General features: G+C 38.5%; 1 protein-coding gene and 1 long non-coding RNA gene across 7 annotated transcripts; one reads left to right on the top strand and one right to left on the bottom strand.

Moving 5' to 3' along the window:
* Positions 1-7,906: 7,906 nt before the first annotated feature.
* LOC139827578 (uncharacterized) lies at positions 7,907-16,414 on the bottom strand. Its single transcript, XR_011738372.1, has 3 exons — positions 16,329-16,414; positions 12,989-13,078; positions 7,907-9,522 (listed from the first exon to the last, which is right to left on the bottom strand). It is a non-coding gene; the product is annotated as an uncharacterized lncRNA (long non-coding RNA).
* RBM26 (RNA binding motif protein 26) lies at positions 16,341-81,407 on the top strand. 6 transcript variants are annotated; one of them, XM_071806521.1, is made up of 23 exons: positions 16,341-16,804; positions 29,323-29,441; positions 29,980-30,116; positions 30,998-31,086; positions 31,659-31,897; positions 33,580-33,840; positions 36,350-36,589; positions 39,227-39,367; positions 39,749-39,889; positions 40,681-40,792; positions 41,575-41,734; positions 43,053-43,217; positions 46,672-46,803; positions 47,805-47,876; positions 50,969-51,097; positions 53,137-53,211; positions 53,854-54,024; positions 60,306-60,410; positions 62,378-62,587; positions 64,914-65,000; positions 68,383-68,496; positions 73,052-76,057; positions 77,661-81,407. In XM_071806521.1, exons 1-22 carry the CDS (start codon positions 16,734-16,736, stop codon positions 73,139-73,141), a joined length of 3,060 nt encoding a protein of 1,019 aa, XP_071662622.1. In that variant the 5' UTR covers positions 16,341-16,733; the 3' UTR covers positions 73,142-76,057; positions 77,661-81,407. The 6 variants fall into 6 exon arrangements, with proteins under 6 accessions (XP_071662622.1, XP_071662611.1, XP_071662613.1 ...); XM_071806510.1 differs by having other exon boundaries at positions 39,227-39,394; XM_065858382.2 differs by having other exon boundaries at positions 16,342-16,804; positions 31,659-31,870.
* Positions 81,408-112,762: the final 31,355 nt, after the last annotated feature.

The following is a 112,762-nucleotide window of genomic DNA, read 5'->3' as shown; positions in this document are numbered from 1 at the left end:
GCTCCACCTTACCTGAAGATCCCATGCCAGCTCCCACCCAGGGAGATGTTCCATCTGGTGGGCATTTGCTGATGGAGCTGATGGGTGAGGCAGCAAGGCCTCCTGTGAGGGGTGGGATGGGTTTAAGGGTGATGCAGGGCTGCTCTGGCCAAGTGGTGTTGAGTGGAATCTGCCAGCCAGAGCAGGAGGGCTCGGTGCCTCTGTCCTTGCCTCCGCCCAGGTGGTGCTGGCCAGGTGTCAGAGCTCATCCAGGGAATCCAAGCAGCAAAAATACATCAGCATCTACAAGGACAGAGTCAGAAAGTGCTGATGAAACCAAGAAGCCAGGAAGAGTCATGACTTTATCCCCCATTCTTTGGGAAGTCCCAGCAAAAAGAGGTCAGTGACTACGGTTTTGCTTTGGCCCCTTCTCAACAGATGTGATACCCTCAGGGCACAGCAAGTTGACAGAGATGTGCAGTGTCCCTTTGCCAGGCAGTGGGGCTCAGCAGGGAGCTCCTAGGGAGCTCAGACGTCCCTTCCAAAACCCAAGCAGCAGACACGTTGTCCTAAGGACAGGAGTGTGCTTCCTGTCTGGGGCCATCTCTGGGAAATGTTTCCCATACTCAGAGCAGTGTTCAGAGCTTTGAAAGGTGGTCAGCAGAGTCTGCCACACACCTGGACTCCTTGTTCTTCTTGCCTGCTTGGATTTCCCCAGTTCCTCAGATCCCTCAGAGCTCTCTCTCCAGCTTTCTCCTCTTCCTCTGGGGTTGCCCATCACACTCCTCTTCGCAGGGTGATTTCTGCTTTTGGTTTTCTTGTGAAGAGTCCGGCAACCTTCCCATTCAATAGTATTGTTAGACAAGTAAAGCTATTAGAAACAAGAATCAATTCTGAATCAAATTTGCTCATGCTACCTTCTGTCCCCAGAGGAGCTCTTCAGGTGTTCACTTTCTGGAGCGACTGGAGGCACCTGCAATGGAAATGTGGAATTGAACAGCTGGCAGGGACCTTCCTGCCCAACTGCTACCTCAGCTCTGAAAGGCAGATCCCTTGGATGGGTTTGCTCAGCCCAGCTGTGCCAGAGCTGATGGGATCACTGCACAAAGTACAATGGCCAACCTGTATCAGCCTTACTCTGCACTTTTGCAGAGCTGCAGGCTGGTAGATGATCTTGCTTGTCCCTGTGGTAGCAGTCCTGCCTTCTGCAGGGGGAGCCGATTTGTCATGCTGTATGTGGCCCTGACCTACCTCTGAGGCTTCTGTTTGTTCCTGTGGTGCTGGCGACTCCTCAGCTGCTGCACCTGCAAGCCCAGCCTCCTCCTCCTCAAAGAGTTCCTCATGGTGTTCTATGAGGAACTGCACCAGCAGTGTCACCTGCACAGGGCAAACCATTAGGTCACACCCCATTGGCTGAAATGGGCTCAAGCAGCTTTTCCCACTCCTGACCCTCCTTTCACTGCAGAAAGCTGCAGCCATGGGTCTGCTCTTGCCAACAGCTCCCCCACCAGCATTTGCTGGAGGAGGCAGCCAGGAACCTCTGAACGGGAAAAATCAGGTGGGCTTGGGAGGCTGTAGCCAGCAGGTAAACACAGCATACCTTCCCTGTCACCTGCACCAGGACATCCAGGGGAAGGGTGTCCCCCTCGGGTGGGCTGAGGAGATGGCCGGGTTGGCAGCCGTCATCCTGCTGGCGTCTGCGTTCCCGTTGATATTATGCAGCAGAGTGAGCAGGTGTGTGAGGAGGAGGAGATTGGGCTTGGGCAACTTGCTGGCCACCCTGAGGGAAAAGGAACACAAAGTTAATAAAGTAGCTGTCTGGCCAAAAAGACGGCTTTTTCAGGCAGACTGTGGCTTTGCAGGCAAGTCCCTGTCTCTGGCAATGCCTGCAGAGCAGACGGGCTGCTGGGCACACTTACTCTTTCAGCCCTGCCAGCCTCTCCTGCCTGCTGATCTTTTGCAGGGCGTCCATCCACTGCTGGTAGAGCTGCGTCTGGAGGAGCTGGGAGGGGATCTTGCGCAGGAGGTCCTGCAGTGCCAAGGGCTGCAGGTGAGGCTGTGACCACTGCCCTGGGAGCACAGGCAGCATCCCCAGCACTCTGGCTGAGCAGCAGCTCCTGGCTTTGGGCTCCTGCTCTGGCAATCGTCCCTCAGCAGCGACAGAGCCGGGAGCTGCCGGGCTGCATGTCAGCAGGGTTCACCTTCAGGATGATGGCCAGGAGATGCACGGGCTGGCTTTGGAGCTGGACCTCCACTCCTCTGTCGAGGGCCTCCCTGATCTCCCGGGAGGCATGCTCGCTGGCTGCCAGCCGGAAGACCCTCTCTGTGGATGGGCCGTGCTCCTGCAGGAGAGCCAACAGGTCCTGGAGGGGACAGAAGAGGACATTGCTGAGCTGGAGGCAGGCCCTGGGACAGGTGAACCATTTTCAGGGGCAGGATCAAGGGTTGATGAGTCTCCAGCTCCTACTGGAACAGGACAGAACGGGTGGCTGGTGGTAGCTGATGTGGGGAGGAGCTGGCTTTTTCTGCAAGACCTATCTGGGGTCTCTGTGATGGAAACAACAATTGTCCAGAGGAGGCTACAGGATGGCGACCCCCTGGCCAGACATGCTTACCTGGATGGGCTGAAGCAGCTTGTTGTCCTGGCTGCAGAGCTCTGACAGGGGCCAGCCAAAGAGAAGTCCCCGGTCAGCTGACCCTGATGGCCCAGGCACCTCTGCAGCAGCCGAGGTCCCTCATTGTGCAAAGGGCCAGGGCAGCCTCCTCCACCTCCCGTGGGTTCCCCCTGCTGCCAAGGAGAACAGAGCAAAGAGCCGTGGAGCAGAAGCACCAGGCAAGCGCTCCTGGACTCGCTCAACACTGTCCCCCCACCCTCGAGCACATGGGAGAAATGTCATTTGGGACTGAGGGACCCCAGGGGCTCAGCTCTCTCCTCTGCAGAGCAATGGGGACAGATGAGCCCAGTGGAAAGGGCAGCAGCTGCCCCAGTGCAGCACAAGTGCCCGTCTGTGAGAGGAGAGAAGGGCCATCCTGTCCCCATCTTTCCCAAACTCACTAGCTGAGTGGCCAACTTCACTGCTGGAGGGGACAATGGGTGGTGGCTGCTGCTGTGCCTCAGCCTGCAAGAAATGCACTATGCTCACCCAACAGCCTTGCAGCAGAAGGGGTCCCAGTGAGCTGCATCAGTCCCTGGCCACATGTGAGAGGTGGGGACGGCCGAGATTGTACCCTGGGTGATCCTGACCCTTGCCTGGCTCTTGACCAGCCTCTCCAGGCTGCTGGTGTGCAGAGTCATGGCCTGGGCAAGGGCAAAAGAGCAGAAGGTGAGAAGTGATGTACCTCATGCTGGGCTGGAGCAGCCTCTGGGGACAGAGGCAGGAGGGACACTCACAGCATTGTGGGCCCTCAGTTCCTTCAGCAGGTGCTTGAGGAGGGCAGCTGCGTGATCCGGGCTCCCTCCTCTCCTTCTGGTGGTCTGTGCATGGGGAAGGGACAAAGAAAGAGCTGCATGAGACCTAAGCCACCTTTTCTCTCTCCTGGAAGCTGGGGAGCACTGTCAAGCTGCCCCAAAGCAGCCAGGTGCCACTTGGCAGTGAAGCGGAGAGCAGTGGCAGACGTGAGGATGGGGCTGGGCTGGTGTTGCCTGGACACAGCTGGGTGAAGCCGCTCCACCAACTCTGCCCGCTGAGGAGCTGCCCAAAGCCAGGGGGGAAGCTCTCAGCAGCCGGGTAGAGGCGTTTCTGTATCGTACAACTCTGCCTGGAGCATCCCCCATGAGGTGTGCATGGGCTCCCCAGGCTGCGCTGCCAGGCAGGGCTTACCCAAGGAGAGCGCTGACCCAGAGCTCTTTCACTGCCCGGCAGCTGCAGAAAGAGGAGAAACAGCCTCAGTGCCGCAGCTCCCCAGTCTGCGGGCAGAGGCAGGCGCTGGCACAGCCCTGCCCCATGGGGATGGCCACAGAGGCAGGATGAAGCCCCGTGGGGCAGGACTCATCCCTGCTGTGGGACATAGCACCGAGTCTCACCAGAAAGTGATGACCCAGGAGCCACAGGGCCAGATGAGGACGAGCGAGTCGGTGTGCCTGCCTTCCTCTTCCTCAGCAGCATTGCTGGCTGCCCCCTTCCCACTGCTGAGCACCTGCAGCTGTCCCAGGGCCAGGCAGAGCTGCGGGCACAGGGCACTGCCACGTCTGCAGAGAGGAGCGGCACCTGGAGGTGGCCAAGCCCGGTGGCTCCCCTCTAGCATCCCCCTGCCACGGGCACGGCCATAGGTGCATCCAGCACCAGGGTGCCAGGGGCTGCTCCTTGGGTGTCCCTGCCCTGGTGCCAGGGCTTGGGAGGAAAGGCAGCTGGGCTCTGTGAGTCTTACTGGGGCTTGCTGATGACCAAGGTGTTGCTGAAGAGGAGGAGGTCCCTCTTCCTCATAACACGGCCCTGGGTCACCCGCACATGCTGCTGGAGCAGTGGCTTGGGTAATTCCAGGACGGGCATGCGCTGCTGCATGAGCTCAGGGTCATCCCTGCAGAGTAGATGGCGTCGGGAATGAGAAAAGCAGCTGCTGTGGGACCCAGTTTTGCTGGGGTGTCCCTGAGCCATGGGGGGAGCCTACCTGGAGCCGCAGCAGCAGTTCACCTGCCCCATCCTGGCGAGACCAGAAGAAGGTCTATGTGGGACATGCTGGTAGATCCCAAAATACTGCCCAAATGGCAGGAGAAGGGCGGACCAAAGGCCTCCTAGTGCCAAGTACTGCTGTAGGGTGACAGCCTGCCTCTCACCCGTGCAGCTCCGTGTTGACACAGAACCATTGCTGGGCCAGCGCTGGGTCAACAGAACATCCCATTCTAACCAGGCCAGGGGGGCACTGGGGTCTCTCCCCAGTATGTCCCTGTCTCTTTTGTAGTGGGAGCCCAGCCCTGGGCACAGCACTGCAGGCCTGGCCTCAGCAGCACAGAGCAGAGGGGAAGGGTCACCTCCCTCCAGCTGCTGCCAACGCTTTGCCCTGTGCAGCCTGGGACAGCACTCGCTGCTGCCTTGCTGGCTCTTGGTCACTTGGTGTCCATCAGGACTTCAGGACCTTTTGTGCCACGCTGGTTTCCAGCAGCTTTGTCAAGCTGCTTTGGCTCACAAATCTGTGTGCATGTGTCCTGGGATGCTTCATGCCCATACTGGTGCCACCCGCAGTCAGTCCCACGTTCTTTCTGCAGGTGTTCCCGTGCCACTGTTGTGAGGATGAGGGCATGTTTCCTCCAGCCAAAGCTGTGGTCCAGGTGTAAAGTCTCTCTTTTTTTGTGGGACAGAGAGATAGGGGATGCAGCCTGGTGACAGGGTCCAAAGATGGAGTTTCCAGATAACCTCTTTTTTCCATATCTCCAGCTCTTTTGTGGCAACTCTGTTCTTCACATAACAGCTGGGTAAAAGGTGGTGGTGGGTACTCTCTATTAGACCCCAGCATCTAAATCACTGTGGGGAAACTCCAAGAAGCACAGCAGACCAGAATAATGAAGCCCAGGGGGTTGCAGACACGTTCTGCTCACTTCCCACTCTTCCTGGGATGCTTTAGGCATTTTTTAGAGAGAAGAAATCCATCCTTCTGCCTGCCCAAGCCAGTCCTGTTGTCTCTTTGGCTCCAAATGTATACAGCTAACTGAGGAGAAGCTAAAAGCCAAAACCCAAGCTCTCGTGACATTTTGTGGAAGGGAAGGAAGGGACGGGGGGACAAAAGGAAGGAAGAAAGGAAAGAAAGAAGGGGAGGGGGGGGAAACAGAGTGAGTAGGACACTAAGTGAGCACTCTAAGATTAGTGGTAGGAAAGTGTTTCCAGGACTGTAAGACCTCCTGCTCATGTAATGTGTATTTGCAGAGATACGTGTCTGAAGAAGAACATACTGAATGGCTGAAAAATGAGACAGGGGAGCACACACAGATTTTATCTTAGCACCTGCCACTGGCATTTGACAAGGGCTTCTGGACACCATTTTTAGCTCCATCAGTCCCTTGGCATGTTTTGTGCTTCAAAACAAAGCCTCACAACTTCCTGCTGCAAGACAAAGGTAACATCACAATGACATCCCAGGCACAAGTCTGGACCTTCTTGTCACTCAACAGCTGAGCAGAGGATTAATGGGAAGGTAGAGGAGATCAAAGGATGACCGGGTCCTGTCTCTATCCAGGGTACCTGTTCCATAGCAGCTTGTGTGTTCTGTAATTGACAGCTGCCCCTTGAGCAAGGCAAGACCTTGAAAGGACTTGAAATGAATAAGTTCCCAGGTACTGTTTAAGAAGGGAAATATATTTTTGGTAACTTCTGGAATAATCTGACAAAGGAGAATGCATTATTTATGTACGACCACAGCTTTTGCAAATGATCAAAGGTTGTTCTTCACAGTGAAAAAGCAGCTTAACCCTCTTGTATATGACACCAGTGAGAGTCAAGCTCTGTTCTTTGCACACAAGGTACTTTATGGGGTGGTGGCCGACTCTCTGAGTGACTTTGGACTTTTGGAAGTTCTGTTGCTCTCTTGACACTGCAGACAAACCGTAGCGCCTGCTGAAAAGCAGTCACAGGTATTTCTAGCTTCTCAGGAGACCTTCCAGCTGAGCTTCACAAACCAAAAGACATACTGACATTTGTCCCGATTCCAGCTACAGTAGCAACCAATGGGTCCTGCAGCTTGAGGGGCTCCCTGTGACATTACTGGTTATGGTGGCCTGACAAAGAGAATTGTTATTTAGCAACAATTAAAGCTACCTTGTAAAAACTGTTTTTCATGCTGTCTGGCAGTTTATTTTGAAGCCTTTCCAAAGGACAGCTAGAATGTGTCCATCACAAATTGTTGCTGTAGTAGAAGGGGATAGCTTTGGATCCTGTCAGTGCTGTGCTTCCTGCTGCCACAAGTGCAGTGGCTGAGCTGGCTGCAGCTGGTGGGATCGTCTCCTTTTCAGAAGGAACAAACCACGAAACAGAAAATGGAAAAAGCAAAGTAAATGGCTGAGCAATTTGTTGTACCAGAAGAACCTAGAGCTGAGCTCCATCCCCATGAATGCCTTAGCTAAGTACCCTTGAAACCTCTAACTGAAAATATGTAAACATAGAGCTGGTGAAATGTTGCTTTTATGATATGTCAGGAAGAGATGGTATGGAAATTAACAAGTAGAAATTTATGAAGGAAGGATAATTTAGTCTGCCCATCACCTAAAAATGTAGCATTGGTGCTATGTTACTAATATTTTATATTGTTTTCTGGGGTGAAAGACTGTAATTCCTAGGTTAGAGTAGAATAGAATATTTCAGCTGGAAGGGACCTACAGCGACCACCTAGTCCAACTGCCTGACCACTTTGGGGATGACCAAAAGCTAAAGCATGTTATTAAGGGCACTGTCCTAATGCCTCTTAAACACTGACAGGCTCAGGGCATCAACCACCTCTCTAGGAAGACTGCTCCAGTGTTCAACTACCCTCTTGTTGAAGAAATATTTCCTAGTGTCAAGTCTGAACCTCCCCAGACACAGTTTTGAACCATGTCTACGTGTCCTGGTACTGGGAACCAGGAAGAAGAGATCAGAACCTCCCTCTCCACATCCCCTCCTCAAGAGGCTGGAGAGAGCAATGAGGTCATTCCTCAGCCTTTTCTCCAAACTAGAAAATCACAGAGTCCTCAGCCACTCCTCATGGGGTATTTCCTTCCCGCCCCTTCACCAGCTTTGTTGCCCTCCTCTGGAAACCTTCAAGTATCTCAACATCCTTTTTAAATTCTGAGGCCCAAAACTGCACACAGTACTCAAAGTCTTTTTTGGTAATTGTTTAATTGTAAAATTTGTGCATTTTCAATCAAATTCAATCACTATGGCAGTAGGGCTATTCTAGGGATGAATATGCCAAATTAAAAGACGCCCGTAGGCTTCCGCTGGCTTCAACAGAACTATGCTAGGGTATAATATAGACATAAGTTATACTATATATCTGTGTTTTGCATTTCTGAACATGACCGTCCTGCAGTGTCAGCACAGGAATACGTGTTCAAAATATAATAAATTCAGGAGCATATCCAGAATACAGTATAAGTCATATTCTCCATATCTTATCTTGATGCCAACCAAAATAATTCTATTTGTGGAGTTTTCCTGAGTTAATGCCTTTGGGACATGAAATTCAAACCTAGCCAATAGGTTCTATGAGATTAATTTCAAATACAAATAAACATTATTAATAATCTGACCACTCACAATCAGTTCTGCAAAGAACACTGACTTTAGGAAAATATTTGAAGGAACACGTATGGCACAATTGAAAAAAGGCATTGGCATGACAGAAAAGAAAAAAAAAAAAAGCTGGTTTCATTTACTTCTGTCATAAAATCTATTTACACTTCTGTGAGGCCAAAACTTGCTGGTTAATTTTCCATTCATTTCTTGGGGCTGTAATTTATCTCACAGGGAGTAGCAAAAGGACCAAACTTTGAAGAGCAAGTGCAGTATTTAATTGTGCTTATCCAAGATGCCAAGACCAAGACCATAATGCCACACATCCCTTGCAAATGTCCACTTTTGGAAAGAGTGACCCATAGATGACGTTGGCTCCTGCTCTCACAAATCCCACACAGAAGCCAGTTTAGGCAAAACCAAAGGCATAGGAGTGAGTCTTTCAGTATCACAAAGCTGTCACACAGATTATCCATTTCAATTTTATTCCGGGAATTCTTAGAAAACCTTCACACAAATCCTGCTACAGGAAAGCCGTGTGACTCTCTTGTATCAACGGGATAAGTAATATAAATTATTATCAGGGGACAACAAGGCACTTTTTGATTACTTTCTCTACAAAGTCAGGAACATCTAAATGGTATGAGAAATTATAACAACTGAGAAAAATAAGAAATTATGACAGAGGCGAGATTTGAGAAGTTCTAAGTTTCTAAAAACTTGGAGAGCATATATTTACATACTTTGTGTCTTTAAAAAACGTTTTTAATACAAATATATCTGAAAATTACTGAGAAAATATATGATCTGAAGTTAGAATATGAATGTAGTAACATGCTTAAAGACACTTTCTAGTACTATACAAAAGTGAATCAAACTTTTTCACTATATTTGAATTCTGATAAGCTTCACTTTCCTCAGTGGCTGCAGAAGAAAATGCAAAAATACTCTCTAAAAGGTGTTAAAAGTGCTAAAATACTATACCAGCCATTCACAAAATTATGAACAGATCTTTTTTCTTTATAAGAATTGATGAAAACATCCAGTTCTTAAATTTCCCTTAATTAAATCTTATTTTAAAGTTTTTTTTTTTTAAAGAGGAGGAAAAAAGTATTCTGTAATACGTCTTCTAAAATAGCTGTAAGGGTTTTTCTTCTGTGAAATAATCCAAGTCGCCTCTCCAGCGTGACCAAGGAGCAGCGATGTCCGTGCTCCCTCTTCTGGCTCCGCAGCAGTATTGACCTCACAGCACATCCTGGCCATGTGACGTCACAGCTGTGACGTCACGGCCAAGGCGTTTGCACAACAGGGAGAGCAACAATGTCATCGTCCTGTTCTAGCTTCTCTGAAGAGAAAAAATAAAAGTTGTTTCAAATGGAAATGAAAATGGTAGGAAAAAAAAAAATGTTTCCAAACATCCTGAAAGGTTTTTTTCCAAGATCTGGCAGTTGAAAAATATAAAAATGCCCTGCGCAATGAGCAACAGCACTTTTTCAAGATTTTTAATACTGCAGTAATGTTTAATAATCAAATCCTCTTATAGAAATCCCTTTTTCTGTGGTGGACAATCTGTAAACTTTTAAATATAAGTTTATCTAATAAATTGTTCACAAAGAAGATTTAAATAATCTTTTTAATGTTCAAATTAGAGACTTTTAAATTGTCTAATTGTAAACCAAAAAACTTCCCCTAAAAAAACAGTAACAGAAATACAAAATAGATAGCCTCATCATCTCAGGATGCACATATTTGTATGTTTCTGTAGGAAGAACTCATACAACCAAGATTTTGCAGCTTCCCCATATGTGATACTGTATACAGCAGCCTGCTGTGAAGAATAGCATAAACAATGCAACTTTCAAAGTGACAGAAGGCATCTTTTAAAATTCTTTGGCAGTGTTTCTCATACGTTGAACACAGAGCTCTTACATCTGCAGTACGAAGCCACATTGCTGAGTTAGCCATGTGGCTTGTCAGAGTAGTCTTAACAATGGCTGGCATTCAGTTTCAACTGAAGAGACTATTTATTTATTTACTATTAAAACTAAATTAGTGGTTTCAAGATAAATGGATAAAGCACATTCTGCCACTTGTGATTATTGTTTTCATTTGCTGCAAGTTTGATTATGACCTTAGATAGCGGAGCCATCTCAGAGGCAAAGGAGGTTCATACTAGACATGAGGAAGATATTTTTTGCAGTGAGGGTGGTAAAACAGTGGCCCAGGTTGCCCAGAGAGGTGGTAGATGCCCCATCCCTGGAGACATTCAAGGTCAGGCTGGACAGGGCTCTGAGCAACCTGATCTAGTTGCAGTTGCCCCTGCTCATTGCAGGGGGCATGGACTAGATGGCCTTTAAAGTTCCCTTCCAACCCAAACTCTTCGAGTCTATGATTCTACACCGTGGCTCAGGAACGCATCACGTCCAGTGTGGTGCATCTGCACAAATACTGGCATGAAAAAATATTTTTTCTCTACACTTGTTCAATTTAACAAGAAGGTGGGCTGGTTATAAGGGGTAGCATGAAGGGCAAAATCCCACTCGCTTCTTCCTATGGTTTGTGTATGACTAACATCTGAAATGGAAAGGATACTGTGTCTCCTATTTCTGCACAGGGTTTGCATAGCAAAATACACGAAACAGGGCCAACTCAAAATCTGCCACTCCAGAAGTCAACAGTCCACATGCTGTGCAATGTGGCCCAAAATCACAGGCTTATAGTCCAAAATGGGTCAGAGCATTAGCTGGTGTCTAAGACGCACAGCAGACGGGAGTTTGGAAATAACATTTGGGGTGGACCTACTTAATTACTAGGAAGCCGGTGTTTCTTCCCTAGCAGTAAATCCCCCACACAAACCACATGCTTCATGACACAGAAGCTGAGACTGCAGTGCCATCAGTGTCTCAGCTGCCTCCAGTTTTGGCCAGGCTCATGAAGCCCCTGTGTTCCTTCAAGGCACAGGGGCCTCACAGCTGCCACCATCACAGCGGGTTGCCCAAGGGAATTAGGTAATGTGGGCAGCTGCTTACCCCAGCGCAAGCACAAATCCAGGTGTGGCTCTGCCCCGTAATCACTTGTTCACACAGACCAGAATGACACAGTTAGTACGTGCTGACCGCACTAAGATTTCTGGAAGATGAAGCTCTGCTGGTTGGTTTCATAGGGGCAGAGTTATGAGCTATGTCTTTCCTTTCCTGCTTCACTGCATTTTGGGAAGGAGGTATTAATTACACCCTGGGCCCTTTCCCAGTCATCCTTCCCACAGGCACAAGCAGGGGTTAAGCTTCAGTTTGCTGCCATTGGCAAAGTGGGGCAATCCTGTCCCTGCACTAGTATAAGCTAATGAGCAAGTACACAACAAGCTGTCCCCACATCAGTACAAGCTAATGAAGCTCCACAACATGAGCACCTTGTATTACAAAACTGACCCACTTTATTTTTTAAAACACAAGGCCATTCAGAGATAAAAAATATCGGCTTAGCATACTGTGACTTCAGAAATGTCGTGTTGTTCAATATCCACTACTGGTAATGTCTCTATATTTAAACACTAATAAAAACCACAGAGTTTGTGGATTTGGCTTTTGACTATAATAACTTGTTCTGACCTTAGCTTTCAAGAAAACCTGTTAAACAACTGTTATGTCAGTTCAAAACAGCAATGCTCAATTCTGTGACTCGCAATCTCAGACTAAATGCTACAGGCACTAGCTACAAATACTTAAAACACCTGTGGCTTTGGGATGCTTTGCCAAAAGACCTTCACAGAATTGTGGGATGGTTGAGGTTGGAAGGGACTTCTGGAGGTCATCTGGTCCAAACCCCCTCCTCAAGTAGAGCCACTGAGAGCCCTTTTCTCCAGCTGTATCACCTGTCTTCTTGCAAAAACAGAAAGCAGGAGTGACACACAATCCCATACCTTAGACCTGTTTTATAGAAAGACCATGGTCACAGAAGTAATGTAATGTCCACAGCATATTCCGTGATTAAATTTTTGTGGTTTTTAAGACCTGAATCTGCGCTGAGAGCTTTTACAGGCCCCATTTTTTAAGTGGCCATGGCTCAGTTTGATTGAGTTCACTATGCAGGAGTCAACACTAGAAAAACAAAGACTAAATATTCATATAAACATTTATCTTTGTGAGACACAGTCAAGTCAATGGATATCCAAGAAAATGTAAGCTTTCAAGCAAAAATCTTCAACACTTAAAACCTGCAGCTTTACACATTGACAGAGATTGTTTGTGAGCAGAAGTCCAAGGGCTTTAGAGAGGAGTCAGTGGAAATAAAATCTCAGAAATGTCAGGAAGGATTGATATCTCTGTCTTGGCTGGTAACACGCAGCTCTCACATGAATAGGTGAAACAATAAAAACGTGAATAAACACAAACCATTATTTTTAGACACCAAAGGTCACTAAATTGAATTAGATAAGACTAATGCAAAGTAAGCACACACCAAACCTATGAACTTTGGAAGATCTTATATATGAAATCATCTATACCACTCTGAAGAAGTTAACTGTGTTTTTAGAAGCCAAAAGGCTGTTATGGATTAGTAATTCTGATGCATGAATAAATAAGGGAATTAGATATGTGTTACTTTATTATCTTAACACTTTGTTTGTATTTAAAGACTATTGATGTTAAAATGCAGTTTTTGTATTAACCCAAAGAATATGTATGTCTGGTTTTGTATTTTTGAGGTTCCTATCAAGTGTTTAGTAACCATAGATCATATACATGATACAGAATATCACTGTTATTTTGCATCAGGAACTAATTTTTTAAATTAAGGTGTTAAATAGAAACCTGAGGAGAGAATGTTCAGTTCTTCTTTTGCTGCTTTCCAGTCTTTTCAAAGCTTCATACTTTTCCTTGGTATCTTCTTCAGGGCTTTACCTGTACAGGTAGAGGTTAAATTTAGGGTATATTTTATTTTCCCTTGGACAGTTTATGAATTTTTCATCAAATAGCTACTGGAGAAATAGAAATATATTTGTCTCACGGAAATATGACACTGTAGAAGTTAATAATTACTTTGATCCTTTGCACAGATTATCTATTATGTAGCATTAAATGAAACATGATCTTCAGAATTTTTGTCAGTTAAAGTACTCATTTCAGGTGTGGCTAAAGTTTGTCTTAAGTAAAGATGATTCCTTATTTTGTGGTTTTAGAATTGTTATTAAGAACCTAAATATGTTGTGTCTTAAATAGAAACTACGTTATGTATAGAAGCCACTTTGTATTTTAGAAGAAATTGCTTCCTCAGATCCAATGAATAGTTTTACTTTGTACCCCTCTAATCCCTGCTGTGAAATTAAATGAAAATTGTTTCAAAGATGCTACAGAACATTGCAGTCACATTTGAAGATACAGGATCAAAATCTTTACAAGGCCTTAAGATTTCAAGCCTGCAAACTCTAGAACGGGGAATGTCAGCAGCTTTTATTTATTTATTTTATTTATTTACTCTGAATATCGCCACAGAAGGGTGATAATAGCATACTTCTATCAACACAGTAATGTTCAAAAGCTACCACATGCAGACAAGTCTTATCCAGTGCATGAAATGTTTTTGTGAAATCCTTTTGCTGATCACAAATTTAATCTACTTACAACACTGTGCTTCTGAATGGCTGGAAAACAGTTTAGAAAATGAAATGTCAAACACGGAGAAGTTGGTACCATGATTATATCCAGACATTTTATGCAGGGAAGACTTAGAGGCTGTGTTTTCTTGTATATTCAAGGATCAAAGGTAATTACAAAGATAAGAATGAAGTGGACTGACACAGTGCTTGCCTGAATTACTTCCTCTAGACAATAGCTTTTGCAAAGGATTAAGTGCCAGATCCAAAACCAAATTTAGGTTCTTATCACAATTCCTATGTGCCTGTCCCTTTAAAGACCCATCAGAATCCCAAGCTTAGTGACCCTTTTTACTTGTTCAGGGGGAGTTAAGTTACAAGTTGGTGATTGTGAGCCAAGGACTTTTTAGATGGCTACACAACAGTCTCCAGACAATTTCAGGCTCTGGTGTTTTTCTGTCTACTGACTGGACATGTTCTTCACTCTTGACCACGCAAGGAAACCAAAGTATATCTTGTAATTGGTAAGTTCTCACTGAAGTACCTATTAAGCTGGCAGCTTATTTGGTTGGCTTGCTAGACTCCAGGTTTCAACCAGCTTTCAAGGATGATAATCGAGCCATAGATGATCATGTGCAGGCAGCCATAGCCTCCTACAGCTCTTGTTTAGCTGTCTCAGATACTGGATATCTTGGCAGTCTCTCTACTTAGGTCAGGTGCTTCTCAGTGGCATGAAAAATTGTAAATAAGGGTCATAATTGTCCATGACCCTTGCTCTGTTACAGATGCAGCCAAGTAAAGTTGAGTTTTTCACACCAAAGTATGAGCAGTTCATGGTGGTTTCCCATAGAATTACAGAATGTCCTGAGTTGGAAGGGACCCACGAGGATCATCAAGTCCTGCCCCTGCATGTGACAACCCCACAGTTCACACCATGTCTGAGGGCGTTGTTCAGTCTCTTCTTGAACACTGTCAGGGTTGGGGCCGTGACGCCTCCCTGGGGAGCCTGTCCCAGTGCACTGGGCAGGATGAAAGTGGCATGGATCTTGAAGGAGTTTCCATGCCATGACAACAGGCAGGCATTCCCCTTATAGCCAAACATGCCTTCTTGCCTTCACCCCTGCTCTCCAGGGGTCCTTCTGCTGTTATCTTGACTCCATATTGACAGGTCGGCCAAGACCACAGTTGCCATTTAATCTAAGCTGACTACCTGAAGTCCCTCTTTACCTGAGAAAAAGTAGCAGGCATCCTGAGTGTCGTCCACTCTGTCCTAAGAAACACGGCAGGAATTATTTCCTTGAAATACCCGCCTTTGTTCATCGGCTGTGCAAAATGCCTCACTTGGGAGTTCAGGTGAGACACTGGTCTTTTGGAAGCCCACCAACCTGACTGACTTAGATGTACTGCTTACATTTTCTGTTAGCACTCGGTTATTCCACTGTCCCAGCAAAAGCAGCAGCATACACTACACCACCACTGCCTCTGGGGGTGACTGAGTAGCTGTGTGACCTCGGCTCCTCCACCAGATCCACCTTGCAGGACCTGAACCGGGGAACCACCACGTAACCATCACAGGCAGGTTGGTGTCGGCACCTGCAGTCCTATCATGGTACCTTATCCCGCCCCGCAGGATCCATGTAGGGAAGATGCATGGCTCTGTTTTCAACTCCCATGTTTTCAGAGAAATTTTTTACTCTCACCTTTAAAAAAAAAAATTTAAAAAATCTGTCAGCTGCAATAATTTAGGAGCGTTTGCGTCACCAGGCAGGCAGCCCTCACTGCACCTCCCCTTTCTGTGGCCAGGAACGCCAATGGCATCCTGGGGTGTATTAGGTTGAGAGAGGTTCTCCTTCCCCTCTACTCTGCCCTGGTGAGACCACATCTGGAATATTGTGTCCAGTTCTGGGCCCCTCAGTTCAAGAAGGACAGGGAACTGCTGGAGAGAGTCCAGCGTAGGGCAACAAAGATGATTAAGGGAGCGGAGCATCTCCCTTGTGAGGAAAGGCTGAGGGAGCTGGGTCTCTTTAGCTTGGAGGAGACTGAGGGGTGATCTCATTGATGTTTATAAATATGTAAAAGCGTCACGAGGATGGAGCCAGGCTCTTCTCGGAGACAACCAATGGTAGGACAAGGGGTAATGGGTACAAACTGGGACACAGGAGGTTCCGTTTAAATTTGAAAAGTAACTTCTTCACGGTAAGGGTGCCAGAGCACTGGAACAGGCTGCACAGGGAGGTTGTGGAGTCTCCTACTCTGGAGACATTCAAAACCCGCCTGGACGCCTTCCTGTGTAACCTCATCTAGGTGTTCCTGCTCTGGCAGGGGGATTGGACTGGATGATCTTTGGAGGTCCCTTCCAATCCCTGACATTCTGTGATTCTGCTTCCCCAAGGGCGCGTTTCTCTCCCTTACGGCACTCTCCCACCCACCCAGCAGACCGGGCAGCTGCTCTCCCGCACCGCTCTGCTCTGCTCGGCCCCGCCTCCCGGCAGCCCCCGCGCGCCGCTCGCTCTCGCGAGACTCCTTATTCTCGCGGCAGCGGGGCGCCGCCATCTTACCTGCTCGCCCGCTCGCTCTGTCTGGCTCTGCGGCTGAGGAGAGAAGCGGGTCGGGCGGCGCGTTTGGGAGCTGCGCTCTCGGCCCGCTGGCCGCGCTGCTCTCCGCCTGAGGCGGGGGGGAAGAAGGGAGAACTGCGGAGTAGCTGGACCGCGCTCCACCGGGCAAGGAGCGGCGAGAGCGGGGCCCGCAGGGAGCAGCCGCCGCTCGGCTGGGTCCGCCCCCTTCGTGGCGCTTGGGCCTCCGGCCCCTGCCAGGCGGCTTCTGCCGAACCGGGAGGCGGCCTCGGCGCGTGAGGGGAGGCGCGCCGGGAGCGGGGGTCCCGGCCGGCGGGGCGCTGCGAACCCCGCCGGCGCTGTTGGTGCGGCTGCTGCTGCCGGGGAGGCGGGGGGCCCGGGCCGCTCTGGATGGTGGTTAAAATGATCATAGAAAACTTCGAGGCGCTGAAATCCTGGCTCAGCAAAACCTTGGAGCCCATGTGAGTAGCTGCGACCCTTCCTCTCTCTCTTTCTCCCCCCCGCCCCCCCAAATAAACCTTCACTTGGAAAAGACGGGGGTGCTGAGGGGCGGGGAACGCCGTGCCGGAGAGGTCCGGGGACAGCCCGGGAGTTACCCCCCCCAGCGCCCTTCTCCCCCGGTTCTCTCTCGTGGGTTGTGTCGTTCCCCCGCTCTCTGGGGCCGTTCGCGACGGGGAGGTAGGACCGTCTTTCTCCGGAGGATGCAGCTTCCCCCCCCCTAGCGACTGCATTCGTCTTTCCTTTTGTAGCCCAGGGTGAGCGGGAGATGGTGTGTCTGCGTGTGCAGCTCGCTGTTGCCTGCTCTCAGCCCTAGTCAGGGCCAGGTTAATAACCACAGCCTGCCGCCCTGTTTGATAACCTTCTCTGAGAGAGCTCGGGTGCCACTGGGACGTTTTCCAGGATCCTGGGATCTTCCCAGTATCATTTTCCATAGACTCGTCGCATGTCGTTCTTGGTTGTTTTCGATATTTGTTTCTCTCTTGTTTTCCTCCACCCGAACAAAAATTGCATCAGTAGAACACTTGGGAGTAAGAACCCCAGTGAATAATTTGCCTCTTTGTGAATACCTGCTTGGCTTCTAAGCATAACATTCATGTGAGTAATTGGGGCTCTTCTGCAAATAGTCCATGTTTTCCTCCTCTGAATTACATTTCAGTGGAACTGAGATATGAACTTGGTTTTAAAGGTTTCATCTTCTGGAGGTATGGTGTCTGTAGACATTTTAGATCAAAACATGCACTTCATTTGTCATTCTGAAACACCATTATAACATGTCTGAATTAAATTGCTGGAGCTTGATCTGAGTCAGTAGAACTAACAAATTTATTTTGGTATTAACTTTTCCTCTGAGATGTTTGGCCACTGTTGGTTTTACTCTGATGCTATCTAATAGGGAAAAAAAGAAGTCTGCTTTATGTCTTCCATGGCCATTAGTGAAGTATATGTACGTAGATGTATAGTTTTTATGACTTACACTAGAATGAATAAGTTATAAAATGTTGGGACATTTCTAGGAGAGCTTCACTGGTGTTTTGGCAGGGGGTCTGCTGTTCTGTTTTTCCATAGGGCCTAATCCAAACCACAGGGAAATAGATGAGTATTGAACTTAATTTCAATGGACTTAGAATTAGACCTGCGCAAATTACACTAAGTGTCTTTGTACAAAAGGTTTGACCCTTAAGACTATGGTAAGAATTCTTTTTTATTTGAAAAAAATATGTATCTTGTAAAGGTGTGGTTTTGGGAAGGTGGATTAATCTTCCTCTTCGGTCAGTGTAAGATGATATTAAAATAACAAAGGACATTGGTAAGGTAATATTAGAATAACAGAGTGCATTGTTTTCTGTGGTAATAGATCCAGCTAGTTCTCAGGTACAGAATGCTCCCTATTATTCTCTGGATACATTCTTGCATTAATATTCTGCTAATGGCAATCAGCAGTTTGATGTCACTGTTGGAAAATCTTGTGATTTCCAAAATACATGTTGGTATTTTTAAATGATAAATCGTACACCCTTATCTCTTAGGTGCTCAAGAGCTGGAGATGGATATGTTAGCTTCAGAGAGTTTACAAGCAACATTTTAAAATTCTGTGAGATCTGGAAGTCGGCTAGTGGCATTTTCAGGAGGGCTTTAGTTGACTTAAAAATCTCTATGCTGAGTAGATACATTAGGTTCTTTGAATTTTGCAGATCTTATCCAAAATTGATTTATATGTTTTTTTTTTTTTTTTCTACTCATTCTTGAATATTATGCATTGGGAGCTGAAGTTTGACTTTGCCAGTACATGATAGAAGTTTCCTATTCACAATACAAGAATAATAGAAAATTTGCCAGATATTATTTAGCTGGAGGTCAGTATGGTTCTTCAGTCTTTCTCCTCAAGCTCATTAGTGATGTGTTGTAGTAAGTTGTTTTTCTAGTAACAAATTAGAGTTATTCAGTGTTTCTGTTTTAATATTACACCGTGATATCTGCTAGTGATTATCAGCAGTTAAAGGGTGAAATTGTGATTTTCAGCTTTTGTGGTCAGCACAATTTTCTGCCTGTTAGTACTGAAAGGACCAACATATTTCTGTTAAGTTAAATATAGTGTGTGAGCAGTTTAAATGTATTTCTCATGCTGTAAAACGGTGTTGTGGGGAAGGGAATTGCTGTCCTGGAGGATGTTGAGTTCACTGAACCTTTTACTTTGGGAGGAAACAAGCCAACAGGGGCTGTTAAATTCAGCTGTCATTCAGTTTTGTGCAGGCTCCTATGTAACTGCATTATTCCAATAAATGTTGGAATTAGTGGAGAAGTATTATCACTTCCTAGCAGTCAAATACTTTTGGAGCCGCTTCTGATCTCAGCTATTTGAAATTTGTGCCTACAGCCATAGATTCTGGCTGTATGAAAATTTTAGTGTGCATTTACTTCTAAAGAAGTAAGTGTTTTTAGTGAGATATTAGCACAGTGAGGCCCTAGGTGCTGTTTATCTGAAGGTGGTACCATAACTTGAAAATATTTTTTTGCTCATCTTTTCCTTTTAATGAAACAAAAAAATGTGCCAATATTTCTTTCAGAAACCTTTAGTTACAAGATAGGCATTTGAATTTCCTAACTAGAACAAAGAAAACACTACTGCATTAAACCATTACAGAGGTGTTGTCTCAGTAGTTTTAAGGTGAGAAGTGTATTGAAGAAGATACATAAATAAATTTTATACACCTGTCTTTAAGTCTGTACTTATGTGCTGGATACCCAGACCTGAATAGTTAGAACATGCTTCATTTTCAAAGTTTCCTGTTTCCAAGTAGCTAGCAGTCTTTAATCAGGATGTATAGCTTGTTCCAAAGGCCATAACACATGTGTTTCTGAAACATAATGTTTCAGAACTAGAAGATAGCAATATCCATAAAGCTTGTTTCATTTTATCATTAAGTTTCATCTTATAAAGCATTAGCAAAAATGCTAACTTTTTAGTGTAATGAGACAAGTGTGTTATGTAATTGTATGGACTGGGCATAATTTGATTGTTGGATTGCTTTCACATGGTGCCTTGGGGAAACACTGTTCGTAATAGACAAGAAGGGGATGATGGAGAATTTAAGTTTTGGAATTCTTTGTTTGTGGTAGATTGTTGGGGTTTTGTTTGGTTTTGACTGCTCTAACGCCTTTGCCAAAGCCGTGGTGATTCTCTGCACAAACACTCCTTATCTGAGTTTACTCCTGTTGCAGTGAGGCGGGAACTGCAAATGCTGCCACGCTGGAGCACATCCATGGTCCAGCTCTGCTCAGGGCTTTTAATCCTCTTAGTAACTTCATACAGTTCTCAAAAGACAGGCTGCTTTTGTGGTTTTAGAACTAAGTCTTGGGCAGCTCAGTAAATAATTCATAGGGAACCATTACAGATACATCTATGTGAATGTAGTAGTAGTGTAAACGAAGTGGCAAGAGTACTTTTTGTGCTGCAGCTGCTCAGTGCTTGACTAGAACTGTCTTGTATGTTCAATTCCAGTCAGCTCTGTAAAGAAGGCATTTGTCAACAGTCTTCTTACTTCTTGCAGACAGCATTATGCTTATTATATTCTTTTTCTTGGCCATGGCATGGATCCTGTAGAGTGTTTGAATATAATGTTAAACTTGGAATATAATGTTATGTCTGTCACTTCTAATTTCCGTACTAACAAAGTCTTCACTGAGCCATATCTCTTGTGATGAATTTCTTTTCTGTGAATCTGTTCCAGATCCTGTATAAACTGTGCAGATAATTCCTGCTGGAATAGCAGGATCTGGCTTGGCTAAGTTCCACACAGGGATGTCTTTTTCATTTTTTTCTTGAATTTCTTTTAATCTCTACCTGTGCAAAAATTAGCTCTTTTGTATCCATGCTGCACTCACCATTATGCCTTGTAAGACATTGCGATGTTCTCCCCCTTGCCCTATTTCTTTACAGTGGGAAATTTTTCTTGTTTTTAATTACTTTGTGTAAAACAAATTTAATTAAAATCTTCTGCTGGCTCACTGAATTTTACTTAAAACTTGATTAAGACTCCCATTTTTTTTTTTTTTCCACTTTGCTGCATTTAAATTTTTGTGAGGGTTTGTTTAGGTATGGAATCAGACTTCCAAAGAAGATTTAAAAATATCTGAAACAATGTTTATGCAGTATTTAGATATACCTCATTAAAATTGAAAGGTTTTCTGCATTGGTTAATTCTGTACATGATCATGGTATTGTAACTGCTCATGTCAGAAGGAATAAAATACAAATTGTTTAAAGAATATGTTGAATATATTTGTCATTGGAATATTGTATGGCAAACAGTCAGTATGCTCTGGCATTCAGTTATGCTGTCACTGTTCTATTTTTTGTTTGTCATGCCTTTTTTTTTTTGTTAAATTCATCAAGCTAATCTTCTGTGTAAAAATTACTATTATAGAATCAAAATATTGATAGTATGAAGTGTATTTGAAAGAAGAAAATAAAGATGAGAAAATTATTTCTGTTAAGGGAAACCTTTCTTGTTCTTACACTGAACAACAGTGAAATGGAACCCCTTGGCTGCATCACAAGTCACAGAGACAGGGTTTTTGCTTTCTGCATTAACAGTATGTTGGACAACCAGCAAGCTGTCAGCTATTCTCCCTCAGGAAAGTTCTCTTGAGTGGAGATGGGACATTCTAAGTTCTTGGTTACCTGTTGCAGCTGTATGGACACGTCAGGTCTGAGTATCACAGTAACGATTGTAATGGCATCAGTAACTTATGTAACAGCATTGGAGACTGTTGCATTCCTCAGTGTGTTTCTGTTAATTTTAGTACTGTTAAAAAGTTAATGGAAGTGAGCATTACAGGAGTCATCCTTCTCATCTACAGTAGTGTCTCAAGGTGAAAATCAGATCTTTCTGAATGAGTCTAACGTTCATTTTACTTATCAAACACTGTTGCGTTGCTACTAAAAAAGATCTATAAAAAGCAACAGAATGGTACAACTGCCTAAATTAGACTAGCTACTCTGCCCAATATGCAGTATACGTTTTTCTGAACCCGCTCAGCCTTGCAAATACAAAGTATGTCTCAACCTTCAAACATAACCATGTCCACCTTGGTTAATGTCAATAACTAAGTAGTATTATAGAGAAGTTTATGTATATATTAATCTTCAGGCAACAAAACTAAACTCTGAAATTAGCTTGTAAGTTCTCAGGATCAGAATATGACAACTGACATGCACCTATGTGTTATTTCCTTTACAGAAAGACCATTCACTGCCTGGAGGACTTTAGACATGCTTTTGTGGTTTCAGTATATTGTGGTAGTTTACATTTGTCAAGGAACTGGTTTTAGAACTTGCAGCACCTTTTTGTCTGTACATTCATTTAAAAAAAAAAGAAAAAAAACCCCATGCCTTATGTAGTTTCTTTTATGATTTAAGAAAGTAGTGTGTGCACACTAGCTTTGCCTAAAATGAACTCAAGATTTGAGGGTCTTGGCATTAGTTTGAAATAAAGGCAATGAAAGATATCTGAAATGAACGAGCAGTGTCATTACAAGAAAACTTTATGGTAGCTTTTTTTTTTTCCTTCTGTCCTCACTCCTCTCCCTCCCCCAAGGAGAGTTTTTCCCCTAAGTGAGTAGCCATGTTCATTTTGTGTAAACTGTCAGGTTACAGTTTGACAGCTTCATCATGGGATTTTTTATTTTTTTATTTTTTTTTATTTTTTTTTTTTTTGTCTTGTCAGATGGTGGAAAGGTTACATACCCTATAGTTAAACACTACTTACGTGTGTCTCCCTTTGGGAATTTGCCTATGTTAGCCAAACATTTTCACCAGAGGGTAGACTTGGAATACTAGATTTTTTTTTTTTTTAATAGAAAAGTTTAAATCAAATGTATTTTCTGTGTAATAGTTGAGTTGTTGTCTAATAACTGTAAAATTTAAACAGCAATTTGTTTTGCCATGCCAAGGAGATTTTTAGCAAAATTAAAGATTATCCTCTTGTTACACTGATTTCTGTAGTGTTTACTACAACACTGTAGTACCACATCTGCACCAAATACTGTAGATGCTACTACTAAAAAAATGACCAGAAATAATTACTTTTTAAAGGCTGTAGTTCTACTTATTAAGTGGCTACTTATTAAGAACTGACTTAAACGATAAATTGCAGCATGAGAAATTCCATACCACTGGAGATATGGGGTTTCCTGAGAGGAAACCACCTGGATTTAGATATTTCAGACCTTTCCTCAATCTAATTAGTTAATACTTTAAAAGACTTCAGTTTGGTATATATGCAGTATACCTTAAATACATATCTTTATTCGCACTGTGCTCTGTCATGTTGGCAAAACGTTATTTGAGGAAATCAGATCGGAGTAGAATAGGCAGCATTAATAAGCTATTTAAATATGTGAGTTTTTCAGGTGTATTCTCATCAACTTCACAACTATCATTCTCGAGTCTGTGTGCCATTTTTTAATTCCTTGCTTGTCTTTCTCCTTGGTTTAAGAATTCACCAGGAGTTTGTTCAGGAGTTTTTTTGCTGACAGTGTGAGTATTGTAACAAGAGTTCTAGTGGCCTTATATTCAGTATTTACTTGGTGGGGTGTTTAGGGCCCTGTTGGGGAGATAGGCCCAAAGTTCTCAGTTGGTTGCGTAATATTTAGTCCAGCAGAGGCTTTTAGATCTGCCTTCCCTTTTGATACCTTTTACCTTAAAAGCACTCAAATAACAGCATGCTTTGTCTTTCATTTTAGTATGTGGTGTTGTACTGATGCTCAAACACACTCATAGGCACTAACCTGGCAAAATGTCCTCAGTACACTGTATTCAAAGTTTGTGTTTATTTTTTCTCAAGGCATGAGAGATATTTATTGCATGCTTCTATTCAGTGTCTTTTAAAATGGTTCTTATGCAGTATTTATGTACAAAGGTATGTTGCTGGTTTAGCTTATCTGCCTTGTTGAATTACTTTTAGCTGCTCTGGCGAGGTCTTTCTAAGTCAGTATAAGCTCTGTTGTTAACAAGGGGTTTTGTATGTACAACTATGCCAGTAACATTTTTTTTTTTTTTGCAAGCAACTTTAACATGTATTCCACATCCACTGAATTTTTAAGCTAAGGCTGATGCCTGTAATTGCCTGGTAATCATAAAAATCAAAATGTGAGTCTTGGAAATGGGTAGATTGAGTGGTATTTAATGAATTGCAAAGTAAGCAATTAAAAAATTACTGTACAGAGAACCAGGTCCTCTTCAGCCAAATTATTTCCCCCTTCTCAAACATTCATTATTTTAAAATAAATATATATGGCTCAAATTTACTCATAAAAAGTACATTTTTTCGGTTTTCTGTATTTGAAATGATAATTTCAAATAATGACTGCAAAACCAGATGAGATCAGAAGGATTTTGGAAGAGGGATTTTGAACTCTTCTGTGAGGTTTGTTGCAGTTGCGTACTCTTGCTCCTACAATTGACCGAAATATTTGACACGGTGTTACTTTGCTTTTTGAAACTTTCCTCTGGTGGTTAACAGTTGGGGATATCCAGATCACTCTCTGAAGAACATGTAGAGCTCTAGCAAGAGAGTTCTTCCATCTATGCCTGTGTATTAAATACTGTTTATTAAAGCAGGATGAGCAGAACAATCTTCCTTGTTTATTTTATAGCCGTAGTCACTGTATATTCTTTGACTGATACAGACTCTGCAAAAAAAGCATTACTAAAGGGAAAAAACATTTAGCATTACTAGTTAGGAACATACATTCAGCAAGATGGTGTAAGAAAATAAGCTGTGGTGTTTAATTGTAGCAGTTCCTGGGATGTGCTTGCTGCAGTAGAAATAAGTGCATATTGCTTTTGCCAACTGGTTTTTGTTTGTTAAAGCAAGCATGAAAAAGAAAACAGGAGGAGAAATTTGTGTTATTACTGCTTGTAGCACACACCTACAAAAAGTTGAAGGGATGTAGATATGGGATTCAAAGGTGAGAAATGTTAATTTACATGTTTAAATGCATGTGAATGTTTTTCTAGTAGCCATATTATAGCGTAAGAATGAAGTTATGTCTAAATTTGTCACATTTTTGATGTGTAGATTCCATTTATGCTCAGATCTGTGGCATATTCACTGCACCATATTCAAGTTAAGCTAAGTATTCAAACCTGTACCTAATAACTGAAAGTGTGTGTCATTCAGCGAACACTAGACTTGAAACATAAATTTAATTTTGAATGCTACTTAGACTGTTTGAAATGTGTAGGTGGTATTCTGATTTTTCTAATTTTTCTGAATTGTCAGTTAAGGACCATGCCTTTATTAATTTTATAATCTGCAAGAATATGTCTTGATATATACTGTATGATAAATCCTTGTGCTGCACAATATGTTTTGCTGCCATCAGCTTGAGTGCCTTTTCTGTTTTCTTTGAGGTGACATCACTTAATAAAACAATGTCATCTATCAGAGCATAAAATACAAGAGAGAGAGAGATACAGAAAAACTGATAAAGCTAACTCAGAATGGGTGAAACGTCTACGTATGCAGAACACAGATACAGCAAACATATTGCATAATATTCACACAGAGTGGCTACTATTCTGTAAGAAAATACTGTCAAACAGAAGAACATAAGAACTTGTTTTATCAGAAAAGCTCCAGGCCCCTGTAATCCAAACCAGCAGATTGTGATTAAACCAAAGGATGGAGAATATATAGACAACATTTCAGAATTCAGTTTGAATGAAAAAGTAAAAAGGAATTGCTTTAAAAAAGGAGCTCTCCCCCAAACAAAACCATGAACAATAATATCTAGAATTCTAATAGCTATGAAGAACAGAAATTTTCCAGCAGACTTCCTGTATTCACAATTCTGTAAAGTTTAAAAACCTTTTTACTTCATGAGATCAGTTATTCCTCTCTTCTGCCACTTGGAGTTGCTAGCAATTTAATTTTAGCATCATCTTTAGGAAAAAAAAAAAAAGCAAAGCATTTTATAAGAATCTGAAAAGAAGTAAAAGATCAGACTATAATCCTGTTAAATCCATCTAAAATACTAGCTGGAGAAACAAGCATTGTCTTCACAGTAGTGTGGAGAAAACACATCGTTTTTTGTTTTTTTTTTCCAAGCTTTGAACAACAGGGATAGAAGGGGAGACTTCTGTTTCAAGTCAGTAGATTAAAAAGTAAGTCAGCCTTCAGCTGTGTAAAGATCATTTGCAGTTTAATTTTAAAAAGTGAAATCATGTAAAATCTTGTTGTCAATTTACAGAAACATTTTCTCCATCTCTACCACAAAATGGATTGTATTCATTATTGCTTAATTAGCATCAATTTGAAGTAATTTGCCTGTTATTATTTCTTTATAAATAGTTTTTTTTGAATAGCCAAAATAAATACAGTTTTAACTTAAAAGCATCTAAGTTCTTCCTGTTGGGGAACTTCTACACTGACATATTGAATAATGATAATAGATTTCAGTACAATGTTTTGCATTGTTCACATGAGCTTGTATTGCATACAGACTGATAAAGGACAGGACTGCCACAGGAGAAAGTGATCCTCTGTTTTGTGAATTAAAATTACATTTTTATTTAGAATATTTTCTTGAGAGCATCTTGGAGTTGGGTGGATGGATTGAAACTCTGAAATCATTCTGAGGTGGACAATATTGCAAAAATTTCCAAAATTGTCATTGGTGGGGAGGGAGGAAAGTGCCAGTTGTTTTAGTTAAACATGTTTGTTTGGTTGTTCTTTGGGTTTTGGGGGTGTTTGTTTGTTTGTTTGTTTGTTTTTTGTTACACCTTTTGGATTCTAGGTGGTTTTCCAGATGAAATTTCACATTTTTTACTGTGCTCATAAGAGAGGAACTAATTTAAACTGAGTATGAGGTTGTTGTGTAGTCACTACTGTAGGAGCTAGAGAATTAAAGTACATTGCAGTAGCTAACAGCAGTGGTTTTTTACCATATAGTGGGTTTTTACCATATAGACTGACTTTTTTTTTTTTTACACTAAATAATTTTGAGTGCATGTGTCATCATTTAAATCAGTAGTAGCTGATTTTGAACAGTGACAGCTGATGTTCATATTATCAGATGAGAACCAGATTTGTGAAAATGGAAATAAAACAATTCAGCTTGTAATGTCATACCTGATTTTTGTGGAGAATAGAAAGGAGAAGAAAAGAATTTAGGATTATCATATGAATAGTGTCCCCTCCCCCCAAGATTTCTTTTCCTGTAATGACTATAGATAGATAATATGAAAATAGCATGCTAATTTTCTGAGTCATGATTCAGCATGAAACTGGGAGAGGACTGAAAATCTTCTGTAGTGATGTTGAAATAGCATTAAGGAACCATAAAAAAGGGAGAAGAAAAAAAAAAAGAAAACAATTTTATAAATTCACGCATTGAGAAGTTACAAAATGCTGGTGTTTGGGCCTCCTAGGGGCTGTACTGGATGAGGACCCTCACTGCAGCCTCTGAGGAAAACTCTGTTCAGTGTCAGGCTTCCAGCTCATCTGCTTGCATGGTGTGCTCAGGTACAACCTCAAAGAGACTGTGCTGTGCCACTGCTCTTGCTGTGGGTTATTTATGTGCCTGCCTCAGAGATGACCTGGTGCTTGGACAGCATTTGCTTCTGAATAAAGAACTGTTAAATCTGAATGGGGGCAAACCAGATGTGATAGTGTAAGGAAAACAATTCTGCATTTTGTCAGTTTGGTATGTGCGCGTTCTTCTGGAATGTAGACTTTATTGTGAGCTCCCATCTCCTGTATCTGTGAATAATGGAGGCTAATACAGAATACTGTGCTATGTCCTCTAAGAGCTCAAGTTGCTTTTACAGCATGAATTGAAATTCTGCTGTTGGCCTCTTTCTAAAGGATGCTGAGTTATGTTTGAAGCTTTGACCTTTAACTTCAGAGCACTCTGTGCTGGGCCCAGACTACCCAGAGGATCTCCTGAGAATGAATGCTGACGGATCTGCTTCCTTTGCCTAGTGGATGTATTTGCACGGAGGGTGTTGCTTGCTGTGCCGGAGACAGCTTCTTTGGATAGAGGAATTAGGGAGCCTGATATGGGGAAGGGTTTGGTTTCTTCTGCCCAATGTCTAAAATATATTTCATTTAAATGATCGATGGTCATATTTGTAATTAAACTTCAGCATTGAAATGTCACTTAGTTAAATGTGGAAGACATTGAGGAACTGCAGTTTTATTCCATCGTTGTGACTAGTGGACCTCTGTGCTGGAACAGTATTTGTGTGATATTCATATTTGATGAAGCTCCCTGACCACAGTTTGATTTACTTCTCAGTTATTTTTTCTAGAAGAACGTACAGTTAGGATGCATCAGTGCAATTTTTTTCCACTTGTAGTTTTTTAAAACACTAGTATTAACTTGGGTCACCACTAAAGCCAGCTGTTTGTGTCACATGATCAGCATGTGTGTGTTAAATCCTGCCCAGTTTTGTGGGGTCTGAGGTCTTCCTTTGGTTAGTGCTAACTAATGGGATTAAATGGTTTAACAAAACGTTGCGGTTCTACCTGATAAGCCATTTTCTAACCATTTCATTAGTTACTGGTTTTGCATTATGAAGTGTGAAATGGTTTTCTGCAGTGTTCTCACTTGCTTTGGCAGGTTTTGCTTTTCAAGATCACTACAAAGTTCATTGTCCATTACTATTCATGAAACTTAAAAAGCTATATCAGTTAAATAATGTTCTACTTAATGTGGATATACAGCTTACTCTGTTCCAAGTTCTTTGTTGATGTGCATGAGACCATAGGTTTCTGCCCTGAAGTGTTCCATACTAAAATTGATTGAATTTAGATGTTGAAAATAGATAATGATCCCCTAAATTTCACTTTATTGTCTGTGTACCTCTTACAGAAATGTCCATGATAATATTGTGTGAACACTTTCCTTAGACTTTTGAAATTAAGATTTTTCAGTTAATCTGCTTTTTGTGGTGTTCATATGTAGGTAGTAATAAGATTCTTTAAAAACACATTTAAGCGAAAGAGTCTCTGAGAGTCTGAATTTTTTTATAGTGTAGATCACTTCTGCAGTGTCATTGTATTCATTTGTATTTAGGTAGACTGACTTTTCCCCACTAGCAGTCACTTAGTGTTATGCTTATAATTACTGATTTAAAAATTGAGAAATTGTGGAAGTATCTGTTATGTTTGTAATTGTTTTTAAGACTATTAGGCAGTGGAGCTGTTTCATTCTTGAAGTTTGCTACGAGGTGCTCTGTGGAATATTGTTTGGAAATATTCTGCTTCTCTAGAAAAGAAAGGTGATGCTTAGTGATCTTATGTATCTGGACTCCATATTTAAAAAAAAAAAACACAACAAACAACTTTGAGTGTTTTTCAATTACTTTGATAAGAAATGTTTTCGTTCTCTATATGTATTGGCCATACCAGTTTAAGACATTAACTTCTGTAATGTAATTGCTGCTTTTTTTTAATTGATGTATTTGCAGATGTGATGCAGATCCATCTGCCCTAGCTAAGTATGTTCTGGCTTTGGTAAAGAAGGATAAAAGTGAAAAGGAACTGAAGGCATTGTGTGTTGATCAGCTGGATGTATTTCTTCAGAAAGGTATGGTCTTTGTCATAACAGTTAAGCTTGAGTAAAAATTCTGTCTTGTTTAATTCATTCAAATAATCTTTTACCATAGAATTGTGTGCTTATCTCTTTATTAGCTTTGTTACTTTGAAATATGTAATTCAATTTTAATGAAGTAATTTGTTTTAAAAAACATACATAGGACAATATGCATATATGTTTTGTGTCTGTTTATATTCCTTGGAGAGAATTATGAATGTTAAGAGTTATTGCCAGAATTAGAAGTGTTGGAGCACTGTATATATTGCAGAAATATTTTTCCAGATATTTTATAGAGAGCCATCAAATAATTCAAGGATTTTAACCTTTGTGAAACATTGTCATTGTTGACATGTGTCTTGACCCTGTAAATATCCTTTTTAAATATAAAATTATCAGCTGAGTATTTAAAAATAATACTCTTCGTTGTTTTAACTTTTTGGTAAACGTTTATTTGAAAAAATATTTATTTTTAAAGCAAATGTTAACTGAAATTTTGAATAATGGATATTTGTACACTCTTTACTTTTAGAAACTCAAATATTCGTGGAAAAACTGTTTGATGCTGTGAATACAAAAAGCTATCTACCTCCACCAGAACAGCCATCATCAGGAAGCCTGAAAGTAGAATTTTTTCAGCACCAAGAAAAAGAGACAAAAAAAGAAGAGGTAGGCACTGATTTTATTTTAAATCTATGTATTTTTTCTTCTTCTGTGTAGTTTGCTGATGTGGTTCACTTTCTTTGTGCTTATTATTTATTTATAAAAGTTCCCAAGCTTATACTACAGCATTAAAATACATCAGAAGATTTGTGCCTAATATGTTGAAGTACTGCTGCACAATTTTTCACATCATAAGTGGGTGCTTCAAAGGTAAACCAAAGTGGTTCTGACTAGGGAAATGTAAATAATGTTACTGAGTAGTGTAGGCGTTGCAGTACAACCTACATTAGTTCTTTGCTCAGGATTGCTGTTGCAGTTATGCTGCCCTTTAATTCAGCATAAATCCAGGATGCTGTTCCAAATGGCAGTCCTCATTCCTCCAGCTGCTTGATCTAAATAGCATTCTTATTATAAAACAAGTGTTTATGTTGTTCTTTGAGCCAGAAGAGTAGGTTTGTCCTTTTCAACAACAGCCAGGGTTTGGCAGCATGTAGATGTTTAACTGTGATCTGAATCAGCTAACCTGCTGATGAAGAAGAGACCTTACTGTGTGAATTGTTGAACATTCATGTCTCGCCAGATCTGTCCTTCCATCTTAGTATGGATTTTTGTCCACCTGTAGCAAAAGCAGATGTATTTTCAGTGCAGCACAATAAGGATTGCTTATGCTGCTTTATTTTCTCCCACCTTGTGCTTTGAATATTCCTAGAAATAGAAATCTAATGTTATGAAGATTCTTTAATTGTATTAGATACAAAAACATTGTTTCAGTTCAGTGTTATTGCTGACTTGGCTCAGCATTTTGAAGTTTTTGTTGTTATTTGATGGTGCAGAAGTCTTTAATAGTGCACTCACGTTTTGATCTAATGTATATACTATAAATTCAGATAGTTAAAGAGGAAGAACGAGAGAAAAAGTTTTCTAGAAGATTAAATCACAGTCCTCCTCAGTCAAGTTCTCGCTACAGAGATACCAGGTAATGACTTCTGTTTCACCTTTTGTACTGTATCAGTAATTAGATGGATTTGGATTTTTATAGTGTTACTAAATTATTTCCTTTCTGTATGGTCACCTAATAAGCCTAAAAATAAGACTTCTATATATGTGTGGTTAAATCGTGAATATATAAGTGGCAGTGTAAACAGTCTCTAAGTTGTGTATAACTATGACTTTTGAGTTTTATGATGCATTTTTGTTACATTAAAATTTGTTATGTTGCAATTATTCTGTTCATTATTGAGATTGGATTGTGATAATTTTAATTTAGAAACCTTTTTACTGTTTCCAATGTGGGGAAGGTGCACTATTGTGCAGAAAAAGTGTTTTACACACATTTTAAAATCCTAGGGATGGTAAAAGTAGAATGAATAAACAAAATAAAATGATTTAAAAAAATCTTCAAAGAAGAAAGGAAGTGGTATAGTTAGATTTCATCTATAGTTTTTCTCTAGTTTTCTATTGCTATTACTTTAAATTTTTAAAGGTAGCTAAGTTTTTGCAGTGAGACTTAAAAATTCTTGTAATTGACCTACAACATTACATGTTTAGAAGCCGTGATGAAAGGAAAAAAGATGAACGTTCTCGAAAGAGAGATTATGACCGAAATCCTCCCAGAAGAGATTCCTACAGGGATCGATACAACAGAAGAAGGGGGAGGAGTCGGAGCTACAGCAGGAGTCGAAGTAGAAGTTGGAGCAAAGAAAGATTGCGGGATCGGGATCGAGACCGGAGCAGAAGCCGGAGCAGAACACGAAGCAGAGGTACCAACAGTTGGTCTCTGAAACACGGTGAATGTTGCCTACAAAATTTAGACACTAAGCTTAAACACTGTGTTCAAGTTGTACCAAAATTTCCTCTATTGTTCTTGTATCTTTGTCAAAATTTGGTTTGGTTTTCTGTGGAAATAAGGCTTTTGTGATCATGTTTCAGTGTTTGTTTTCCGCTCTTTCCCTCCGCTCTTCTTTAATACCTTTGACTGTGTTGGCCACTTCTAAGCAATGTTGTAAGAGAGGCAGAAAAATCCAAGTTAAGGGCATTTCATTAAGGTTTAGGAAACTCAGAGTTTTGTTTGGGAAGATACAGAAATTATTACCCACTCCTTGGTGTCATAGGCAAGGACTGACATTATTACAGTAAATGTTTGCATTTGCAAATGTATCTGTAGGACCTAAGGCTTCAGTACAGTAGTTTTTTAAATTAAGCTTTAAAAACAGAGCTGGATTTTCAGCTGAAGAGAGTGGTTTTTTTCCCCCAGTAGTTGTTATTGATAAATTGACAAAGAGCATTGAGAGTAATTTTATAATCTCTTTACTGTGTTTTAGACAAAGTAGAGGTAAAAAATTAGTCTGATTTAAGTCTCCTGTGTGTTGTATTCTTTCTGTAGAGTGGACCTTTCTAAATCAGCCTTTAAAGTAGGAATGTGGAGTTTCTGAGAATAGTCAAGCAGATATTTTCCGAACAACTTATGAACGAGGAAGTTAATTAGCATATGACTGTTTAACTAAAATATTACGTGATTAAATCTTAATTCAAGGATTATTTTACATAAACTGCAATGGTAATATAGACAATATAGTGAAAGCTTTGTTTCTTTTTCTAAGCACATTAAGAAAATTATGGTTTGCGCACAATTACATACTATCTTTAAGACATTTTTATTAATGTTCCTTCAATGAGGGGTTGTTTAAGTCTACTGATCTATTTCATGAGGGAATTCTTCTGTCTTAATCTGGATACTTACTGTTTATTTGATGGTAATACTAGAAAATTAATGTAACAGCTTGTATGTATTCAGAATAAAAGGTCATGTCACTGCTATATCTGGTCTCTCCAGTCACGTCAAAGCAGGTAAAATGGAGATAAGCAACTTGAAGATATAACAGTTACAGTGTCTTGAAGCATGAAAGATGTGTAACTTTTGTAATATTTTCAAGTGGCGGCTATCTTTTTCTTGCCTATTGCTTTTCTATATTGAGAATAATTTTCTATCTGAAGTTCTTAGAATAAACGTAGCACTACAGAAGATGTACTCTGCTTGAAGTTGAACAGGGTTTCTGCTGTATTGTGGGTATAGCTGTTAATAAAATGGCCCAGCAGCTGACTGTGTAATTTAAGGTGATTATTTTTCTGATTAAACCTTTGGAATGAAGAATCCTGGAATAGTTGAGGTTGGAAGACACCTCTGAAGGTGATACCTTCCAACACCCCTTCTCAAAGCCTGTAAACTGGAAGAAGTTGCTTAGGACCCTGTCCAGTTGGGTTATAAATAACTCTGAGGGTGGTGACTCTACAGGCTCTTTGGGCAACCTGTAGAATGTTTCAATTATCACTTTTATATTTTGAGTTGAACGGGTGTGGAATAAAGATACTTATATAGCTTAGTGGCTGTTTCTGAAGAAAATATACAGAAGGAGCTATGTGTAACTATGTTTTTTTGGTTGTGTTTTGTTTTTTTTTTTTTTTTTTACAGATAGGGATCTGGTAAAGCCAAAATACGATATGGATAGAGCAGATCCATTAGAGAACAATTATACTCCAGTTTCTTCTGTGACAAGTATTTCATCTGGCCACTACCCTGTCCCTACACTGAGCAGCACTATTACTGTTATTGCTCCTGCTCATCATGGAAATAACACTACTGAAAGCTGGTCAGAGTTCCATGAAGAGCAGCTGGACCACAACTCCTATGGAAGACCTCCGCTGCCAAAGAAACGCTGTAGAGATTATGATGGTAAGTCTGTATTTTTTTCAATTGCTTCCTGCAACTCTGTTTGGTCCCTTTCTGAAAAGACCTTTCTTTTCTTAATCTCCTCTAGTACTTTTTTTTTTTTTGTTACACGATTCTTGAATGCAAATGTTATCTCACTTTTTATTAATTTAGCTGGTAGACAGCTTGCTTTATTAGTGTTTTTATTGGTATTTCAGTTACTAGAATTATTTTATATAGATGAAACATAATGTATATTAAAAATTATTCTAAAAAATCCAGTTTTACCCAGTTTTTCTGTCTTACGTTCAAGCCAAATGCTGTATTTCAGAGTTTTGACCATGATTAGCACCTTACTGACCTCATCATTTTTTTATTCCATCCAATCTTAAGAGGTAATTTTTAACTAGGAACATCTAGACCTGCAACTTCCCAGGCTCATGTTAACCAATTTTTTCCACGTAGGTGTTTCTTGAAATTGATTGGGTTTTTTTGCATATCTGTGTCTTAAGCTATCATTTTGCATGTCTTGTGCCAAAATCCATGCAAGATGCTGTGTCAGTTGGCAGTGACTTACCTAAATTCAAGCCATTTGACCTGTTAGCTCAAGAGTTTAAATTTCCCCCTAAAGTTTTTCCTAAGGGTTTTTTTTTGTTGTTGTTGTATCTCACAATGATGAGTTTAAGATCTAGACCAGTTTACATTCAGAAATCTGATTAGAATAATAATGTGCTGTTTTGTTTTGTTTTAATAAAATGAGAGGCTGAGCTCTCAAGTGTTGGCAGAGTTGTGCTAGTGGAGAATAGCTTTCCCAATGTATGTCATAGTACTGTGAAGTGAGTAGAGTTGTGAAAGTGTGGTTTCATTTTGATGTTTTCTTCTAATGCAAGCTGAGATGCAGAATGTTGTGTCATGGTCTCCCAGCTCTACAGTTTTTTTAGAAAGGAACAACATGTGCAGGCTAATACGCTTTTGAAAAAGTATCTCCAGACATGGCACTGAAACTTTGTATCTTTTAACAGTCTGTCATCTGTAACAGCTTATTATTTCAAATTTCTGAGTATGAAGCAAATGGTAATGTTGGAAAACAGTGATATAGTTTTACTGTTGTGGTGTTTGGTTTTCTTTCCTTATGTTTCTGTTACTGAAATCTTTCCGTAGGATGTCTTTTCCGCTTGCTTTTCTCCTGGCTGTTTGTGTCGCTGTAATCTCACATCTCTCTTCAGTGGCTAGCTGGTTCCAACAGGGTGCTCTTCTTCACTGTACTTTCACATTTTCTATTTGACTCTCTGCAGAACTTGTGGTTTTCCTTAACATTTCAATTTAGTATGTTCTGTAACTCTTCCTGAAGGTGAGGTAATGCAGACTACTTTTCAGCATCAGGTTTTGAGGAAGGAGACACTTGGCTTTCTTCCTCTTTTACCAGAAGATATTTTGAACTTTTACCCCCATATTGTACTATATATTTTTTTGTTTGTGGGGGCTGTTCCTAAACAGTTAATTGTAGAATGGTTGGTATTGGAAGGCACCTTTAAAGGTTGTCTTGTACAACCTCCTGCAATGAGCAGGGACATCTTCAACTAGATCACGTTGCTCAGAGCCCTGTCCAACCTGACCTGGAATGTCTCCAGGGATGGAGGCATCTACCACCTCTCTGGGCAACCCCATAGTAAAAAAACTTGTTTTTATATCTAGCTTAAATTGATTCTGCTTTAGTTTAAAACTGTTACCCATGTGCTATTGCTACAGACCCTACTGAAAAGTCTGTTTCCATCTTTCTTACAACCTCCTGGTAGGTACTGAAAGGCCCAATAACGTCTCCCCAGAACCTTCTCCAGGCTGAACAACCCCAACCCTTTCCTCACAGGGCAGGTGTTCCATCCCTCTGATCATTTTCATGGCCCTCCTCTGCGCTCGCTCCAGTGTTTTACTTGCTTGTGGACTAAGTGAATGCGTATTTATTTTTATGTATCTGTACATAATTAATATTTACATATGTATGCATATAGACACATATACAATACATATATAGGTAAACAACGAAAAATTTTGCTCTTACATAATCACATACTATGACAAAATATTCTAAATCTTCCTGAAATAATTGCAGAGGAGAAAAAAGTGGAATGAATATTCTCATGTTAGAATTTTATAATATTAACTTCTAACTTTAATAGGGGTTTCTCAGTCCCAATATCTGCACTTTTTACTTCGAAGCACTGTGGTTTTTTTGATGTGATAACACCCAGATTTCATTCTTTGCTTTCACATTTTGTTACAATTCAGTGCAGAATTAATTCTTCAAGAAAATCTGAGTCCTATATTTATTCTGCTAGAATGTAGCTGCAGTCTTCCTGTGTGCTGACCGTTAAAATAAATCGTCAATTTAATGTGCTAATATAAATTTTTGTTGGTATGAGAAGCTTCTAATGTATGAACTGTTGCATTACACATAGATAATCTCTAATTTACTCTGAATCAAACTACAGCTGTTGAATACTGACAACAATTCTTTTTGGTTTTGCTGTTTCAGAAAAGGGTTTTTGTATGAGAGGAGACATGTGCCCTTTTGATCATGGAAGTGATCCAGTAGTGGTAGAAGATGTGAATCTTCCTGGCATTCTCCCTTTCCCAGCACAACCTCCTGTTGTCGAAGGACCACCTCCTCCTGGACTTCCTCCTCCGCCACCCATTCTGAGTCCTCCTCCTGTTAACCTTAGACCTCCAGTGCCACCACCAGGCCCCTTGCCACCTAGCCTTCCACCTGTAACAGGTAATTAAAACCTATTTTTTTAGTAGAAAAGCCTGGATGTTACTTGAGTTGCATGCATGGCACAAAGCTGTTTTAAGAATGCCAGCTATATTTTAGGAAGTTTTACTGTCTTCTACTATGGCATAGCTTACCCCAAAATATTTTTTAATAGTAATTGTTGCATAGTTGATTGTTGTAAAATTTGTATATTAAATGTCAATCTTGAATATGAGATAATATTTTAGTTGTGTTTAAGCAAAAGCATGGCATGGCAAAACTCAGTTCCTGGAGTTTTATAGGAGTTGTCTGAACTTCTTAGTGTCAGAGGGAAAGGCTGTGGATGTTGTCTTCCTAGACTTTAGTAAAATCTTTGGCACTGTTTCCCACAACATTATCGTGTAGAAGCTGGCTGCTCATGGCTTGGACTTGTATATTCTACACTGTGTAAAAAAACTGGCTGGATGGCTGGGCGCAAAGGGTTGCGGTGAATGGAGTAAAAGCCAGTTGGTGACCAGTCACAAACAGTATTCCTCAGGGCTCAGTATTGTGTCCAGTTCTGTTTAATCTCTTTATCAATGATCTGGATGAGGGGATTGAGTGTACCCTCAGTAAGTTTGCAGACAACACCAAATTGGGCAAGAGTGTTGACCTTCTGGAGGGTAAGAAGACTCTACAGAGGGATCTGGATGGGCTAAGGCAAATTGCATGAGACCAGGGTCCTGCACTTGGGTCACAACAACCCCTGGCAGCACTACAGCCTTGGGGAAGAGTGGCTGGAAAGCTGCCTGGTGGAAAAGGACCTGGGGGTGTTGGTCGACAGCCGCCTGAACGTGAGCCAGCAGTGTGCCCAGGTGGCCAAGAAGGCCAACAGCGTCCTGGCTTGTATCAGGAATAGTGTGCCCAGCAGGACTAGGGAAGTGATTGTCCCCCCGTACTTGGCACTGGTGGGGCTGCACCTGTGTTCAAATCTTGTGTTCAGTTTTGGGCCCCTCACTACAGGAAAGGCGTTGAGGTGCTGGAGCAAGTTCAGAGAAGGGCAATGAAGCTGGTGAACAGTTTGGAGGACAAGTCTGATGAGGAGTGGTTGAAGGAACTGCAGCTGTTTATCCTGGAGAAAAAGAGGCTGAAGGGAGACCTTACAACTCTCTACAGCTACCTGAAAGGAGGTTGTAGCATGGAGGGTGTTGGTCTTTTCTCCCAAGTAACAAGCAATAGGACAAGAGGAAATGGCCTTAAGTTACACCAGGGGAGGCTGAGATTGTTTATTGGTTTAAAAATGTCTTCACAGAAAGGCTTGTGAAGCATTGGAACAGGCTGCCCAGGGAAGTGGTTGAGTCACCATTGCTTGAGGTGTTTAAAAGACATGTAGATGTGGCACTTAGGGACATGGTTTAGTGGTGGACTTGGCAGTGTTAGGTTAACGGTTTAACTTTATGGTCTTACAGGTCTTTTCTCATCTAAATGATCCTATAATGCTATGAAACTGACTACTGTTAGAGAATAATGGAGGATCCTGGAAACCACAGATATTTGGCTTTTCATTTGTAATGCTGAAGAATTCATGACCCCGTCAAATTTATGCCTGAAAATATGTCATTTGCAATTGATTTTGAAACTAAACCCGTAACTAAGAAAATTCTCCCGTTTTTTTGCTCTTTCATTGAAAATTACTTTGGCTCATGTACTAAAACTTACATGAAGACTTGTGTGCCTGGCTGTCATTCCTAAAACAGCAGCTTAGTATTCAATTCTCTTGTGTGGTTTAAAAACTGTTATAAACATTTTTATGTTAAAAATAGTTTAAAACTTTTTTATGTCATTATTCCTTGCTCTCTTTTTTTTTTTAATTAAGTTAGATATCCCACTTGGTAACATTAAAAAACAATTTATATTTGATGTTTCTTGAAAGTTTCTTAAACTGTGTTCATTTCCCATTGATAGTCTATTTAAGTACGAGCTGAACTTACGTATTTCACTTATTAGAGAGAGTAACTGTACTGCTGGGATGATCAGTTCTGCCTCACCTGCTGTTTCCAGCTCTGTGTGGAAGGTCCAAATATGTGACTTTGTATCTTTTTCAAAAAGTGGTTTTGCCAATGGTTAAACTGAAGGTCAGTCTTGGCTGCTCCACTCTGCAAGTGTCATGTTACCTGTTGTAAAAAAAAGTCAAAACAACCAAACAAAAAACCCCTCACCTTTAAGAACGATCTCTTTGACTTTCTACCGGAGTTATAGATATCTTCGGGGGTGTTTGGAAAAATAATTTCAAAAAAGTTAGTTACTGTCATCATAACATATTTGTGTTATATGCTCTTAAAAATAGAATTTGTTTCTTTAAAGCTCTATAAAACTCCCTCAAAGATCTTCTGGTGGTCAAGATGAATACTGGCTTAGCAGTTAAATTTTGCTTATAGAAAGGAAGTGTTTGGAAAAGTGTTAAACTATTTGAATGCTTTTCTCTGTAATCTAAGTTCTCGGTCGTTTGCTGGTAGGGATGTTTTCATATGAATGAATGATACAGCATTGTGTACATGCCCTCTCACCTCTTTTTTTTAAAATGGACTTAAAAACATTTCAGGTCACATTCCTTGTAAGTTGAGTGTAATGTAAGTCTAGTGGATAATAAATGAGTGCCATGATTTCCTTTGTTTTTGACAGGACCACCACCTCCACTTCCCCCATTGCAGCCTGCTGGCATGGATGCTCCCCCAAACTCAGCAACTAGCTCAGTTCCCGCTGTTGTTACAACGGGTATTCATCACCAGCCGCCTCCTGCTCCACCCTCTCTTTTTACAGCAGGTGTAGTACTGAGGCTTTGCCCACAAGGTTTGCTAAATAGAATAACATTGATTCATATTATACTGTAGTTTTTAGAGATTATAATTTTATATTTTGGGGGAAAAAGTTTATATTATTTAGACTGTGACAATAATTTAACACTCTTTTTTTCTAACTTAGTTCAGGACAGAAGTAAACTTTGTGTGTAAAATGTAAAACTTGACAATGGAATAATATTTTCACTGTGTTTAAGCAGGAAACTTGTAATGAGCATTTTTTAGGATAGTGGTTATAGAACTCTTCCATTGTAACTATATCTTGCAATTAAATGGAACGTTATATTTGAAACCTTAGGGGTTTTAACTGCAATTTATTTTAATTAGACAATTTCTTTGTTACCAGAAACGTATGACACAGATGGCTATAATCCAGAAGCTCCAAGTATAACAAATACATCAAGACCTATGTATAGACATAGAGTACATGCCCAAAGACCAAATTTGATAGGACTCACGTCGGGTGATATGGATCTACCACCCAGAGGTACACTCTCAAAGCTATACTTATTTAGTTCATCTTGTTTTCTTACGTTAATGCAGATTGAGGCAGTTTTCAGAGAATGTAATACTGAAAACACTGTATTTTTTAAAGTCTTCTGGAACTAAGACAAGTTCAATTGAATAAGGAATTACGCTCATAGTTGTTTTGTGTGTGTTTTTACAGGTAAAATGAAATTTCTTACTAGAGTATTGCACGGTTAATACTTGACTGTGGTAACTGGTCACTTTGCACTTTTTTTTTTTAATGTAGGTTTACTGTGTTTCTGTTGGTGTATTTTCAGTGAGCAGTCCCTCTTTATGATTCCTATTCTTCAGCAAGAGCCAGTCCTCTCCTACCCGATCCCTAAATCTTGTCTCCTAGGTGTTAGTGATCTGGAGTACTGTACATTTCCTATCATGAGCATTTTTGTGTATGCCATCTAATAGTAGAATGGAGGTGTGAGCAGAAATGTTGTGTGTTTCCAAGCGTTGTATGGGACATGGTGAATCAGTGAATGGAGTCATCTTGAGGTAGATGCCTTCTGTCACACCTCTTTCCTTTTCCTTTTGTATGACGTTACTGTGACAAAAAAACCCTATTATCTATTTTGATCTGTCGCAGCATCTGTTGGTAGATAAGAAAAGTTTGTGACCAGGAATTGATCCAGTTTGAGCAAGGATCATAGTCATTTAAAATAAACAGTTGTGCTTTCCAATGCAAATTGAGAGTACCTTTTTACAATCAAATACATAGAAAATACAAAAATATTGTAAAATCTTTTTGTCTGTTTACAGAAAAACCTCCCAATAAAAGTAGTATGAGAATAGTGGTAGATGCTGAATCCAGGAAAAGAACAATTGGTGCAGGGGATGGTGGAGTTCCTACAAAGAAGACTTGGTTTGACAAGTGAGTGCTCATTAACACGAGATTGACTTAATAGTTGGAATTCTGTGGAGCTCTTTTGTGTAATCTGAAGCATATATAAATCTATATAAATTACAAGCGAGTTAAACTGTGAATAAGCTAACTGTACTAAAGTAAATCACACCATAGTGTGGTCTGTATTTGACTGTCTTCTCTCAAAGGCAGTATAGAGGTAACTGAAGTTGCTTTGAGTGATACCAAGATCTTGTCCTTGAAAGCTGTAATGTTGTAAAAAACAGAGAAGCTGCAGTGTGATTGTTGTTAGGGCTGACTGATTTCAGTTTTGAAATGTGAATTGTATTATTGCTATTTTAAATTGAGTTGTCAGGTATGTTACTGACAGAAAATATAGGGTGCAGTGCTTAGCGTCCAGGTATACCGGGGGTGACAAAACGTTGGAAGGAATTTTAAGAGATTACTGGGACTGAGGAGTAAGAGTTATTGCAGACGTTAGTGGGGAGATTCCGTGGAATAGCGGAGGAATAGTTTTTGGAGAGAAGCAATGTAGAAGTCAGGGCTTACCAACACAAGCATCTTATTGTGAATTATCTAGTGGATTTATATGCTTGGGAGTATTGGTGGGGAAAACTGCAGGTATATGGACCTTTGACCAGTACTCTTCTACGCTTCTCTAAATTTACATTTTTTTTAAGTCTACAGATCTTTCTCTCTGTGTCGCAGATGCTCCTATGCAAACATATATAATTTAACATGGTGTTTTCTAGCTTGCTATGGATTTCTGGCTTGATTTTTATTTGTTGCAGGCAAAATTTTAACAGAACAAATAGTCCAGGTTTCCAGAAGAAGGTGCAGTTTGGAAATGAAAATACAAAACTTGAATTGAGGAAAGTTCCCCCAGAACTTAATAATATCAGCAAACTTAACGAGCACTTCAGTAAGTTCGGAAACTTAGTCAACTTGCAGGTAAGAGTCAACAAAGAGGTAGCTGCTAAAAGGAGAATGCCAAATGTTTTATAGCTGTTTCCCTGAAGGTGTTCTTATTATTTTCCTAACTTGTTTCTTAAACAAGATTTCATTGTTTTTTAACAGAATTGTCGTTGAAGAAGCAGAAATGAAATGTTCTAGTCTTTTTAACTTTTGAACAAAAGTTTCCTTACAGATAAGACTTTTAAGATACGTTGTTTGAAACACTGAAAATTGATTGGAAGTGTTTTTCCTCCACCCCTTTTCTCAAGTTTGGATCTGATATCATAAACCCTCTTTTTTTTTTGAGATAAATTGGGAGTGCAGAAGACCTGTATTTCTCACCCAGAAAGCAGTCCTTGTGATATAGTTACTTTCTAGTGCCATAGCAGTGAGGGTTTATCCCTTGTAGTTATTTTGTGGTGTATCCCAGTGACCCACATTTATAAACAAAAATAAGAAAATGATTAGGGAAACATACAAAAGAGATGCAAAGAGCTGAGGCCTAACTTGTGTTGATGTTAGATATTACAGGATGTATGTGTAATGTCAGTATTTCATATCCAGTCGCTAAGCTACTCTAATCTGATCTCTCATCATGTTTCACTGTCGAGAAGTTTCAGAAGGTAGCCAGTGTTTTCATGGACCGCTTTCTTGTTTGCATGGTGAGGTTTAACAAAGAGATGTAATAGAATATTTTTGTCCGTGATGATAAAGTACGAATTAAACCTCCTGTGCCTGTCAGAACACTGAGGGAGTTTAAATAATTGCTCTTAAATATTTCTAAAGCCTTTACGTAGTTTATCTAAGAATATGGGTCTATGAGCAGGCAGTATGATTCAGTAAGGCAAGTAAAATTGTGTGTGAGTATGCATAGAGAGGCTGTGCTCTTTGTCCAAAAAGTATAATTTTGTCCTTTGGAAGTGTCTAAAATATTATGTAAATGCTCAAATGAAACCAAAATGGACTTTGTTACATAGCTCTGACACTAGCTAGGACATTTATTAACTGACCCCTGTATTTTTTGTAATGATGCTTCCTCTTGTCATGTTTGCGCTTAGAAATACTGTTTAGGTGTTTTACTTCAGTTTGTTTTGGGTTTTTTAACTATTCTTTAAGTTTATTAGCTTAATCTCAAAGTTGCATCTTGACAACATGCTTTTCAAACAGAATCATGAAGGGCAAGTACTTATCTGCTGACCCGTATTGGGTTTAAATTGTAAGCTTCTGAGCCCTGAAACTAGTGATTTTATGATAATAGAAACACAAATGAAAAACCTACATGCAGTAGATTTTGTTCTTCTGTTTTCAATCTCAGGTTGCATATCAAGGTGATCCAGAAGGTGCCCTTATTCAGTTTGCCACACACGAGGAAGCAAAGAAAGCTATATCTAGTACAGAAGCAGTACTAAATAATCGTTTTATTAAAGTTTATTGGCATCGAGAAGGCAGTACACCACAAATCCAGACTACTACACAGAAGGTAAAGGGTCTAAGTCTATTCTATGTAGAATTTTATGTAAAATAAAATATTTTGAAACATTTTTTTTAAATATGTAGAGGAAGTAAACTAAGTCCTTTTGAAATAATGAAGACTTCGTGTAATTGTTTTGCAAAAGTTACTCTTTAATTCTAGATTCTTTGACCTCAGATAGAAGGTTCAGGAGTCTATTAGCAAGATAATACTGAAGGTATTTAAAGAAAACCTGTCTGTGACTTATGAAGAATTCGACTCTGTTGTCATCTCATGTGAAGCAAGATTTGATGCTACTGTCTGCTGAATAACATATATTTTGCTTTGACTAGTATAGACCTTTTTTTTTCTTCTGGTGGGCACAGTAAAGACAGCAGAGTTATATTTATTTTCTTGGAAGATAATCTCTTCCAAAAGGTGCTGTTTTTCTAGTCTTTTCTTTTTTCCTTTCCTCTTGAGTACGCATACTGTTTTAGATAGGAGAAGTAGAATTAGTTTTACACAAAGGTACTTATATGTATATACAGATCTATATACACATTTATGTAGAGAGAGAACACATGCATGCAACAGTGTAAGAGAAGAGCTGCATTAGAGACACTAATTTAGTTGAAATGGATCAGGGACATTTTACATTTTAAGTGGAGAGGGAGGAGCTTATCTCTCTTGTATCCAGTGACAGAACATGTGGAAATGGTTCAAAGCTGCGTTAGGGGAGGTTCAAACCTGATATTGGAAACCATTTCTTTACAGAGAGGGTGGTCAGACACTGGAATAGGCTTTCTAGAGGGGTTATCGATGCCCCAGGGCTGTCAGTGTTTAACAGGCATTTGGATAAAACCTTTAATAACATGTTCTAAGTTCTGACTAGCCTTGAAATGATCAAGCGGTTGGACTAGGTCATCACTGTGGGTCTCTTCCAGCTGAAATATTCTATTCTGCGTTTTTGGATCAAATTGCACAGTGGAGCACCTATTGGTAGTTGTCATGTGGATAGTAGCATTGGCAACTTTTTAAGAATACAAATCAACAGTTACTGTTGTGGAGCTTTGATTGGTTATGTGTGGCAAGCCAAATCAGATTTGTTAGCAGGTGTAATGGTACTACCCAAACGTAAGGAGAAGCTTGGATTTTCCCAGGTTGTGTAGATTATTGGATAGAGTATTTTCAATTAGCTCCCGGTGTAGCAAGTCTCTCTAAATGCTTGTGTATCTTGCATTGTTGGATTTGCTGCCAATATGGAACAAATTCTACACATAGAAGATTTGGGGCAGGCTCTGTAGAAGTTCATTTACTTATATACATTGGTATAAAGAACAAATGAGTTGTTAGAGGATTATTTCAATTGCCGATCTAAGTTTTGAATTCCTTCTTTCTCCAGATGGCAAATGTCGTCATCATTCGGAATCAGTGACCCAGTTTTCTATAGCAATCCTTCTGTAGAGCACATTAGGCAACAATTTCCTTTCTCTCCTTTTGTAAGAGAAGTCCTACTTTTTATCTAAAAAAATGCACTTTTAAGGACACTTATCTCACTATATCCCCAGTTACCATTCTTTAGATTTGAGTTTGGATTCAAATTCATAAATATCCTGATGTTTCATGTGAACAAGTGCTTCTCAAACTGCTCTTTATTTTGTAAGCTTGATTTACTTCTGATCAGCCAGAAGAGGGCAGTGGAGTATGTAATTTGAATTAACACAGTCATCACCTGTCTTCAGAGGGATAGCTTGAATAGTTACTGACATCGGCTTATTTGCTGTTTATCTTGGTACATCTTGGAGTATTAATTGTGTATTTCCAAACAAATATCTGATCTATATGTTTGTTATTTTGGAAAACATGAATTTTAAATAATCTTAAGGTTTTTAGTGATGTTACTAGCTTCCCACCATGCCACCTCTGGCAAATTAACCTTCAGAGTGAATTTCCCTTGATACCAGGCAATAGTATTAAGAGTTCCTGCTTCACAGCTGACAGCCTTTATCATGTGTCAGGAACTTGAAGTCTGTTGTGGGCATACAGTGACAAGAAAAATTTAAACAGAAAATTAAAACAATAAGTGCAATGCTTTCATCTTCCTCTGTCCCAAAATATAAAGTCACTAAGTCACTAAACAAGTGTTGTTAATTCATAAGGCTTTCAGAAGCATTAATATGTTTACTTGTCTTTTTATTGACATTAATATTTAGTAGGGTATCTGCAAGTAGTATGAGAACTTTTTTCTTACAGTACTTCTCATACTCTATTTGGATTTTTGTCAAGATTTCTGGTGTATTAATTAACTGCAGCTGAATTAATTTCACATGTATTAATAATGGTTTCCAGCTGGATTTTCTATGTGTCAGGCACTAAGGGCAGGCTTTTGAATTGTTTTTCAGTGTAAAATTAGTTGGTGTTTAAGTTGTCACTTCAGTAGTAGCTGGTGTGCACAATTTCTTAACCATTGCTATTTCCTCAGCAGGATTGCTTGTGGAAATTCTGAAAGCAGGGGAAGTACTTGATAAAGATGGTGGGAGTCAACCATAACAAATCATCAAATAAAAGGCTTGTGCCAAGAAGCAGAAATAATGTGCTCTCCACATCTGTGGTAGATAAAATAAGTAGTACTGGGCTTAAAAGGCAGCACAGGAAATTTGTTAAATGTTAAGAAACATTTTCTAATGCCAAAGGGTGCTGAAACACTTTTCCTGGAGAGCTGATAGGATCTCTTTAATTGGAAGTCTGTAAGAACCAGGTAGATAGATATTGTTGTTAATGACTTAGTTATAGTTGGCTTTGTCCTAGAATGGGGAAATGGGTTAGGTGACCTCCTGAGGGCCATAAATATGACAGGAAGCTTGCTTGGAAACTTTTTTTTTTTTTGGTCCTAAGTGTTTATGTTTTTGTCAAAGAAAAAAAAAGCAAGGTAAATATTAGTTGCTCTGTTTTCTGTTTCCTCAGTCCCAAGATTGCATGTCTCATTGTCCTTTGTTTTTTCTGTTTTGTCAAAGTTTAACACATAGGAGATGAAAAGTAACATTGGTGTGAAATGTAAGAGTCTTTGTGATACAAGTTTGTAATTCCACCTTTACATAGCTAAATGGTTGATGATGAAAGATTTGTGAAAGGAATGAGAAGACTGCTTATTACTTTTTGTTTGATTCTAAAAGGTGGAAATCAGAATTAAGGAGGCATGACTAATAGATACAGACCAGGGTGGTTTGATCACTTCTGTGAGCTGCAAGTGCAAAATAGATGTTATCACTGTATGCACTACACAAATAATCAGTGTAACATCCTAAGTCTCATGAAGTGTTTATTTATACCATCGGGTGAAAAAGTTATTGGATGATAGAAAGGAAGAAGTGTAAATCTAAATGCCACTGCAGCAATTTTGTTTTGTATTTATTGTACTATGTATATGTAGTGGCTTTTTGTTAATATTATGATGTGGGTTGTTTTTTTGGGTGTGGTGTTACAGGTAATACAACCCTTAGTTCAGCAACCAAGTTTACCAGTAGTGAAACAATCAGTCAAGGAGCGGTTAGGTCCAGTACCTGCAAGTAATATTGAACCTACAGAAGCACAGAGTGCCAATACAGAAGTCACTCAGGTATGTATGATAGTAAAAAAATCAGTTGCATGTTTTTCTTTCTGTAATAGGTTCCATAGTGTATTGAATGTATGCATTACAGTTACTCATATTGTGCAAGTGCATATTCTGCTACTTATAGGTACATCTAATTTGATTGAGAGTGGTGTTTACATGTTAATTTTCCTCAGCGCAATGATACTTGGCTTTCTTACCCAAGGGTGGTACTTCATTTTTAGTATCATAGATTTTTACTTAATTTTTAAAAAACCTGGAGACTCTATTTTGAAACCTGAAACTATTTTCAAAGTTGGTTTCTATCCGAAGAAATAGAAACTATTCTTTTTCTTCATATTATATCTGCTAAACAGGTAGAGGCATTAGAGACCGATGATCAGCATCTCAAAATGTTTTCAATATTTGTATGTCATCCTTAACACAAGGAAGAATGTAACTACAGCACCAATATGAATAATGACAGAATGTTGGCATGTTACTCTGATTAGAAATAGCCTTTAAATTTTTATTATATTAGAGGTATTTCATTATTAGCATTGTGCCACTACTTTAATTTTACTTCCAGAAAGAAAGACCACCACACTTGGGAAAACATTTGTGGTTTAAATTCAAACAACAACTTTCTGCGGTTGATGCCTGCAAATACCAGATTATAAAAGACAAAAAGTGAAATGTGTTTATAAGGGCCTGTGTAGATAATTCTGTGCTAACTAACATGTCATGGACTTCTTGCAAAAAATATGCAGTATGGTCTTTGATTCCAGATTTGGCTTTGTTTTCTCTGATCTATTTCTAGATGGAAGTATATTAACTATAAAATCAAATATCTAAAATACATTTTATCAACTGCTTTAATATTATTTTTCTTGTTGCTTAAAATTCTACAGTTTTATTAGTTAAATATGTTTTTTTCTAAATTTCTAACATTTGGGATTACAGAGGAAACAGTAAAATATTCAAAAGGTAAAATATATTTTAACTTTAATTTTGTTTTGTTTTCTTAGAATGTGACTAAATTATCTGTGAAGGATAGACTGGGTTTTGTGTCAAAACCGGTTACTCCAACAACTGAAAAGGTAAGAGTATGTCTCATTCTCTTCTTCTCACTTTTAGTTTCAGTAGAATTTTTATTATAAAGCCCTTTGTGTCAATATTAAGTTTGTTTCATAACTATGAATAAAGTTATTGGTTAAAGGTTAATTTTATGAAGTATAATATATTGAAACTTAGCTTAGCAGATGGCTAAATGGTTATAAGAAGAATAAAACGTTCTAGGACAGAAGCTGCTTTTCTGTGGTTTTTGTTTTGATATAGTAGATTCCTAGCTACATATGTTTCAGGATCCCGAGCTGTTAAAAGAATACAGAAGTAAATTTAAAATATAAATGCATTTTGACACTACATATGGATCTATTGAAAGCTTGTCTATAAAAATGTTTTTGGGATTTTGTGTCCTTTAAAACGTGATGTTATAAACATTTACCCCGGTATTTGATCTTACAATTTGCAGTACTTGTGAAAAGATAAAAGTGGAAATTAATCTTTATAGAAAGTACAGAGAGAAGTAAGGTGGGAAAGGTGCATCTGAATTGTGGTTTTGAGTTACACCTTTTGCCCATGGTTGCGATTTTCAGAACATGGAGGTGGTGATGTATTTACTTTAGCAGCGAAGTTTGTGATTAATGTTTCCAGGTCTACTGAACACCTTAAGGGACAGGCTTTATGGATGTTCGTAACATCCATTTGAGAAGACTTTTGGTAGGAAGGCAGCAAGTTTTATCTGGTAACAAGATTCCTTTGCTTAATTATGTATCTGTTCTGTTGGGAGTTGGCTTGACTGAAATAAACGAAGTATCCACCGTGTTTCACTCCCTGCCCCTACAGTATGGCAGTTAATGCATTTAGTGGCATCTAACAAGTAAAATTCTCTCAAAAGATACTATGCTGTACTCAACATTAAGTATTGTTACCTTTGTATATTGAGTTTTAGTTGTAGAAGATGTCTCTTTGATGCATTTCAAGCTAAGCAGTCCACCTAAATGGACTGATTTTGGCTTCTTGTCTGTATTCTTTTTGTTTGATCAGTTGCATTCTTGTTGCCCTAAACTAGTTGCAGATAAATATTTAACTGTGTATTCCAGAATGACATTTTAGATACATGCTCTATATTTAGTTTAGAAATAGGAAGTCTGCTTCAGTTTGAATGGAAATTCATTTTTTCTCCTGTTCCGCAAGAGTTGAGTTATTCTGAAGTGCTTTTCTGCAAAGAGTAAATTTGTGCTGAAATGGTTTTCTGCTGTGTTGTCTTGTAGTGCAGACTGGTTTTGATGAGCTGCTGGGCTGTTCAGTGAATGGGTTGTGAAGCAACTGTTTCCTTTGGCATTTTTAGTACGGTTCTGAAACTTGATTTGCCCTATTTTACCTACTACTGTCCCTTTACAAGGAAATACGTTGCTTAATTTGCAGTGACAACAATCTATAACCATTATAAATTAAAAGATTGTCAGCTGTCAAAAAAACAGATGTCGTGTCCTAGATTTTTTTTGCTTCTGTCTGATCGCAGTTTGTCAAGAACTTTACAGTAAGAAAATAGGTAGCTATGTTTCCCAAAGAGCAGGAAGAAAAGGAGATGAAACAGTCATTGTGAGGCCTTACAAGATCTGTATAGGGACTTAAAATTTATGAACTTCTGGAAAGATTCATGGTATTCTTCTTTGAATAGTATTAAGAGATTTAGAAGACATTAACATGTTGCTTCTTGCTCTTGTGTATTAGTTGATGCAGGTATATCTGCTGTGGCATCTCTCCTTATGCTAAAGAGATGAGGAAGCATTGTTCACTCTACCATGAAGACAGTTCAGGGCAAAAAGAGTGTGTCAATATTTTTGTCTTGGTCCTCTGTTTGTGATATAGCCTGTCCTGAAGCTGCTTTGTAATGGGAACTACGATTGGATTGTGTATACATTAATGTGCTTTAATAAGTTTAAAAATACTTCATCTTCTTTTTAATGGCCTGCTTAGAGCATCTGATATCACTTTTTATAATACCCCATAACATGCTTTGATTTACTTTTTTGTTCTCTTTGTGCTGCTTACTCTAGAAAACAATATATTGTGCGAAGAAATAGTATAAATAGCACAATGAAGTGAAAAGCTTTTGTATGAAGTGTTCCTGTTTTAAATTCTTCTTATCTCGTGATCTTTTCTGTCTTATGTTTCTTGGCTGTCTCTTTCTTTTCTTCTGTTGATGGGTGTTGTGTCTTATTTTATGGAGTGCATGGTGACCAATAGACTCTGCATGCAGCTTTTAATTTTCCACATATATATATATATATTTAAACTCCTGGAAATGATACCATTTGCATAATTGCTGTGATTCGCTAACAAGGTGGACGCCTCTATCTCCAGCAGTTAGCCATGGATTTATCAGTACTAACATGGCCAAAATGTCCTTTAAGGAATGTGATAACAGAACAGTCCAAATCTTCAGGTATTCTGGGGATGTACGTAGTATACTTTAGAGAGGGTGTATAGCAGACAACTGTGTTCTCAGTAAATCATGGAGAGATTTTCATACCTCATTCCAAATGTAGGAAAGAGAGCAGAGAGGCGTAGGAATCTCTTCCTTTGCTATACGATGTTGAAGACTTCCCTGTATTTGAGTTGCTTCTTGTTGATTGTGCAAGCTCTGCTTTGCATAAACTGCCTATAAAAAAAGAATTATTCTGTCTACTTTGGACCTTAGTCTCTAAAATTATGTTCATTTTTTGCTTGGAAAATTCATGCAGCCATGAAAAATGTATTTTAAACTTCAAAACAGAAAAAAGAATCTTCAGTTATTATTGGTAAAATCTCAGTCTTCTGTTTCCTTAATTATGCTCAAATACATAACATATTATGTATTTGAAACCTGGAAGTACATATGAAATCTCAATGGAAAGGATTTGTAGTCTTATGTTTAGAATTCTTATATATCTGGTATGAAGCTGCCTCTTTAAAAACTGTTTAACTTCAGCAACTCCACATATAATGGTTACACCATTTTTTTTATATTCCATATTATCAAAACATACAAAAGAAAAGACGCTTATATATTTTTAAGCACTCACTTTTTTTTTTTTAATTGAAATTCACTGGCAAAAAAAAATAAAACAATTTCCTCCTATAGGTTTTATCCACTTCTACTGGCTTGACAAAAACTGTGTACAACCCTGCTGCTTTGAAGGCAGCACAGAAATCTTTGCCTGTTGTTTCCACTTCCGTGCTAGACTCTAATGAAGCACAGAAGAAAAAACAGGTAAATTAAATATACTTCTTTATGAAATGGACCTAGATTGGGAACTTGTGACCACTAGAGATAGTGCACTAGGTATATTCATCTCAAGAGCACAAATGAAACTAGTTACAAGATAAAATTCGTTTCAAAGACAGAAAATTCAGCATTGTTTTTTATTTTTTCAGTGTATGTTCAGGCAGTGTAAGCAGGTTTAAAACTTTCTGGAAGTTCAAAATGCGAAACACTTCTACCTGGAAGCAGGATCTCCATGTTGAGGCACGAATTGTCTGTTATGAGTGAGAAGGAAGTGTAATGTAGTCACTGTTCCTCTCTCTTAAGCCTCTCTGGAACTGACCTTTTTCATTCAACTGGCCTTTATTCTCACTGTGTTTTGTACTTGTGACCAAAATTATTTCTGTACTTGAGAGAACTCAGAACTGTATGACCCTGCATTTTATTGTTTCCGAAATATAGTTCTGCTTGCTTAGAATTTTCGAAGAGCCTGCTAAAGCTTCTTTTTCAGGTTTATTCTTATCATTTAGAAAAACTAAATATAAGACAATGTTTATCTTACCGGTTTTGAACCACAAATTAAGAGTTCAGTACTAAGTTAGATTCAAACATAAGTATTGAAACCATTAAACAAAAATTTTAGCCCATTGGTAAACTTCAGTAACTGGTGCCTAACATAATTTGAAATAGGAGTTTGTAGCTGCATGTCAGTTGTGGGATTGATCCAGACTTTAAAGAAATCACTTCTGATTTTGGGATTTCATTTCATATGTGTCCCCTAAAACATGTTTTTCAGAATTAGAGCCTTTACCTTTCAAGTTAAGATGCCTGTGAAATGGCAAAAAGCTCGTAATGAAATTATTGACTCATCATAACAGCTGTAGGGGTTTTTTGAGAGAAGACTGGCTCTTCTTTCATGTGCTCTTGTGCTCTTTCCTCTCTTCAGAGGTTTCTATTACAATATACTAGTATTTGTGGAAAAACATGATTTTTGGGACTCACTCCCTTCTTTCCTCCTGTCTCCCTAGTTTTTCTTAGCATTCTTCCACTTGTCTCTTTTTCCCTTTCCCTTCAGAAAAATGATTGCACACTGTATTGCAAAACTAACATTTCACGCAGCAGAAGTTGTCAGTATTTGGGAAGACATACAGAAACATTATTACTCTTTCTTTTTTACATCTGTTTTGCCTTTACACTCTTTCTATAAGGTAATGCAATTGCAGTCTGATCCCAGTTGATTGGTGATCTAGAGGTGCAAAATCACCTTCTTCCTCTCCTCTTTTATCCCGTTAAACATGTTGGTATCAAAGCTCTCAGTTGCTTTCTACAAGTATCTTGCTATCTAAGACTTAAGCATTCCATGTCTGAGAGCAAGAAGCAATTGCTTTCTCAAGGAGCATTAGTGGGAGCTGAGCACAGCAGCTGTGGCATCTCCTCCTCCTTCTCCTTTTGAGTGCAATGTGTCACGTATTTATCAGTTTCAATTCATTTTGATTTGCCCATTGCAATGTCAAGGTTCTGTGTTTAGCAGCTTGAGTAGTAGTACTTGTCACTTCCAGGTTATAGTAGTCAGATGCAGGAGGGATGGTTTTCTTTGGGTAATATTTTAATTTTACAAAATAGAATATTTTTTTTTTTTCTTATAACTGTACTGGTGAATGTGTTTTAATTGATGGACTTAATTTACAGTTGCTTTCAAGGTACTGTCCTTACACATATGACTCTTGTGTGTTGTACCACTTGTCGTAGTGTATTATATTGCCTTTCAGCCTTCAGTGGAGTTGTGTAAAGGGTTGCTTTGTACGTAAGTAATAATGAATTCTTTCCAGCACAGATCTAACTAAGAAAGATCATTAAATCCTTCACTGATTTGTTGATACATTGTTTTCCAAAATATAATTTGAAATGTTGCCTATTAGTACCTTGAGTTTCTGTTACAAATTTTTTCTTTGTTATTGTAAGTTACTACTGTATAGTTATGTATATTTTTCTTCTGGCATTTTTTTTTTCAAAATCTAGAAACTTTCTGTAATTTTTTATGCTTCTAGGAAGCATTACGACTTCAACAAGATGTGAGAAAAAAGAAGCAAGAAATCTTAGAGAAGCACATTGAAACACAAAAGGTAAAATGTTAGCATTGAAGTAAGTTTGTCATTTGGTTGTAAAAATCTCAAGTCAGTTCTCTAAAATATTTCAGAATTTGTAAGCATGAGCTACAAAACTGACCTATAAAATAAGCATTTGCTTAGAAGGGTATCATCACATTGTTTTAAGTTTAGACTTTTAATATAACTTGTCTTGTTAGTTCACTTAAACTACAAGCTTGTGCAATTTTAGTTAAAATTGCCTAATTTGGGTTCCACATGCAAATGTTTTTTGGGAGAAGTAGAAACCTGAGAGTTCTACTTGACAAGAGCGAGAGAGATTCCTGTAGAAAGGTGTGCTTGACTGCACTTAGGCTTAGGAGGAGAAAAAGACCAAAATGTTGTTTGAGTTGAATAAAAATTTTGAAATAATTTAAGTATGTTGAGCATACTTGTCCAAATGAAATGGAGATAGCAAATGCTCAGTAGCATATGAATTAGAGATTCGAGGATTTTAATTTAATATAAGCTGTTAAAAGCCCTAGATGTTGACTTTGAAGAGCACAGTAAAAGGAATACAATATTCTGTTTTTCCATTAGTTGTAATGAGTATTGGAATACAGATCTTTAATAGTACTTGTGAAGTAAAAAGATTTATTCTATTTTTTTTTAATTGGATAGATGCTGATTTCAAAGCTGGAGAAGAATAAAACCATGAAGTCAGAAGACAAAGCGGAAATCATGAAAACGCTGGAAATTTTGACTAATAGCATTACCAAGTTAAAGGATGAATTAAAAGGTGTATCACCAGGAGGAGGGGCTCCTTTAAAAAGCATGAAAACTAAGACTCAGGTACTCAAGTTTTGGTCAGCTTTTTAATAAAATGAATTTACCTGCTTTTGTCAGCAGAAAAAAATATGCAGCTACATCAGCAGTTTTTAGAACCATACTGGTTTAATTTTGAAGTTCTTTTTGTTTTTGAAGTGAGATTGGTTTTGTCCTCTTTTTAAAGGAGCATAATTAATTTTAAAACCATGCTGTTGTCTAAAAGGTTTATCCACCATTACACAGATATTTTATCAAATCAAAAAAGCCCCCAAATCTTGTGATTACTTCTGTTGCCTTATCTGATCTTTTGTGTTTAGTCTATCGTTTTCTTAACTTTTTAATAGAAATAATGAAAATAGTATTTCTTCTGCAAAAAGATTATCATTATGCAACACAGATATTGTCTGGTCAGGTTTAATACACAAAAGAAACTGCTTTGTGAAACTAGTCAAACACTGATACATAACTCTGTGGGGGTTTTATGTCACTGAAATATTTCAGTATTAAGCCTTTTAGATTAAAGACTGTACTGCTCAGTTTTCCTTTAATCTGTCTACCCATGTTTGGGTTCTACCTGTGATAGGAGTTCCCCTCCTTTGCTGTCGTTCTGGTTAGTATTTGGCTAAAAACAGTTTCCTAACTGCTCAAGTACACAATTATATTACATTTTTAAAATGCAATATTTTGCTTTTTCTAGAAGTACGTGTTCCTAAGCAGGTTACAAGGAAATTAAGAATTAAGTGAGACTTTGAGAAATAGCCTTTTAAGAAATTGATGTGTTCCCTTAAATACATTACAAGCTTTTCTTGCTTTGTCAAGTCAAGAAGTGCATGCTAATAAAAGAGTAGATGTTTGTCCAGGTGTTTTCCAGTAGAAGACAAAAAGTCTTGCACTTGTCATGCTGTTTTCATTCAGATATTAAATCTTCAGAATGCTTAGTCTTCTAATGTTGAGGATGTTTTTTTAAAAACCTGGTGTAACATTGCAACCCAAATTTACTTTGAATGAATCATTAGTTTTCAGTTTGAAAGAGCATTTCTACTGCTTTATTTTACATAGAAATATAGGCATTTGAAGTAAGTGCAGTGTAAGTTACAGTGATGTACAGTTTTGAAAAGAAATATCAAAAAGAAATACTGAAATGATCTGTGTGTACTCACTGTAACTTCTTACATTGTTCATCAGTCAGGAAAAAGTTGAAGCAGTTAATTTTTATCCTTAACATGGACATAAATTATAATTTCTGGAAGTCACTTTATACTCCTTAAAACAAATTTAGTTTCTGTGAAATACTCTGCTGTGTTTTAGAGGGGGAACTAATGGTAATAAGAAAAAAAAATATTCAGACATGGCTATAATAAGATCAAATTCCTTTTTTTTTTTTTTTTTTTTTTGAGATGAGAGAATTTTTTTTTTTTTAACGTTTTTGGAAGAGAGTGGATGTTGTTTGATAAGAAAATGTTTCTGAGAGGTCTGAACGAAGTTACCTACCTGTAGAGTGAATTTAAACTATGAAAGTACTAGGAATTGTCAATGTTCTCCAAGCTGCATTGGACAAAACCTCATGTTTTTGTAAAATACTCTTCTGCTGGTGGTGTACTGTGCTTAATAAATTTGAACAGGAAGAATAGTTTATAATAGTTTCAGTCAAAGAATAGTGATTGGTTGTGGGTTTCACCACATGCAAGGGAAAGAATCCAGACCCATAAAAATAAATAAGCAAGTTGCATCATGAAAACTCGCTAAATTCTTGACTAGAAAATAGTAAATGCAGCATTTTAACCAATGACAGTTTTTTTATCCTGAGAGTGGTCCAGTACGTTCTTAGAGTGGACAAGAAAATAGTCTGATAACACAAAGTTGCTCAAAAGGACTGAGGTTGGAATGGATTTCTGGGGATTGTCCTGTTCCATCACCAGGCACTGCTACAGAGACGTCTGGATGTCTTCTTCACTAATGCCCACTGGGAATTTAAACACATGGATAAGGTCCTGTCCCCCTCCCACCTTCTCATCCTGGAGTTGAACCATCCCAACTCAGCCTCGGTTCATATAGTAGGTGCTCCACTGCCTTAATGATCTTTGTGACCTTTCACTGGATTCTATCCACTGTGTTTCTCTTGTGCTGGGGAGGCTGGAACTGGACACAGCACTCTGTATGTGACCTCACCACTGCAGAGTAGAGGATCACCTCCCTCAACCTGCTGGTGGTGTGCTTCCTAGTGCAGCCCAGGAGGTTGTCAGCCTTCTTTGTCACAAGGACACCTTCCTGGCTCATGTTCAGCTTCTGCTCTGCTACCAGGACACCCCAGGTCCTCTTCATTTGGGTAGCCCCCAACCTGTACTGTTGGCTGCGATTATTCTTCCCCAGATGTAAGACTTGGCATTTCCCTTTACTGAAATGCAGGAGGTTCCTCCTGCCCTGTTTCTCCAGCATGTCAAGATCTTTCTGAATGGAAATACAACGAACTGGTGTAGCAGCCACTTCTCCGAATTTTGTATTATCCACAAACTTACAGAGGGTAACATTTTGTGTTACCATCCAGGTCACTAATGAAGATATTAAACAGTATCGACTGCTGAGGTACACCTCTAGTGACTGGTCTTCAGCTGGGCTTCTGTCACTGATCAGAACCTTTGAACCTAGCAGCTCAGCCAGTCTCACTGTCTGCCTAGTCAGCACTTCACCCCTTTGGCTGTGAGGATGTTGTGTGTGGCAGTGTTGAAAGCCTTACTGAAGTCAAAGTAAACAACTTCCACTGCTCTGTTCTTGTCCACCAAGCCAGTCACCTCCTTATAGATGGCTGTTAAGGTCAAGTATGATTTTTCCTTTCCTGAATCACCTTCTTGTTCTCAGAATGCTGGGAAATGTTTTCCAAAATTATTTGCTCCTTCATCCTCCCAGGGATTGTGGTGAGGCTGACCAGAATGTAGTTCCCCAGATTTCCGTGCCCTTCTTGAAGATCAGAGTGACGTGTGCTTTTTTTTCCTGTCCCAAGGAACCTCCCCCAAAAGCCATGACCTTTCAAAGATAATTGAGATTGCCTTTCCAATGACATCAGCAAACTTTCTCAAGTACTTATGGTTGCATCCTGTTGGGTTCCAGGTATTCTGTGTATGTCCAATTTGTTTAAATGTTTTCTAACGTGGTTTTCTTCTGACAAAGGTAAGGCTTGCTTGCTCCAGGCTTTTCCACTGGTCTCAGGATCAGGAGTTGCCAAAGGCAAGTCTTTCCAGTAAAGACTAAAGAACAGGAGGTATTGAGTGCCTCAACTGTTTCTGTGTCCCTTGTTGCCAGGTCCCCTTTTTTCACATTCAACAGTTTTCACATTTTAGTATTCTTCTTGCTGCTGATAGAACTGCAGAGGCCTTTCTTCTTGTTCCTCACCTCCCTTCCCTTGCCAGATCCAATTCTAGGTGGACTTTGGCTTTCCAAACCACTGCCTGCATGCTCAGACAGTTTCTCAGTATTCCTTCTGTGATCTGAACCTGTTTCCATGTTTTGTAGACATTGTGTTTGGATTTAAGTTCTGTTAGAAGGTTCTTGATCATCCACACAGGCCTCCTGCCACTTTTGCTTTATTTCCTGCATGCCCTGGAACTTGGAGGATGTGATTCTTGAAAACCATCTTACCTTTCCAGCAGATATCCAGGCCCAGGGTCTTCAAACAGGAGACTTCTTCCAATCGTCTGAAGAAGGCCTCACCTACTTGTTTTACCTGGTCAGGCAGTGTGCAGTACACACCCACTGCAGCATCACCCATGTTGCTCTGCCATCTTGACTCTCACTCATAAACTTTCGACTGGCTCATAATCCATCCCCAGGCAGAGCTCCATGCACTCCATTCCTACTGCACTGTCACATAAAGGACAGCTCCTGCTCCTTGCCATCCTGGCTTGTCCTTCTCTGAGAGGCCATATCTGTCCACTGCAGCATTCCAGTAGTGTGAGTTTTCCTGCGGTGTTGCTGTAGTCTCAGTGAGATTGTAGCCCTGTAACTGCACACAGACATCTAATTCCTCTCCTTTTTTTTTCACATGTTGTGTGTATTAGTGTACAGGATCTTCAGAGAGGCACTGATTTCCCAGAAAATAAAGGAGATTTTCCTCTGTGATACTGTTCTGTAGGTCCTCCCTCATTTATGTGGATTGGTATGTGTATCCTTGAGGTTGGTTCCCCTTCAACCCAGGTTTGTTGATCTTGAGATCTCTTCCACCCAGATCACCCTTTGCTTGGCAACCTGGTTCACCACTTCCTTGTATGATTGTTTTTTTTACTTAGCAGAGTGAGACAATATGCTAATTGGAATTACAGTTATAATGAAGTTAAATGAGCTGTTTTCTATTTCCTTTGTAATATGAAAAGTGAAGAAATATTTTTCGCAAACCCATTTAATAATGGACAAAATATTCCAAATGTAGAAACATTGATTTTATTGATAGCTTTCCTCTCAGGCAGATTGTGCATTATGTGTGAGCACTGTTTTGTTAGTATTCGAAAAAGAGAAAACAATCAGTCCCATCTGACCTTTGTGAAAGTGAGAAATTAACAGATCCTTCAGTTAAAGTTTACAATTTTGACGATTTTCTGAAAGGCTTTGCTCTAGGTTCTCCTACATTTTCTTAGCTTTGAAAGGCTGGGCAGCTGAGAAGACCCTGCAGACTTGAAGATGAGGCCCATGTGACTGTGCCATTATCTTTACCTATTTTTGTCTTGTTCTAGTTCATACAGATTACAAAATACGCTTCCTCCCTGAGTGTAGAAACCTTTGCTGCCTCTTGGTGTATCTTGAAGGAGGGGAGGTATTTTCTTCTTGAGACCTGACACAGCTCTGTAAAAGAGAAGTCTTCATTAAGAACGCTAGAAATAAACCTCAAAAGTTTAGAGACTTTCTTTACGACACCAGTGTCACTGGCTGCTTTGTGAGTTCTAACTGCTGGGCATTATTAAATTTCAGAAGTGGTTGTCTTGCCATATCATTGATGTGTTGCAACACAGTGGGATTTGAGAGAAACAGTGTTTCCAATTTTGAAAGCTTTGGAAAACATTTCACTGGTGATAATGGATTTTGTTCTGTGGTTGCTGGAGATAATCAGAAAATGGGGCTGAAAGGAGGTCAGATTGAAGTTGCCAGTTGAATAATCCAACTTTTTTTCTTTTAAAGCTTCCACGAAAACAAACAAATAAAAAAAACCCCTTCTTTATCGTTCAGTGGTGATACTTGGTTTCCAACTGTCACAACTGCAAAACCTTCAGCACTTGACAACCAGCCTTTGAATACATTACATACTGTGATTTTGAATCAACAGGTGTAAATATAAAACTGTTTCACAATAATCTATAATTTTATCCTTCATTTGTGATGTCACTGGAACATTAAAAAAAAAAAATCCAATTTGGAACATAACTTCAAATAAAATTTTCATGGTCGCATAAAGCGCTTTCCTGCACCTGTACCAGCACCTGCACCTCAGTGATTGCAATAAACATTTCTAAATTTGAGTTCATTCACCTTTCAGTTTCATATCTATTTTGGATTTTCTAGTAGTTTCTAACATTTTTTTAAACTTTGTGCTGGAAGGCACCTCTGGGTGCATAAGAGACCAACCTTTTGTTAGCAGAGGTCTTGTTACTGTGTTTTTTCTACCATGGTCTGAACAGAACTACCACTTGTGCTTTTTCCACTACGAAATTGTGACAGACTTAGATGCTTTTTCTCATTATTGATTATAGATTTTTGTGTTCATTCATAATTGTACTGCATTTTTTCATAGAATCCTTTTTTATCTCATCATCACTACAGTATAATTTTGCATTTTCTATTTTGTGTACCTGTAGTTCAGGAGAAATCCCATTGGCTTTGGCTGTGTGTTAGTCAAAAAGGTTTGACATCACCAAGCTCAGAAACATACTACTGCACATGAAAGTTTCATCTTGCCAAGAATCTCCTAAGCTTGTGTTTGGTTTGTTTATGAAGGTGGAAACCTAGTGTAGTAAGTGGTATGCCTGCAAAGTTGCGACTGTGATCTGAATTAATAAGACACAACTTGGTTAAATTTAAAATTCCACTACAGCTTCTGGTTTTCAAATTCCTTTTCCTTAGAGTTTCCATGGATCCATTTTTGAGGTAGTGGTGCTGCAGCAGATTTCTGCCTTCCCTGGAGGGAATCTTTAAGTCTCTGTGTATTTCTGAAATAGCTTCCTGGTAGGAGTGTAGCAATAGATTCTTGGGTTTTATCGGAAAATTGTTTCCTCAGTAGAGAATGTGAACTGTGCAACTAATAATTTACCATAACAATTTCTTAGATGCAGAAAGAGTTACTAGATACTGAACTGGATTTATACAAGAAGATGCAAGCTGGGGAGGAAGTTACAGAATTAAGACGAAAATATACAGAGCTACAGCTGGAAGTATGTTTGTCTCCTCTTTTGTAGCAATTAACTTTTAATCAAATGTTTTCATATATGTTGATTATCTTGTGTATTGTATCATAAACTATTTTCTTTCAGAGTGCAATATGAAGTGCATATACATGGAGGCATTTAGCAATATTTTAAAAAGTCAATTTCTAAATTCCACTGAGGTGGAGAAACAGTATTGTCTCTGATTTTGATTGTTAATCTGTTTAAATTCTGTAACTCTTAAGATGATGTGATATTTTATACATTTGTGGTAGTAGTAATTTCTTGAGACTGTGGCATATTTTTAAATTGTTGCCTGTAGGTGCTGTTATGTTTGATAGAAGAGTTAGAACACACTGCTTGATCTTTTATTCTTAGGTGTACTCTTAGTGAGATTAACCAAAAAGGCTGAAGTGCCAAAAGTAGTAGTATTGCAGCATTGATTTCCAGAGGAGGTTTTACCAAAAGCGAATACAATGTTTCAAGAAGTGTTCAATGTATAGAAACGCACTTTTTTTGTAATGTACTTGCTTTTAAAAAAATTCAGAAGACTGTGCAAGATTCTTCATATCTGTCTTATTTTGAGAAATTCTGAATGCTGTGCATGTTATTCTGTGTCATATTGTACTATCTTGCTTATATTTTTATGTAGTATCTACTTAATTGCATGATAATCTTATCTCTTTTTACTGTTAAGCAGGCTGCTGTGTCGCTTAAATCCTTCTTGTCTTAATGAAGTTTGGTCATGTCTTATGTATAACTACATATGAACACAGTGCACATAAGTATGGCTAAGTTGCATTAAAATCTTACTTTAAAACTGAGTTGTTACACAGCTTTGAAAATAGGTTGGTTAATAAGCCAAGCCCAAGGTAACAAGCCTTGATTTTATTGTGAGAAAACCCAAACAGTATACACTTTGATGGTTGAGTCAGCATAATCGTTAACTTTCTGGATTATTCATTTAACTTTTTCTCTTTTTTTAACAAAACAACAACAAAAAACCCTACAATATTATTTTTACCAAAAAAAAAAAAAAAAGAAAAGAAAAGTGAACCATATACTGTCATAAAATTACCTGAATAATTTCATTAATAAAGCCATAACAGATAGATCTCCTCATGGGTCATATCACTGGCATGCACTTAAGTAGTCACATCAGTGCTTGAGTTGTAAACACTGTAGGATATATCAGAAATGTTCTGGTGATTTCATTTAACATTTGATCTATTTGGATTTGAAAAGTTATTTTTTTTTTCTTGTGATAAATGTTGTAATTAAATCTTTGAAAGTGCTTTTTTGAAACTTAATTTTAACTTTTGCAAATTTTTTTTAAATGGCTGTGAGAGATACTGTCAGTGGCCTTTTGACTCTTCTTGGAGAGTTCATGCCAGTTCTTTACAAAGGCTATACAGGTATTATGGGAATGGAAATTAGTGAGTACATAGAGCCAGATTTTTAGTGAGTACTTTGTCCTTGGAGGTGCTCAGTAGAGCCTCTGTTTCATGCCTCACGATTCTGTGGCCAAAAGCTAGTGCTGCGTTAGTTCTGGTCAGCATGAAAGTCTTGGCTGGACACTGAGAGACAAATTAAGAGATGGATGAAAAGACAAATTGAGTAGTTAGTCACTACATCAAGAAAATTTGTTAATGAAATTTTAAATGTTGTGCTGCAGTTCCTTTCTCCTATGAGGAATTATCCTTGCAGATAAGAGCGCTTTTGCTTTCTGCTTTTAATAACTGGTTCTTCTTCCCTATTTCCATCCTATTTTTCATTTGTTAATAAGTAACAGTATTAGCTTTTTAATGTTATTCACATACTCATCTTTTATTATTTTAAGACCTGTAAGCTGATCTTTCTGAGGCTTGTTTGGGGATGTTTTTGAAGGGAACATCAAAATATGTGTTTGTTAATTTTGTCTAAATATCTAGATTATGAATTTTAATATGTCAATATGTTATGTATAAACATCTTAGGCTGCCAAACGAGGGATTCTTTCTTCAGTTCGTGGTAGAGGGGTTCATGCAAGAGGTCGGGGTGCATCACGTAGCAGAGGTAGAGGAATACGAGGCCGGGGTAGAGGCAGAGGAGTTCCTGTGCATGCAGTTGTGGATCATCGACCTAGGGCATTAGAAATCTCTGCATTTACAGAAAGTGATAGAGAAGATCTTCTTCCTCATTTTGCGGTATGTGGCAATTTTTTTGTTCTTTGGATGACAGTCTTCTTGTTTTGTCTTGATATAATACATCTGGAAACATTATTTAGGAATGAACCTGTTCATGGAAAAAGAGGATACATCAGAAAAAGGTGTAACAAATTACACCATTGGTTCAACTAGTTCTAAAAGTAACCACACAGCATTTACAAGACTTGTGGGGTTTTTTTATTAAAAGAAAGGAAATTTGGAATGTAAAACAATGACTTTTTTCAGCATATATGTAAAATGGTTACAAATTATTAGATATAGAAAGATAAAATAACTGAAAGGATGGTGAGAAAAAAAAAAAGATTCACTGCCCGAACTTTCAGTGCCTAAAGTCTGTTTATCTTCATTGAAGTATCTTAACAAGTGCTTAATGAAAATTTTCACTGAGGATTTTCAGTGCCTTTGCCTGATTTTCTGAATTTAAGAATCAAGATGAGAATTGTACAACCGTATGCAGATCTTGGCAGGACAGCCAAAGGTTTCTGTTTCTTCATCTGTGTAAGCTTAACAAGTCAGAGCTTTTTATACTTTTTCCTATTTTTAGTCTAAAAAATTATAAACTGACATTTTTTAGCAAATTTTTATTTGCAAATATAATGAAGTTAGAAATCAGTCTAAATTTATAGAAACACTTATCCTCCATTATAATAAAAGGCAATTTGTTTATTTTGTAAAATGAATGGTAGGAATATATAGTGGCATAAATTGTGTGAATCTTTGTCTGTTGTCCCCCCGTTGTTTTTTTCTTTCAATATTTAATTGTAGTCATCTTCTGTGAAGGTAGAAGTCCAAGAGCCAGTAAGTCCAGTAAATTCTACTCCAGTCAATGTACTTAATATTTCCTGTCTGACAGCCATGCAAGTAGGTTTTAACAAAAACTAAGGCCAACAAGGACCTGTCTCTCCTTTTTAAAACTTAAAAACAAATCAAACAAACAAAAAAAAACCCAACCAGACAAAAAAAACTAAATGAGCAAACAAAAACCCCACTACTATTATACTAATTTTTTAAGGTGTGTTTCCAGGAGCTATGTATATATACACATATATAAATGTATATATATATTTTGTTCCCCTGAAATACACTGCATCATATCTATGAAGAGGAAACAAAAAGGGAAGCATTATACCCATAAAGGGGGACCAAAATACTTTCCATAGAGATTAATGCCATACTGAATATTTCTGCATACCTATATATGTATGTATATGTGTGTATTAAGGGGAACAAAAGTACTTTCTGTAGAGATGCATGATGGACTGAACATTTGCTCAGTGACTTTGCCAATTTCTGGTGTAAAACTAAGAACAGAACTTTAAAATGAAGCAGTACAGTCTACGTGGTCAACCACAGAACATTTCTCAGTCCAATTTCAATGATGAGTATAAGAAAAATCTTATTTTTAAGCTACCGTGTTTTGTTGTGGTTTAGTCTGCTTTATGAGTTACCTTACATGTTTTTAATTTCATTGTGTACTTCTCTTACTGACTGCAAAGAATATAAAAATGAAGATGGAGAATCAGCCACTGTTAAAAGCTTGCTGTGTGGTGTCAGTTTATTGTTGTAACTTAGCGTTTTCTAATACTTTGGTTCTGTTGCAGGGAGAATTAAACTTACTAAATTTAACAAACAAAAATATTAACCAAAGCCCCCCAACTTAGTAGTGTTTACAAATACAATTCTATTCACATTGTTAGTAGTATAACACTGAGAAAAATGTTAATTGTTTGAGTTTGCTGTTTTAAACTGGATCCACATTGCATGAAAATGCACTGAGCTGTATTTCTGTGATAGGATATCACAACTCTCTGCACATCAGCAGTGCGTTCTGCCTGTATAGATATGTTGGGCACTGCAGCATTACAGGGCTGGCAACATTAAAGGTAGAAATACCATGGAGACCATTACAGGAATAGATGGCTCAGGTTCTTAAGATTCTTAAATCAAATTGTGAAACTTTTTCTACCATCCCTTCATCTAATAAATCTTTTTGTGAAAGTTTCATAATAAACTAATGGAATCATCCCAAGATCCCTTTTTTCTGCTAAAGAGAGAAGTATTAGAGCAGAAGAATCTCTTTTTCTGTTTAATTTTACTTCATACCTGTATGTTTACAATCAGGAAATCCAGAAATGCAAGTCAAAGTTACTATTCCTTGCAAAGACAAATAATCTGATTGGCATTAAGACTGTGAAAGGTACACTGTTCTAATTTTATGTTATTCCTGAGGGCATTTGATTTAGGACAGCATTTTTAGAGGTGGAGAACTATTTCACTAAGCTTTTTTTTTATTATTTATTAAAAGCAATATGGTGAAATTGAAGATTGCCAGATAGATGACTCTTCCCTCCATGCGGTGATTACCTTTAAGACAAGAGCAGAAGCTGAAGCTGTGAGTATAGTCTTTGTTGAAAATACTCTGCACCATTGAACTTCTTTCTAGTTACAGTATACTTCTATATTTGATTAAATTTAATACTGCTACGTATTTAAAAATATTTTAAAATAAGTCTGACACAAAAGTTTAATTCTAGATTAAATCTGTCAGAACAGCATATTACTGAAATCCTTGGGAAATGAGGATGTTTATAGCAAGTTCAAATACAGGATATAGAAGAGAAATTAAGAGGGACACATGGGAGTTGATAGCTGGTTGTCTTGGTTTATCTTTATTTAATTGCTGGTTGTATTCTACCTGAAGACTTGTTACCCACCCCCCCCCCCCCCCCCAAGTCTTCCTGAAATTTCACCATTATCCTGCAGAGTGAACCTGTATATTTTGTTTGGGGTCAGTTGGATTTACTTTTGCCTGAAAACCTGTGATAGTGTAAATGTGATCTGCTTTTTTTCTTCCCCCCTTTTTTTCCCTTTTTTTTTTTTAATGTATTTCTTAGAAATTTAGGAAATTACAGAAATATAGAGAAGTAACTTTTAAAGACTAAAATCCAGAGTTGAGCTATGTTATAATTCAGCATCCTTACATATGGATCGTTAGGATTTTATACATTTGGCTCAGCAGGACTCCTACCTTATTCAGTCCATGGTGTAGGCACCATGTGGACATGTGCAAAATAACAAACACAGTTGTTCTGCAGATGATTTTGTTTTCTTTAAAATCCTTGCATCACTGTTGGGAAGAAGTAAACTGAAAATAATAGGGACTCCTGAAAGAATGGATTCATATTTACGGTATGATTGTAGGGAAAGATTTTGTTTTATATTTATATTTTGCACAAAGTTTCTGTTTTTGCATGAAGTTCATCTTGTGGAGTTTACTTGAACGTAGTTTTCATATGTGGCCAGACTCCTTTGTGTGCTTTATCGTGAGACACCAGTAACCTAAGTGACAGAAATACTGATATTTACAATGCAGATTAAACCAATGGGGACAATAGTTTTAAGCACTTACAGTATCATTATGGCTACGTATTTTGAGAAAAAATTTGGCGCACATGCCAAAGGTGTTTTATGGAAGTGTAGAAATTTTGTTTGTGAAACTCTTAGATGTAGCAATGATGAGCACTCACTGTATGGAGATTTGTAACTATTCTGTATTAAAAAAAAAAAAAAGTGTAATTAATTATACGTAGTATCTACTAACCAATAGTGAAAAACAGTACTGTACAACTGTATTGAAGGAACACAGTTCAACAGTGAACAGAAGTTCGGTGGAGAATAAGAAGTATCTGCTGGCAGATGAAAACTGCCATAATTCATGTACTCAGAGATTGACTGAACTAAGATTGGAATTTTAATTTTGATGCTTCCTGACTTTGGGCACTTCATTTTGCAACTTCATATTCTTTCATGTTGTGTACATAAGAAATATTCTAAGTATTGAGAGAAACTTCTGCTTCCCTGAAAATAAAAACAGTTCACCTAGAACAATAATTGTTTTTTATGGACTGTCCAAATGAAGTCTTTAGTTCTCCCAGATGCAGTATGATTCACAACAAGGATCTTGACAGTACCTTACTGCAAATATTTGTTGATCAGCAAAATACAGTTTTTACTGTTACAACTTGTTTGACTAACAATTGGCATGGAGAATCTTTTCAGCCTTAGCTAAATTTCTGTACCCAAAAAGCAGGGAATGGTAGTATTTTGGAACCAAACATATAAGTGTAGAGATAGGAAGCACCTGAAAAAGAAAGTTGTGTAGAGAAAGAAAAAAGATGTGACAGGGGGAGAAGGGAGATGTGTTTGGTGGAAAGGTTGAAGTCAACATTATGTGCTTGTTTTTTTTCTTTTTTTTTTTCTTTTTTCTTCACTTTTTATGATGCATTTCGCTGCATTTGGAAAGCAGTATGTTTTTCCTTGATCACTCTCAAATAGGTAGAGTTTTCAACCTGTATTCAAGGTGAAGTTCAGAATATACTCTGGAAAGTGGGGATGTTTTAGCTGGGTCTGAATTCGTGATCAGTGTGTGAGAAGTCCACATTCTAGTTATCATTAAAAATTCTAATTGTCAAATGACTTCATGTCTAATTGCATCTTCATTTTTAAATTGAGATTTTATGAAAACTGTATTTGATCCAATATAGTAAAACCTGTATTTTTCTTATTTCTTTTTGCTTATATATGAAATATATTTCCACTGAAATTTCTATGTTTACTACTAAAGCAGACTTTAAGGCTGGCAATTGTAAAAGTTGTAGAAGGTAATCATTAAGAACCTCTGAGGCCAATTGTGAAGTAAATGCAGCTAATATTTTACCTTCTTAAATGAAAATAGGCCTGTGCTTTATGACCATATATGTTCTAGCCTGGAAGGAAGAGGAAGATTCCCTATTGTAAAATGTTGCGGTTTTATGTAGTAGTAATTTCTTCCAAAGATTACAAGTTGTTTCTGGACCTAAATGTCAGGGATAAGTACTTTTAAAAATTCTAGTTGTGTGACATTGTGATGGGACCATGGACAAAAAGCTCCTGAGCTGCATTTTAATAAGCATAGAATCTTTTAAATTTATCATAAATTTATATGTACAGATTTAAAATTTATACCTGGGGACTTTAATATCACACAATTCATGTTCAGATGTCATTGAACATGTAATTGTTTCTACATTTCACATTATGCTGTGCTTTCAGATTGTACTATAAATCTTTTGTGACCATGACGGTTATTTCGGAATGTTGCTAATGCTGATTTATGCTCATTCATGTTACTTTAATTTGAACATACTATTTCCAAAGCAGCCACTTAATGCAGCTGGTACTTAGACATGAATATCCCATAAGTTAAAAATTTTTACATTTCAATTACCATGGCTTTACAGGAAGTGGAGCATTTTCCAGTAGATTAAGTTGTAATCACAAAGGGGCTTTTCTAGTTGTTTGGGTGATTATTTTTTTATATATATATATATATATATATTAAATCATTTGTATGTGTGGGATGTCTTCTTCCAGTAAGGCATGCATTAACATGTTTGTGTCCATCTTTGAAAGGTGAAGAACCCATCAAGATAATATGAAAAACGAGGAAGGTGTTGGTTCACTATGTTACCCACATTACCAAATGACTTATGGTTTTCAAACCTTATTTTCCTCTAGATGTATTTTGATAATTTTCCTGAAAGGAGGTGTGAATTCCATGCACAGTGAATGAAGTTTTGTTTTAACCTATTAACAATAACTCAGCATGAACATATTACAACTTGGATATTCTTTTGAGAAAGCAGACTGCTAGTTTATTTCTGGCATTTAAGTATTACCGAAGTTAATTTTTCCCCTGACAAATATATAACTAAAAATGTTTAAACTTGTTTTAGGCTGCAATTCATGGATCTCGTTTTAAAGGACAAGAGTTAAAGTTGGCATGGAACAAGCCTGTTGCTAGTATGTCAGCTGCTGAGACAGAAGAAGCTGAACCTGATGAAGAGGAAGTAAGCTTGCTTTTTCTTACATTTTTTAAGATGAAATGCTATAGCATTTTCAGAATCAAATGATCTGTTGATTCATACTTCTGTTTTTGAATCTAATTCCTGTTTTTAATTAAGAAAGTGCATTTATCTACAAATACATCTTGTTTTCTAAGCTGTTGAAAGTTCAGGTACTTTACTTTTCCTTGTAGAAATGTTTCATTTCTTACACACCAAAAAACTCTAGAGGATATATCTAGAAAATGGAAGGGTTGGGTTTGAATTTGCATGAGAGAGATAAAGGCTTTTTTCCAAAACATGAATTTTTATATAGCCTACACTAGGCACTTATTTCTTAGATAAACAAATTTCAGAATCTAATTTAACTCATTATGCTCAAAATACCGATGTTTGTGAATTCTGGAAAAATAGATGTCACTTGGGGAAAAAGTCAATCTACTTCAGCTCAGGAAGTGCAGGTTGGACGTGTGCACAGTGATATGGACTGAGAGCTGGCTGGATGGCAGAGCTCAGAGGGTTGTGATCAGTGGTGCAGAGTCTCTAGTGGGTTTCCACAGGGTCCAGTCCTGTTCATCCTGTTCATCAGTGACCGGGATGAAGACACTGAGTGCACCCTCAGCAAGTTTGTTGATGATACCAAACTGGGGTGAAGGACTGACACACCAGAAGGTGAGACCTGGACAGGCTGGAGGACTGGGCAGAGAAGAACCTGATTAAGTTCAACAAGGGCAAGTCTAGAGTCCTGCACCTGAGGGGGAATAACCCCAGGCACCAGTACAGGCTAGGGGTTGACAGGCTGGAAAGCAGTTTCGTGGAAAAGAACCTGGGAGTTCTAGTTGACAGTAGGTTGACCATGAGTCAACAAGGTGCCCTTGTGGCCAAGAAGACCAACCATATCCTGGAGTGAGGCCACATCTGGGGTGCTGCATCCAGTTCTGGGCCCCGCAGTTTAAGAAGGATAAGGAATTACTGGAGTGGATCCAGCGACAGACTACAAAGATGGTTAGAGGTCTGGAGCATCTTTCTTAATGAGGAGAGGCTGAGAGAGCTGGGTCTGTTCAGCCTGGAGAAGAGAAGGCTGAGAGGGGATCTTATCAATGCTTATAAATATCTCAAGGGAGGATGATAAGAGGATGCCATCAGTTAACTGTGTACACATAATTGCCATAGAACAGCTGAAGTACACCTTGACTTACTCGGTGATAGCATTTTGTCTGTATATTTTTCCTGTACCTTGGCAGGTCTACTGTAGTGGCAGCTTCACAAGGTTGTTTTGATATAACCAAAATTGGTTATTCTTTTTACACTTTGTGGTATTCACTTTCTGTGTTTTGTTTTGTTTTTTTCTGAAGAAAGTCAGTTTGGCTATTCACATTCTTTCTCCAAAAATGCTAATTTCTTTTTATCATGTCAGCCTAAAAAACAGGTAGGCTACCTCCACCATTGTGTATTCGTATTAGGCATTTGTGTATTCTAAGTATCATTTGTCTTGTATATGCAAACCTCAAGCACTGTCAGTAATGAGCTGTGAGTGAACAAGAGGCTACGCTAGATAATCATCAGAGCATAAATTGATGGACTCATCTAAAGCTTTCCAGACTTTCAGAACTTAAGTAAAAAGGGAAAGTAACTTTCTTTTTGGTATTTAGGAATAACTTCATTACTGGAATGTGTACCTTCAGTGTGGATATTTATTTTTAGTGACCATTTATTTTTCTAACCCTTTTCTTGAGATCTGATTTTATCTTTAATTTAACTGTTTGTCTCTGGACTGTTTCTGCAGTCATTCCTCAGCAAATTATTCTTGTGGAAAATGCATAGGATTTGATCATGGATCAAAAACTCTAGCTGTTCATTGCTTTTGTATGCTTGCTGAAATCTTTGCAATACCAAACATGTAATAAAAAAATACTAGTTTACCTATATTTTTGTTAATAGTATTGCTGGATTCTTACTTGGCCCAGTGTTTACAGATATTTTTTTGATTTAACATGACTAATGTACTTACCTCTGACCTTTTTCCATTTTCAAAACAAGCCAAATATACGTATCTCTCGTATCTTCTATCTGTAATGAAATTGGATTTTATTTGAATTTTCTACATCTGAATTAGTCCTAAACTTCAACAAAATTATTTACATGAGATTTCTATTCAATAAACCGTGAGAAATTTTGCATTTAAGTGTCATTATCTTCTGTGAGCTTTATATTGCTTCTAGCATTTGATTAAGTTAGTATTTGAAGTATAATGTTATGATCCCTAGGTCTCATATGGATGAGTTCAAGAATTTGTGTTCATGCACTGAAGTTCAACCAGTTGCATAAAATAATTTTTACGTAGTTTTATTGTTCAAAATTTGGTACTTATGGAGGATTAGATTGGGGTGGGTTAAGTTCCTACAGTAAGTGGTCTGAATTTCATATATTCTTTTTACATGTAAAATGTCTTGAGTTTCTGTAAGCCTACAATTAATCATGGTGCGTATTTAACTTATTTCATGGTATCTATTTTAAATACAAAAAAAGTTTCCTTCATTTGTACATGTCTGCCATTTTAGTTCAGCTAAGGAATGCTGTGCCAAAGATGGATAGCTGACTTAAGAATTGTGTGAAACTAAGCACCTTGATGTTTGGGACAGGAGAGAGAGGAAAAAGGGAGATAGGTCAGTTCAGCAGAGTGACATTTTTAATAACGAAACAGGGCTTCTAGTACGTTTTTGAAAAAATTAGGACTTGAATGCTATAGAAAATCTGTGGTGAGTAGCCACTTAATTATGAAAGCACCTAATCTTCCTGGATGCCTTAACATTCTTCACCTGCGTGCCTAATAAAAGAGTTGGCTCTGCTGACTCAGCAACAGATGCCTAGGAAGAGTGTAGGATGTGTAACTAGAGATAAACTTTTAATCTTCAGCAGTTTACAGTTCAGGGACCTGTTGAGTCAGAGGTATGGGAACTTTGTAGTTGAAAGCACTCGATAGGTGTTTATTTTATGAATTTGTCTGGTTTCTTTGGAATCTGAATAGCATCTCTAATGTCCTGCAACAGGGAAAGTTACTGTTAAGCTATGTCTAGCAGGGATAAGTAACTTTATATTGGACCTGCCACCTGCATGTTTAATTTTTATGTTCTCCTGCTTTTGCATCAAAAAAACCAACCATCATTCCCTCTTCACTTTCTCTGGGACACTTAATATATATATGGACTACCGTCATACTTCCCCTCAGTTACTTTCTCTCCAGGCCAGAGTATCCAAGTCTCTATAATTGTTCCCCAAATGGAAGTTGTTCTGGGCTTTTTCATCGTCCCTACTGCCAGTTTACCTTGTGCACCTTGAAGTTCTCCATTGTGTGCTGCCCAGGACTCCTCCTTTTTGACAGCACTGACACATCTTAGCCTGCTGGACATCTAGACACCAGGGGAAGAGGCTGAGACCTCGAAAAGCTTCCGTGCTTTAGTCTGACTTAGAGTACCCAAAGTCAGTTGTTGACAGAGCTGCTTTTTAAAATGCACTTGCCATAGGCAGAAGTAATGAGGATAGTTTTTCCTTCTTGTAAAACAGCCTACTGAAAAGAATGAAAGCTTGGTTCTAGGCTTTCTTCAGCCTGGAGCCTCGTATCTCGCCAGCAGGCTCCCTGACTTCACGAATCGACCTTCGCACCTCCTGTAGAATTTGGAAATTCTGTGGTAAACAGCCCCCCTACAATTACTGGGACCAGAAGAATATGCCATGACTGTTACTGAAAGACTGGGAGACTTTGCTGGGGAAAGACATCCTTGTGTTGTAGTCCTTTCAATTTAACTTGTGCAGAAATTGCTGTGATAGGTGCAATCATCAAAAAAGTTCTGAGGCAGGGGATAGTTTATCTATATCCCCATGTTTATATGTAGACAAAAGTTAAAACAAATCACTGTTTATCTTTTTTTTTTTTTTCCTTTTTTTTAACTTTGCCTCTCGGAAGCCTATAACTGTCGACCTTAAATGTTCAGGGATTTGTGAAGTGTACTGAGTTAGTATGTTGTTACTGAAAGCAACTGAAAATACAGAATTATATTTTGTCTGAACTTCTGTAAATAGCTGTCTCCCTGTCCCAGTCTTTTAAATCTTGATATTGGTTTTAAGCTTGATTAAGCTGTCAAAATCAAAATGTGTCAGATTCAACTTTTTGATGCTGTGGCACAGGTAGATTAAACTCTTGAATGAAAACAGACATAGCTATTCTCAATGTGAAAAAACTGACATTAATTTTCAGAATATCTTCTTAAGTTCCATGAGAACACTGCAACTTGGGAATGAATGATACGCTGAAGAATCAGAACAGCAATTTTAGTATGAGATGCAAATGTCCTGGTCATTTTGAAGTCCACATAAAAGGTTTCATTTGCCATTTGTTAATGTATGTATGTAATACATATACACACAGCTTTTTTTGAAAGCATTACTGTGTACCTATTAAAAATATATTTGTTCTTTATTAAATCACAAGGATCAGAGATCTGTGTTTTACCTTTTGATCTTTAACATTTTCTGACCTGAGTATCATGTTGTGTTCTTAAAGTTTCAGGAGGAATCTTTGGTGGATGACTCGCTGCTTCAGGATGATGATGAAGAGGAGGAAGATAATGAGTCTCGTTCATGGAGAAGATGATTCAACCAACTGATCAGTGACAGTGCTAGAACTGCACTTGTGTTGCATTAGTATTACCTAATGTACTTCTGCATCTTTGTATTTGTTTTGTGATGAAGTTGGATTCGGATATAGACTAAAAAGCAGCTGGTCGGTTATACATTTTGAGAGATTGATGTTTGAGTTACATTTCAGTAAATGATTGCTAAAGACATCATACTAGGAACATATGCAATGTTTTTATTACATAGTTCTGCAGAAAGTTACAGAATTCTTTGGGTTCTTTGTAATTTACCGAATTGGTCAAACACAAATGACCAAAAGTTGTTATAACATAGATAATTTTTGTTCTATTCCAGATACGGAATGAAAATTTGCATTTAAAATCTTTGTGAATGTTTTCTGAAATGAATAGATAACAGTACTAAACTGAAGTCTCTAAAGTTATGTATTCAAAATATTGCATAGTAGTATGCTTAGGCTTTACTATGTACTAGCCTTTTGTTGGATTTGTGTACGTATTTTACCTATGGGTTTTAATGATAAAGTGTATGACTGCTTTGCATATAAGTCCTTATGACTTTAAGATGTTAAAAAATAAAGTAATGGAATGGTCTTCAAAAAAAAAAAAAAGAAAAAAAAAGAAAAAAAAAAAAGAGCAATAACCAAAAGGCAAAGGCAATGGTCCTTTGCAATGGAAAAAAAAAAAAAAAGAGAGAAAAAAAAAAAAAGAAAAAAAGACCATTCCAAATGGCAAACCCCACCCCCATGTTCACAAAAGGAGCTCTAATCACTATTACTTATACTAAAATAGTATTTAACATAAAAACATCTCAATATTTCATTTACGTTAACACACAGCTGTACTCTCTTACATAAAAGCTTTTGGATGGCTTCTGAATTTTAAACTGATTTAAGTCAAATGGTAAATAGCAGGATAATATTCCAACAATAAGGAATTTATTCTGTATTCCTGCACTGTGCAACTGTTGAAGAAAATTTGATCCCACAAAAATATATGCAGTACTGAAAAGTAATTTAGAAAAATACATAGGGTCAAATAGAATATTTGGTAGATATTATTCTAAAAACTTCTAACTACCCACACCAATGCATTTTTTTAATTTCTATCTTTCTGTTATTACATTTCTCTTTTTCAAAAGTAGCAGATAGTAAGTTCAAACTTTAGTGTATGTTCATCATTTAAAAATGGATGTACATGAAGTGTTGGTAGATTGCCTATTCCACAGAAGTACTTTAATTGGCTCTTTCTAACAGGGCATTCTGTTATGTGAGGTCTGAAGTTTCTCTTAGGAAGAGGAACTGCCTGATCCTTTGCAGTAAAGGACCTCTCTCACCAGAAAGGTGCAAGGCATAATACTTCAGTTGTCAGTGGATTTTCTTTAGTCTGTGGTTTTGGGGTTTTTTTGAGGAGGAGGTGAGGGAAAACTTCTGTAAGCCATGTCCCTGCCATTTAAAAAAAAAAAAAAAAAAAAAGAAAAAAGGAATAGAGGAAAGTAGAAATAATAGTAGTAATAGTATTGCAGAGAAAAGAGCTCCAGGTGTAGAATTTTTGTTCTGTGCTTTTCAGTTATTTGAGGGGTTTTGGGGACCTAGATCCTGTTAGGGATTTGTTTTTACTTTTTGTTTTTCCATACATCCCTGTGCATATGCATATGTTGTTGCAAAAATATGCACTTAAAATTTTTGTATACTCTTAGTTTCATATTGAAATTTCACAATTGACTGCCATGCTTGTTACAGTAAGTTCTAAATCTTGCCATAAGGAATTGTTTGGGAAATGGATTTCCTTTCACAGTGAAGTTCAGGCAAAATAAAATGTTTTAAGAACCTTTTTATTTAATGCTCTGAATGAGCTGTTTCTAGTTCACTGAATTAAATACAAGCTTTCCTACTTTTCTTTTTTAATAATTTAGTACATCTGAAGGGTGCCAGATTGACAGTCTGGGAGGTGGAAGTTTTCTTTGTGTTGTGTTACAGAACAGGTGCAGCACAAGAACAGGCTGCGGATGCTGCCTCCAGGTGGTCTGTGTCTGGTGCTCAAACGTGCCTTGTCACGGTGGTCAATCAACACAAGCTAATGACAACTATTAGTGTGTTCTTTCCATGATCACTACTCATAAATCATCTGAAATTGCCATATCATGTAATTTTAAATTTCATATTGCAGGTTTTCCTGCTTGTATTGAATTCACCCTGGTAATGCATCCGTGCAAGATTCATTTATTAATAACTGTTTGCACTATGGGCTACCTGTAGGAGGAAGAAATACTTTAAAATTCTTTTTACCACCTTCCTCCCCAAACTTCCATCAATGAAAGGTGTTGAGGGGAATTCTTACTGGTGTGTATTTTATCTCCTGCTGTTTACCTTGTGGCACTGAATGACTGAAAACCACCTGCATCAGAATGGCTTGGTTTACTCTCACTTCAAAAAACAAACCCAAATGCTTGTTTCAGTCAAAACTAATCTGTGATTGTGTGCCATTCAGCATAAGAGAATGGTGTCCCAGGTACAGTTAAATGGATTCTGTACTTATTTCTGTCATTATCAAATGACTTTCTTGATTTGATTGCTTCTTGGCTTGCTCTGTCCTTGTATTCCTTGTCTAGCTCTGCTCTCCCTTTTTTTGTTACTACCTGATCCAACTCTTTTCATTTCAGTTCACTCAGATCCTTCAGTGAAATCTCTTGTCACCTGGAGCAGCATCCTTCCTTGCTTGAATCTGCAAACCAAGCATCCTGCTGACTTGCATTCCCTCTTTACTTGTTTCATCCTTCTGAATGCATTCCCAAGTATTCCTCCACTGTGATTAGCTAAATAATTGTACTTTTTTAACAGTTCTGCAAATGGATTTTCCTAGTCTGAAACACCAAGAGTGAGTTTACCTTGGTTTTCCCTGGACAGCTTAAAAAGGTAAACATTTAAGCAGGTATTTTTTTTTCCAGCTAGATGCTAAAGGGCTTGAGAAAGATGTGATCTGACATGGAGTTCAGTAGCAATATTGTACTAAACCACATTTATTTGAACTACAAAAAATTTCAAGTAATGTGTGTCAGAAATTCAGACTATATTAGAGTCTGTCTACAAAACAGTAAAGTAACAAGAACACCTCTTTAAAGCATTACTTGTGGCCTGTGCTATTTGTATTTTTTCTTCTCTTAAAACTCACTTATTTCAAATCAGCAAATTCATAGGTGAACATAAGTTATTGATTAGTAAGACACAAAGTTACAGGATTTATTTTGCAACAAAGTCTAAGCAGGTGTATTTCTTAAATAGAAAAAGCTCCCATTGAAAAGTATTTATATAACTTCAGAAACTTTAATTAGCTTTCTCTTCTAAACCACACTCTGAAAACAGTCTTTATTCCTTAGCTAGAAAAGCAGTCAAAACCACTGTCAAGGTAACTCAGGTATCTGAGAACAGTGTAGCATGATTGTAGCTAATTTAAAACATCTGATTTTGTTGTTGACCATCTACTCTGAAGAGGTCCCCAAACTGTCTAATTCTAGTCAGCTCTTGGATAACTTTTAGTAACTGTACCTTTATTTGAGGTATTTTATGGTGGAATGGATAATTTGTCAGTCGTCTCATGAGCATAAAAAAGCACAAAAAAACACATGAGAATTTGACTTGGCTCGAAGAAGTGATTTTGGATGTTCTCTGTAGTATGTCTCACCAAAGATAGATGGGGAGGGACAGGGGATTTTTTTTCTTTCTTTCACCTGTCACACAGTACTGTTGTACCAATACACAAAGTGACTTTAAGGGACTAGAATAGGTCTTTAAGGAAGTACCTCATTTGCTGTAATTCAGCATTGTTTTGACGTTGCAACTAAAAAAAGATACAGTCAGATTCAATCCTGTATCACTTACATTTTCTTATAATTAGCAAGTTAAGTTGCAATTAAGATTAGAACAACTGGAACAATAGCAGGAATTAAGAGGGGTTTGTTTCTTTGTCATCCTATTCTGAGTGGAGCTGTTTCTTACTGTGCTGTGCAGCACTTGATTACTTTCAAGTCAGTCAAAGTAGAAGATCTTGACTGAAATTAAAAAAATAATTCTTTTTCAGTTAAGCCAATATTGTTGTAAACTGACCCTTGGTGAAAAAGAACTCTTAGCTTTTGTGGACTCATGTAGACCTTCATAAACATGTTAGTGTGCTTGTCACACAGTTGTCTAAATACTGTAGTTTTCTAAAATAATTTTCATTTTTTAATACGTGTTTGCATGTTTTATTCTGAGCTGTGTTTGAAATATGTAGACGTCTAAAATACTTGCAACAAAAATAGACTTGGGTGAATTTAGTCTTTTATTTGAATTGTCTTTACATCTAATTGGAATGCGAATAAGAAGGATTTCAAGAACATACTGCACAAGAAATGTGTTTTTTTCCTAATGGATCATTATTTGTAAAATCTTTCTGTGTATATTAATAGCTTATCTGAATGTTGGTGCTTTATTTTTTGTCCATGTGAGTGAAGGTTATTATTTTTTTTTCTTCTTACATTAGGCTTGTAATCCTGCGACCAGTTGATGTCTTTGAAAATCATCTCATCTGACCCTGTGGCATTTTATAATAATTTTGATGTTACAGTTTGACTTCCTGAATTCCAAGATCCTTCCTGCTGCGCTAGCACAACAGAATAATTCAGTTTCTCACCTTTCTTTGGCCAAGACTGGAATACCACATTCAGCAAATCCGCCTGTGCTAGTTGATGAGCTGGATTTTAGTGCTTCCGTATCAGCAACTGGGAGAAAAAAATCTTGAGACATGTATGCTTCAAAATCCATTTTTCTGAGAAACATCTGTAGGAGATGTATTTCTTTTTCATTTTGACCTTTTGAATGCAGAGAGGATATGATTGTCTTACTTCCCTTTTTATGCTGTTTTACTCTTCTGTGTTGAAGTTTCACATAAGATTTTTGCATAGTAATTTAATGGGCGAATATTTTCTTTAAAAAGTCTGAGCTTTTTATATGATCTAACACATATTTTTCTTTTAAATGGAAGGAAAAGAAAACAATCAAACTGGTATTTACGGTTCCTCCTGATAATTTATGGAGATAATTTGAAATTAGAGATGTTTACAGGCCTCAAAACTCGAACAGTGCAGATGACCATTTTTCAGTTGCTAAAGAATGACTTCTTAGGCTTTGTGTTCTTTTAAATGCAAAGGAAAAAGGAAACACTAACTTCTCCAAAATGTTTTTGCAATGATCTGCAGCTAGACAGAAAATTTATTGGCTCCAAGACACACTAACTCTTCTCTCTATACAATAATTTGCCCTCTAGGGAAATGAGAAAAGTTTCTTAGGTTTTAAAGATCATAATTTATTCTTCATCGTGTATGGAATTTTGTGCAACAAATAACTTTGAGGCAAAATGTTTCCTCCTTGTAGAGAAAACAAAGACTTCACAAAAATGTATGTTGATCTATGCATGTAAAAACCTGTATCTTTTGCCAAAATCATGTGCATGTTGCTAATGCATATATGGTGTAGGTGAGATCTACAGAAGCACAGAAATGCCTTTAGGGTACAAGAACTCTGATTTTCAGAGCTTCACAGCTCTGCAGGACTCTGCTGCATAAAAGCTGAGAGAAGTGTCTTTTCCATTAAAGTACCTTGTTTTTAACATGAAGAAATGTTCTTCCTCACATTTGCAGACTGTGCTTTCTCTGCTTAAAAAAAGTCAGTTCTGATTTTGTAGACTTTCAGATCCAGCCCTGTATTTTCTCTTTCGAATGCTAGAGGGCACTATGGCTACACAAGTGAAACACAATACTGGAAGTAATTTGCTCCCATTTCAACACTTCTGTGATATTTTTCCTGTTTCAGTTCTCATACTAATATTTGCATTTCTTGCAGAAACCTATATATATCTCTACCGTGTCAGCAGAAATTCTATTTGTGTGAACTGAAACAAAGTATCTCTCTTTGGATTTAGGTGCCTATGATAAAACATGACTCCAGGTGTTTAAATCTGAATAAAATAGAAGAACTGTGTTGCGAGAGGCATATATCCATCTCCTGTTCTGGGAGTTGAATTAGTTTTTTATGGATTCCAGTTGAAGTTACAGAAAACTTGGGGTACCTACATCTGTTTCTCAAAGCTTTTCATAAAAATTAATCATTTAAGCATGTTGTTTATGCTCTAGAATAAGGGGATATTCAGTGAATGGAAAGCTAAAACATTGCTGGAAAGTGGGGGGAAGGAGGGGGGCAGAAATGGCAGATTATATTACATTTTTATATAAACCACAAAGTAAATCACTAGCCTAACATGGTGTGAAGAAATTTCCCTACTGTAACCAGTTATCTTTGTTTTATGGTAGACTCATGTTAAATATATCAACGAATTACTGCTGTGACTCTACCAGCTGGTGCAGCGTAACTACATGAAACAATTTTTCAACTCCGATATGGAATCCTTGCTTATCCTCATACCTCTGATGTGCTGCCTGTTACTGTCTTGCCCGAGCACATCGGGAGGCTGCTGGTAGCCCATGGGTCTCTGCACTTGGAACTCTGAATGTGCGGTGTCCATGCACACAAATCAGTTTAGGCCAACAACATGCAGGATGCATATGGCTTGTTCTGCATTGTTTTCTTTTCAGTCAGCAGTGCAATATCAGAAAGTGCTGAGGTATCACAAATTTTTTACCTAACCCACAAATTCAGGTACATGGAGATCATTATATACTCTCTTTTTTTTCTTGCAAGACAGCAGCTGTATTGTCACCTGTGGACAGACATCGTAAAATGCTGAAGAACTTCCAACAAGTCAGTATTTTTGAGTTCACTTAAAGATGCAAACCTTACTTGGCAGATTGTGAGAATTTCTTGTTGAAAAAATTCTTTGTTTTTTTTTTTTAGTCACAATTTTCTGTTTGTATTCAGATCTGATAGATGATTAACATCTACCCAGTACTGCTCTCAGAGAGGTATTAGATAATGTTTAAAATTATATATCCCCCATGTGCTCTTTCTACCAGTTTGGTAGCAAATAAAGGAGACATACTATCTTCATATATGTTTTGCTACAATTTTAATGTTAGTTTTCCATCTACATTCTCCATGGTAGTACTTTACCTTAGAAAAACACAGAAGAATGGTAGGATGCTATTTATTTTTACAGTCTTAACCTTTCTCATTGCTGCTGTTTTCAAAATTTCCCCATAGACCATACCATCCTTCATGTATATATGACAAAAAAGTTGTGTAAGGTTAAATAGAATTGCAAGTTTTATCAAGAACACAAAAATAGAAATATCCAGTAAGCAGAAAGTGAACAGATTTAGAAAATTTTGCTGCAGTATAGAGTTGTGCAGTACAAATGTTCACAAAGGTAGGTTTTCTATACCTGAGTAATTGAAATCTTGTCCGTCTTTCAAACAAATTCTTACAATGAAGGGAAATGTTACCTGCTCATATCTGAAAACTTTGCTTTAGTGCGTTACTCCAGCAATTGAATGGACCTGAATGTGGAACCATAACTGCTTATCTACTGGAACACCTTTTAAATGGGTTAATCTTTGTACAGAGAGAAGAACTTTTGCAGCTATATCCAGGAGTAATTACACAGTATCTTTTGGGGAAAAAAAAAAATCTGTCTACTTTTAAAATACTAAGTTAAAAACTGATGAATATTTGCTTCCAGTATTCAAGGATCTGAACGCTGGGAGTCCTACAAGCTACTTCTGTTGGATTTTTTTTCTGATGCGGTGAAACTTCGTCAGCCAGTTTGCAAAACTACCTTTTGGAATCAGAGAAAAGCATTTTCTGATTTAGAGCTTGGAATTCTTTGTTCCCAGAAGCAAAATCCTGTACATAGTGTATTTAGATGTATTATTGTGATGTACCCAGATTTATGTGTGGGAGTATTCTGTTACTGAAAAATGTGAGATTACAGAGCGAAGAGCAATAGCAGGAGCCTTCATGGTGGACAAAGCTGAGAGATGGCTAACAAAGTTCTGATCAGCAGACTTGCTGCCTGACCTGAATTACAAAATACTTTTTCTGTTAGAAATTAGGTAAGGATCTTTGCGGTATAGCACAATGAAACTGAGCACTTTTTTCTGTCTATAAATAGTGAAAAATTAAGGAACATAAGTCACCATTAGACCTTGTTAACTTTTAAGAGGTTAATGCTATCTGTTCTTGCAATTTTGTATTGGTGAACTTACCATAACATTATTTTTATGTCTTCACTAAATTTATGTTTTGATAACTTTATATTAAAATAATTTAAAATCTATTAGCTTCTTCTGTTTCTGTGTTGAAGTATCTTTAAACATCCTTTCAAGTGAGTTTAAAGTAAGTGCTATTTCTTTTCCATCCTCATTTAATGTAATGCTTCCTGTACTGAAAATAGTGATGTGTTTGCTCTAGTACTGGCTCCCCTCTGCAAATTTACTATATATTGATTTTTTTTTTAAGACAGCTTGCCAGGAAAACACTGAAAAAATAGCTTTGTATTAGGGGAATAAATTAAAGGAACCAGAATGTGAAATAATAAAAAGATTCACCAGTAACATTCACTACACTGCATTTTTGAAGATGGCAGTGTATCACTCTACAGTACTATCTGTAGATAAGCTTTTGTTAAACTTTTAAAGTAATTTGAATAGGTAATTACTAGTGTTTTAGTAGTCCAAAGCACTATTGATGGCAGCTTGATTGGCTGTAGCAGTTACTAAAGTTCACATTTTATGACCTCCTTAAAAATATTAATTTAGAAGCTTATGAATTTCTCTCTGGAGTCACCCTGAATTAACAAATACTGAGCTAGCTTTTAGCTTTTGAATCTTTCTGTTAAATAATTTCTACCTACTACTGAACTTTATAGTGTTTTTCAAGAACTCATTTTCTACATAGAGTGGGAGTAACTCTTTCATGACCAGAGCTAATTTGCACAAAATCTTTCAGGATTTTTTAGTATTATTATTTTTTATACAAATGTGTGACAGCATTAAAGATTACACTGGCTGGTCGCTCCTGCCCATCCTTTGTGTTTGACAGAGCAGTTATTTGTGTGATAATCACAGAATCACAAAATGTTAGGGATTGGAATGGACCTCCAAAGATCATATAGTCCAATCCCCCTGCCAGAGCAGGAACACCTAGGTGAGGTTACGCAGGAACACCTAGATGAGGTTACACAGGAAAGAGTCCAGGCAGGTTTTCAATGTCTTCAGAGAAGGAGACTCCACAACCTCCCTGGGCAGCCTGTTCCAGTGCTCTGTTACCCTCACTGAGAAGTTGTTTCTTCTCAAATTTATGTGAAACCTCTTGTGTTCCAGTTTGAACCCATTACCTCTTGTCCTACCAGTGGTTGTCACTGAGAAGAACCTGGCTCCATCCTCCTGGCACTCTCCCTTTATATATTTGTAACCATTAATAAGGTCATCCCTCAGTCTCCTGCAAGCTAAAGAGACCCAGCTCCCTCAGCCTTTCAGTGCAGTAACTGAGGAGCTGTGCTTTTAAAAATGGGGTAGTCCAACTGAATTACCTTTCTAATCTACTTCACCAGGTGGCTGAAAATACAGTGTTGGGGGATGCTGGGGCAGGACTGATGAGCTGGGATCAGCAGAGCGCTTCACCGCACATGACTGGTTCAACCTGAGCTACTTCCATTGGAAACACCAGCACCACTGTGGTGTTCTCAGGTACAAGTGTTTGGGTTCAGCTCTTTGTTCTCTTCCCTCACTTAACAGGAGCCAGGACAAAACATTTAACAAAGCCTTTAGTGAGCAAAATATGGAAGCTGAAGTGCTTCTTCAGAAGAGCAACTGAGAACAGAAGCGTCACACTTGCCCAGGCTCCTCAGAAACACGAGGCGTGCCGTGGTTCAACAGTGAGCTGCTGAACTGAGCTGCATGGCTCTGCATTTGAGCTGCCCCCATTTGGAAGTCACTAAAAAGGTCACCTAAATAGCCTTATAAACTGGGGTGGAGAGGGAAGGGCGTTCTCAGATGAGTTAAGGATTGCCTCCAAAGGAGGTGTGAGAAGCCTTGCAAGAATTTTGTTAGACCTTCTTGATCTTCGCTTAGTTTATTGTGAGTGCAGTTGCTTTGTGCCAAAGGCTGTGTGATTCATGAATAAGTGCAGATGCTTAGGAGATGCTTCCTGCTAGACACCACCATTGTGCAGCAGGGTCACAGTGCCTGCACTTTCACATCCTAGGAGAACTCAGGTTTGCTGGCTGGGTAAAACAGCTCTGTGGCCCAGCTACAGCGGGAAAAGATCATAGAATCATAGAATCGTTCCAGTTGGAAGAGACCCTCAGGATCATCAAGTCCAACCATAACCTAACTCTAGCACTAAACCATGTCCCTAAGAACCTTGTCTAAACACCTTTTAAACACCTCCAGGGATGGCGACTCCACCACTGCCCTTGGCAGACTGTTCCAATGGCTGACAACCCTTTCTGTGAAGAATTTTTTCCTAATATCCAATCTCAACCTCCCCTGGTGTAAATTGATGCCGTTTCCTCTTGTTCTGTCATTTGCTACTTGGGAGAAGAGATCGTTGCCTCTAATAGATCTGTGTAGACAAGATAAGCTATTGGAAGGGAACAGACAATTCTGATGGTATCTAGGGAGCTTAGACAGTTGGGAACTGAGCAGGTGGCAATGTTGCCATCACAGGAGTTAATCCTGTTTGCAATTGCTAACCTAAACATATGTAAATCGTTTCAGGTTTAGGTCACTGCTCATATAACGAAGAGAAGAGTGACTTGCAAAACACCTAATCACAAGCTACAGACACTACTGACCTTGCAGCTCTAAACATTTTGAAGCTTGAACAATTAGTTGAGTCTTGCTTTAACACATATCTCAAGACTTGGATAAAGTGCTCTTTAGCTGAACATTACTCATAATACGCTAAAAGGATTATGTAATACAATATGCCAACGTGTGACCAGTTGGCTCTTTAGGGTGTGATGGTAGCGATGAGATTTTGTATATAATTCCTTTTATTTTTCTTGCTGGCATGCTGGCTTTATTCCAACATGCAGACTTAAGCAACTCTGTAATAAATATCTTGTCTCTGTGTGCTAAATTTGGCTCATTTATATGCACACTGGGTAAAGAACCCTGTTTTGGGACGAGAAGAAGAGAGTGGAGTAAGTACAGGGATGTACTATGTGCTATTACACTTGCAGTTAGTTTAGCCAACATCAAGGCTGGTTTTGTTGAAGTTTGTTTGGTATCAAAGAAATAAACTACCAATATCCAACTTTTAGAAGGAGGTGCTGAGGCAGAGGGAAGCTGAGGTTTCAAGTTTTTGGCCAAACAACTGGTTATGTGCATATTGCCTTTCCTGCAATTTACCCACTGTCTGCCACACCTGTGGGCAGCCCAGTCTGTTGCAGAAAACACTTGCTATAAAAGATTCGGCAAATACTGCTAAATCCGTAGAATCGGATGAAGAAATACTGTGTGGCAAGGAACTGGGCAAGGAAATACCTTGTACTTTCACAGAGGCTTCCATCTGGAATTTTAAAATAGAATCCAAGATACCTAGTAGTTCAGAGAAACTTTATTGGTTCCTTCTGGATGGCTTAGGGATCGCAGAATTCAGTGTTCCTTGTTATGAATCCATTTGGTATATGTTGTGTCATCAGTCATTTACTGATATGAAACACTGCTGTCCTTTTTCTGCCAAACAATGGTTGTGTGTTCAAACCTCTTTGTCCAAGTTAGGTTAGATTCGCTTAAACGGGTAAAGGAATGGACCTTTGCTGTTATTTAAACGTCTTGACCCTGTTGCTTGAGTGAAGAAGTCAGGAAGCAGTTATATGAGCAGCCTGGCATGCAGCTCATAATTTCAGATGGGAAAATGAATGACAATAATCTGTGGTAGTACAGGAATATAGGATCCTTTTTAGTCATCATGGCTGCAGAATAAGCTGAAAGGTATGAGTTTCAATGCCTACAATTACATTAACTGGAGCTTGTGTCAATTGAACCTTTAGAAGGGGACACTTCTGCAGTGGAAAGCATTTCAGTGCCTAACTCCTTTCAGATATTTCTCCAGCTGTCCAAAGAATAAATGGTCCTGTCTTGCCCTTCTTTCTCTGAGCAGATTGGGAGCTCATCTGAATATTCGAAGTGTTAGGAGCTGTACCGAGTACTGTTTTATCTAAGAGAGGTTGTGTATGCTTTGGTGACTACTTTCCAATATCAAGTAATCAAAAGAATTAAAAATAAAATATTTATATGGAAGGAAAGGTAGACTGTTATCCAACATCTTCACTGGAGTCCAAAAGTCACAATGAAATGTAATTTTCTACTTCTATCTCCATGAATCCACCGGTCAATTTAAAGAGTTCTCAAAGCTGACAGAAGAATCATAGAACAGTTTGGGTTGGAAGGGACCTTCAAAGCTCATCTAGTCCAACCCCCTGCAATGAGCACGGACATCTTCAACTAGATCAGGCTGCTCAGAGCCCCATCCAGCCTGACCTGGAATGTCTCCAGGAATGGGGCATCTACCACCTCTCTGGGCAACCTGGGACAGTGTTTCACCACCCTCATTGGAAAAAATTTCTTCCTTATGTCTGTCCTGAGTCTTCCATCTTTAAGCAAATCTCTAAAATGTACTCAAATACTCTGTATACTGTTACTTGCAGAAATACACATTGCCTTTAGAAGAACTCAAGTTCATTTCCTTCCAAATGTCCACAAAAAAAAATTAGTGGTCTTCTTTAGCCACTGTATTTAGTATTATGTAGTGGTTATGGGAATAATGTGCTAGGAACCCTCAGCATGAGTTCTGCAATTTTGGTTACTAAGATACTGAATGAAATTTTAGATTATGTGGAGATCTGAGGCCATTCTGAATTTCACACCAAATGTTTAGGGGACAAAGAACAAAGAGTTGCATACAACAGGCACTCGTACCCCAACAGTCAAATGATGAGAAAAGCCCATCAATGTTATTGCAACACCAACTGCTCCTGTGTGCAGCACCTTGCCTGAAGATTTTGCAAGGTGGTAGACCGAGGTGGCTTCTGAATGCATTGGTGTCATGCAGTCATACTCTGGTTTAGCCTGCTGCCTATCTGGCACTATCACATTTTGGCATGTCTTTGTAGCTTTTGCTTTTAGCAGAACTCACTGGAGACATATTTTTTCGGTGTCTTTTTTCCTGTCTGAATGTTGGTACTCAGCCTCTTAGTCTACATCAATACTAGTAAATTAAACATGGCTGGGACTGTTCTCTGGTGCTGAGGCCGCCTGGCATGGAACAACTCTCATGGAACAACACCATCTATTAGGCTTCAAAACAGGACAACCACATCCACGTTCTCTGCTGGGAATGGTCTCTGGCTTGGGATAGCTGATCCAGGTCTCTGTGGAGCTAAGGCCTAACAATTTAATTGTACCAACAATAAAGTTCCAGTGCTTGTGATATATCCTGGACCTGTTCCTTTTACTAATTCGGATGTGGTCTGAGTTGTGCCGTATCTTTAAATGCCAAGCGTTGTCCAACAGCAGCAGGTAATGGGGTCTAGTTCCACTGGTAGAAGGAAGGGCATGGAGGAAGATCTGTTGTTTGGGAAGTCAGTGGGAATTACCAATGCTGTTCTGCAAGGAATCCGTCCTCTCTAGTGATAAAAGATAGAAAGGGTACTTTTGCTGACATATAAATAAATGGCAATTAGCAATCCAAAATGTATAGACTATAGTAACTACTAGATTTAATAAGAAGTGCAAAATACATGATGGTCTTGTGAGATACAAAGTCAGAAGAAACCTTATTAAAGAAAATGTATAAAAATCTTGAAGCTCAAATATACATAGGCCATTATATTCAAACTTTCCTATAATTAGTGAGGTTTGGAGTTCTCTTGAGCTATCCACTAAGTATTATCAGCCATCTTAAAAATTAACCTAGCAATAGTGCAATGTTGCAAGCAAAGGGGCAATCTGTGATACTTTTCTGGCAAGCCTGCCTATAGAATTACAGTTTCCCATAAACAGGCAAGGGGGGGTCTATACAGAGATAATTCATCCTTTAGCCCTTCATGTATGTTTCTGGCACAATGCATCACCTTAACATTATACCTTCTTCAGCAGGATAGAATTCTCTGACTGGATATTTTTTGTTGCCAAATTACTTACACATACATTGTGAAAATATTTTCTGTGTCTGTACATGTATTTTGTCAGCTATGGTGATATCTGTCAAAGTAGGGTGAATGCTTTAATTGCTTAATCAGCTTTCTGGGTCTCCCGTGCAGGCACAAAAACACCACAGCGAGTTGTATAGTTATGTGGTGGTGGATAAGCGATTATCAGAAGTAGCTTTCCCAACCTTTGTATTCTAGTAGGCACCAAGCACGGTGGATTTAGTAACATGATAAGAACAGTTATTTACTACCAGAAGCTGATGTCTTTCACCCCTCTATTTTTACATTTGAGGATAAAGTACAATTTACGTTCTGGGCATCATCGTGTGGAAGTTCTAAATCACTTCATGAGGCTTTCAGCCTGGCTGATGTCATTTATCCCTCAGCACTCAGTCCATTTAATCCCGGCCTCTCAGCTGTACAGACCCAGCTCCTGTTGTGAGTGATCGGCCTGCTTGAGTGCTCCCAGCTTCTCCTGTCACATCACATTTGCATAAAAGAGGACGGATAACCAAATTTGAGCACACAAATGAAAACGCTAAGCGCCGAACCTGTCACAGTTGTTGTTCAACTAATTGTGAAAAATTTGATTTGCTGGCTTTTCACTCTTTATCATGTGGACCCCCTTCTCAAATTTGCCTTGGCTTCTGCTTCTGTACATGTAGCTTTTAAACTCTCTACACAAGCAGCTCACCCTGGGGATTACTTACCTCTCCTACCAGCTTTTAATGTTGGCTCATCTACTTGACTAAATTAGGCCACCATGGCAAACAAACACATAATTAAAAACCTGGGAAAGACAACTGCAGTTGCACTTCTTAAATTGATTTTGCAGTCTATTACTGCTATATGCCTTCTCATTTTGCCATTTTATCTTGTCCTTCTATAAACCCTGAAAACGTCTTTGCATTTGGTTATATATAGGAGGAAAATATTATTTCAAAATGAAGACTAAGATTTTCTTCTCAAAAGGGAATAGTAAACAAAACCAAATTCTTATTTCTGGGTACTTTGTGGCAGCCTGTTACAGAGCTGCTGTATTCACTTGAAATTAAGACCGATTTTTGAACCAGCATTGAAAGCTCATGGTTTGCATTGTTCAAAATCTTGTTATTTTTCGAATTTCTGGGGTTTGACTTAGCTTTCCAAAGGTACTTACAACTGCTGTCATACTTCTATTTCAGATCAGCTTCTCTTATCTGTATGATTTACACATCACTTCTTATAATGTATAGCAAAAGGTCACCAATTAAAACAGTTGAATGTCATTTTGCTTTTTTTTATGAGGCGAGAGGAGGTTCAGCCAAACAATTATATATACAAATATGCAAAATTTAATCTACATATCCAAATCATCCATCTCTTGGGTATCGATGTTGGTTATACTCTAAATATCCATAACTATCATCATTTAATAAGGTGGATGATAACATGGACTAGTGGATACAAATTTATGAAGACCATTGAAAGCTTCTAAAAACAATCTGATAGGAAAAACTGGTATTCAGACACATGCAAATAATTGATATTTTTCTGATACTATTAAAACATAAAAATAACTGTTTTCAAATGAAGAGAATATTTTTTCAGCAGATACGACTGAAACATTGTTTAAAAATAAAATTGAGAACACTTTGCTGAAAATGCTTTTAAATTTAATTTTGTTGGTGAAGGCAAAAAGTTCCTGAAGTGACCTTTGTGTGAAGTGCAGTTCACTGGCAACAGTGATAGTAAAGCCCCAGCTTACAATACTGACATTCACAGCTCAGTCTCTTGGAGATGACAGTCCTTTATTTTTCCATTAAGTTTTGCTCTATTCCTAATTTTTACTACTGAATTCTACTGCCATTAAAAATGCAGCTGGAGAAATAACTCATTCTGTACTGTATACTCACTACATTTTGTTTGTGCTCAGTAGAATACTGTTTCCTTTTCCACATCCTTCACACCACACTACTTTATCTCCTACGTCATTAATAGCTTTCCAAACTTATCCTCCTTTCCTGCCCTCTTCCTTGAGTGTGCCAATGAAATACATTAAATACACAAATCATATTTACAACATAAATCGTCTGGAAAAGAACGTTTGGAAGAGACTATTTATTAGGATGTCAGGCCTATAGCATCAAACGGAGGTGCAATGGAAATTTGATAAATGAGTTAGCTAAAAAAACCCATATTCCGTACTTGACAAACTGCAACTACATTGCCAACAGGTTTGATTCCGACTATCTGAAGTAGCAGCTCTTGGTCCAGACCAACAAGGTGGCTTGCAGATTTCCAGAATGTTGTTACATCCTTTAGGTTACTCTGAGTAACCTTCAACAAGATGTTCCATAGTGGATATAGTAGTCCCTCCCAGCTTCTCCCACTTGCAAAATACGTCCTGATAGCTGAAATGCCCTGAGAGATCCATGTGATCGAAGAGGCAGAAGATTTATCTACTCATGAAAACAGGTACCATTTTCAAAACCCCTTTTCTTCATATAAAGAGAACAATTTACCTTAGTTACCATGTTTTTCAACAATGGGCTTCATAGCTATTGATAAATTGTTATCTCTTCTTATCATGCCATGATCAGATTTGGAAACCTCACACATATGTTAAAGCTGGTAGAACAAAATTAAATATTTAGACTTGTGCATTGTATTGGTCTTAAGAAGATATATGTTTATGGATAAGATTCTGTTCTCTGCTTTTTCTCCAATTTTAACAAGAAAACAAGACATTAATTTCTTACTTCTTTTTTTTTTTTTTTTTTTTCCAATTTAACAATATTGGAATATGGAAATTTTATTGTTCAATCCTGGAATTTTTTTTATTCAGTAGGAAAAAAAAAAACAAAAAAACAACACAAAACTTGATCCCTTATTTTACTTCCTTTGCCTTTCTTTGAACTTAGTTGTGTATTTTGTTAGATGTATTCTGAAGTAGTACAAGAAAAGCAGAATGGAAGAGAATTACTACAACAGCCACACAACAAAATATCAATTCTCAGGGTAAGTTTTGCAGTCAAAGTGTTTGTAACAGTAGAACTTAAATGGCAGTTTCTCAAAAGGGAAATCAGATTTTAAACTTTCTTCAGAAGTTTACCTGTTGGCTAAATAAATGTGAACTCCTGATTTATAATTTCAGAAACTACATTGCAAAATTTCTTCCAGTTCTGTATCCTTCAATATCCTTATCCATAAAATGCTTTGCTAGGCAAGTCAGAGAAACACAACAGAGTGAGGACAAGAAATGTGTTTAAAATTTTGAACAGGTATTAATGGAAAATGTTTTGCTATATTCCCTCAGCTCTAATAAAATGTACACTTTCCATTTATCCTTCAACTAGATATCTATTGATGTTTGATTAAAAGCAATCTCCTCTGCTTCTGTAAGTACCTTTGTGTAATTCATGGGGATTTTCTCATTTTCCCAGGTCCACTTGGGTAAATAAAGGTTTCTTCTTGGCTCAGTCTCTTAGGTTGGATGTTAGAATAAACAAACTTCCATTAACTTGCTTTTTGTTTTGCTTTAAATCGCAAGTAAATTCATCAGCATGTAAGAGAGACGACTGCTCCATCTCTCCCTATATATTCTGTTACACAAAGCTGACCCCCTTCCCATGAGCTTAGCTCTTACCTATAGCTAAAAGCAAAAGAATAAGCACACACAGACAGAGTAGCAGGTTTACACATAGACATCTCCATGGTCTGTGGGTATATGCAAAGAAAGAGATATGCTAAATTGCCTGCTCTTTTTATATAAAGAAGAAAACTTATTTACCCTATGGGTAAAGTGTGTGTTGACCTACTGTATTACAGTATAAGCATGAATAAGGTTACTTTTTCCCCCTTTCTGCTAAATAATAAGGCAACTCATGCTGAGGGTGCACTTAAACTATACCTATAACTCTTGGAAATTCATAGATCGTAAGGCCAAATGGGACCATTATGATCATCTTGCCTGACCTCCTCTATAGCACAAGCCATAGGGTTTCGACAACATAACAGTATTTGTAATTTCATATGCATTAGAGTGCTATTTATAGGATATATATTGTATTGAAATGGCAGAATATTCATTGCTCTGAAATTCTGCTAGATAATTTTACTACTGTAGTGGCACCTACAGCATTCTCAGTTGGTACATATTACTAATAAAAAAAAAGATTCAAACTGAATTTCAAGAAATTTGCTGAAAGTGTGACTACATCTAATAAAAATGCTTGGGACAACAGCTGCAAAGCCATATGTTTAATATAAAAATACAGTTGATACAAAATAATCCAAGTAATTTATTAATCACCAAGTACTGTAGAATCTGAAGTCTAAGAAAAGGAAAATTATGCCTAACTGGCCCATTCTACAAACTGGAGTATTTGAGCAAGACTAGAGAAAAGCAAACCGAAATTATTGTACCTTTCACAAGGCTTACTCTTTTCCTTTGGGCATCTCCCTTATGAGGAAAGCCTGGCGGAGCTGGGTCTCTTTAGCTTGAAGAAGAGGAGACTGAGGGGTGACCTCATTAACGTTTACAAATATATAAAGGATGAGTGTCACGAGGATGGAGCCAGGCTCTTCTCAGTGACAACCAACGATAGGACAAGGGGTAATGGGTAAAAACTGGAACACAAAAGGTTCCACTTACATTTGAGAAGAAACTTCTCAGTGAGGGTAACAGAGCACTGGAACAGGCTGCCCAGGGGGGTTGTGGAGTCTCCTACTCTGGAGGCATTCAAGACCTGCCTGGACGCCTTCCTGTGTAACCTCATCTAGGTGTTCCTGCTCCAGCAGGGGGATTGAACTAGATGATCTTTTGAGGTCCCTTCCAATCCCTAACATTCTGTGATTCTCTGTGTGTGTGTGATATCAAGAACTATGGTGCTTGATTTTCATTTCCATGGAGACTTTGCTACAAATGACTGCTACCAATGGCAACTGGTTTTGAATGGCAACTAGTGCAGAAGCAGACATCTGCATACGTAAAGCAAACTGAACCACATCCCCTGCCTCGCTTTGTAAAACTATCACCCCAAGGAGTATATTTAAAATTCATATCCCCCCTTTTTTAAAATAAATCTGTTAGTCCTCAAGTTTCATTTCCTACCTATCTGAAAACCGGAAAATGTTCTCAATGGTTTCTGTAGGAGTCACTAATGAAATGTACTACATTGAATAGCCCAGTTTCACTGTTCAAATCTTGGAAACAGATAATATGCCTGATTTTTGAAGATGAGAATCCGGATATCACCCATGTTTGTATTTGCTGCTGGAAAGGGAGCAATAAAAGACCAATTAGCATTTCTACTGATCATTGGTTAAAATGATTTAACCTGCCTTTTAGCAAAGTAATAAAGATCCTTGAAGTAATTACATCATTTTGTTAAATGCTAAGCATGATGAGGTAAAACAGTATAGATATCATTGGTCAAAGATGTTTATCTGATCACATTAAAAACCTTTAAACATGATCCTGTAGAAAAGCCTATGCCATTCAGGGCAGTCCCTTCTCCCAGTCTTCTCCAAAATTACACAAATTTAAAGAACAACTATGCCCTAAAAAAATAAATAAAGCAGACAGAACACTAAATATATCACTTAATGGAAACTTTCAGGAATTATTTATCAGCAAAATAACCTCATTTTGTAAAATCTGAAATGCTTTGTTTGGACTCTCCCTGCTATGCGGAACCATTGACAAACTCCTGTGACAAGTGCAGGAGATGGACTGTGTCTCAAGGTTAGAATTTTGATCCATTCACTAGCAAATTCTCCGAGAGCCTTGATGGTTACAACATTTTGCTAAAAAAGGTTAGTTTAAAAGCAGTTTTTAAAGACATTTCAATGGAGTGAAAGAGAGCAGGGATGAAGAGACCAATTAACCAATTTTTCTTGGCCTTTCTCTCACGCGCAGACACATTCCATACAAACCTCTGTTTTGATGTATTATTTTAATTAATCCCAGTCTTTTGATTTCTGCAAAAAAGAAGGTTAGCAAATGTAACAATGCTCGAGAGTTTCTTTATCGTAAAAGACACATAATTTCAAGCATTTAATAAGGTAGATTTATTCTGGGTAGTTTAGTTTGCACATTCACTCAAACAGCCCTCCCCAAAGACAACATTAAAAATGTGATTAGTTAGCTGCCATCAATAACACAAAATAGGAAAACACTCTCTGAAGGGACAGCTTTGTGGAGGGCACTGCACAGTGTGTAGTAAAAATATATGGCCTAATAAGTTTACATTTGCAGGCTCATTTGTTAAAACTCTTGAATTTCTAATTTGTGTCGGAAAGATAAATGGATGGGGCCTCAGTAAAGTGTGAGATTAATACTGATGGATGGGGATTCAGATTTTTGCTAGCCTCTTACTTCTGTACAACCCAGTAGGCAGTTTATGGGGAAAACCAAATGTAAATAAAAAAAGAGGACATTATTTACCTTGGTCAAGGCCAATTACCAGTTATATTGTTCTTTTCAACTTTATTGTTTGGATGTAAAATATTCTTATCTAATCATTGTTCAATGCATTTTGGTAATCAAGCCCTTACAAAGTGTAATTAGATGCTAAAAAGTATGGGTACCCGATGATACTTTGAAACAGTCAAATGGTAGAAATGGAGGCCACTGGGACCTTCAGGGGTGTAAGGTGGAAGAATAATAATAATAAACCATATTATATAATAAAAGCTCCTTTATACCTGATTCAAAATACATAAAATGAAAATGAGCTGAGGTTCATACCAATAATAAAATGAGACGTGCATATGCTGTACAGAGTGGATTTCAACAGCCTGCCCTCCGCATGCTGTGCCAGAGCAACACTATCGGTGCTCTGTAAAGGGACAGACAACCGAGGTGACGGACACATTTCTCACCTGTCTGGCAGAAGGTACCTCTGAACTTAGGTGAACTTCACCAATTTCGAGGAAAAAGTTGTTACGCTCCAATAAGATAAGTTGCCAAATACCTTTTCAAACTAAAATACGAACATAGATATGGGAGAAATGCAGGCATCAGTAAAGGACTGAAAAAAAAGGACACTTTAACATGAACTAACAAAACAAAGTTTACACTTCTGCATGTATAGTCCTTTCAGATCAAAGCTGATCTGGAAGTCTTCAATATTTGTCAAACAACATACGTTGAAATATCAGTACAGGTTCATGTGGGTTGCTGAAGCTGACAGCCCCACGGAGACAAGACTGACACAGCTCCAGGTGCCCAGTTCTGACCTGTGGTGAGGCTGGACATGTATTCCCAGAAGGCATGAGCAAAAATGCAGGTATACAATTGTTGTGGTTTAACTCAAGCTAGCAATAAAAACATGAGAGCTGCTCACTCACCCCCATCCCCACCTGTCCCCAAACAGAGGAGAGAATTGAATAGGGAAGGGAGAAACTTGGATTGAGAGAAACACAGTTTAATAACAGAATACTAATACTCTACTAGTAAATATGTATATAAAGCAGAAATAGAACATAAAATAGAAGATATTCAAGGCAATTCCTCATGAACTCCGTTCACACCAAGCAGCCAGTGCCAGGAAGCAGCACTTGGTCCCAACAGCCTATCCCAGAGAGAGAAAAGAGGAAAAAAGCAGAAAGGCCCAGAGGCTTCTGCAAAACAGCAGGATGTCGAAAGGCCAAACTAAAGAAAATCCTGAACAGAACTCCCCTAGACAGGTCTCTGAAAGCAAAGAGAAGAGCCAGAGAGAGAGGGAGACCAGAAGATCCCGACTCTCCTTAAATATGAAGCATGACATTAATGGGATGGAATACTCTCATTGATCACTCAGGATGTCAGTCACGCTCTGCCCCATCTCTGCCCCCCTTGATGCTGCACACCTGTGGGTAGAGCTCTCAAATTCTCCCTGACTCTCAGACCAGAGCAATTAAAAACATGAACTCCGTGCTGCAGTGTTATTTGCTTTTTCTCAAACTAAGTCCAAATAATGATTGTGTTAGTTATGAAAAAGAAAGGTTTCTAACTGCATGAAGAAAATTAATTCATTTTCAGTCAAACCAGCACAACAATACATTTATATAAATGCACATATCTCTCTGGCCACGCAGCTCAACAGAGGCAGAAACACATGAACATAAACAGTACCATGGCTTCATCTATTCTCCTCTCTGGCTGATTAGGATGAAAGCCCATTTGTGGGAAAAAATATAGATATACATGCAATGTGGATATCTCCAGTAACTGGGCTCTGACACACAGCCTGTCTGCCCCTGGATCCTCTCATCTCCAGGTTCCCCATGGACACACAGATCTCTCAGCCAAGCCCCAAGATCTCTCCATCAGTTGGATGGGTCTCACCTGGTGCTTCCGGTAGCTAACTCTTCCCATAGTCTTACCCTCAGATAACCCTTGTCTCTTGAACCACTTTGCCTACTCAGCAGATACTTCCTCTCCGTCACATCCTACAGTAAACCCTGTGCAATCCTGAAACACTCTTCCCTTGCACCCCATAATATGTACCTTGCCCGTGGGCAGCGATGCCCTTCAGTCCAAAAGGTGCTCTGGAGAGCAGCTCCCCTTGATTCATGGTGATGGGTTTCACTCCCAGGGCCCACATCTCCCCTGTGATGAGCCTGGAAGTCACTGGGCAGGGTTTTTGTGTGTGTGGAGATGAGGTTTTTATCACATAACACAGACTAATGACTTGAGAAGCTACATACTTAATAAATCTGTACAGCCATCTTTAAAGATGCAGAGACAGAGCCAGGATTTGCAGGGAAGACCATTGTCTTGGAAAAAAAGAGAGAGTATCAAAATGGTCTGTTTAAGCAGCTGCAACTTAAAATGTGGTTGCAGTCAGAAAAGTGACTTACATCTGTTTTTCCTTTACAAATGTTTTCTTGTCTTAATATACTTCCTCTAATACCAATGGCATTTTGTTATTTCTTAATCTGTGTTGCAAAATAAATGCAATTATGAAACCAGAAGGCAGGTGCTTCTTTAGCTTCAGCATCATCCATCGTGATTTAAATTGAATTCTTTCCATAGGAACTTCAACCTTTAGCCTCACTCCACGGGTACATGGTTCAGGGTATCAGTGCTCTGTGAATTGTAAGAATGAAATTTCAGGTCTGGCTTGCATTCACTCAGTAAGGGCGGGGGGAGCTTGTTTTCTTCCTAGCAGCCCATGTGGTGCTGTCTTTTAGATTTGTGACCAAAACAATGTTGATAGCTCACCAGTAGTTTAGGTGTGCTTGCACAGCTTCAAGGCCTTCTGTTTCTCATTGTGCTTCCCTGCTCAAACCCCACCAGTGAGTAGGCTGGTGGTGGCCAAGAGGTTAGAGGGGACACAGCCAGAACAGCTGACCCCAACTGATCAAAGGAATATTTGATACACTATATGATGCCATGCTCAGCAATAAAACTGGGGAAGTAGTCTTTCCAAGTCTGCTCAGAGACTGGCTGGGGTTCGGTCTGCTGCTGGGAGGCGATGGCTTTGCATCACTTCGCATCACTTTTTGTTGTTATTGTTTGGCTTTGTGGTATTTAGTTTCGGGTTTTTTTGGTTGGTGGTTGGTTGTTGTCGTTGTTGTTTATCAGTTATCAAACTGTCTTCATCTTGATCTGTGGGTTTTCTCTAGTTTTTGGTCTCCCAGTTCTCTCCCCCATCCCACTGCAGGGTAAGCAAGCAATCAAGTGCTCAGTTGTACCATAAGTATGTAAATATATTGTGAAAATAGAAATAAAACTGGAACATATATCCTCTATGAACAGAAGGAAGCACATCTTAGTTTAGTTAAAAAAAAAAAAAAAGTGGAATAGTGACTTGGCGCATTCTACATAAAGATAAAGCTCTTCAAACCCTGTGGGGAAATTTTAACAAGAGTAAATCTTAACAAGAGTAATTTAGACAATGATTCACTGTTGTGTGACATTCTTAAATTAAGATTTGGTGTTTTCTTAAAAACAAAGCTTAGCCAATTCTCTGCTGAGTGAATGTCCATATCCATTCTCCACTCTCGCACACAGGCATCTTCAGCTCCTAAGCCTGGACTTTTGGAATTATCTTCCTCTCTGTGTGTTTTGCACTGGGGACCTAAAAGGGCAGGATGCATTTTCTTCCTGCAGCTCTTTTTCTAAATGCTGTGCTGTAATTCAACCATAAATTACTGCACATGATGCAGAAACTATTGATTGAAGTTCTAAAGCCGCTGTTATGACAGAGGTCAGAACAGATGTTTTCCTTGGCTCTTACTACCTTTGCGAATTCTGAAATCTGTTAAAACAGATACTTATGTCTCATATACTCATATTTTAATTGACAACTGGCAGCTGTTTTTATTACACAAGTTTAGCCCTAGTTTCTATATGACTCATGCACTAGTATGAGTACATGTTTAAACGAATGTTTATCTGAAAAGGTCACAAAACAACCACGATGTTAATGTCAGAACAGCCCTTTTGTTGTGAAGAAAGCTATTACCTTATTTTTAACTGCCTGCAGCTCTACATTCCGCATAGATAAAAGATCCATTTGTATTACAGAAGCTCACGGCTTGAAATTTGAATTTCATCACTGGAAGCAATTACAGTATCAGTGCAGTCTCTGCACGTAATTCCTCACTTAGTAATTTAATTAAAAACAAGTAGTACCATGAGCCGCAGAACTAATGAAGCTTAGTTTCCAATAGAACTGTGTCACGTGTTTGATTGACTTTATTTTGAGCTACGAGGAAGCTTCATTGTGAGTTCCTCCTCTGCTTCCATCACTTCAGAAAATGTCCAATGTCTAGTTCAAAATCATTAAACGTTGTACCTCCAACTGCTCTTGAGATGGCTCAGAGTTGCAAGAAGGAAGCAAGTTTGGTTGGGGCAGTTGTGGCAAGAAAAGGCAAGAACCTGGCATCTGAAAACCCAACAACATGAGTGCTTGCTTGTGATGGAGAACCAGGGTGTTTCTGGGCTAACTGCAGAATCTGGGACATGGCTGACAAAGAATAATGGAGCAGTAGTGGGGAAGTTCACAGACCAAAACACTCTGTTATGTTTATATTTCTATAAAAGCAAATGACACGTCTAGTGTATTTCTTCCTTTTTTTCTCCCTCTGTTAAGTTTTGAGTTTTCATTCTTCCTATATGGGAAAGAACAGATAGGAGAGGAAAGAGTTCAGCAGGCTGAAAACAAGGAAATTTAAGAAGTAATCAAACTTATTGCAAGTCTGAGTCTGGAGACCTTGAACATCGACTACATGCTCTGACTGATTCCTAACTTCTTGAAGTGAAGATAGTGCACCCACTAGCATACTCTCCTATGAAAAAACTTAAATACCTTAATTTCCTCTGTTGAGCAGTCAGTATCTGTAATTTCTCAGAATTTGGGGGATTTATAAAAAATAACTCTACTCCAGAACACTAGAAAGCTGACCAGCTCTCTTAAAAAACATTTGAATGCACAGCAGCCTGATTCTTTTGCAGTTAATCTCTGCTTGAGAGAAGTGAAAGCAAAAATAGTGTGTGCTTATATAGTGAGCACACTGTTTTTGTCACATACCTAGCTAAGAAATTTATTTCAAACAATAGCTCATACCATCTCCTGGATGACGTTTTACATATTTAGATTTAATTCACTAGTCTTGAATTGCCTCAACACCTGGAACAGCAAAATTAGCTGTTCATTTATTTACAGTTATTTTATTTACCAAGAGAGAATATATACAAGAATGCGGACTCATGCCTAGGTACTCAAAGTTATAACTGACAGTTATTTTTAAAACATTCATTCTTGGCCTTTTTTTAATGATCAATGCTTGATGCTTTGCTTTGGCATGAAAGGTTCTGTATAAGAAAAAGTGCAGGAATAAAACTTGTGACAATAGCCAAATGGGTTGAGTTTGGATCGCTGTAGGCCATTCAGCTTGAGGTTTCTCCAGCAGAATGTCTGAGGTGGAAGACAAGTAATAAAGAATGGAAGTGTAATATTAGAGTTAATTTCAGATGTTCTTGTGATTTTATGGGAAATACATTTTATTGTATAATGCTGATGTTGCTCTTCCGACTAAAGCAAAAATTCAGTGAAGATTGTTCTGAACTGTGGTGACAACTGAGTTCTGCACAGCACTCAAATGTACCCCAGGTGATATTGTGATAAAAAAGCCCGTGCTTTGCAGGATCCATCCAGGAACAGCGATGAATGGGTTGCCACCTGGACAGTTGCTTTTAATAAAAATTGTTGAAATTGTGGGTGTAAGAAGACAAGAGAGACTATGTCTTTTCACAGATCCGGCTGGGTCAAGCTTGCAAGAGAGAGTGCGTTAAATACAACAAAGGTGAAAGTTTTTGTAAGTTATAGGATGTATTGAATGCAAGTTTTCAGTGCAATTTTTCAGCCACATAGAAACTGTCAAGGGTTTTAATTGCGGGGTGACAATAAAACCCAGGCAGATGTATTGTTCACCTCCCCTCCTCCCCCACTTCCCTCTTTTGCCCCTCCGTCTCCCCCCTTCCCACTAAGGGCAGGAGATCGGGAGGAAAAGGACAGAGAGAAGAGAGTTCTAAAAAATTAAAAATGTTTTACTAATGCTACTAATAAGAATAGAGAAAATAAAACAAAATATATAAAACCAATCTTGAAAGTCTCAGCAACTGCAGAGCCAGCACCCAAAGTCCTGGATTAGACTCTGTAGCCAGCCGGAGCTGGATTCAGTCTGTCACCAGGCCTCAGTTTTCAGGGACAACTAGCAAGGTCCTCTCCTAATGTCAGCCATAAGCAGAAGGGAAAACAAGGCAAAAGGGATGAGATCCTCGTGATCTCCCACTTTTCTATGAAGTATTCCCGTGAATGGAATGTTATACACAGTTGGCCAGTTTCTTGGTCACCTGTTTCTCGTTGCCCCTCTAACAAGATGTCCATCCATGCTTATCAATAACTTCGCATTCCATTGCTATGTTTACCAAAACATGTATCTGGTTCTCCAGGAAAATGCAGCTAATATGAAGCCTTTAGCTGACAGGCAAATTCACTAAAAGAGAAACTTGTTTTTTAACAAAACCAGGACAGAAACACACCTACCTGTCACATACACATTGGATGTGCCTTCGAACCAGAGGCACTGTACCGTAATTATAGGATGTGATGTGGCAACTGGTACAGTGTGTTTGGTTCTGATGTCTCCAGCCCCAAAGGACATTAGAAAAAAAGAGGCAGCTCAACATCCAGCTCAACATACATCTGCATGTTTATATAGCAGGTCTTGCTGATCCGTGATGGAGAAATTGTTGGTATCAAAGACTGGCAGGATAGAACAGTGTGAATATTTACCTGTGGAAAAAAAGTATAAACACTCTAGATGAGAAACACAAGAAGTGACAACAGCTTGAAATTAAGTGTAAAATAGTTATCAATTTAAACCTTAAATTTAGAGAGAAAACTGTTGGTGCTTTTTTGTTTGATTTAAATCTACTGCTAATGAATCTTTTATTCTAGACACTTGAGATAATGGTTACTAATTACAGAGTTTTATTTGGACATGCCTCCAAAAATATTTCACTTTATAGTCTCTTGAGACAATTGCTTCTGGTAAACTTTTATTGACGATAGCACATTGGGACCAGAACTACACGTCCGCTAAGTCTGTTGTTTTGTAATGTAATTATGACACTTAAAAAATAATTGAAATGACATTCACATGGATACTCACGTTCAGAAAGGCATACATTTGAGTCAATATATGTTCAACAAAAGATGTAAGCACATCTTTAACATTATACATGGATTTTAACACCTTTTGATTTCACCAGGATTTCAAATTGCTTCTTAAGTGCTTTGCTGGTAAGAACCTCAATATAAGGTTTCTTTCTAGCACTAACAATATCATAAATATTGCATTTTCAATGTATTAACCACATTTAATAGCAAGTTTTAGTGATGATGAATGCATGTTTTCAGATTTGACAAGACAGCATCCACTATCCCTCATTTTGTATACATCATTCTAGTCTCGCTTGCATGGTTTTTAGAAATTGCTTAGTAAAATGAATTCTCTACCTGTTCTCTGCGTGACTGATCAAAAACGTAGTTCTTCAGATTAGCTTGAAAGAAACAAATTGTGGCTTGTATCATTTTAAAATTCCCTAAACCATCTATAACAGCAAGCTGTTTAAATGGGGTACCAGAGATAAAGCAGATCTGGTTTTCCATGAAATGAAATAATTGAAATTGTAATGAATTATTTCTACACAACTTTATTCAATGAAACCACAGTGCACCAAGACATTCAACTGTGGAAAAAAAAAATTCCACCCTATCCTTTCAATTTAGATGAAGTCATATATATATAAAATTGATCACACACCAAGCTATGTGAAGTGTGAATTTATAATTAAACATTTTTCCCAAGTCAATGGAAGACTATTAAAAAAGACCCCAAATTATTCAGAAATAAAACAACAACAACACAAACAAAAAAACCTCACAAAACCAAACAAAAATCCATCACCAATTTCCTTTCTTTCTTCTGGTGCCGGCACCCACCGTTTGCAGTGACAGAGTGAAACATTTTCACAGACTTCTCCAGATGTTTACATACCAAAATTTTTAGCTGTGGTAGGACTTTCAAGTACTCCACTTCTCCAATCTTATACTCCAGTATAATTTTAGTTCTGTTCTCTCCTGTGCACAGGTCAGCCAGTCACTTGGGGTCAAAGTAGCTCAGCTATTTAATACTGTACAACATGAATTTCTGCAAGAAAACCAGTTACAAGCACAACCTTTCAAGAAATTGTAAAGTCACTGGAAACTCTCATGTAATGCTATTGCAATTTTCAAGAAGTAATGGTTTTTATAGACCCCATAAGCCACGCTGCATATTCCCAAATTAATTCATTTTCCAGGTACCTCTGTGCACAGAATTGGTGAAAATGTATGTCTTGTTTATAGAGACCTCTGGCTGAAGAAGCTCAGCTCTTTTGTCAAGTCTTAATATGGCCCCAGGAAACTTGCTTTAGGCTCTTGCTTTGAAAGTGTATCACCATACGTAGCTTCAGAGTTGTGTCAGAAATGAGTGATGAGAGGCTGTAGGTCCATGGATGAGAGGAAATGGCCTCAGGTTGCACCAAGGGAGGTTCAAATTGGATATTAGGAAAAATTTCTTCATGGAAAGGGTTGTTGGGCATTGGAACAGGCTTTCCAGGGAAGTGGTTGAGTCACTGTCCCTGGAGGTATTTAAAAATGCTTAAATGAGTTTCTTAGGGGAATGGTTTAGTGACAGTGTTAGGTTAATGGTTGGACTCGATCATGAGGGACTCTCCTAATCAAAATGATTCTATGATACTACAAGTTTCAGCAACAGAAGGGGTGGGAGGGGGCAGGTACAAAGACCTGACTTTCCTGCGTACCTGAATGGCGTGTTAGATGAAAGGTACCCACCTTCTCAAAAGCTAAACTGATTAAGCAGCAGAACAGCTGGCTGGTTACATTGTTCTTCATGAATTTTATGCAGAACAGGTAGAAGTTCTGTAATGAATCCATGTGCAATTGCTTTCAACACTTCCTCAAGCAGATGACATTCCTGTGTATGTTCATCCAGATTTGCAGCTCAGATGGATCACTGTGTTTGACATTTCAAAGACTAAAAATGATCTAAAAAATAAACACACTGCAATAATTTTGAAGGCTTATCAGCCTTTTAATGTGGTGTCAGTTGACGGTTATTTTGTAAATTAGGCAGTGGTTTGATTCTTTATCAATTTTTAGTGGTGTTTAACATAACCTAACTTGTGAAGAAGGCAGCATCGGTAGCCTGAAATGTAATGAAGCTTTTATCTACTTCAGAAACAATGACAAGTCTTTTAAAAAATTTGGGATGACTTAAGTACTCATGAAAGAGATGCTGATGGCATTAGCTAATGCAGATACTGTGCCAGCACGCTTTGTGAACTTCCAGACACAACTCTGACAAGTCCGCTCCACCTGCCAGCAGCAGTTTTAGGATGGGGCATCAGCTTGAGCAGTGAATCTTGTGAAAAAAGGGTAATTCAAACCAAAAAAGTTGATACTGATACAGAGTTTCCCTGAATTTTAGACTTCTTTCCTTTTCTTCACATCTCCAGTAATGGAAAGTGCACTCTCAACACACTGGACAGGGCACTATTTTTGATGGTCTCAGTAGAGGAGAACTCCCTAAGTCCCAGTTTTCAGGACTGAGTACAATTTTATGAGTGTGACTCAGCTATTGTTACCAATAGTCAGAACTGAAGCATGTTTTTTTATTTGTTTATTTGTTTGTTTTTTCTTTTTGTGAGGATTTACACAATGTAATAGAATTTTCGAAAGGCATTTTTATTGTATTTTGGAGGGGTTACAGATCCTAACACAAAACTGTGTGAGGCATCATGCAGTAGATTTGTTTACAGAAAATATTTGCCCGGAAAGAGAGTCCACATGTAATTTCTAAAACTGATAAGACATTATAAAGCCTTCTGCAGAAGACCTTCACTCACAGATATATTGAATGCTTCAGTCATGACCACCCTGTAACTTTTGTGGGTTATTTCTAAGTGATTTTGTCAGTGGCAGAACCAACTTCATGCAAGGCTTTCAGTGCATTAATAGCGAAATTGCTGTCAATGTTTTTTTGTTTCCAGTCATGCTTTCTTGGAGGTAAAGAGTATGTTTTGGATTTACTTAATTTGCCATTAAATTTATCATCTAAATTGCTTGACCATAGCAGAACTGTTTGTCTGAAGGCAGATGGGTCTGTGGTAGTGTGGAAACAATCTGGGTTGTCTGAATTGATTCTAATTTAAAACAGAAAAGGTGGTTTTGAGGTCTCTGGAATGGACAAGCAAGTAGAATATGGACTTGATTAGGACATAATACAGAAAGGGGAGGTTGTGACCTCTCTTACAGATGTGTGAACCCAGAGCAATTGTGCTGAGATCCATCAGAGATGAGAAGGCAACTCTGTGCAGGTCACTGACTCCAGGGCTCATGGTCTGGATTGACAGTGGCATATCTGTTCCTTGTCAAGCACGTGCAATGATACATCTACTTTGAGTATGCAATGGTGGGGCAATGGTTTGCTCTCACTGCTTAAAAGCACCAGCAAATAGTCTCAAATGTACCTTCTCTTTAAAATGGTGGAGTAATTACCTGCGAGTAGTGAACATTAGGAAGTATATGAGCAGCAAATAATTTACTACTGGCATTATCTAATAATTGTCTCTAGATGAAATTGCAAGACTGCAGTGTTTTTAGGGCCCATTTGTGACACATAAAATATGGGTTAGAACCTCACATTCCACCACTTGCTTTTGCAATTATTACTGCAAATGGTGGGAAAGTACAAAGCAATCACCAGGAGAAGATATCTTTTAACTATTATCATTTCTAAAACTAATAAAAGAGATAGAAGGACTTGCCCAAAAGTTGATACCTATCTCACTTTATCCACCAACAAGACAATATAAATGTAACTTGTAGTAGTAGCGATCTCTCTTTCAAAAATCAATGTTCTTCTGTCTAAACGATAAGGAAAATATCCTTCATCTTTACTTTTCTGTTATAAGAGGCAAAAAGACAGAGTCTAAGCTCACATTTAGAACATAAATTAGAAGACCAAAGCAAGGACCGAAAGAGGACAACACTGTCTTCTACAAGTGTATCAGGGTAGTTTCTGGAGGAAAAAAATAAGAACAAAGCATCAGCCTTGTCATAAAATAAGTTTAGCTCCTAATACATTTACACAAGAGATGACAGTAGTTTCTTCTGTACTTTACAGCAGCAAAAATAAAGCTTTCCTGCATGAAAAATGTGGGCAACCTCCCCAAAAGGAACAGTTTTAATGTGGAGCTTGTCAAATTCATTACATTGTACCACCCCATTACCTTTGGTAATATGGAACTGGACTGAAACATTAGGAAGATTCTAATAGTCCTACATTTTTGCACTAAAAATAAAGCCTGCAGTCAGGTAATATTACATTTGTTTGTGACTAAACTGAGATGAGTAATTTTATTTCAGGCCCAGGACAACAACAACAAACAGGCAATCCTACATAAGTAACCATACCCCATACAAGGGATTTTTATGCTCTTGGAAAACTCACCCAGAGAACATAGCTTGGGAGTCGACAGGATCAAGAAAAAATATAGGAGGTAAATTCTTCTGCCTATTTTTGAGGCTAATTTTTACTGGATTCAGTAAGATTCAGACAACCTCTCTCTCTAGACATCAGGCCCACAATCAGCTTTAAATAGAAGATGGGCCACAGGCAAAGCATGAGAGAGAGCTGTCTGAGACAATGAGGACAACATGTAAATACACAAGCGAAAGGCTTTAATCTAAGAAGCATGTTGACTTCAACTAGTAATAGCCTCATAACTTCTCATGACTGGAAACAAAAAATTGTCACCAAAATATTTATGTAAAAAACAAACCGAGGTGAAACCAAACCAACACAACCCACCCCGTCCCGTCCCTCTCCAACACACCTAACAGAGTGTGAATAAACCAGCTGTTCTATGGCTGAGGTCTACTCCTTCATGGCAGTGAAGTGCAGCTTCTCTCGCTGTGCTGCATTCCTATCACTAAGTGGCAGTGTGCTAAAGTGTATATGCAGACAGCCCCACTAGTAAGAGCTTGCAAAATCCACCCACCTTTCCCATAACCTAACATGGCTACATGCCAACACCATGCCTTCCACCAGCTCCCCAGAAAACTCCTGACCTATTGATTTAAGGGAAAGTTTCCCATGTCTCCACCTTTTGAGATCAAAAGTAGTTAGAAGAAACTGCCTATGTAGCACAGCTACTTTGCAAACTGATTCACCCTTCTTTCTTTTTCCTCTAAGACCTTCTTTAGTTTTAACACGAAGACCTGTATTTTGTCTTAGTATCCAGATCATGCCCTCATTTTTAATGTTCCTGTGACAGCTTGATCTCTCACAGGAAATTCTGAAAGAGGAGTTAACAGAAAGAGGCAAAGCAGTAGAAACATTGAAATTACTTCTTGGAAGTAACTATAGCATCTAATGACCTTAGGGGGAGTGTATTTCATTATAAGATCCCAAGTTACTCATGAGGATGAGCCAGGTAGTCTCACTTCTGCAGCTGTTGCTTCTGCAGAAGAGTCTCGTGCTAACTTGCATGAGAAACTGTCCCCTCTAGACTCTTATGAAAACATCTGCCTTCAGCACACAACCATCATTTTGATGGTAAATTATATATGGATAGGTACAAGCAGAGTGGCATATTAAGATTTTTATCTTTTTCCCCAGAAATACACCTAGTCAAATTACCTAGTGAGGGAGCCCACTTGCCACTGAAATTTCCTTGAGTTCTCCACAGTTTCTCATTGGATCCTATGTCTACGTCCTTTCTTTAGACCTCTTTGGTTTGCGACACAGCTCAAAGGAGCAAAGCGCTTTTGCCATATAGTTCAGTGTAACAAAGAAGTTTGGCAGAGTGACACCCATCTGCAGCACTAGGTACCAGAGAGTGCATATAGTGTCTTCAGAGAGGAATTTCGCCTAGTAGCAAAGAAGAGGGAAGCAGAAAGGAGAAGAAAGGCAGTGGGATGCCACACTTGTGTTTGGGCCATTGAAGAAGCATGAGCAGGCACCCCAGACATGACACCTGCAACATCACACGTGCTTTGCAAAGACCTGCGTTGGGGTAGACCTGCCCAAAACACTCTCATGACAACATGTACTATCTCTCATGTCATTAATTATTCCATTACTCTTCAAAACATAAGAGGGGTGCTATTACCTGGTTAAGCTACAAAGAAAAAAAAGAGAGAGGTGAGGTGGGGAACCCTCGTCTCTCACACTGTTATGATATAAGTGCCATGAAAATATGACTTCACTGTCCATTCACTGTGGTCCTTGACTGCTGGTTCTCTGAAGAGAATTTATGCTGCCTCATGCTTTAAAAATTTCTTGCCAGTGGTAATTTGCTAGCATTTTTTTTTAACTTTTCCTATCCATAGCTTCAGCGGGATAGGAAAAACTCCCAATTAAGCTCTCTGAATAAAATATAAACATTTAAAAGCAACTCTACTCAAGCACTGCTGAAATCTCAAACAGTACACACAGGAGAAAACTGCTGCTCTGTTCGCAAGCTAACGTGCCAGTTGGCTGATCATGTTTTACATTGAGAAGAGAGGGAGGGAGGGAGCCTGAGATGGATAACAGGGGCTTAATACTTACCCTCTGCCACCCTCATCTGCAATACCTCTTCATCTTTCACTATCCGATCTGGCTCTCACAAGAAGAATAATTTCTAGGATTGCTTTAACAGTTTCAATGAGTACCACAGCTATCAGGCACAAATTCCCACAGATGCTATGTTTTATCCACACTTACTCAGAGAAAAGTGAGGAAGGGAAAAGGAGAACCTTTTTCCAGAAATGATGATGTCTTGTCCATCTGTGTAAGAGGACACAGGAACAGTGCAGCATGGCATTGTATGAAATATCTGGCCCTCCAGAGACACCAGCTGCTCCAACATGACATAAGAGAGAGGAAAGACTGTCTAGAAACATGCATCCATAGTTGAGGTTCTTTTGTTCTTTTTTTGGTGAGGGTTAGGCATTTTACATTTTTTTGGTTGGTTGGTTGGTTGGTTGGGTTTTTTTTCAGATTTACACGTAGTTTTTCCACTGAAATTTTGTAATGGGCTGATATCCACAAAGTTGGCAATATTAAAGTAGCTTTGCAAATACTTTGGGAGAAAAAAAATCCTGAAAATATTAGAATAGCTATCTGAATTCCAAAATTCTTGATTTATTACCATTTTATTGAAACTCTTTAAACAACTTGAACACTTATTCTTTCAGATGAACAAAAGACAATTCTTTTCTTCAGCCTGAAATGCTATAATTTATCTGGTTTCCCAAGGCTATTAAGCTCACATGATTTTTGTCTGTAATCAACTATGTACGTATATGTTATCACACATGTATGCATAGCTGTCATTCTCATCACAGTAATTTAAAGTATATTATCCAGTTTCAACTCTATTGGAAAAGGCACTACATTTTAATGAGTTTTTTAGAAGTAAGTGGTTATAGAAATAGGTAGGAGTTCCTATTTCTAGACCCAGAGGAAAAGAAAGGTTATACTGCAAGCACTGACACTACAAACAATTCACACAGGAGGTGAGCCTAGAGGTAATAAATGAGGTATCATCTATTATACTGATGGAGAAACCCTGGTTTTGGAACTGTCAAAAAGTCAACAGGTTGGTTCTCTGAGACACCAGTCTTGACTATAAAGGTATCCCGAGACCTTTTCATCTTTCTTGGACATGGTTCTTTCCCATGTAGAGCACCTTGAATGTTGCTTGGGTTTGGCTTCCTTTTTGGACTAGTAAGATGTCCTTCAACATAGAAATAAAAAAAATAGTCTCGCTAGCCGTGTTGAAGAGCCCACTTCTTCCACACTCCCCTGAGACACTGTCTTTTAGTTCAGTTCAATTCAGCTCCCAGAGGTCTTCCAGTTTGGAGCTCTGCCTCCCACTTTAATTTTCCCTTTACCCATAGCATTGGTTTAAACATGCTTCCTCAATATAAATGTTTCCACACTCTGTGTCTGCATGAACACCACAACTAAAATGTTGACTATATTTCCCCATGGCCACACCTCAGCAGAGAACAGCTGATACTTCACACCAGGGCACTCTTGAATACAGAAAGAAGCCATGTGGTACTGAAATAAATAGGTTTTTGCGGGATGAGGGACAGCCTCTGACCACACATCTCTGGTTAAATGGTATCAGTGTGCTGTCTTGAGAGAGAAATTGTCTTCCCTTGTAATTCTGACATTTCTTCTAGTCCCTTTGCTTCACATACTGTTCTTTCCTTCTAACAGTTGACCTTTTCTCTTCCCATTCACCTCTGTACTAAACAAATCTCTCTCTCCCGCCACCAAAGGATGTGCTGCCACTTGGCGAACCACTTGCCATCAAAGCTGTGCATGTGATTTAGAGAGGTCTGATTTCCAGCTCCACAAGGTCAACACAGACCTATTCAGTATTCCTCAGATATCAAATTGGCTCACTCTTCTGTGTGGAGCTGGCAGGGAGATGTTCCCTCCCTCTCCTCTTCACTTTATGTGCACATTAAAAGTATCCATGACCAAATCAAAAATTGTGCAGCTGTTTCAATAGCTGCAAAACTGCTTAGAACAGGGAGCCCAGAGTATAGAGAAAGAGACCGTTGTGAATTGAACACTCTCTGAACTAACTTGTTTGTGAAAACCCATGTATAATTAAAGCCTCTCTTGTTAGTGAGTGAAGCCATACTTAAATACACACAATGTATATCTTTATTTCCAGCTCAAATATTTTTGGGACACTTTCCAGCAATGTGTATTATGTGGCTTCAGCAACTGCAGTGCATCATCATCATCATCATTCAAACAGTGGAGCTCCCAGCTACATTATGAGCATCTTTCCCCTAAAATACTTTTTGATGGACTACAGTATAGCCCTTCTAGACCTGAACTGCATAATAAATGAGTGCTATGATTCCTCTAATGGCAAGGTCCTTTCCCTCACTGCAAATGGAGATGTAATTCAGATGCACACTATCTCACCCTTTGCATGCTGAGAGACAAACAGCAACGTTCATTTGTCTTTTTTTCCATTTCCCTTACCAAAAAATCAACTTCCAAAGAAAATGTTTACCAAAACACTTCCCTGAACAATCTGAATAATATTTTAATGGACCACTTACTTTGTTAGTATCTAATTAAATTTTGCATCATGACGAGTGTATTCAAATCACCGTGGTATTGTGAATAAGGATTCAATAAAAAATACAGGATAAAAGAAATCTGCAAAATAACCACCATTAAAATAATGAGTAAAAATTCAGCAGCTATAATAAAATCCACAAGAGAACAAATAAACTGCAAACAACCATATTACCAAACAACATTAGTCAGGTTTCATCTCATTCCCTCATGCAGCCCTGCACTGAACAGGAAAAAAAGAGATACTCAGAGGAGAACATTTTGACAGAAGTAAGGGCCAAACACATATACAGAAAGATGCAGTAAACACTAGCAGCTGCATGGCTGAAGATACCAAATAGTAAGAAATCTCTTAATTAAAAAATGAATTAATTGTTGTGACTATATTTCTCTTGGCAGAGAACATTTACACTTCTGCAGAATGCAATGTTCAACACACTTAAAAAAATAAGCTCCCTGGCAGTTGCACCTGTAATATAAGGGCATAATATTAAGAACAAGGAAGCAAGCAATCAAGTCTTCCTATTTCACTTGAACATGGGCTCATCACACTTCACCTGGATCCTATAAATATTTTCCTAAAGGTTGCTTGGTTTCTGCTCTGCTCCACAACCCAGTTCAACAATACACATCCATAATATTAAGCTTGGGCTGCTCCACTGAAATCAATACTCGTGTGCCTAAGTGCTTCACTATAAAAGGGACCGGATGGCTATGAGGCTCTTGCCTTGTCACTCCATATAGAGTGATTTCCCTGCTGTGCAGTATAACTCTGTAGATGCAATCTGTTCAGTATACCAAATAAATATCTCTATTGGAACATTCCACCTAGGGCTTATTCTTGACGTGTGTGAATGTTATTTATTAGAAAATTTAAACATTATTGCAGCCAATTAGAAAAGCACTTTTTATTACTTGCAGCCTTTGCTGCCGCCAATGACCCACGTCCTCCTCCTTGACACCACCGTTATATAGTGGCTCACTTAAGAGATGTGGTGACCAAGTGTTCCCAGCTCTGCAAAGGTGTTCTGTAATCTGAACTCCAGGCGTGCCTGTACTCTGATTTCAGCTGTGCTGCTTATGCCTAAAATCTAGCAGACATGAGCACAAGTATCTGCAGGATCCAAATTTCTGCACATTTATAAAGTAGGAGTTCAACCAGAATAAGAGAGGGGTTCACTTCTCTGGGATTTTATTCCAACTAAAAGACATATTTCTGGAAGAGTAACGTCCTGTCCTCCATACTGCCAATTTTTGGGATGCTTTCCAGTCCACTTCCTCTTGGCTTATGTGGCAAAATTTGGAATACAAATATTGGAAATCTCTCCATGTATACTGGTTTGCTGCAGGTAAAACAGTACTTCCTGAAGAATTTCACTTACATTGACATTTGTCTAAGCTTTCTTTAAAAGTCTGTTCCTTGAACAAACAGGGGAGGCTGTCAGTTTGTGAATACCCTGTTATAAGGTCACATAAAGAATTGCAGATCAATCCTACAATTTAAATACACAGAGCATATATTTTGTTCTGCATATCTAACTTTTAACCTCAGAAGTACACAAAAAAGTGAATTTCCATGGTAGATTTCATAGAACACCTTCTAATACCAAGTAATTTGGGTGAACACTTGACCTAACGAAAATTATTATCACACCATTTTCAGGCATATTTACAGTGTCTGTTGAAAGGGTATTTTGATAGCAAAATGTGGACTGCTTTGATTCCAGCTATTAGCCCACAAAATAAAAAGTTATCAGGGATTGAACTTGTGTATGTTTGAATCCCAGGCTCCACCTACAGAACTTGTAGAAACAGAATAGTGAAAACAGCCTAACACAGACACTTTTCCTGAAACCCCAATATGAGGCATTTATTCCTACAGCCATAGACACTTTGTTTCCCAATAAAGTCAATGGGAAGGTCAAGATGTTTTCAAAGGGTCCCCAAGGAAAGGACCTTAAATTTATGTGAATTTGGACATAATCTCCTGCTTTTTGGAACCTTGAAAGATGCCCATTGTTTTCCACTTAGGAAAGAGTGCACCTCACTGTTCCAGTGAACTGGGAACAGCTACCTAACTTACAAAGACTGCTTTGGTCCCCACCCTAAATTAAGTCTATATTAATCCTGCCTCAGTATCTCAGTTAGATACTGAACAGTTTGCTCCTGCTCATTATTTAAACCTCTGTCCTCCATGTCTGACCAAGGGGTCGAATTTAGTCTGGGGAGGTAGAAAGTAGGAGAAGAATTGATATGGATACACCCATATTGATCACATCTGCTTGTTTGAAAGGCAAAAAATACACACAGTAATTTGTTCAGTAAAAATTCTTGGTAATAAAGAACAGGTTATACGGCATATAAAAGAAATACATTCTAGCTAATAATATTTTCTATTGGTGACAAACTTAACAAGAAAAGGAAAATTAACATAGCTGAAAGCATATATTGACATTTGCCATAAAATACATATATGTACATATATTTATATAAGATAAAATAATCGAAGATGAGTACTTATCATTCCTAAATTCTGAAATCATACTACCTTTAATTATTTAGCATGTGGTTTATATTTTTTTTAAAGAAGAGTTATTTAACTTAAATTTAGCTGAGAGTGTTTTAGTTAAATTGTATGATTTTATTTTCCAGGAAACATACTATAGTATTTTGAATCATAATCGTGGTGTTATTTTTTTTTTTATAATATGTCCACAAACATCTGAAAACATTCCCCAGCAGTGCTGAGTGAGGGCAGAGGC

Source organism: Patagioenas fasciata, chromosome 1, assembly GCF_037038585.1.
Source record: "Patagioenas fasciata isolate bPatFas1 chromosome 1, bPatFas1.hap1, whole genome shotgun sequence".
NCBI classification, from domain to species: Eukaryota; Metazoa; Chordata; class Aves; order Columbiformes; family Columbidae; genus Patagioenas; species Patagioenas fasciata.
This window is presented reverse-complemented; position numbering and strand designations above follow the sequence as displayed.

What these genes read in the sequence shown, in the direction of transcription:
- RBM26 (XM_071806510.1), top strand. Translation starts at nt 16,734, where the DNA reads ATGGTGGTTAAAATGATCATAGAAAACTTCGAGGCGCTGAAATCCTGG. An exon ending in TCCAGACTACTACACAGAAG is followed by an intron (nt 43,218 to 46,671) that starts GTAAAGGGTCTA and finishes GTGGTGTTACAG; the next exon opens with GTAATACAACCCTTAGTTCA. An exon ending in ATACAGAGCTACAGCTGGAA is followed by an intron (nt 60,411 to 62,377) that starts GTATGTTTGTCT and finishes TAAACATCTTAG; the next exon opens with GCTGCCAAACGAGGGATTCT.